Source organism: Hylobates moloch, unplaced genomic scaffold (genome assembly GCF_009828535.3).
Source record: "Hylobates moloch isolate HMO894 unplaced genomic scaffold, HMol_V3 SCAFFOLD_16, whole genome shotgun sequence".
Lineage (NCBI taxonomy): Eukaryota > Metazoa > Chordata > Mammalia > Primates > Hylobatidae > Hylobates > Hylobates moloch.
This window is the reverse complement of record NW_026652291.1, coordinates 30,600,297-30,722,192: the sequence shown is the minus strand read 5'-3', so window position 1 is coordinate 30,722,192 and position 121,896 is coordinate 30,600,297. Positions and strand designations below refer to the sequence as shown.

Below are 121,896 nucleotides of genomic sequence, written 5' to 3'. Positions count from 1 at the left end.
GGGGACTTCATATGCTCTGCTGGAGGTGGAGAGAGTTACCCAGATGGGGAGAGCTCATGTACCTGGATTATTCTTTCAAAGTTCCCAGGAAGAAAACCCTGTGGGCTGGGGGATTGTGCAGGCCTATCTAGGCTTCTAGAATGGCTGTGCAGGAATTTGAGGACAAAAAAGGACAAGAAGCAGCTTCCCTTGGTTGTCTCTGGGGTCTTCCAGCCTGTGCCCACCTTGGCTTTGAGCTGGGTCATAGTAACACTCCTCACACCCTGAGGGATGAGGGTTGCAGGGGCAGAGAGGAAGGTCTACAGTAGGGTCTTTCCTAAAACAAGCTCTCCCCAGGGAGGCCTGCAAGCCAGCTCCCTCTCACTCTCCATTGTCAAGACAAAGAGAGGAAGAGGATGCCTTCTTCCATCATCCCCTGAGTCCATTTTCCCTGGATCATCTGTGAAGAGTGGGGGCTCAATGATATTTGCCCTGGTGCCCCCAATACCCTCTCTAGGGCCCCAGTCCCTCAGGAACAGACCCAGACCTGGCAAACCCCCAGGAAAGGGCACAGACACCAGGCTGAGGGGGCAGGCGAGGTGCGGCAGATCCCAGTGGGCCCCGGCTAGTCCTAGTCTGAATGACTCATTCCTTGTTTCCATCCACTGTGGTCTGAGTGCCTTGGCCCAGGGGCCCCCAAGAGGTTGTAACACAGGCTGGCCTCTTGCCCATCGGGGCTCAGCAGACAAAAATTAAAGATCTCACTCCTCAGGAACTCACACAGACAGCGCAGGCATGCTCTGTACTCTGCCTCACCAGACCAGACCTCAGGCCAGAAGAGGCTGATGGCCAAGGGAGGAAGGAAATTTGTCTCCAGCTCCTTCTCCTCCTCTTCACCCCCCATGACCTGCCGTGAAGGCCTGGCCCTGCCCACTCTCTTCTTACTCCCCCTCTGGTCCTCCGCCTAACGGTGGTGGTGCCAGCAGCATCTCCTCAGCTCTGCTCCATTCCTCCCCATCTCTGACTGAAGACAACAGCAAAGGTGAAACAGCCTGTGCCTCCCAGGAGGAACAGACTTACAGGGAACTAACCATACATCTTCTGGCAGCCCAATTCTGATCAAGTCACTCACCTGCTCAACAACCTTCAATGGATCCCCACTACTTCACAAATCAATCCCAAACTTCTTACTGGGTTTGACACACAAGCTTGTCTCATAACCCTCCCAGCCATGTATGCTGACACTCTGCACAGTCTCAGCCTCTCAGAATCCTACCCAGTTTCCTCTCCCCCATCACCCCCACAAACACCTTGGCTGACATTATTTCCTTGATCTGGAATGTTCTTCACCACCCCTGCCTGTTTGTTTAAACTCCCATTTTAAGGGCCGCCTCTTCCATGAAGACTTCGGGCACTTCCCTTCATCTGGAAAGTTTGCTGCTTCCACCAAATCCCTGTAGCCCTCAACATACTGCACTCTGCTCTGCATGACTAGTCCATAGCTATGGGTCCTGGAGTAGTGGGAAGAACACGGGGCTTTGCGGTTCTAACCTCAGCACCATCAGTTACCAGTTATGTGGCCTGGGCTAAGTGACTCATTGAGCCAGTTTCCTCACCAAGAAAATGGAGATCCAATAGATACCTTTCTAAACAATGCCTAGAAAAAGCAACTGTATTTATCAGTGACATAATGCTCCAGGCCACAATGGATTGAACCAAAGATGAGCACCTGACCCACAGGCAGCCCTTTCACTGGCCAGTCAGTGACCTAAGATTTCTGTGGGCTGACTTAAATACAGACATCATTGGTTGCTGAACAAATGAGATTCTCTCTGAAATTTCAACTAAGAAACTTGACTTTGAAAGCCAAGCCCCAGGGTTAAAACAGAACAGGCAAGTCCATGTTCCCTAGAGCTTACAGCCCAATGAGTCTCGTATAACCACAAAGCAATAAAGCCAGAGAGGTGGAGTGACTTGCCCAGGGTCACACAGCTAGTCAGTTACACAGAGAAGGCTAGAGCTCAGGTCTCCCCACCAGGGCTTGGTCTAGGTTGGTTGGCTTCTGCTACAGGATCAAAAGGTATGGACCCTGAACTGACTGCCTACAGAAGGCTGAAGAGGCCACCAGCCATACCCTATGTGAACCTATGCTAGGCACATGGGCAGCTTTGGTGCAAAGAATTCTTCCATTCAAAGCAGTCGTTAAAACCAAAGTCATATCATGTCTGGGAGCATGGACTCCGGTTGGAATTCTGTGTCTGCCCTTAGTACATCTTTCTGATCACACCCCTTCCCCTCCCTGGGCCTCAGATTCCTCATCTACAAAAAGAAGATTTTTACAAATTCCCTGTCAACACTAAGATTTTGATTTGAGGAGCAGACAGATAAGGAGAGCGTGTGGATCCAAGGAACTGCAGGGTCCACAGAATGTGCGTGTGGAGGGGACTCCCCGAGATAGGCCATCCCATTTCTTCAATTTACAGCAGGGGAAACTGAGGCCCAAAGAGGGAGAGATGCTGGCCCAAGGTCATGTGACTGGTTATTGGCCAGCACTTGAACCAGGGCCTCCTGACTCCCAGGCCTTTCAACTCTTTCAGCTGCTGCAAGAAGCTGGGAGCCATCTGGCCGTCTGGGCCAGGGAAGCCAAGAGTCACTATGCATGTCAGGGCAGGGCCTCGGGGCTTGGGAACATCTCTGATGGTGAGTGCACGTGCCAAAGCTGCTGGTGGAGAGGGGTGGCTCGAGGGTCCCGGAGGGCGTATTGGAGATGAGCTGTCAGCAGCTTCCCTCCTCTGGCTGACAAGAAGAAACAGGGAAGGGTCCATGATGGTTGAAGGGAAACAGGCCCCATTTCTGATGAAGCCACTGCTCCATGGAGTGCCCCCTGCAACTCACATACACACTATCTACCCCTGCCTAGCTGCTGAGACCTCCCACCCGCAACCTCCGTCTCAGGTTGTGTATTGGTATCCTCACGCACACTATTTTGTGAAGCCTGGAATTCCTTTCACTGCCTGAGATGCTTCCAAGCACCCGTTTCTAAAATTCAGCCTGTTTGGCTGGGATCATGATGCCCTCCCATTCCACAGACATTTTTTGAGCACCTAATATGTGTCAGGCCCTGTGCTAGGCATGGGGACAACTTCGCTCCCTTCGTGACAAGTGCTTCCATAGGGGAATTGACACAGTCTTTTGGACTCACTGAAAAACTGCTAATTGTGCGAGGAGGGGCTTGGTTGGGGAACACAGAAAGTCATGACTCTGACTTAAATATTTTTTGAGACAGGGTTTTGCTGTGTCATCCAGGCTGGAGTGCAGTGGCACAATCACAGTTCACTGCAGCCTCAAACTCCAAGGCTCAAGAGATCCTCCCACCTCAGCCTCCCAAGCAGCTGGGACTACTGGCATGCACCGGCACACTCGGCTAATTTTTGTATTTTTTGTAGAGACAGGGTTTCACCATGTTCCCTGGGCTGGTTCTGAACTCCTGAGCTCAAGTAATCCACCCTCCTCGGCTTCCCAAAGTGCTAGGATTACAGGCGTGAGCTACCACGCCTGGTCTCTGACTTAAATCCTTTTTTTTTTTTTTTTTGGAAACAGGGTCTTACTTTCACCCAGGCTGGAGTGCAGTGGCGTAATCTCGGCTCACCGCAACCTCTGCCTCCCGGGCTCAAGCGATCCTCCCACCTCAACCTCTCAAGTAGCTGGAACCATAGCTGGAACCACAGGCACACACCACCATGCCTGGCTACTTTTTGTCTTTTTTATAGAGACAAGGTTTCACCATGTTACCCAGGCTTGTCTCGAACTCCTGAGCTCAAGTGATCCACCCGCCTTGGCCTCCCAAAGTGCTGAGAATATAAATGTGAGTCACTGTGCCCAGCCTCTGACTTAAAGTCTAAGAAGCAGTTCAGCATATGGGGAAGGGTGGGGCATGCCAAGGCAAAGGCAGTGAACGTGCAAAATCTGAGTGACTGGAAGGATTGCAAGAAGCTTGTATGGCTGAAGTTTCCATAGAAAGAAGGTTATGGAAAGGGAGGAGGCTGGAGGGGAAGGCTGGGGTCAATGTATGTGGAGCTTAGCTCTAATGAGCTCCTTTGCTCTGAAAAAGGAATCTGGCCAGGCGCCGTGGCTCACACCTGTAATCCCAGCACTTTGGGAGGCCAAGGCGGGTGGATCACCTGAGGTCAGAAGTTTGAGACCAGCCTGGCCAACATGGCAAAACCCTGTCTCTACTAAAAATACAAAAAATTAGCTGGGCATGGTGGCATGCACCTGTAATCCCAGCTACTCAGGAGGCTGAGGCAGGAGAATCACTTGAACCCGGGAGGTGGAGGTTGCAGTGAGCCGAGATCACACCATTGCACTCCACCCTGAGAAAAACAAGAGCAAAACTCAGTCTCAAAAAAAAAAAAAAAAAAAAAGAAGAGAAAAGGAAAAAAGAATCTTTTTCCCACATCCAAGCCACCAGCTGGCCCCAGAGTGGGCAGACAATTACCTGGAATTCTGAAACTGATGTCTTCTGGTTAACAGGGAGGAGTCACTTGGGTGAGGAGGAAGCAGCATGATCTTAATCTCATCAACCCCCACTAAAGCCACCCCAAAATAAACATCTAAACATAAAGCCATACAGATGCCAGACAGGTATTTGCCATGCTTAAAACAATGCCCAGTCCTGCTTCCCAGCACTGCATCCCCCTGTGGCTCCTCTTTTCTAGAAAGTGAGGAGCTGCCAGTGCAGCAGGTCTGGCCTGGCCCCTGGGCTCCTGCCGCCATGACCCACCAGCCGGACTGTGTCTCTTCCTTGCCCCAGCTACCTCCACTTTTCTAAACCCTTTCTGAATTTCCTACTCCCTTTGGACCCCCCAGGTTCCTCTGGGGACTCAGCCTCAATCAGGCTGTTGTCCCCAGTCACTCATTTCTTGCTGGGCCGCTGGTTCTTCTCTGATCCCACAAGCTCATGTTGAAGTTATATCATGCCGGGTGTCACAATATACGTCTCCAAGCCCACCTGCTCTTCAGCCTCCCTCATAGCTTTGCTTCATAGATAGAGAAGCCTTATGTGCCTGACATCAAACAGATACCTGAGGAGTGCCTGGTGCATTTCAGCCATTATTTCTTGAGTATCCCTTTGTCAGGCATCAGAGTTGCCAAGAAGAATAAGGCTAAGGACGGTCCCTACCCTCAAGCAGCTGCCAGTATAGTAGGAAAGGCAGACGGTACATATCATGGTAAGTGCTGTGAGTGAGATAAGATCAGGGTACAATGTGAATACAAGGACAGGGCACCTAATCCAGGCTGGGAGCATAGGATGGTCAGGGAAGGTCCTAGAGAAGATACTGTCTGAGCTGGGGCTGGAAGGCTGGGCATGTCTCAGCCAGGAGAAGGTGGAAAGGCTGAGGAAGAGAAGACAAAGCTGTGATTACCAGAGCCAGGCTCACACAAACTAAACCACACCCCATTCAACCCCGTTTCTTTTTTCTTTTTGAGACCCAATCTTGGTTCATTGCAACCTCTGCCTCCCAGGCTCAAGCGATCCTTCCACCTCAGCCTCCCAGCAGCTAGGACTACAGGTGCACGCCACCATGCTTGGCTAATTTTTGTATTTGTTTTGTAGAGACAGGGTCTTGCCATGTTACCCAGGGCTGGTCTCAAACTCCAGGTCTCAAGCAATCCTCCCGCCTTGGCCTCCCAAAGTGTTAGGATTACAGGCGTGAGCCACAGCACCCAGCCCCAGTTCCTTTTTCAATGGGGTTCCTGACCAGAGAAATGTTGTCCTATTTTTAATGATATTCAAATAAAATGGAAATAATATTCAATGTGGATAGGCTGAGAAAATGTGGAGCTCATGGTAATGCAATTAGGCATACGTGTAGATGTTTGAACAACCATTCCCCACATTGATGAATGAATGGAGGTCATTGAGATCCATAAACATACCTGAGACAAGAATTTAACCTACACAAAACTTCTCACAAGTTGAGATCAGAAAAATAATTTTTAGGCCGGGCACGGTGGCTCACGCCTGTAATCCTAGCACTTTGGGAGGCTGAGGTGGACAAATCACCTGAGGCTGGGAGTTCCAGACCACCCTGACCAGCATGGAGAAACCCTGTCTCTACTAAAAATACAAAAAAAATCAGCCAGGTGTGGTAATGCTTGCCTGTAATCCCGGCTACTCAGGAGGCTGAGTCAGAATTGCTTGAACCCGGGAGGCGGAGGTTGCGGTGAGCCGAGATCATGCCATTGCTCTCCAGCTTGGGTAAGAAGAGCAAAAACTCCATCTCAAAAAAAAAAGAAAAAGAAAAGAAAAATAATTTTTCTTTTTTTTTTTTTTTTTTTTTTGAGACGGAGTCTTGCTCTGTCGCCCAGGCTAGAGTGCAGTGGCGCAATCTCGGCTCACTGCAAGCTCCACCTCCCGGGTTCACGCCATTCTCCTGCCTCAGCCTCCTGAGTAGCTGGGACTACAGGCGCCCGCCACCACGCCCGGCTAATTTTTTGTATTTTTAGTAGAGACAGGATTTCACTGTGTTAGCCAGGATGGTCTCGATCTCCTGATCTCAAGATCCGCCCGCCTCTGCCTCCCAAAGTGCTGGGATTACAGGCGTAAGCCACTGCGCCCGGCCAAGAAAAATAATTTTTATCAAATTTTCACATGACATAGAACTAGAATAAATGATGAAACTGGACGATAGAAGCAAAATATAAACTGATCTTATCTAGAAATTTAATAGAGATAAGTAAAAAAGTCTTACATCTTGGTCCAGATAAATTAATAATTAACTTAAGGATAAGAGATACTTGCTTTGGGCTGGGCGTGGTGACTCAAGCCTGTAATCCCAGCACTTTGGGAGGCTGAGGCAGGTGGATCATATGAGGTCAGGAATTTGAGACTCCCAGCTACTCAGGACGCTGAGGCAGGAGAATCGCTTGAACCCGGGAGGCGGAGGTTGCAGTGAGTCGAGATCGTGCCATTGTACTCCAGGCTGGGCGACAGAGAGAGACTCCATCTCAAAAAAGAAGAAAAAAAGAGATACTTGCTTTGATAGCGGCTCACGTGAAATGACCCAAATTTGGGGGAGACAGTGGTGCAAACTATTCAGCAGTGAATAGGGAGAGCCTAGGTAGCTACTGGTTCAAAATAAACTAACAATACAACCTCCTTAAAGGTCTAGTGCCATCTTGGATAGAATCCAGGGCTCAGAAGCCAGGTGTGGTGGCTCATGTCTGTAATACCAGCACTTTGGGAGGCCGAGCGGGGAGGATCACTTGAGGCTCGGAGTTCAAGACCAGCCTGGGCAACATAGCAAGACTCTATCTCTACAAAAGGGTCTGGCAAGACCCTATCTCTACAAAAAAAAAAAAATTAAAAATTAGCTGGGTGTGGTGCACACCTGTAGTCTTAGCTATTCAGGAGGCTGAGGCAAGAGTATCATTTGAACCCAGGAGTTCAAATCCAGCCTAAGCAACACAGAGAGACTCTGTCTCCAAAAGAGAGAGAGAGAGACAAAAAGTGTATTTAAGGGAGAAGGTTAACAGTAAATGGGCATCACATCTTATTGGGATGATAAAATGTTCTAATATTGATTTATAGTGATGATTGTAAAACTTGGTAAATTTACTAAAAATTGAATTATGCACTTGAAAATCGTAGATTATATGATACACAATACATCCCTCAATAATTTTTTTTTAAGAGTTAAGAGTTTCGGGCCAGGCGTGGTGGCTTACGCCTGTAATCCCAGCGCTTTGGGAGGCTGAGGCAGGTGGATCACCTGAGGTCAGGAGACCAGCCTGACCAACACGGAGAAACCCTGTCTCTACTAAAAATACAAAATTAGCAGGGCGTGGTGGCGCATGCCTGTAATCCCAGCTACTTGGGAGGCTGAGGCAGGAAAATTGCTTGAACCTGGGAGGTGGAGGTTGCGGTGAGCCAAGATAGAGCTATTGCACTCCAGCCTGGGCAACAAGAGTGAAACTCTGTCTCAAAAAAAAAAACACACACACACAAAAAAGGAATTTCAGCCAGGCGAGGAGGTGGCTCATGCCTGTAATCTCAGCACTTTGGGAGGCCAAGGCAGGCAGATCACCTGAGGTCAGGAGTTCCAGACCAGCGTGGCCACCATGGCAAAACCCTGTCTCTACTAAAAAAAAAAAAAAAAAAAAAAAAATACAAAAATTAGCAGGGTGTGGTGGTGCATGCCTGTAATCCCAGCTACCTGGGGAGAGATCACTTGAACCTAGGAGGCAGAGGTTGCAGTGAGCTGAGATTGTGCCGTTGCACTCCAGCCTGGGTGATAAGAGTGAAACTATGTCTCAAAAAAAAAAAAAAAAAAAAAGGAGTTTCGTACTTCAAGGTTGGGGAAAGGAGAATATCCTGCAAAGGAAATAATGAAGAAAAGTCCAAAGTGGAAAGGGGAAGTGCCATAGAACCCAATGAAAGAGACGTTTTAAAGAAGGAAACCGTGGCCAACTCTAGGCAAAGCTACTGAGGTGTCACATCAAATGGAAACTTAATAGTTTCCATTAACCAGGCGTGATGGCTCACCCCTACAATCCCAGCACTTTGGGAGGTAGAGGCAGGCTGGTGCTTGACCTCAGGAGTTCGAGACCAGCCTGGGCAACATGGCAAAACCCTGTCTCTTCTAAAAATACAAAAATTAGCTAGGCATGGTGGTGTACACCTGTAATCCCAGCTACTTGGTAGGCTGAGGCACAAGAATCACTTGAACCTGGGAAGTGGAGGTTGCAGTGAACTGAGATCGCACCATTGTACTCCAGCCTGGGCAACAGAGCAAGATTCTATCTCAAAAAAAAAATAGTACTTTATTTATCACAGTGGAGTTCACAACAGAGTTTCAGATTCAGGACTAGGAACAGCAAAAAACATGGAAATACATATTTCCGCTCTAGTAAATGCAGCACCTGGAGCTCTCCAACGGTAGGACAGATCCCACTGCTGAGTAATGAATGAGCTGTCTGACACTGGTAGTATTCAAAGACAGCCTGGATGAGGCATTGTAGAAGGGATTTCTACATGGAAGGAAGATCTTTAAGGAGTATGAGTCTGTGAAAGGCCCAGGGTTTTCCTAAGATTTCATGACTTCTCTTTGCCCAAGACCTCTTCTCCACCCGTGGCCTTGGGCTCCTCATCTCAGGCATTGAGAGCTTGACCTGTGGGAAGGCAGAATGGCCCAGGCTCCTGAAGCCCCAGGGACCTCACTGCTGTTGGGTAGGGGTCCTTCAACCTCTGATGGCTCCCTTGAGTAATGAGCTAGCTCAGGGGTCGGCGATCACACAACAGCAGGTTTTCCCGAAGTCAGTGGAGAGAACTGAGTAATCCGGGGAGACTGGGAGAAAGAGACTGAAGGGCCAGGGAGATGGCATGGGAGGACTGGTCCTCATTTTTAAATATGTGGGGCCAGCTGTCTTTGTGTCTCTGCCTCACCCTCACACAACATTTCCCCAGGGATAAGACGTGGGAAGGAGAGGCTACAAGATGAAGTTCATGGTAACTGTGTGGAGGGTTCCTGAGATAGGAAGAAGAGGAGGATACAAAGCACAAATATCTAGCCAGGCATGGTGGTGCGCACCTGTAGTCCCAGCTACTCGGGAGGCTGAGATAAAAAGATGGCTTGAGCCCAGGAGTTTGAGAACTGGTCAACATAGCAAGACTCTGTTTTTAAAAAACAAAAAAACTTGGAAAGCTGTGTGGAGCTTCTGCACTGCTTGAGCTGCTGCTGGTCAGGTCTGTGTCAGCTGGCATTGTTCCAACATGAACTTTGAACCCATGGCAAAGGGGAAGGAATCCTTGACAACTCCCAGAGTGGGCCTGACAAGCTATGGTGCTGCCTGGTCACCAAAAAGGACACACAAGAGGCAATCCATTCTCCCAGCCAACATTTCTTGGGCATCTTCTACGTGCCAGGCCCCCTCACAGAGCTTGCAGTCCTTCATTCTGCTCATTCATTAATATGAGGAAACTGCCCCAAAACTGCAAGGAAAATGCCAACCGGCCTAGGTAACAGAGCTGAAGGAAGAAGAGCCAAGTGCATGCTTTGAGCCTGCCTCATGAAGTCAAGTCAAACATCTTTCTTTCTTGTCTCTGTACAAGAACTCCAGCTGGGGAGGAAGGAGGAGGCGACAGCAACAGTACGTGCTTCCCATTGTACAGATGGCAGTCTTGATCTCCAAACTGCTGCATGCCCAGCCACAGGGGGCATCCCATGTGACAAGGAATTAGAACTACACTGCTTCCTAATACTATATTTTGTGGCAGGAGGAGTCAGAACCAAGGGACCTCGGGTTACTCTCCCAGCATGTGGGAGGGGAAAGGTAAAGGCAGTGTGAAGTGGGCCTCAGCAGAACCTCAGAGCCAAAAGGAACTCTGGGGACCATCTGACCTGCAGCCCTTCCACCCCCAGCCCCCATTCCACCAACAACCATCCCATAGCCCATATTGCTCCCCTGGGTTCCAGGAGACAGAGTGTCCCGGGTTTTGCCTTCTCTGGTCTTTTCTTCTACATGCCCTGAATCTAAGGAAACACTGGGGCCCATCAGGCTCACAGATGACTGTGTCCCCACTTCCACACCAAATGGTACCAGCAGCACACGTCAGCTGGGAGCAGTGGCTTTCAAACCTCTTAAACACAACTCATGCTAATTACTTTTTTTTTTTTTTTGAGACAGAGTTTCACTCTTGTTGCCCAGGCTAGAGTGCAATGGCACCATCTCGGCTCACTGCAACTTCTGCCTCCCAGGTTCAAGCAATTCTCCTGCCTCAGCCTCCCGAGTAGCTGGGATTACAGGCACCCACCACCACGCCCAGCTAATTTTTGTACACTTGATCTTAGCCAAAAGGCCGAGAAGCGATGCGCCCAGCTAATTTTTGTATTTTTAGTAGAGACGGAGTTTCACCATGTTGGCCGGGCTGGTCTCGAACTCCTGACCTCTCAGGTGATCCGCCCACCTTGGCCTCTCAAAGTGCTAGGACTACAGACGTGAGCCACCATGCCTGGCCCTGTTTTGTTTTTAATGCTGGTTGTGACTCACTATGGTGATTTCACAACCCACATGTGCATTTCAATGCCCACCTGGGCTAGAGGTACAAGCTCAGCTGCTGGAGTCCTTAACAGAGGTGGGGATGACTCAGGGCAAACCAAGAGGGCAAGGCATGAAGGAGCAGCAGGATGGGCAGTTTATATGTCCCCAGAAGAAAGGCTTTGAAACCCCTCAGCCTGGAGAAAAAGGAGGCCAAGGGCGGGCTCCGTCAGATCTTCACCTATACCAAGGTGTTTTCTTCATTTGCTTGTTTCTCCCATATAGAGGACAGTGAGCGGTATTCTTCACACTCACTGAGCACAAGTAAAGGGGAGTTGACAAAAACTGCAGCGGAAAATTAAGTCAGTGCAACACAGGCTGGGTGGGTGAGTATGTGCAGGGAGTGAGGGCAGCAAGAGATTCTACACATTAAAAACGATTCATGGCCAGGTGTGGTGGCTCACACCTATAATCCCAGCACTTTGGGAGACTGAGGCAGGTGGATCACTTGAGCTCAGGAGTTTGAGACCAGCCTTTGCAACACAGCAAGACCCTGTCTCCACCAAAAATACAAAAAATTAGCCGAGCGTGGTGGTGCATGCCCTGTAGTCCCAGCTATTCGGGAGGCTGAGGTGGCAGGATCGCTTGAGCAGGGGAGGCGGAGATTGCAAATCGCACCACTGCACCCCAGCCTGGGCAACAGAGTGAGACCCTGTCTCAAAACAAAACAAAACAAAAAATGGTTCATGTGACGTTTCTTCTTATTAAAGGTAAGGGGAAGTGGGGAAGTCAGTTGTCCTAGAAAACTGGTAAATGCTCAGCAATCCGGGATGGTTGTGATGTTTCCCAGAAGACACTGGAAGGGCTGATGATCTGAGGGGGTCCCGTCCAGCCCTGGGGGTTCATTACCTCTTTAGCTCGCCCCAACAAAACCTGCCAGTGGACTTTCACCCTGGCTTGGGGTTGGCTGAGGAAGGTTTGGCTAGATCCACAGGCTGCCCAGGCAGAAAGGCCTCCCCATTTCCAGACCCTGAGAGGGAACCAGGCCAGGGAAAATCTGAGAAAGACAATGAGAACCTGTGGAGGGGCCAGGTGTAGGGAGGAGGCTGCATGCTGTGTGCTGTATCCAAGTGTTCCAGACTGGGTGGGAAGCACTGGGAGCTGGGGCAGGGAACGGGAAGGGGTCACTGAGCAGGAGCTGTGAGGTCAGTGTTGGGCAAGAGGCAAGTCTGGCTCCCATCATACCTGCACTAATGAGCTGGAAGCAGACGGAAACGGCACAGCGTGTGAAGGCCAGCAAGGGAAGATCCTCCCCATGCCAGCTGGACGGGAAAAGACCGAGCGTGGTGGAAACAGGGCCTGTCCCTTCCCCATCCCCTGGAATCTCAAGCTAGAGGCTGGAACAGCCAGGAGAAGGGGCTGGGAGGTGAGGGCTGATCAGATGAGGCTGAAACAAGACCTCCTGGGGGAAAGGGGATTAGAAAGATGCCAAGGGACTGTGGCATGGTGGAGAGAAAGCCAAGGGGCTACAGAGGCACCCTGCCAACCCTGGGGAGGGAGGAGGCCCCAGGGGGGTTGTCAGCTGCAGGCACCAGCCCTGAGGAGAACAGCTGAACTGAGCCAAAGACTGGACAGTTGACTGACTTAAAAGGGCAGACAGAATGGGCGAGTCCATCCTGCCCCGTCAGGGCAGCAGAAATGGCCACAAGTATTCACAGACTGTAAACATAAGGCAGGGCTTGTCTGGGACTGGGAAGATCTGGCTAGGCCTGGCAGGGGAGAGCCGGGGGCTGGAAGGAGGCCTGAGCCTGGTGACTTCTGCAGTGGACTGTCCTGAGACCCAGGAGGAGGGTCACTTTGGGAGCCCCAAGGATCACTCACAAAGCCTCACTAAAGCCAGGAGCTAGACACAGCTCTAGACAGACAGCAGGGGCTGTCTTTTGTGTGTGTGCAGGGGGCAGATCACCCCAGCAGGTAGTTTTTCCTCTCCAGGGTCCAGGATCCAGGGACTCGAGAGTAGCCTTTCTGCCTGCATCCTGGGCATGGTGTTACAAGTGGAGGGGTGCTGACTCTGCCTCCCAGCTCCAGTGGGCCCAACGCAGGTGGATAAATATTTGCAGAACATCTGCATTAACCTTTCACAGGCAGGGTGGCCCCTCCCAGTGGCTTCCATATGGACCTTCACCCCTACCCCACCTCTGGTACAGAAAATTCCTACCAGAAGCAGAGCCTGTGGATCCAGTTTGACTCTGTGCACTTCTGATTCAGCATCAACACTGGCTGCAGGTGAAAACCTAAGGCTGTGACCACAGACAAGTGGCCTCTCCCCTTGAGGCCTCAGTTTATCCACCTATAACACAAGAGGACTGAACCCTCTCTGCACCCAGTGATTTTCATTGGTTCCAGCCTTTTGCTCGGCCTATGGTTGCTATGGGAACAGCACAAGGGAATAGTGCACCTCGCAGACAGGGTGGCACCCTCCAGCCTGTGACTATCACGGGCTCTGTCTGCCCAGCATCCTTCCTCTCTTATTCTCCTACCGGCATCCATTTTCCTTTAGGGAACTGCTCTTCTCTTTTCTAGGCTGTCTGATGGAACAGCAAATTGCAATATTTGCAATGGGGCAAACAACCCAAACTGGCCCAATAAGATTCTCTCCCATGATTTGACCCTGAAGCAGAGACACACAGTTACGACTAAACCATCCAACTGCAGCTCCCCAAAAAGACACAGCCCAAGGAGTTCCTGGGGCTGGGAGCCTCATTACTGCCTAGATTCCTGGCCTTCTTCCTATCTACTTGTTCAGTTCTTATTTCTATTCTGTTTGCTCCTAAAATCTTTGTGGTAACCTTACTCTTTTTTAATGTACAAATGAGAGTCCTGGCCAGATGCAGTGGCTCACACCTGTAATCCCAGCACTTTGGGAGGCCAAGGTTGGGGGATCACCGGGCCCAGGAGTTTGAGATCAGCCTTGGCAAGATGGTGAGATTCCATCTCTACAAAAAATCAAAATATTATCCAGGCGTCGTAGCACACACCTGTGGTCTCAGCTACTTGGGAAGCTGAGGCTGGAGAATTGCTCGAGCGCGGGAGTTGAAGTCTGCCATGAGCCATGATCTCGGCACACACTCCAGCCTGGGTGACAAAGCGAGACCCTGTCTCAAAAAATAAATTAATTAAGAACAAAAAATAAAAATTAGAATCCTTGTTGCTTGTAAGAAAAGAACTCTAGCCGGGCACAGTGGCTCCCACCTGTAATCCCAGCACTTTGGGAGGCCAAGAGGGGTACATCACCTGAGATCAGGAATTTGAGACCAGCTTGGCCAACATGGTGAAACACCATCTCTATTAAAAATACAAAAGAAATTAGCCAGGCATTGTGGTGGGCACCTGTAGTCCCAGCTACTCAGGAGGCTGAGGCAGGAGAATCACTTGAACCCAGGCGGCAGAGGTTGCAGTGAGCTAAGATTGTGCCACTGCACTCCAGCTTGGGTGACAGAGTGAGACTGTCTCAAAAAAAAAAAACAAAAAAACAAAAAAAGAACTCCAATTTATACACCAGCTGAGAGACAGGCTAGGTGGACTCCAGCCCTCCCTGCTTTGCAATCCTAGGGCCATGGGCTCAGCTCTCCCACAGCATTCAGTTCATGTAGTCAACGTGGTGGGTTTGGCTCTGTTTGCTCAACAAGACTGCAAACATGAACAGCTGTATCTCAGACACCTGACTCAGAACCTTACACACACTGGAGGTGCTTAGTTGCACGGAATCATGATCTCACAGCTTGAGGCAGGTAACTCCAGTGGGAACAATGAGTTACCTCTTACAACTTAATGAGTATCAGGGGATAATTCCCAGAGAACCGATATAAACAGCTGCCCAACAGACCAGGTCTGGGACAAGGCAATTCCCACTGCATCCAAGTGACGGATAAGTGCAGGGGAGAAGGGGTCAGGGTTTATGGCAGGGCGTTTTAGGGAAAATCTACTCTGTCCCCTGAAATCTCTCTCCCACCTCTTCATGAATACTTCTGATTTCTGAAACAAGATGCTAAGGTACTCGGTCAGCACTTAGAAATGCATCTGCCCGAGAGGAGAGCAAAGGGAATGTTTTCATTTACTCTGAAGTATAAAGAATGGGTATAGATCCAGCACGGTGGCTCACACCTGTAATCCCAGCACTTTGGGAGGCCAAGGCAGGTGGATCATGAGGTCAGGAGATCAAGACCATCCTGGCCAACATGGTGAAATCCCATCTCTACTAAAAATGCAAAAATTAGCTGGGCATGGTGGCGGGTGCCTGTAATCCCAGCTACTCGGGAGGCTGAGGCAGGAGAATTGCCTGAACGCAGGAATCAGAGGTTGCAGTGAGCTGAGATCGTGGCACTGCACTCCAGCCTGGCGACAGAGTGAGACTCCCTACCCCCCCCCCGCCCCCCAAAAAAAAGATTGGGTATAGACTCTTTCCTAAGCAGTCTTGACAGGGGAAAAAGTTAGGGGGCATAAAGGTTTTCAGGGTGTGGAAAGTAAAAATGGATTTTCAGGTAGAACATGAGAAAGAGAAAGGGCTGGAAAAGAAGGCTGGGATACAAGCGTATGGGATACACATCAGCTTTGGCTGCAAGTTACAGAAGCCGGCTCTGGCAAACATAAGTGGCGAAAGAGAATTTGTTGAAAAGATACATGGTACTGAAGGAGGCCTTCAACACTCAGGTCTGAGAAGGGACCAGGGCAGCTTTGGGGGTCTGGGTGGCAGGAACTCACGAGCTGTCTGGCTTTGGATGATTCTAAAGCAACTGCCTTCCATTATGGGTAGTGACTCCAACTCAGATTCAAATTCCCCAGGGAAGAGCCTGACAGATCTTGGGTCTATGCTCACCCTTTGAGAATGGAGGGTTGGGAGAGTCCCGTGGCTGGCAGCCCCACCAGGAATGCATGGAATTGGGGAGTTTGAGTTTCCCAAAGGAGAACTGAGTTTCTGTTACTCAAGGAAGGGAAGAAGTGCTGGGCATAAGTGCACAGCAGATGTTCTCTACACATGTGATGTCAATTGAGAGAGGTGGGGGATGGATGGGGTGGGGGATGGGAATTTCCAGGACACTGCAGAACCTGCCATAGGGGCCAAGGCTCCTGCCGCAGCCCTGGATTGCATCTCCCTCTCTCCCTGTAAAAGGAAGCTCAGGAAAAGAACGTTGTTTCTGTTCTTGACAGCTCCATAGAATGGTCTCCTTAGCTTCCAGTCATGCTCAGCTCCTGCTAGAATAATTACCACCCACCTGATCTCCATACAAGAATTCACAGCCAGTGGACACACATCTGGCCTGTAAAAGACATGCTTGGAAGTCTCCCAGGCTGCTAGGAACAGGCAGGGGACAACACAGGGTCAGCCACTAATTCAAAGGCAAGGAAACAGCTGGCCTGAGTGCTATGGTCACTGGAGCCTAAGTGGCAGCAAACTCCTCCCCTGCCAGGCAGCTCAGTGGATGTGAGGCAGGTGTCCCCTGAGACAAACAAACCCCCTGAGACTCAGAGGAGGTCTGAGTGCTGGGCCCTGTCCTCTTCTTCCAGGACACGGCTGTCTTCCCCACCCCCATCTGCTTCTCTAGTGGGTGGAGGGGGCTAATACCCTGCCTTTCTTGGAGTTCCTTTACTTTTCTTCCCATTACTGTTTACATCACTCCCTTCTAAACACCATGGAAATTAAGAAAAGGCCAGGTAAAGTTTTAATGGGGAGGGCCAGAAATATTTTGGTGGTGAAGGTAATTGCATCCAAGTTTTAAGGATGTGGATGCAGAATTGGAAGGGAGCCGGGCGCGGTGGCTCACGCCTGTAATCCCAACAATTTGGGAGGTCAAGGCAAGTGGATGTCTTGAGACCAGAAGTTCGAGACCAGCCTGGCCAACATGGTGAAACCCCATCTCTACTAAAAACAAAAATTAACCGGGCATGGTGGCACACACCTGTAATCCCAGCTACTCGGGAGGCTGAGGCAGGATAATAGCATGAACCTGTGAGGCAGAGGTTGCAGTGAGCCAAGACGGCACCACTGCACTCCAGCCTGGGCAACTGAGGGAGACTCTGTCTCAAAGGAAAAAAAAATGGAATTGGAAGGGGACTGAGAAAGCCTCTAGGCCAGTGGTTTTCAACTTTTTTTTTTTTTTTTTTTTCAGCAAAACCTTTGTGCAGTGTTTCAGCATTCAACAAATATTTACTGAATGCCAACTCTGTCCCAGGTGCTGTGCTAGGGGATACAGCAGCATGCAATCCAGACCTGATTCCAGCCCTTGTGAGCATACAGTATAGTGGAGGAGACAGATACTGGGAAAATAATTAGATAAGTAGATCAATAGTGAGTTGCAACTGAAGTAGAGCTAAGAAAAAGACGTATGCAGCTAGATGACCTAATACAGACTTGGGAGGGGATTTGGGGAAGGTATCCCCAAAGGAATGACATTGGAGCTGAGATCTTAAGGGTGCACAGAACTCAGAAAGGAGGTATGGAGGAGGATGGTCAGGAGGAGATGTCATAAGATCCTGGAGGTAGGAAGGCTCTTGTGCTGGAGGAACTCACAGGAAGGCAAGCAGAGTAGTGTGGGATGCAGGGGCAGGGATTCAGGGACCAGACTGCCAGGGGTTCAGGAGTCAGATCCAAGATGTGAATAGGAAACTGGGGAGCTCCTGTGGCTGGAAAGGGGCCCACCCTTGATCTCTCCCAAACACCCCAACACACTAACTTCCCTTTGCCTTTTAGCCTCTGAGGCATCTTGGAGGAATGTTGGGGCTTGTCTGAATATAGCTTGAAAACCATGAATCCAGCCCTATTGCCATTTTCAGATGTGAAGACTGAGAATCAACAATTGCCCCCTCCCAGTGCCCTCTCTGTTAACTCTGGGCAGCTAACCCAGCCTCCCTGGAGAGAGTGTGATGCGGTGACAGACTCTGAGGACACTGCGCACAGCTCAGTGTTTCAGGAAGGATGGGGACAGCCTCGAGAGCCAGCCCAGGGCTCTGGCATGGGGAATGGACCCCAAAGATGAGAGGTTGGCCCAGTCTGGGGCCCTCAGTCCTTTCTGCCTGTGCTGGGAGAGTCTCTTACCCTCTTAGCCCATCCCCATCATTCATCCAGAGGCGCAGGCAGGCTGCCTGCCAGGACAGCAGATCCCACTCAGCTCTGGCCTCAACATTCCTCTCCCCGCCGGGGGGGGAAAGGTCAAGCGTAGGATAGTTTCCCAAGCCCTGGAGAACAGCAGCACCTCCTGATATCTACAGCTACTACCCAGCTTGAAGGGCAACTACCAGGGCAGACAGGCAGGACGGGAGAGCAGTCAGCTGGCCCTCTAAGCAGGGCTGCAGGGGGAAGAGTCTGGGGAGGCAGGGCCTGAAATATATCAACAACTTCAGCCCCAAGAAGTGGAGAGTGGGTGATGGGAAAAGGGCTTGCATGGCAGGGGTCTGAGGCTGAGGCTCCATCTGCCTCAGGAAGGCTAAAACGTTCCTGCTTCAACCCAGCTGGTCCTCATTTAACTAACTCCAGGGTCTGGCCTCTCTGGAGACCCCCTGCTGGCCCATCTGCAGCTCCTGGAGCAGAAGCCAAAAGCAGCCACCAGCTTAGAGACAGCAGCTGAACCCAGAGCCCCCCAGCAGGAGACAGGCAGTGCAGGCATTGCAGGCCCCTTTGCAACCCTGCAAGGAGTCAAAAGCCAAGTAGGTGGGGCTGGGGGGAAGGCTTCAGAGATAAAGAAGGCAGAGGCAATTGTCTCTAGGCCAGATCAGGAGCAGCTATGGAGAGAGAAATCTCTTGGAGCCTAGAAGGTGGTTTCATCAGTCAAGGCTGTCCTAAGGCAAACTATGCAACAGCAGCCTCCCTTCTTCCCCCATCTCCCTTCTGCCCCTCATCCAGCACACTGCTCTGTGAGCACTGGGCACTTGCCATCCTGCCATCCTCCCCCAGGGGAAGGCAGGTACAGAGGAACAAGGGAGCAGGTGCCAGAAGGCCTGAATTCAATTCTAGCTGCTCCCTATTCTAGCTGTGTGACCTTCGGCAAAGATCTGAACCTCTGAGACTCTGCTCCTGCTTCAGTAAAAATGGGATGGATAAGAGCTATGTCATAGGACTGTAGAAATGATTGAATGAGAAAATGAAGGTAAAGATCTTAGTTCTTATTGAGTTTGCCATGGATACTCCTCATGGGACAAGAGAGAGAGAAGGGGGAAGTGGGGAAGTACTGGGGACCATTGAATGATCCAAATGGGATGCTTGATGAATGGGGCAGCTCCCAAATGTTTCAACCCTGTTTCCAAGGTAGAGGCTGGGCCAGAGAGTGGGTGGTGAGGGCCTGAGGTAGGGAAAGTTATTCTGTATTGCAAAGAAAACAGAGAGAGGAAGTCAGATCTCACGACACACGTCAGCCAAGAGCCTGGGCAGACAGTGTCTCCTCCAGAGGAAGGGCTGGTGCTCCGGCGCTCTGTTGCCCTGGCGCTCTGTTGCCCTCTGGCAGCCGCTAAGCTCCTGTTTTCCTCATTAAGCTGTCTGCAACCTGGCCCCCTTTACACTGCTGATAAGGGCCAGAAACAATTCAGAATCCCCAACAGATGGCATCTGCGGCTTTCAATGTCACCTCCCAATGTAATCAACAAGGTGGGGCTGAACTCAGGTGGACTGCAGGGAGTCAGGGCAGAAGGGCACCAACTCTGAGGGGTGGAGTCCAGGATTCGGGAACCTCACTGTGTGCCCAGCGATGTTAGGCATCATGGACATGTAAAATGGTAAAAGCTAGTATTTGTCGGGCACACACTATTTGCCAAGATTTGGTGCTAAGCACATATGTTTATTATCTCATTTAATCCCCACAACAACCCTACGAAGTTGATAGCATTATTATTCCTATTTTATAGGCAGAGGAACTGAGGCAGAGTGCCTCAGGGGCTTACAATTTGTTGGGGAGTCAAGAACATAGGTTAATACCCCCATGTGAGAAGAGAACAAAATCTGAGCTGTTTCTCACCATCCCAAGTGGCCCTGTCCTCAGTTTGGCATCACTGTCTGCCTCAGTTTCTCCAGATTTCCAGCTACCACCATGGTGGCTGAGCTCAAAGGGCAGCCTCCAATCACTGTTCTAGGGATGGACATGCTCGTTTTTCCAAAGTTCAGCCAAGGCAGAATTTGTCAAAAGAAGTTTATCTAGGAAACTTAGAAGAGGACAGAACAAAATAATATAAAAAGCAAATACTCTGGGAAGAGAGCAGCTTATGAGGCAGTTTTCATGTCCCAAGATGAGGAAAATAATAATAGCTATTGGTGTGCTAAGTATCAGACACTGTACTATGCTCTTGATATATGTTATTTTGTTTAATCCTCAAGGGGACTCAAGTATTAGACAAGCATTATTGTCCTCATTTCACAAATGAGGGAACAGATGTTCAGGGAGGTTAAGCAACTTGTCCAGGTCACATGGCTTGTAAGGAATAGAGAGCTAGGAGTCAAGCTTGGCTTTGCTTTTAACAATTTAAATAAAGGAGACAGGCATGGTGAGTACAACCAGCTGACAACCAGACAGGCCTCTTGCTTCCAGGCCCCATTTAGGTCTAATGGAGAGATCTGACTAAACATCTCGGATCCTAAATGGAAGGTTTTCAGGATAGCCCTGCTGATCCTCCATCTGACAGATTTTCAGATCTTGCTCAGGAAATAATCAGAACACTTTTCCTACTGGACAATTCTGGAAAAAACCTTGGCAAATCTGTACCCTCCAGTTCTCCTAGTCCCCATTTACACAGGCCAAAACAAAACAAACAAAACCCAAAACACCCCAATAAATTAAAACCCTGTATTTGCACTTGTGCTTCATTTCAAATGAAGTACACACCTCATGGCCAGGTGCAGTGGCTCACACCTGTAATCCCAGCACTTTGGGAGGCCGAGGCCGGTGGATCACGAGGTCAGGAGTCCAAGACCAGCCTGGCCAAGATGGTGAAACCCCATCTCTACTAAAAATACAAAAAAATTTAGCCAGGTGTGGTGGCGGGCACCTGTAATCCCAGCTACCCGGGAGGCTGAGGCAGAGAATTGCTTGAACCCAGGAGGCAGAGGTTGCAGTGAGCTGAGATTGCACCACTGCATTCCAGCCTGGGCAACGAAGTGAGACTTTGTCTCAAAAAACAAACAAACAAAAACAACAACAACAACAAAAAAAACAAGCAAACAGACAGAAAAAACACCAAATTACCTTCATAACATGCTACAATTTCCACACTATTTCACTGGTTAACTGATGGTTCTTCAAGCCCAGAGATAATGTGAGTAAGCCCGTAACCCAGTGCCTGGCATGAGATGCGTTGTTGCTGCAATTATCATTAAGAGACCCCTTCCTGTGTTCACATCAGCAAGTCATCCCTGATACCCTTGGAATAAAGCAGTATGAAATTAACTACTAATTGAATGGTTGATATCAATAGCTATTTATAAGTAATATTTATTGAGCAGCTACTGCATGCCAGATTTTAGTCTATATAGCTTTACACACATTATCTCTTTTAATCTTTATAACAACCCCATGAGATAGGAATTATTGTTACTATCTCTCTTTTAAAGCCAATGAAACTAAGGCCTGGAAGTACTAAATAATTTGCTTATGGTCACACAACACCCAGATGGCGGGAGTGGGATTTGAACCCAGACAGCTAAGTTCAGAACCTGCACCAGTAACCTCTTTCCTCTCCTGCCTCCCGTGATGGGTTTGACAATAGGATACAGAGGGTCAAAGAAAGATGTCCTTGTGTGCTGGGGGAGTTGGGGGAAGCTTCCTGGAGGGAATGGGCTCTATTGGACCTGAAAGAAGGACAAAATAAGTGAAGCAAAACAGAGATCAATTTTAGGCTGGAAGATGATCCTGAAGTCTCATGGGACCCAAAAATGGGACATCAGGAGAGCTCTGATCTTTGGAACATGAGGGATTGCTTCTCCTCTGAAGCAGTGTCATTAGGCCAACTTGTCAGTCCAAGAAAGGACTCAGAGTTTATCAGGAACCTGTGGGGTCTGCACTGGGTCTCTAGCATCAGAATAGAGAAAGAGGACAGCAACAGATCTCCTGGGAGGCCCTGGGGATAGGGCCAGGGTTAGATCAACTCCCTGCCATCTCCATACTGACCACAAGATTTGCTTAGAGGAAGTTGTGTTTGGTTTGCTGTGAACACAGCAGGGTTGCCCCAGCAGGTATGGATGCAGAGGGGCTCAAGGACCCATAATTCTGTAGGAGTTCACAGAAATCTTAGAGAGAAGCTTCAACTTCACTTAAGCCACAAAAATGTTGGGGGCTGGGAAAGAATTAAATTCCAGGCTAGGCAGGCTCCCAGCTGACAGCCATGTTAGAGTCCTCCTGCCCACCACCCACCAAAGGCATGTCTGGGAGGGCCAAATGAGACATACCTGGCATGTGGCAAGTGCCCTTAAAGGTTCAGCAGCCGGCTGGGCATGGTGGCTCACACCTGTAATCCCAGCACTTTGGGAGGCTAAGGCAGGTGGATCACCTGAGGTCACCTGAGTTTGAGAACAGCCTGGCAAACATAGTGAAACCCCGTCTTTACTGAAGATACAAAATTTAGCTGGGTGTGGTGGTGCATGCCTGTAATACCAGCTGCTTGGGAGGATGAGGTGGGAGAATCGCTTGAATTCGGGAGGTGGAGTTTGCAGTGAGCCGAGATTGCACCACTGCACTCCAGCCTGGGCAACAGAGCAAGACCCTGCCTCAAAAAAAAAAAGACTCAGCAACCTTCTTCAGGCCCCATCTTTCAGAGCTCATTTGCTTGGCTGTGGATTACATATCTGTCAACCAGACTCCCAGATGCCACCTGCTACCTGTTTGTGAACATGCACATCTTCCTGCACAGTCCCCTGTGTGAATATGTGTTACAAACCTTTCCATGAAGCAGAGCTAAACTGAGAAGATTCTATCTGTTCAGGTCCCACAGTGGCCCACAGTGTGGCCTCCCTGGACTTAAAGTCTAGAATGACTTTGCATGGATTGAGATGCTGCGAGGGTGGGGTGTTATGAGAGCTTGCCAAGCTGAGACTGGCTGGGGAAGGGACGTCACAGGTACACTTAGGAGGCCTGAGAATCCGAACAAAACAGTATCACTAGGCAGAATGTGGCTGAAGCTACCAGTTGGGTGCTGAGCATAGTTCGGCAATTTTGTGAGCATATTTGTAAGAACATATATGTTTATCAGTAGAAATAATGCACTGTCTGGGTAGACTGGCTCTGTTTGTGTACATTCTTGGATCCCAGAAAGCCCTGGGGAGCAATACATTACACAAGCATTTCTTGCCTGAGAGCTGGTCAGAAGGATCGTTCCAGGGAAAGCTGGGCTGGTGTTCACCAGCTGAGGTCTGAGAGAGAACATGTGTGCACCCCAAGCCCAGGCCTGGCTCTCACAAGCACTGGTGGAATTTCTGAGTGCGTCAGTTACTCTGCACCTGTCCCTTTACACTTAGCCCCAGTCTGGCCTGGCCCAGCAAGTCTGCAGCCAGAGGTAGCCTGGAGAGAACTGGCCAACACTTTCAAGAACCAGGCTGAGGCCAGAAGGCACGCAAAGCCTGAAGGATTCCTCTCTGCTCAGGATCCCATGTGAGAAGCCTGGGGCTCCTGTCACATATGTTCTCAGCTGTCACTGCACAGCTCACTTTCTTTTATTGTGGCCACGTGTGTGCATGTTTTGCTCTCCTACTGCACTTCAAGCCATTGTTACTCAAAGTGTGGTCCGTGGGCCCACAGCATGAGCGTCAACCAGGAGCTTGTTAGAAACACAGAATCTCAGGGCCCATCACAGACATATCAGATCACAATCTGTATATTAACAAGAACCCCAGTGATTTGAATGCACATTAAAGTTTGAGAAACACTGCTACTTGAAAGCAGGAGTGAACCTTGTCAGGGTGATCCTTGTACAACTAAGCTTTTGTATCCCAGATGCTTGGTGGTAATTAGATGCTCAATAAATATGTTTTAACATTTCATTTTGAAATAATTATAGACTTAGAGGAAAGTTGCAAAAATAGTACAGTGATGTATGTGAACCACTAATACTAACAGCTTACATAACCAGAGTACAATTACCAGATTAACATGGGAAATTAACATAGGTATCATTAAGCAAACTACAGGACCTTTTCTAATTTCCTCTGTTTTCCCCGTGTCCCTTTTCTGCTCTCAGATCGCTCAGGGTATTTAGTTGTCGGGTCTCCTTAGTCTCCTCTAATCTATGGCAGCTCTCTAGTCTATCCTTGTCTTTCATGACCTTGACTCTTTTAATAAGTACCCCTCAGTTATTTTGTAGTCTATCTTTCAACTTGGGTATGTCTGCTGTCTTCTTGTGATTAGATTGAGATTATACACAGAATAGAGGTGATGCTGTGACCTCAAGACATCATCTCAGGGGATACGTAATGTCAACGTATCTTATTCCTGATGTTAATCTCGATCTCTTAGTTAAACTCATATCTGCCAGATTTCTCCACTGTTTCTCCACTCTAAAATTACTACTATACTTCCCTCTTTAGTTAATAAGTATATTGGGGAAGATAATTTGGGACTGTGCAAATATCCTGCTTCTCCCACTGATTTTAGTGGCCATCACTGGTGGATCTTACCAACGACTTTTTTTTTGTTTTTGTTTTTTGTTCCTGGCCGACAATTATTACTATTGTGTCTGCATAGTGGTGATTCTGTATTTCCCTCCTTTCTTCTATATTTATTAATTGAAATTCTTCTGCCAAGAAGTTGTTACTTCTTCCCCATTTTTTAAATTCAATTGCTTATTTCAGTAGGGGCTCTCGGGTATTTACTGTATCCCAGGGGTTATAATTCAATGTTATCATTCTTTTATGTTCTTGCTTAAACTGTTCCAGCCACTGGGAGCTCCTACAAGTTGGCTGTTGTGTCCTTTCAACATGCCCATCCTTTTCTGAGTACTTCCTTATTCCCTGGTACCACAATATGTTTCAGACTCATCTTGTTCCATATAGTTTGAATGAATGAATGGGAGAATGAAAAAGTAGGCTGTATGTATAAACTCAGCCTTCCTGTGATTCCCCAACTAAGAAGCTGTATTTAATTCAGTTCTCAGCTGGGAGGAAGAATGCATGTCAGATGCCCCATAGAATCACTCACCTCCAGCTGGAATGGTGGCTCACACCTGTAATCCCAGCAGTTTGAGAGGCTGAGGTAGGTGGATCACCTGAGGTCAGGAGTTCGAGACCAGCCTTGCCAACATAGTGAAACCCCATCTCTACTAAAAATAAATAAATAAATAAATAAATAAATAAATAAATAAATAGCTGGGCGTGGTGGCACGCACCTGTAGTCCCAGCTACTCAGGAGGCTGAGGCAGGAGAATCACTTGAGCCCAGGAGGCGGAGGTTGCAGTGAGCCAAGATCATGCCATTGCACTCCAGCCTGGGCGACAGAGCAAGACCCTGTATTTAAAAAATAATAACAAACAAAAAAAAACAGAATCACTCACCTCCACTGTTCTGTGAGCCTCGAGGAAAACTGGAGAAACTTTTAACCTAAAGACAAAGGAAACTGTATCCGTGGAAACTGTAGGCTGGAAAATTGGCTTGACCTGAAAGTCCGACTCATGGACTTGGCATATCTACCAAGCAGTATGAGATAGTGCTTAAGAGTGGGTGTGCTGGAGCCAGATGCCTTGGTCTAAATCCTTATAGCTACTTACTGTGTAACCACTTTGTGCCTCAGTTTCCCCATCAGTAAAGTGCAGGTGATAATGACAGTCCTGGCCATGGATTTGTGTAATTACTGAGTTTACATATATAGATTGCTTAGAACAGCCCGTGGTACATGTAAACATTTAATAACCATTAGTTAGGAGTCTGATATTTCCAGCAATTAGCTCATCCTAAATTCATTCAGCAATTGCTTATTGGGCATCTACATTATAGTACACACTGTTGTGAGTCCTGGGATCTCAGCAGTGAACAAAAGTGACATCACTGCTCTCACAGAGCATACATTCTTCTGGAATAAAAATAATCTAACCATATAACAGACTACACTACTTTTTTTTTTTTTTTTTTGAGATGGAGTTTCACTCTGTTGCCCAGGCTGGAGTGCAGTGGCGCCATCTCAGCTCACTGCAAGCTCCGCCTCCTGGGTTCACACCATTCTCCTGCCTCAGCCTCCCAAGTAGCTGGGACTACAGGTGCCCACCACCATGTCCAGCTAATTTTTTTTGTATTTTTAGTAGAGACGGGGTTTCACCGTGTTAGCCAGGATGGTCTCAATCTCCTGACCTTGTGATCTGCCCGCCTCCGCCTCCCAAAGTGCTGGGATTACAGGCGTGAGCCAATGTGCCCGGCCACAGACTACACTACTTTTTAAGACAGTAGAGGGGGATAGGAACAGCTGCATTTTTGTCATCTAGCAAAACCATTCACCCCTCTTGGCATAAGTATCCATTTTCCTCTGTAGACCCACACTCTGGTATCATGTGATTCATGCGTTGGTCAATCAAATAACTGTATTGCCCTAGCCACAGTGATTGGTTCAGGCAAGGACACATGACCTAATCAGCACTAGAGAGAATTTTGCAGCTGGGGCTTTTCACGGTAAAACCAGTGAGCTAAGAGCTTGTGGCTTGAGAATAAAGCCAACACCCCTGAAGGCAGAGCCGGGAGTGGTGGGGAAAGTCCTGATGGGTTGTACAAGCCCCTGAATCAAGAATGGGCTGAAGTTCATCCCAGGCTTGACTTCTCCGTTACACGAGACAATCAATTCCCTTCTACTACTTGTTACTGAGAGAGTTCTGAGCTTACTTCAATCCCTCAGAAAGCTGACAGCTGAGCACGAAGCAGGAGCCTGTCCTGATTCCCCCACGGTGCCTGTGTCCTGAGCCCCTGGTCTTGCTCTAGTACTTCTCAGTTTCCTGCCTTTCCCTAACATACACACCATCACCACCCCACTGCCCACCTCGGGCCACCCCCTTACTTCCTCTCAAGGAGATTCCTGCCCCATCCTCCACAGAACTGAAGCCTCTCCCTCCTGCTCACCTGGCTTCCCTCCCATAGTCTTCTGCCCAAGCCTCTTCTTCCCGGGCAAGTCTGGCTGCATCCCTAGCTCTCGTTTTGCCTCATGGTCTGGCCTCCTCCTCTCCAGAGGCCTGAGGGGCTGATGCGTGGTTTCAGATGGCCAGCAGAATGCTACCCCCAACCTCAGGAGTCCCACCGAAGCTCACACTGTGGAGGGTCCCCTTTTTATTACCTAATCTCCTGCCTCTCATGTCTTCCTGTAACTCCAGGCCTGAGCGGCTTCAGGGCAGACTCAAGGATGTTCGAGTTCTCCCACCTCTATGTTCTGTTAGAGAGCCACGTCCTCAGAGCAGACAGGAGACGCCAAACTCCCACTTCCTTTGGGAAGATTTCCATTTCCCTTTTCCAAAATCCTAGGGAATGTACTGTGTAAGCCCCTTAATTATACATTGACTCACGACGTTGCTCGTGCTGTTCTCTCCCCTCAAGCTAGCTTTCATTCACTAGAAGATTTGCCTCTTATTTGCCGTAAGCCTAGCACAGTGCTCAATAAACACTGAATGAATAAATGAGTGGTTGAATAAATGAATTATTGAATGGGTGGTGAAAATAGTAAGTGAACGAATAAATAAATGAATAGACTAATGAGGAGAGGTAGTAAAAGGCCTGGGATGGAGTGGCAGAAGGGTCAAAAAAAACCCTGGAGGGGATAGGTCCTGAGCCCGGGGAAGAGAAGATGGGGGGAGTCACCATGGCAGAATGGCAGGAGGGAGACAGATGTCGTCAAGTCTCTCAGCCTTGTGTTTACATAAAAAACTGGAGTTTGGGCCTGGGTTGTTTTATCGAACCCATTTACTAGCTTTTTAAAACTTTTTTTAAAAACACATGGCCGGGTGCGGTGGCTCATGCCTGTAATCCCAGCACTTTGGGAGGCCAAGGGGGGTGGATCACTTGAGGTCAGGAGTTTAAGACCAGCCTGGCCAACATAGTAGAACCCCATCTCTACCAAAAATATAAAAAATTACCCGGGTATGGTGGCATGTGCCTGTAATCCCGGTTACTCGGCAGGCTAAGGCAGAATTGCTTGAACCCAAGAGGTAGAGGTTGCGGTGAGCCGAGATCATGCCACTGCACTCCAGCCTGGGTGACAGAGCGAGACTCAGTCTAAAAAAAACCATAAAAATAAAAAAAAACATACAAATGCCATTTTCAAGGCCATGGCACATCTTGCAATGATGTGGCTGGTTGTGGCTCTGCCTCAGCACCCCACTTCACAGATACATGAAGGACCAATTGGCCATGCCGACAGCACGCCAGGTGCAGCCTCGGGGGAAGGGCCTGGGAGACCCAGTGGACTTGGGGTGCCTCCCAAAGCTCTTCAGCAAGGACTCAAGTTCTCTGGAGGTCACAGCCAGAGGGCCTCTTTCTTCCCCCCAGATTCCCTTCTCCTTCCTCTGCCATTGACTCTCCATCCTGATTCCACACTGGCACTGCCGGGAGCCCTGTGGGGCCTCAGGCAACCCAAGAGAGCTGAAGATGACTCCATGGATTTGCAGCTACAAATGAAAAACCACGGTTTGTTTTGAATGGATTGTGGCTCTGGCAAGAAAGCCTTGGGATGTAAATCCGCCATGAGTGGGGATGCAGATGGGAAGCAGATGTGGGGATGTTGAAAGCCCCTGCTCCAGCGCCTAAGGCCCACCTGAGAGAATACATGCCTTCCACTGAAAAATGCAGATGGGCGAGACAGCTCAGACACTGTGGGAGCCCCAGCTAAATGCCCAGTCTGCTCAGCTGTCGCCTTCTCCTTCTTCCCCTCCCTCTAGGCAATGAAGCACTCCTCTTGCATTCTTGGAGGATATGCCTCTTCTCCCTGCCTCCCTCTCCCTCTATCTTCATATCACTGCCTGTCTTACTGTCCCTTGCTCTCAGGCGTTCTCTGACTCCATGTCTGTCCTTGGTCTACGCCTCTCCCTCCCTCCCTCTTCCTGGCTGCAGCCCAAGGCCAGTGCCCCTACCCTTCATGCTTCGATAAGTCTGCCAATCAGCTTGAACCCCTGGGGTGAAGAACAGGAAGAACAGTCCAAGGGCAGACGGCAGCCCCAGTTCCATGAAGGAAGGCGATTTCAAGCCAGAGAGGTCTGGGCAGGATGAGGCCAAGAATTTCTCACTTACCCGCAGGGCTGGATATTTAGTCTGAGTTGGGGAGGGCAGGTGGCAACCAGCCTGGAGCTCCCAAGCCTGCAAGAGCAGCTCTGCCCCAGCCCCTACTCAGCTTTAGGTTTCATTCAGTGTGATCTTCTCTCCTTCCTGGCCTGGACTCAGCCCTCTCCAGCACCAGGAAGAGGCAGCACAGCTGGGTACCATGGTCACAATTACCTGCAAGGATACGGGCCCACGTGAAGGCTAGGCAGGACAGGATGGAGCATGTTTTGTATCCTCCACTGCTCTCCAGAGAGCTAGGAGCAGCCCTTCCCTTTCAACCCCTGCAGGGCCCCAGACAGCCTCCAAAGGCAAATGTGCTTTTTCTTTGGCTTGTATACAGTCTAAATACTTTATCCAATTGATACGGGCTCTATATCCAGTTGTCTTATTTTCCTTTTTGGGTCTGTCCACAGCTCTCTGAGCTCTCAGGCAGGATTTTGGGACCATTTGTGGCACATTCCAGAGGCCATTAGCAATCTCACAAATTAATTCTAACCTTGTACACAGGCTGTGAATGCTATACAACTTTTAGAGGAGACTTGAGGGACACACCAAAAACTATCCAAAAATAGAATGTTGCCATTCCCAGGAGACTGGAATCACTTAGAGGACAATTTCACAAATGCTTCTGCAGATGTGAAGAAGGCTGCTGTCGGAATGCAGCTGGGACCCATCTCCCTGGCACTCTTGAGTCTCTGCTCAGGGGCTTTCCCTTCCCAGCAGGCACTCATTCCAGGATCCACCACACCTTGTGGTCCCCAGCACTGGGCGGCACTGAGGGGGTATCACTGTGGCACCATACCGTAAGGCATGATCCCAGGAGGCTTGGCATTTAGTGTGGAGGCTAAGCTCTTGGTTCTAGGTTCCCTTATGCATTGAGCATCTTTTTCATACGTGCCTGATGCTGTGTTAGGCAGTGAGTGTGAATGGTGAACAAACCAGACAGGGAGTCTCTGCTCATGCAAGAAACAAACAGGGTGCTGAGACCTGAAATAACTTTCAGGAAGACTGAAGAGAGCAGCTTGCAGCTGAGGGAGATCTCAGGCAGGTCACAGCAGCTGCCTCTGGGCTTCAGTTTCTTCACCCATAAAATGGGGGTGCTAACAGCGCTACTTTGAGGATTCAATGAGATAATCAATACAGGATAACTCCTAGTCATAACAAGCCACTAATGAGGACCATACAACCAAAGCAGTTAGGAGCAGACAGGGCAGGAGGATAGCAGATGCAGTCAGCACTCTGCCCCCATGTCTTCCGATCCCCGTATCACTTCAGACACATGGTTCACTCCCAACAGCCCACACCTGCCTGTTTGTCAGCGGGCTGCCCTCAGGCCGCTGGAACCTGCTCTGGCCACCTGCATGGAGGGCAGGCCAGTGCTGGGGAGGTTTCGTACCTGAGACCCCACAGGCAGCCCCTGACCAGTGACTCTGAGTGTGGAGGTAGGAATATCTCCTCCATCTCCAGAGCTCCTGCAGACTGAGCCACTTACCCTTCATGGCCTTTTGCTTGACATTGTATCCTTGCTTGGCCTCCTCTTTTCAGTCCCCTTCCCCTACTCCTGGGAAGAACTGGGAAAAAATCACCACTTTCACACAAATCCTTGTTTGCCAGCTCTGCTTTTGGGGAAAACATCTTAAGACACTGGGAAATGCTAAACATTAGGAGGTGTCTCCTAAGCTGTGTAACCCTGTCTTCCTGCAGAGCTGCCCTCGGGCCAAGGCAAGTCCTCCCAAGTTTCTAAGGAATTAGTCACAAGATAGCCTTCTAACTCAGGAAATCTGTGCTCCTTGTATTTGAACATGGCAAAGGCCAGCACCATGGGAACCCTGGATGGCCATTGGCATGTAGTTCTGAGCTCTCAACTCAGGAAACTGTCTGAGCTGCTGCCTTCGGGACTGTGTCCTCCCTCCAGGAACCTGCACAGGGAGGCCAAAAAAAGGGCATAAAATTCATATTTCATTATTGTTATTCTTCTCTATTCCTGGAAACTCCAGTCATCCTGAAGCTGATTCTTTAGCATCTCTCTTCCCATGAAATGGTGGATTGGTGAGGCAGACACACAGGCGGCCAACAGGGCACATCCAAGATGCAGGTCTGGATTATTTGTCTAGACTTTATGATGTTTGTGGTATTTGCCAGCTTTTTAAGTTTTAGGATTTTTTTTTGCTTATTTCAAATAAAATTTTCCTTCATACCTAATTTTGTATTCTTTTTTTTTTTAAAGGTATCCCAAAACTATGTAAGCTTTAGGCAACAGAAGACCTTAGTAGGCTTTGAGCATCTGAGGACTGAGAGACTTCTTCACAGACTAGCTTCTGGCTCCATACTTTTTTTTTTAATACAGGGTCTCTGTCACCAAGGCTGGATTGCAGTGGCACAAGCACGGCTCACTGCAACCTCAACCTCCCAAGCTCAGGTGACAGGTGATCCTCCCACCTCAGCTTCATGAGTAGCTGGGATTAGAGGCACCTGCCACCACGCCCATCTAATTTTTGTATTTTCTGTAAATACAGGGTTTCACCATGTTGCCCAGGCTGGTCTCGAACTCCTGGGCTCAAGTGATCTGCCCGCCTCAGCCTCCCAAAGTGCTGGGATTACAGGCGGGAGCCACCACACCCCACCTGGCTCCACACATTTCAACTCTTGCTTTTCCTCTCCTGTCTTCATACTTCTGGTCCTAATGTGACAGCTGCTGATCCTGCACCTGCCACCAGGTCAGGTGAATCAGCACAGTGTATGGTGGAATTATTTCTGCAAGCCATTGATAATCAGGACAGCTAGCAATAAACATACATGACATAGACATATTACATACAACCCAACAGAGTGTTTTCCCAACATAACCAAATGAATATATTACAGAAGGCCCAACTGAGTATATTCCCAACTCAAATTCCTTTAGTCATACTCCCAAATGCCACAGCCACCTCACCACAGCCTGACATGAAGGGAGGTGTGACAGGGAAGAAATCAGGGTGGAGATTGACTACAGTTAAATTTTTTTGGGATGAGACGGGGTCTTGCTATGTTGCCCAGGCTGGAGTGTGGTGGCTATTCACAGATGTGATCATAGTGCACTACTGCCTCAAACTCCTGGGCTCAATTGATCCACCTGCCTCAGCCTCTCAAGTGCTGAGACTACAGGTGCATACCACCGCACCTAGCTATAGTTTTTTTTTTTTTTTACCATAGCAAATACTATGACTTTGAAAAAAATATATGACCTTGGAAGGAACTCCTGTAGGTGAGGGGCCCTCAGTGTAAGCCTCATTAGCTTCTCAGGAAACTGGCCTCTGGTAGCTGGACTTGCTGTGAGGCTTGGGCACATAATATTTTAAGGTCTGTAAGTTTTAGCCACATCCCGGGTGTGTGTGTAAGGGAGCAGGGTGGCTCAGAATTGTTCTGGCCTGTTCATTTCCTCAGTGCCCCTCAACCCTGAATCCATGTCAGGAAGACCCTGGCAAGACTGAGGAGGGACAGCAAATGGTAACTATGGCCATAACTGACAGTGAGTTTGGCCCCTGAGGTTGTACTTAATAGCAGGAGACATCAATATTCCAAAAGCCCAATCGCTCCTCTTCTTTTGCATTTTCCTTTAATTTAGTCCTTTAATTTTTAAACCAAAGTTTCTTCTGAAAAAATTCTTGGTTTGTCTTTGCTGAATGGAAGAGCAAAGGAATTTAGCTATATCCAGGTCAGGCCAAGGTCAGTACCAGTGGACGTGGGAGAGGCAATGTTGGAATTGAGAGGATGTTTTGTGATTTACAAAACATTACAAAACACTATTCACATCCATTGTCTCATCTGAGCTTTTGCCCTCTGTCGGGTACACTTGTACGTTGTTAGAATCACTATTTCCCAGTTAAAGTTAAGAGCGACTAAGCAATTTACGCAGAGTATACACCTAGGCAATGGCAAGTGAGAAACTTGAACCCAGATGTTCCAAATTCAAATCCACAACATAACCAAAGACAACTGTGGATAGGGGTTTACTATTGCTAACTACTGATTTTTTTTTTTTTACACTTAGTATGTGTCAGACACAGTGCTGGCACTTTTCTTGAGTTCTCTTATTTAATCCTCACATCCTCTGGCACGAGCCAGGTTTGAAGGATGGGGAGGTAGCAGGGAGGAAGGACAGGATGGGCCTCATTCCTTGCAGAGTGCACAGAACAAGTAAAGGAACAAAGGCAGGCACGAGCTGAGATGGTTCAGACCACGTTCACTGAGAGCTGGTGGTGCTTCACAGCCGCTGTCCTTGGGCCTCTGGCCCGGTCAGGTAAGCCTCCTAGAACCTTTCATCTTAGTAAAAATGGGCTGTGCCCACGGAAAGTGGCCTCTGGCTCAATCCTGGAAGCAATAGCTGGAAGAGGCCTGTGGCCTGTCACTATCCACATGGTTGCTTCTCTGCAAGACAGAGGCTCGCCACGGTGAGCTGGTCTGTCCAAACAGCTCCTGAGTTACCAGTCAAGTGATGGGCTCGGCCTCAGCGCTCAGCTTTGAAGTTTAATGGGGCTCCTGGTAGCCCACAGGTCTTGGCCAGATCTTGCCCTTTAATAAGTGTCTTCTTCCACTTCCCATCAGGGGCCTGGAGACTGGCCAACTCCCTGAGGCGTCTCCCCCAGCTTATTTGGATTGAGGGATGGAAGGTGCCTCCTGCCCTGGAGAGGGAGGTGGAAAATGGACCCTGTACCCTGATTGGGAAACAGAAACCTCAGGAGGCACCAGGCAGTGGTGGACACTGGACAAAGAAGTGCCGGCCAGACTGGCTCCCTGGGGTCCCAGAAGTCACAGACCTACACAATGTCTCCCTAGGTTGGAGGATGAACAGAACACTAGCAACTCTCTTACCAGTGTTCTCCAGACTTGTCTGTCCTGCCCCTAACTCCACCTCCTTTGAGCTTGTGTGAGAAAACGTGTCAGAGCCAATTTGACACTTACATTGATCCACTGGACATGTAATCCTGGGCGACTTACTTCTCTGTGCTTCAGTTTCCTCATCTGTAAAATGGGAATAATGATTGTCTTCAGCTTATAGAATGATGTGAATATTAAATGAATTAACACAAAGTGCTTAGAATAGGGCCTGGCACAGAGTAAGCATGTATTAGATGTTGGCTGCTATTATTATTATTATTATTATTATTATTATTATTACAAGAGTTCTGAGATTACTCCCTTAGGCCCCAGTATTTTCCTCTGGGGTGTTTTCTGTCACTTTCTGTCACTTAAAATGGATTGAGATTTTAGGGCAAACACTGGAGAAGCTTCTCAATTCCTCCTAGTGGGCCTGCTGAGGGTACCGTGGCTAACTGTGGGCACCAGCTTGCTGCTCCTCTCCTGGCCGCCTCCAGTTCCAGGCTGCTTTTGCTGCTGTGACTCACTGGTCTGTTCAGAGCATCCACAGCTGCTAGCTGGAGAAGCCGTGTTAATACCTCATTAGCACCTCCGGCTGCTCCTTGTGGGCACTAATCACTTCAGCTTGCTCCCTCTGGAGTGACTCTGTGCTGCCTTTGAAAGGCAGGCCATGTGATGGCTCAGAGACTTCTCCAGCTGGTCCCAATTCCCTCCCTCAGATTGTTACTTTTACCCAGGAAGTGAAACAACTTACTGTTTACATTTTGTACGCACACACACACACACACACACACACACACACAGATATAAAATTTTTTAATAGATCAAATCCTTACTCCTTCATCAGGACCTGAAACCAAACCTGTAAGCAGCTTCTTCCAGAGCCTTCCTCTTCTTCCCCAGTCCACACCTGCAGACCTGCCCCTCACCCGTGCCATCCGCAGTTTGTACAGGAATCAGACAAGAAGGCAAGGGCCCGAAGTGGAAGCAGATGTTTGGGACGATGAGTGAGGTTAGGATGGAGACAATAGGAAGGATGTAGACCCTGCTAGAGCTGCTTGTTGCTCTGACCTACTGCCAAGGCTCAGAAAAATAGAGTGACTGTTCCTGGTTAAATACCCAGCTGTTACTCGTGCCAAACTTTCCTGGGCCTCAATCCTCAGAGTCTCTGGCTCTGCTTCCAAAGTTCTCCATATCCTCGTGCCAACCACTATCTTGGCCCCTTCTTCCCACCTTGCCAAGCCCCCAAGACCAGCCATACCCCTAAAAGTCAGGACTGGAGTTTTACTCACCCCACTCCACAAAGCTAACCCACAATGCCATTTTTTTGAAGCCTAAACTCAAGATATGGTCTGACAAAAGAGGTTTTGTTGATTCTGGGTGTGAGTCTACTGGAAGACATGGCTTGGATGCCAAGACCACAGAGTTTTCAAGGGTTAGAGGGATAATGGGTCAGAATTGTTAAACTAGACCACTGTGGAGTATGCAGATGGGTGGATGTCGACTGCACCCACTTTGGAACATGTCCAGAGCTGCATACAAGCCCGCCACGACCCAATAGCTCATTTGTCTACCCTGACTGTGACATAAAATGCTAGATCTATAGGAGAACACCCAAGTTTAATTCCATTGTTTTGATTTTTCACAGAGACACAAGTTGGCATCATCATGAACAAGGTTTCAGAGAAATCCCATAGGAAAGAGCCTAAAGAACTGGTTTTCTAAAGGCAATGGCCTGACCCAACCCCTACCCAGCTGTGATCCCAGTCAGAAGCTTAGGAGATCAACTTTAAGATCTGCCCAATCCCCAGGGAGGAATAGATGTCAGCTGCTGTATACGACAGAGAGATAACCAGGGACTCAAGTTTCCTGGTTTAATATTAAGGGAAATTCCACTGAAGCTCAGTGTTTCCACCCATAGTGGTCACAACCAACCAACTTCATGGGTGTTCATAAAATTGATTTGCCTTTTCACGCCTCTGAGTTTATTGGAAATGGTATTCCTTTGACTTTCCTCTGCCACATTGATTATAACCATAGCACAAACCCTTTGATTGCTATTAGTGTTGCAGATACCTCCCTCTCCCCATCCACTCAAGATTCTAATTTCATTCACTGAGCTGCAGGCTATTGGCCAGTCCCCCATTGCCAAAGTCAACACTTCCGGTCTGCTTTGTCTGGGAGAGCAGATTAAAGGGAGAGCGGGCCCTAAGATCACTGAGTCCCCTTTCCCAGCCTGTCCCAGGACCTGCCCAGGTGATGGCCTATTTATGGCACAATAATGGGCTTGCTCCTTGGGTCTCTTGGTTTGGAATCTCTTTACAAGGGTTCTTCCTCCTCTGAAAATCAACAGGAAGAGTAACTTCCCCCTCTTTCTGTAGGAAGCTAGACTAATTTCACTTGTAGCAACAGCAACTCTATAATATAGAAAGTCTTCAAATACATAAAGAAATGCTCCCCACCAAGTAAACAGGAGAAACTATTGAAGGGGGGGACAGTGGTGATGGGTTTGGGTGCCCAAGCTTCAGGAGAAGGAAACTCTAAGGAAAACCGATTGTTTATATCTGTCTCCCAAGATTGTAAGCTGCTCAGAGGCCAGGATCACATTCTATCTTGTGTGTCCCTAGCTCCCCGCACAGTGCTTGATACATAGGAAACGTCTGCTGAAATGCGGAGCTGCACAGAACTCAAGAAAAAAAAAGAGAGGCTACAAACCCAGGGATGGAACAGAAACATCCGACTGGGAGGGGAGGAGGTTAGGAAATGAAATGACAACTTAGAGCAGGATTGGACGTAGGAGACCAAGCACAAAATGATGACACACACATAATCTTCCTCTTGCACAATAACACAACATTTTGTTTTCAACATAACATAAAAGCCATCAAAGGCTCTCTAGCTGGCTTGCAAATACTCTGATATCCCTGACTCTGCTAATGGGCAAACAGAGGAATGTCTTGGCAACTGCTTCAAGTGGGAGTTCTGAGGAGAGAGGAAACATTGTTGGTCTGTAGAAGACGGGAAGATTCAGAAAAATTCCTTTATGTGCAAATCCATAATGCAGGTGAAGTGGGGGGTTGCAGAAAGAGCGACTTCACTCAAGAGAGGTACAGAAACCCCTCACCCTGGAGAAGATATTATGCTTATGGTTTCAACAGAACAGTTTCATAGTATCTTCACAGTCTTGTTTAGGGTGTGTGTAGTCTCCCTTAACTCTGGCATTCTTGAAAATGTTTGCTTCCTCAGTGAGATATCCACCAGGAATTTGGCCTTTGCCAAATGGTGCTATTTCATATAAGCAGAGTTTAGAGACAAAAGATTTATTCAAATAAGTCTTTTTCTGCAGACTTAATTACCAGAGATAAATATCAGGGTATTGTGTAACATATCTGACCTCATTCTTTCATTTGATACCTATTGATTTTCCACCAAAGCAAGGATATTAAAATTTCAGGGCCTTTTTCCTCAGTTATATCCTCAAGGGTGTCTTGTATTCTTTATATAGAATTCACTTAAACTTGGAAGTCACTTTGCTCATTAGTTGGTAGTCTAAGGAACTTTCTACATGCAAAAGATTCTAAAGCCATTACTAATAGCTGTATCTCTTAAAATCTCTCTACCCTGCATGAGTAGGACCTTTTCCCATAAATCCCAAATCCCCAAGTGACTGATAGGTAAGCCAAGGTATAAAGCGTTATCTGTCACACACAGCATCACCAAGTGAACAAGGCAGAGTCAGCGAGCATAGTGGCCCAGTGCCTGGGCTGTTTCTTAGTCTAAACTAATCTGCTAGAGACAAACCAGAAATGTGGAGTTTGGGCTTCAACACGAAACAGACCCATGTTCAAATACAGCTCTACCACTTGCCAGCTAAGGAACCTTGGCAGTTACTTATCCTCTGTGTGCCTCAACTGTGTCTTGTGCAAAATGGAGAAAACAAGACATACCTTGCAGGGTTGCTGTGAATGAGACAATAAATACTAAAGCTCCTAGCATATGGGAAGAGCTAAAAAAAAAAAAAAAATGGTAGCTATTATCATGATTCAGTAATCAGGTGAATTAAAGGAAGTCAAGGTTCCTACCACATGACATAGGCTTGAGATATAGCTCCCTCAAATACCTTTTCCGTCCTTACAGGATCATGCAAAGGAGGAAGAAGTCTCTTCTGACTTGGGGTCTTCTTCATGAATGTTTGGGCTAGGTGTCTTGAGTACTCATTCTCTCTGGCCCGCCTGGACATGGCAAGGTGAAAAACAGAGTCACCACCACCTGGGAATTTCCACACCAGTCATCAACTCTAGCACTCTCAACTGCCCCCAGACCCATATAGCTTCCTGCTACAGAAATTACCAGGGCCCTAAGTCACAGTCAGTATGGTAACACACATACTATATATAGGAAAACTTTTTTCCCAAGAACTCCAAGTTATTAGTCAATTTTCTTAGTTGGTTAATAGCATCATTTTGCAGGTCAGGAAACTGATACTGAAAGAAGGTTGTCTTGCCCAAAGTTGAACCACGGGAGTTAAAAATAAAAATATGAACATTTGCCTGGGCCCAGTGGCTCACGCTTGTAATCCCAGCACTTTGGGATGCCGAGGCAGGCGGAATACCTGAGGTCAGGAGTTCAAGACCAGCCTGGCCAACATGGTGAAACCCCATCTCTACTAAAAACACAAAAATTAGCCAGACATGGTGGCACACACCTGTTACTCGGGAGGCTGAGGAAGGAGAATAGCTTGAACCTGGGAGGTGAAGGTTGCAGTGAGCTGAGATCATGCCCCTGCACTCGAGCCTGGGTGACCAAGTGAGACTCTGTCTCAAAAAAAAAAAAAACATTCAAGCCCATCAATTCATGGTTTTCTATCCTTTGAGGGTCCCATTTTGCACACTTGATGCAAACGTGTCCAAGGGTACCTTCTCTGAGAAAACACCCAGTGACACAAGATGCCTATCCTGCAAGGAGTGCTGGAGGCCCAGGGCCCCTAGAGTCAGAAATATAGGATACAAGTAAATTCCTGTCAACAGGATAGACCACCTGGTAGAGGACATAATGAGGTTTATAAATAAGCCTCCTCTCCTACCTCTAAGACTGACTTCTTCCTAGAGTCATACCTAAAAGATGAACTCCTAAAACCTCACTTGGAAATTTGCCTGGTTTGCCAGATGAACCTGGTCTCAGGCGTTCACAGCCATCACAGACTACAAAAGCCATGGTGGCCTGCTTATTATTGGGTATTCCAGGGAAATAGCAACACAGGCCTTATCTGGATAAACTATCCATCATCTCCCTGAAGGGAGGCTATAAGGGGAACTAGATGAGGAGTCCCACTCTGTTCTTGCAAGGTGACTGGATGCTATGATTCTGTGCTGGTGTGTCTGATCCCTATCCCTAGAGGTACCAACATTGTCACTATCCCATGTTTAAGAAGCTGCTGCTAGCTAGTATTGACAAGTCAGGGCTATATCGACAGCCTGAACAACTTTGCTGAAGCTACCTCTGATACCATATTGAAAAACCCACAGGTATCATTCCTTGACTTCTGGAAAGAGACTGTGTTCTCCACATCTCCTTCCAGGAATTAACTGCCCATCTTGTAGAGACCACACCTGAATTCATTCCAGAGAACCAGGTCCCTGCTGTGGCTATCACAAAATGTCCTTATATAAGCAAAATTAAAGCAAACTGAATCCGGGAGGGGAAAAAAGGGATATTTATAACAAGGTATATCTGAACTCTAGGCAGTACCACTCTATTGGATACAAACCAAGGTCAACATGACCTGCAGATCTCTAAATCCATCCTCTTGTACTCCAAATAAAAGCTAAAAAACAAAAACAAAAAAAACTAAGCTCACCAATAACTTTAGGATAGCTTTCTGTTAGGTGGTGTGCAGACTCAGTATTCTGAGTCAGAAATACTAGCCTATTCCACAATTTTTGAGACATTTTAGTGCTGAGTCATTTTTAATACTACTACACATATATGATACTCAAGAATTTCCTGCTGACCAGCCTTCAAAACCTGCTTAGGGTATAAAAACAAAGGAGATCCGATTTGGAGTATCTGGAGGAAAAATCTTTACAGAAATAAGAGACTTTATAGTCTTAGAATTATTAATCAGATTCAGCATCAGGAATCCAGACTAGATTCTCACAGGGCAATGATGGTCTTGGAAGACTTTCCAAACCAATTATGAGGTCTAGAAATTACTATTGAGAAACTGACCTTGGTTAGCTTCTTATCATGACACACGTGGGCTCTTTCTGCCCCTCCCCACTTTTTTTTTTTTTTTGAGACAGAGTCTCACTCTGTCGTCCAAGCTAGAGTGCAGTGGCACAATCTGGCTCACTGAAAGCTCCACCTCCTGAGTTCACACCGTTCTCCTGCCTCAGCCTCCCGAGTGGCTGGGACTACAGACGCCTGCCACCACGCCCATTTAATTTTTTGTATTTTTAGTAGAGACGAGGTTTCACTGTGTTAGCCAGGATGGTCTTGATCTCCTGACCTCGTCATCCGCCCGCCTCGGCCTCCCAAAGTGCTGAGATTACAGGCGTGAGCCACCGCACCCGGCCGTCCCTCCCCACTATTAATGTGAGGACAGGCTGTTTGAAAACGGGCCTGGTGAAATAATGATTGTAAGTCAGGACAGTAGTTACCTTTAGTGGGATGGGATGAGAGTGTGCTCTGCAGTGCTGCAATGTTTTATTTCCTGACCTGGATGGTGTCTATTTGTGCATTCCCTATAATGACTCATAAGTTACACGTTAATAACTTTTTTATAAATACTGCATCTCAAAATAAAAGAAAAAAGGAATTTTAGTATCCTGTAATACTTTTACTATTCCACATTATCTGGAACTGGTTTATTATGCTTGAAGGTCTATGTGAAGCCACAGTAGAGGGAAGGAGCCCTTAGGGTTCAAGCCACTTGCTGGAGAACCTCGCTGTGGTCCTGACAGCGAAAAGTGGGGCTGGAGAGAGGTTTCAAAGCTCTATCTACAATGGCTCAGAGGCAATAATGTACAAGAAGCTGAAGCTAGTATTTATGGAGTCATAAGAAAGACTTGATGGGCTAAAATCACTCACTGGATCAATGTTCATAGTGACCTATTCAAAGCCACAACAGCAAGTGTATAAGATTCAGGACTATAAATAACCTTAAAATGTACAGTTAGAAGGATAGACTTTTAAGACCTTTTTTTTTAAGAGACAGTGTCTTAGCCAGGCACGGTGGCTCATGCTAATCCCAACACTTTAGAGGTGGGTGGATCACTTGAGCCCAGGAGTTCAAGACCAGCCTGGGAAACAGCCAAAACCCCACCTTTTAAGAGAAAGAGAGACAGTGTCTCGCTCTGTCACCCAGGCTAGAGCACAGTGGCACAGGCATAGCTCACTGCAGCCTCGAACTCCTGGGCTCAAGTGACCCTCCTGCCTTGCAGTGTTCCAAAGTGCTGGGATTATACGTATGAGCCACTGTGCCTGGCCCTTTAAGATATCTCATATCACTCAGGAGCTTGATGAGGTATGAGGAGAATGCACTGTTTGGGGTGGGGGCAAGAATCTCTTTTGTTTTGTTTTTAAATTCAAAAGGGAATTTTTTTAACATTTTCCAGATTGGGAACCAATATACAAGACATCATAATTACTTTCCCAAGAAAGTCCGGGTCCTTAATACTTCTCCTTCTAGGCCCAGATCAGAGGTCTGTTTTTTTGTTTCTCTTCCAAGATTACCTTTATAAGCTGAAAAGAATCAGTAAGACTTGCCACCAACAAACTTCTTAGGAACAGTATTTTTGCTTGCCACTCCCAAACCCCTTGTGGGTGAGGGAGATGTTGGGAGACAAATGTGTGCTTAAATATGAAAATCAAAAGGCTATTTATCAAAGTGTTAACGGTGATTACCTCTGGATAGCAACTTACCTATTTCCCTTGTTCTTTTTCTTATTTCCAAATTTTCTATATTGAATTTCTAGGTAGTAAAACAACAATGAATTAATGTTTAAAGACTGATTAACCGGTTCCTTCTTCAGAAGCTGAGCATAAACACTTGTCCTCGTCTCCCCATGGCTGAGACAGTGGCCCTGCCTTGCACCATGGACAGCAATCAGGGAAGGGTGAAAGGGCAAGAGTGGGACAGGCCAGGACTCCAGGTGTACACTCTACCCCAAGCCGACCACTTCAGGAGGAATTACTGGGGAAATGCAAAATCATTTCCAAATCTTTTCCTTCCCCACCTTCCAGTCAAGCCATGAATCTCCATTTAAAGCAGCCACTCACTCCTTAGTTCTTTTAAACATTTATTTATTTACTGTACAAAATATTTACATCATCAGCTGCAACTGCCTGGCCCTTTCACCTGGCCTGACAAATCTGCAGCAGGGCTTGGTCTCTGCCAATTTTCCAGAAACATGCTGACACTCTCCTAGGTATTCACTCATGTCTGGTCTCCTTCAAAGATGCTAAAAGGCCAGAAGGGTAGCTGGCCCCCCAAGTACCTGGGTCACAAGGACATAAATAAAAGAACTGTCCAAAATAAGAAACACTAATAGAAAATTGCCCAAGAAATAACACACTCTCATCTCTTTAACATATTGTACCTTTTCCCCACACAGGCTAGTATGAAAGCAGGATTAGAAAAACAAACAAACAAAAAAACAGTAAAAGAAAAGGCCCAAGAGAGCAAAGATACTTTTGAATAGAGTTAGGACAGAGAATAGAAAACCACAACAGTACCAAAGGGTTTTGTTTAACAAAGACTGGTGCCTAAGGACCACCACAGGGATGCAGCTGCCCTGGCTGGGTTGCAATGGTGCCTAAGATGCTCTGAAAAAATGCTATGACTAGAGCTTAAAATGACAGATCTAGCCAAGACAATCAACTCAATCTCCAGGATCAGTCTCTGGAAGGCTGCCGGAGGGGAGAATTCAGAAAAGCGACTGCCCAAAACAGCAGAACCAGTCCACGTGCCCCCAGCTGGAAACCCCTTTCTGGGCCCAAGGGGCAGCATTTTGTTTCCCAGGGTGGTGATAAACCTTCCTGTACATATCCCATGGGAAAACATTTGGGCAAGCAGCAGCACCTTGTCCTGGTCCCTGAGGAGAGCAGTGACCATGTGGCATGGAGGATCCTGGGGTATAGAGACCCTGATGCTGGATCCCAGACCCCAAGGATGAGTGAGGTCAGCACCCATGTGCCAAGAAAGGACAAATGATGACTGCGAAAGAGTGAGGTCAGGCAGGAACTGTAGCAGCTCAGGAGGGCTTGTTCCTCATGATCCCTGCGAACAGGAGGGCTCAGACATGCTTCCAGGAGGCCAAGGCATTGCCAAAGTCCTGCCTTGTCTCAGGACTCTGTGTACTTGCTGGTTTTGGCAATAAAGATGGCTTGTAATATTCTCAGAGTTGACTGCCCCATTGGGAATGGTAGCTTGCAGCAAAGCCTTCTTAAAAACACAAATTTGGGAAGTCAATGAGATTTTGAATCTTGAAATTATTTTCAATCAAACAGTAATGAAAAAGAAGGTTGTCATCTTCCAAGATATAGCAGCAGGTACTCTTCAATCATCATTCAACAGTGAACCTAATAAGCTTCCTCCCTCCTTAGTTCTTCTTCCTGATAACTGATGGAGCAAAGGGGAGTACAGGGGTTGGCAGGTGTTTACTGTGTAACATATCACCTCCATGTTCGTCCCTAGTGTCCTGACACCAAGGACCTATGATAAGCACGTAAACTCCTAGTCCCTGTTCCTTTGTCTTAGTGCTGCCAGAGAACACCAAGCAGAGAGAGGATCAGGGATTGCTGGCATACTATTCTTACTGTTATAATCTTTTGCTACAAAATTTTCTTCAGTAGAACGCTAAAGAATCCCCAGCTATTAGCAGACTACATAATGGGGAAGTCAGTGGCCCAAGCCGGCCATACTTCAGTGTGAATATCAAACTCAGGGAAAAGCATCAGTAGTCTCCAAGCCAGCCATATGACTAGGCATGCCCCACTCTGGAGGCTACGGCTCAGCTATCCTTCATATTCTTCAGTCTATCTGCTTTTCTCACTGGCTACAATTCAAGAAAAAGCTTAGAGAGTTCTTCTTTGTGGATTAATAATCATTTCCAGAAATGCCCGAAGGGAAAGTGCTTTTTCCAGTTCTGACACCACAAAAAGATTCTTTTTATCAGTCCTCATTAGAGGCAGTCCAGTGCCATGGCCTATGCCTACCATTGTGCAGAGGGACTGCTCCTATAGGCCACCTCCTACTTGTCCCTCTCTCCTGGCTCCTGATGAGAAGAGACAATCACCCCACCCATGAGAAGGACTCAAGTACCAGTCTGGTCAAGTAGTGAGGGCCAAAGAGAGTGTCTCCAAGGAGTATCAGCAGAGGGAGTTTTGGAGCACAGTGTGGATTTAAGGGTCTCCACACCAGTTTCCCAACAGGGCTGAGCCCCATGTGCCATCTCCCTCAGCTACTGAGATCTTCAAAGGACCAAATAAATGACAGCAGCATGGTCCTCTTCTCATGACAGAATGAAGAGCTCAGCTTACGTACCATGCCAAAGTGGCCTGTGGTGGATATGGGCAGGGAGCAGGTGAGGTAAAGACAAGGCTTGTAGGTGACAAAATCCTCCAGACACAGGGGAGCATGCGGCATCTTCTGGCTGATGGTTATGTGTGTTAGGATCAGCGGTTATGATGTCTGTAACTTGCGCCCAGAAGCTCCAGAGAGCCTGGGAGCCAAGTGGATGACAGGAGAGCGATCAGAGCATGCCAAAGCCCTCGCAACCCTCGCTGATGGCCAGCTGCAGCATCCTGTGCACCTCTTCGTAGGAGTCATATGTAGGGAGGCACAGCTGGTTAAAACTGGAAGGGCAAGGGAGAAGTGATCAACTCATACCACCAAAAACACTGGGCATGCATCAGGTGGGCAGATACCTACCACGTGTGTGCAGTAGGCAGCGTGCTATGGGTCGGAGCGGCAATAATCTGAAATGAGGGACAGAGGGCGGCAAAGCCTCCAGGTGGTAGCTGAGAGGAGCCTGTTGTGAACTGAAGTAGCCGAGCCAACTCCTCCTGGGTCAGACTGGAAACCACAGTCCAAAACCACCTCATGACCTGGCAGGGAGAGCACAAGGCTGGGATCACACATGGTAAGCAGCCTAGGATTAGATCCCTGGGGAAGGAACAAGATACACTAAAGTGGGGCTGTGCCCCAGTTACCGTTCAATGAGGACACAGGGTAGGAACAGTTTGACAAGCACTTCAAGAATTTACACTGTTGGCCGGGCACGGTGGCTCACGCTTGTAATCCCAGCACTTTGGGAGGCCGAGGCGGGCGGATCACGAGGTCAGGAGATCGAGACCATGGTGAAACCCCGTCTCTACTAAAAATACAAAAAAATTAGCCGGGTATGGTGGCGGGCGCCTGTAGTCCCAGCTACTCGGAGAGGCTGAGACAGGAGAATGGCGTGAACCCGGGAGGCGGAGCTAGCAGTGAGCCGAGATCGCGCCACTGCACTTCAGCCTGGGCGACAGAGCGAGACTCCGTCTCAAAAAAAAAAAAAAAGAATTTACACTGTCACACGATTAGGAAGGTAGTCACTGACTGTTGGTTCTCTTTCTTTGCCATCTCCAATTTACTACTCCTGTGGCAGTCAGCATGACAGCCCTTAGGGATCAGGGCTCTCTTCTGCCTGGACAACCACCTATCTTTCCCCATGTATCATTTTTTTTTTCCCAGAAAACATGTCAACTGCTTTGACTCCCCTACTTTTTTCTTCTTTTTCTTTTTTTTTTTTTTTTTTTTGAGAAAGAGTCTCGCTCTGTCACCCAGGCTGCAGTGCAGTGGCGTGATCTCAGCTCACTCCACCTCCTGGGTTCAAGCGATTCTCCTGCCTCAGCCTCCCAAGTAGCTGGGACTACAGGCATGTGCCACCACGCCCAGCTAATTTTTTTTTTTTTTTTTTTTCTGTATTTTTAGTAGAGTCGGGCTTTCACCATGCTAGCCAGGCTGGTCTCAAACTCCTGACTTTGTGATCCGCCTGCCTCAGCCTCCCAAAGTGCTGGGATTACAGGGATGAGCCACTGCGCCCGGCCTCCTCTACTTTTTTCTTCTGAAACTTTTTCCTTATAACATGGCACAAATCCAACTGAAAGAAGTTAGGTCCATTTACCTTTTCTCTGAAATGCCATGAGCCACCAACAACTACTGCATGGGCTTTGAAGTCAGACACACTGATGTCTCCAGTCCCACATATCAGCAGCTGGAAAAAGATGGTAAGGTGTTACTATGACAGTCAGAGAGACAAAGACCCAATATAAGGTCAAAATTACCTAAGTTAACAGGTAAAATGTAGAATAAAGAAAACATTACCAGGAAAAAGACAGAAAGTGAGGTCATAATGCCAGAATATTGCTTTAGGAAAATCAATTACATACAATAGGGCAATAAGTTGCTAACCAGTGGGTAAAAAAAAAGATTCACATGGCTTTTAAAATATATATTTATACAAGTGTTGGTGGCCCTACCTGGGACCTCTAAATCTGAATCTCTTGGAACAGGTTATGAGCTTATACAGGAAGAAAAAAAATTGCCCAGGTATTTCTTTCTTTTTTTTAATTTTTTGAGACAGAGTCTCACTCTGTCTCGGCTCACTGCAACCTCCACCTCTCCACCTTGCATGTTCAAGTGATTCTCCTGCCTCGGCCTCCTGAGTAGCTGGGATTACAGGCGAGATATTTCTGATGAACACCCTAAGAACTGCTGCTATGGATTATTTTTAATTGAAACAAAGGACAAAACACACACACACACACACAAAAACTAAGTGTTTCCTGACAGTCTGCTCTAAACTTAGCCTGGGAATATCAAGGAGAAAAGGCAAGCTGTTTCCCCAAAATCCCCAGCCCCATTTATGAATTTGTCGAGGGCCTTTCCTTTTTCTTAGGATGCATTCTTTTGTGGATTGAACTTTTACTACCTTCCCTTCAGCTCTGCCTCTACTTGATCGGATACATTTAAAAGTATGCCAAAAAATGAGAACATTAATGACATCAGAGCCCTAAACATCTTGTTGATGTCCTAATTTGGTTCAGGATCCAGCATGTTACTTAGCAGACTGCAAGTACTCATCCAATAGCTATAAAGAATAAGACATTCTAACCAAGAGACAAGAAGAGCCCAAACTAAGCCTGAGAAGCCTTGGCTCTTTCAAAAAGAACTTGCTAAGCTGACGAGGAACTAAGAGCAGGATGTAGAACAACTCTAAGAGACCATGTCCTTCCTTTCTACTTACTTCTACAAATTGTTACAAATGCTTTGCTTCAAAATAAAACAAAATTTACCAGTAGCTATTCCTCAGCCCAAAAAATAACAGTGTTAGGTAATAGGTTTATCAGAAACTTTAGGCTGAGCTGTGGAGAGTTCATTTTGTTTGGATTTCACATCTGAAGATATAAAACATGAAAATTACAGAAGATTTTGATTCTTGTTCTCAAATCTACTTTAGTCAACAGAAATAAGAATTGGGCAAGACCACCTAAAATTACTTTTTCCCCCATTTTAAAAGAAAACCTTCCTCCCTAAAGAAACAGTTGGCAGAAAGACACTCCTCACAGAAACTATGGGAATTTAGAACTAGTAACTTGCACTGCACCATCTTGTACAGATGTCTCATCTGTGAGCAACAGGCCACAACAAATTGATGTTATTCTTTGCCCACACATGATACGGACTTCAGTTCTGCTAATTATAGAATGGTATTTACCATCTTAGAGCCATTTTTTAGTTGTTACAGGATCTGAAATAAGAATGAATTTACTATATAAATAAAAATATATACTATATACTGTTTTGGTCTAATGCTTTTGAAATATGATCCCATCTTTTGGTTTGTTTCCTTCACTTCATTAGAATGTAGCCCATGAGGGCTGGAACTTTGTCTTATTCGTTACTCTCTCTGCAGTGCCTCAGGAGCACTCAATATATACCTGAAAAAATAAATTCTATTACCCCCTTAAATGTCATAGGATTTTATAGACTGTACATGATACTAACATTCTTTACTACTCAATGATTTTTTTTTTTTTTTTTGAGACAGAGTCTTACTCTGTCACCCAGGCTGGAGTGCAGTGGTGCGATCTCCGATCACTGCAACCTCTGGCTCTGGGGTTCAAGTAATTCTCATGCCTCAACTTCCCAAGTAGCTGGGATTACAAGCGTGCATCACCACGCCCAGCTAATTTTTGTATCTTCAGTAGAGACGGGGGTTTCACCATGTTGGCCAGGCTGGTCTCGAACTCCTGACCTCAGGTGATACACTCACCTCAGCTTCCCAAAGTGCCAGGATTACAGGAGTGAGCCACTATGCCCGGCTTCAGTGATATTTGATGAATACATGAGTATTAATTATTACTCTTTATAAATAATGAGCTACTTGCTACTTTCATTTATTTATTTATCCCTTAAGCTAATGTCTCTGCACTATTTGCTACTAATTTTCACATTCTAATTTTTTAAAGGCCGAAGGGTCAATGAATGGAGGAGCGACAAAAGTGAAACCACCTCTTGCATAAATGGCTTTCCAGCTGCATCTCATAAGAGAAGGTACACCAAGCTGGTTCCTGTAAGCTACAAAAATACCAAGTTAAGAATGGGAATCTGAATTGCAAGCACTTACCTCAAGCTCATTCTCATCAAAAATAGCCAAAAGGTTCTCAGGGACCAATTCATTCAGGCCTGAAACAAAGTAGGCAAGTTAAAGTCATACCTACACTATGGATACAGGTATTTTAACTTCAAGGCCAAGAACAGATAGGATCCCACCTTTTAGGAAATGTTCCACCTCCTCTTTCACTTGACTGGCCAGCCGATATTGGGCCAGCAAATTTAAATAGAAGATTTTATTCGCATTGGTGACTGGAGTTTGAGCTCCACCTGTCATGAGTTCTACAACCTGTAAAAGGCGGCAAAAGACAGACAAGGGAGAGGCTGTGGATGGAAATTTATTAGATGACATCTGCCTAGATGTTTTATAGACACAGCATTACTGACCTCCATCACTGTCAGTCACAAGTTTCTGCTGTGCATTCAGCTGTGCATTCTGCTGTGCATTCAACACACTTGGTTTAATTTAGTTCCTAAGCTTCAGGGTTCCTACCACTATTGCTGTATACTAGCTATTATTTCTGAAATGGGTGTCTGGGTAAGGTCTTCTCTGACTCAGTCAAGTAGTAGTGATGCAATAGGAAGATATTATGGCTCCTCGTTAGCAATGTTTTAATCTACGATCCAAAATGAAACCACTATTGACCTCTTCTCTAAGCAACTAAGAGCAAAGTCAGATAAGCAGTAAAGAAGTCTTTTTATGTCTCAGAAATTCCAAGATGGGAACAACTGTTCCCACACATTCTTTTATCTCTAATGTGAGTCAACAGAACAAGCCACAGTTTGATACTTGAAGATCCTGGATTCTAATCGCAGCCCTGATGCTAGCTTGCTACAGACCTTTGGTTAATTGCCGCTCCAGACCTTAGGGGAAATTATTTGGCCCTAATTTTCCTCTCTCCAAAGAAAAAGGTGAACAAACTGTATGACTCTCAAACAGAATTGGTATCCCCCAATAAACTCCTAAGGGAACTTTGAAGGAGCCCTGAAGCACAGCTTAAAACCATCATCCAGGAATACTTGTGTAGAGTGACCAAGGTTGTCTCCACAGGTGAATGAAGTTACAAGATCAGATTTTAAGAGAACAGCATGGTAGCAATAGCATGCTACTCCACAGCAGGAATTCTCAATGGATCTAAAAATGTTAAAACTTTTTTTCTGTTGGTATGCACAATCCTGGATTTTTTTTTTAATGTAAGCATTTCTATCTAGGAGACTAAGAAATAAATCATTAAGATTTAGTATTCATATTAAACACAATTAAAATGAGCACTACCCTGGGTCTGAGGACCCTAATTCAGTGTCCTATGGACTCTAACTGCCTTATCACGCCAGCTCAGGAAGTCAGGTCTAATCCCATGTGTACAAAGGCAGACAGCTGGGAATCCCATAATTTTCAGAAAGGGTATCTGATTATCAGTATAGTGGTACCAATGGTCATAATTTTTCAATCATTCCTATTCTGCTTTTAACTTTAAATTTAATGCAACTTTAGCTTCATCATTATCATTTGATGCTGTTTAACACCACAATGTAAATAGAAGCACATGCATTGGAAATATCTCTGGCCCATCATTTTCTAATAAAAAGTTTTGGTTTTATTATTTTGAGATAGGGTTTTGCTGTGTCACCCAGGCTGGAGTGCAGTGGTGCAATCATAGCTTACTGCAGCCTTAACCTCCTGGGCTCAAGAGATGTTCCAGCTTCAGCGCCCACTTCCTCCCACACTCCCCCAGTAGCTAGGACCACAGGCACAGGCCACCATACCCAGCTAGATTTTTAAAAGTTTTTGTAAAGACAGGGTCTTGCCAAAGTTGCCCAGACTGGTCTTGAACTCCTGGTCTCAAGCCATCCTCCTGCCTCAGCCTCCCAAAGTGCTGCAATTACAGGCCATGAGCCACTGCACTCAGCCAAAAAGTTTAAAAATACCCAGGCATTGTGTTAAAATAGGAATCACCTACATCACTACTGCGAATGTTGACAAAGACACTGCCATCTCCTCCAAATCTGCTTGTACAGTGACACTTCATCATCATTCAGTTATTTTTTAACTGGAAGTAGGACTCGGTTGGACAGATGGAGATATGCGTCTTTTGTTTCACTCAAATGGGCTGAGATCATAAAGCGTAGGATGCAATGTCCTACAGCTGTGCTGTCCAATACAGCAGCTGCTAGCCAAGTGTAGTTATGTAAGTATAAATTAACTAAAATGAGAAGTTCAGTTATTATGTCACCCACGTTTTGGGTGTTTAATAGACAACACAAATATGGAACATTTCCACCACTGCAGAAAGTTCTCTTAGACAGTCCTGCTCTATAGGAAACTGGAGAACATAGGACCCAGAGGCTTTGGTCCTCTTTCTCACCTTATCCAATTGACCTGATTTATTATATTTCTCTTCTGCAAAGACCAGCTCCATCTCACTCGTGTCATTGTTGAGGATAAAACAAACTTTAGATTTGTAGAATTCTGGGTCATCTGTTTCAAAGTACTGAGGAGGCAGAAAGACACAGAACAGAACATGAATACTCTTGCCCTAAAAGTTGTAACTGCTTAGAACCACTTATCCCTTCAACCTTAAAAATTATTATTTACAAGCCCAGGAGGAGAGATTTCAGGGTTAATGGCCAGGTGCCTTAGTAGGAAATGCACACCCAAGATGTTACCTTGTAATGCATACGCAGTCCTATGATTTGGGCCAGGAAAGAGCGGGTGAAGCGAGCTCGGACCAATTGCTTGTAGGCTCCTCCTAGAGAGGACTCATAGAGACACTTGCCCACGAGCCGTCCCGCAAACTCATACATTTTCAGGCGCAGATGAGCGGGGCGATTAGGGTTAGGATGCACCTGTCCAAGAAAGAGACTGAAAGGCCCTGGGCCATTTTTCTTCAAGCCCAGTTCTGGAAAGACCCTTCTTCCCCAACCCCATGCCAAAGGAACAAGAATGTCACTGTGAGGATCAGAGCCCATCCAAATGTTAGTTTTTTGGTAGCCACCACTGAGTAATTCAAAGTGACTGGACGATAAAGGGCAAAGGTGGACTTAATTAAGAATCTTATATTAAGTTTGTGGTTAATCAGCAGATGATGTGATGCCTTTTCCCTAAACCAGAACTTCTTTCAGCCAAAGTGTACTTCTCTACTCCTGACACCTTTGTCTAGACAAAGATCTAGTACAGGAATCATTTGCTTCAGGTATGTTTTGAGAAAGAGGCTTAATTATTATAATAATTAGTAGAGTAGACTATACTATAATGTTTTTTTCAAATATTCAGCTGCCTGCATTTTTGCTTATTTTACAGATGAAATAATAAAGGCAAAGAGGAGGAAGACAATCTGATTAGCTCATATTTTAAGCAGTAAAATTAAGAATAGGACACAGGTTGTCAGGTTCCCAGATCAGTTTCATAATTTTGAATCCTTGTTAGTCTACCCAAGATAACATAATCCACATTTTCCACCCACCCGTCACCGACTCACTAATGCTTGGTTGTTGTCACTGAACCGGGTGAAGAGCTGATTGGTGGTATCAAATAGTGCTTTGCAGATTAGCTCAAACCATTCCCGGCGAGGCCCTCCCCAATCCAGAGCTGAAAAGCATAATGAACATAAAAAATGACTCTGCCCTACCTCCTCTTACCACTTTTGTTTATTGAGTCATCATTTTATACTCTCCACATTCCCTCTATTGTACTACCCTGGTGTTTCTCCGTTGTAACTCATCTAGACTGTGGTCCTTTGGAAATCCCATCCCTTTTTGTAGGATTAATGGTACTCTGATCACTAAGGAAAAGCTCCCTAGTATGGAAACACCAGAGGTCGGAGATCCCAGGAAATGGACATTTCTCTCAAGGTAACCATGGTTCAAACACTTAGAACTGTCTCTCCAAGTCCCTGTATGTCTGTGTTCCACAAGCTCCTCAATGCCATCCTGGCCAGTAAATACCACCCTTTTTTTCTTGACTCATGGTTCCCTTTTCCTTGGGGAAAAAAAAAACCTAGGTTTTTTTTTTTAGGGAGTGAGTAGGAGGTAAGGGTTGCTTTTTTTTTTTTTTTTTTTTTGTAGAGAGGGAGTAAGAGAAGGTGGGAGTGGGGAGGAGAGTTTAAAAAGATGAATATAAAATTTCAAAACTGACCTTCTTCATCCTGAAAAACAACCTCAAAGTTCTTGCTCCAATCTGAGATGGAGAAATTCCGAGTGGCTTTCAGAGACTGAAAAGCAGTGAAAGGAAGGGAATTGTCAGAACACTGGCTGGTGTCCTCTGGATGTTAAAGACAACAACACAAGAGCACTGCCATTGTCTGTTGGACTAACTACGACTGCCTGAAGGAGATATGTTACTCATAAACAAGCTTTAATGATACCACCTGACATTTAAAATGCACATAACTTCAAATTTAAAGTTTTTAAAAATGATCTGATTTGTCTTTACATCATCACTTTGTGGGAAAGCTGAAGTTGTTTTTCTTCCTTTTCTTTTGTTTTAAACAATCCTTGTTTTAGCAATGAAAACATTCTTGAATGAAGAAGTAAAAAATGACTCAAGTCAGTAAGCTGTAGGCAAAAAGAACCAAGGAATCCTGGTTTTCAGCAAAGTATGGTCTATCCACCAGACATCTTTATACACAAGGCTAGGTTCAGACAGCGAGCCATGCCACACGGAGAATATGGCTGAGAAAAGGGGTTTCCAGTCACACCTACCAGAGCCAAACATCACAAACACTTTCTGGACAGGAACCAAGCCTTCTCATTCCTGGGGAATGTAAGAACTATGCCAGTGTCTGTGCAGTGGAGACAGACACACATCAGGTGTTCCTTTTCCATCAGACCAAAGTGACAACAAAAATCATTTCCTTTTAATTCAACAAGAGCTCTTCTATTCCAGGGATTCAGTAATGACAAGTTTCTTCTGTAATCATTATTTACACCTGCCCTACATAGGCGTTCCATGGGACTGTTCAGGAACCCATTCAGTAGATTTGAAGGCCAGTAAGTAAAACTGCTCTCCCCTCGATAACATACCTCCAACAAAACTGCCCCAAATTTCGTAGAATCAAATAGATGAACAGACATATGTAAAGAGAGAAATTTAGGTTTCAGAAATTTAGTGTATCTGTCTTTTACAGATTTAAACAGATAAATTTAAGTTTCATGAAAAAGATAACCAGATCAGGCATGGTAGCTCATGCCTGTAATCCCAACACTTTGGGAGGTTGAGGCGGGTGTATCACTTGAGTCCAGGAGTTCAAGACCAGCCTGAGCACATGGCAAAATCCCATCTCTACAAAAAATACAAAAATTAGCCAGGCATGGTGACACATACCTATAGTCCCAGCTATTTGGGAGGCTGAGTTGGGAGGATCACAAGCCTGGGAAGATCGAGGCTGCAGTGAGCCATGATTGCACCACTGCACCCCAGCCTGGGCAACAGAGTGAGACCCTATCTCCCAAAAAAAACAAAAACAAAAACAGTAACCTGCAGAATATAGATGTTCAATTAGAAAACTTTGGTATCTGCTAACAGAGATGAAATTTTACCTACCGATTCCAACAAGGCATGTCTGCTGACCTTCAGGGTGACTCTGGAATGTGGTCTTTTCATATGTACCTGCCGAAGCTCTCGCTGGAAAAAGTTCACCTTGTCCTGAAAGGTCTCAGAGCCTCCTGAGGAGCAGCAAGATCCATCATTACAGCCTCATTACAAGCCATCTGTGTAGTCCTGCCTCTCCACCCTCATGGATGTGGCTGGGCTCACTATCTTCCCTATAGAATCCCTGTGTAACCTCACCTATGTTCTTATGCAGCGAGCGGATAAAAGTGGCTGCTAGAATGTTCCTCTCCTTACAGCTGAGCTCCACAGGAGGTTGAATGCCATCATCCACCACCAGTGTGAGGAGCTTATGGACAGGGTCAGGACCAAGGTATGAAAACTGGTTAAGAAAAAGAAAGAAATTAATCTATAAAACCCTCAAGCCCAGTAAAAGTCCTCCACAGTTCTACCCTCTGTACCAACCAACAACAATAAGTTAGGCTTGTTTTCTCCAAATGAGGACCTACCAGGAATACATTTCATTATTTTTCCCTTCAGCGATTTACATTTCAACATTTTATTTTAGTCACAGAGACTGCCTTTAGTTAGGACCACCAGCAAAACTACAGACCTTCCAACATAAAATATAAGAAGGGTGATATGTTAAATAGCAATAAATGGCAATATGGTGATATATTAAATAGCAATAGTAAGGATATATTAAATAGCAATAAATGACTACTCCAAACTGATCAGAAGAAAATTATTTTTATAAAATGGCATATTCTAGCCTTTGGGCAAAAGTTTAGATTCCAGAAGCCCAGAAAAGTTAAAAACAAACAATGTATTTTAATATATGAGAGTGCTGCTTCTAAAGGAGTTAGCTTCAGCACACTGGGAGACCAAGCTTGGGCCAGAGTTACAAACATCTTCTCTATTAACTTAGTCTTGAAGGCAAAGGATCACTGTTGAAGTATTCTGAGTTGCTACTAATTCCTGTTTCTGTAGGCATGCGTCCTTCCAGAATTTATATATTCTTCATGCCATTTAGTGAGGAGATAATGATGCTTTATTTGGCAACGAATCCTGTGTACACTGTGAGATCTTGCAGAAACATTAAAAGTGCTTCTGAGAAAAAATAAAAGGCTGAGATAGTCCAGAGATGAAGCATGCTTGATGTGAACCAGATGTAAGGTTCAGCTTACTTTTGTTCCCGGACACACTCGGAAGGTGTAAAGGCGCCAGGGGATGATCTTCAGGTAGAACTCCTTCACTGAGAATTGCTGGAGGACCAACAGACAGGAAATGAAGTGAATGATAAATAAAAAGGCTCTATTTGGGTATTCTCATTCAAATATCATAGTCCCTATTTACATTTCTCATAACCTTTCCTCTCCATGGACAAAAGTAATAATTTAGTGAGTACTAAAGTCAAATAAATACATTAACTCTCTATTTAAAAAGGCAAATTAAAAATATTACCCTGATGGCCAAGTGTGGATGGCTCACACCTGTAATCCCAGCACTTTGGGAGGCCGACACAGGCAGATTACTTGAGGCCAGGAGTTCAAGACCAGCCTGGCCAACATGGCAAAACTCACTCTCTACTAAAAATACAAAAAAATTAGCTGGGTACAGTAGCTCATGCCTGTAATCCCAAGTACTTGGGAGGCTGAGGCACGAGAATCGCTTGAACCCGGGAGGCAGAGGGTGCAGTGAGCTGAGATTGGACCATGGCACTCCAGCATGGGTGACAAAGTGAGACCCTGTCTCAAAAAATAAAATAAAACAAATAAAAAAATATGACTCTGACAATGCAGTGTCACACAGAGATATTTCATAATTGTAATACTCAAGTCTTTCTAAATATCTAGGATCAGGTTTTCACTTTATGAGAACAGAATATTTCACCTAGAAACAATCAAAATCTCCTTCTGCTCAGCCCCATGATGCTCAGAATGACTTCCTCCAAGTTACTGGACAGCAAACACCAGCAACCCATATATACTGCTTTATACCTATTTGAATGGTGCCAAGGATCTGCCAGGGAAGGCAGGCAAGATGGGGTGAGCTGGAGTGGAATACGTTGGTGGTATAGGGGAAGGTCCTCACACAAAAAAGTTCATATAAAAAAGGAAAAGACAATGCAAAAATTTTTTAATCTTAAAAAATCCCTTTTATCTGAATGTGCAGGTCAGTTGTTTTTTTGATTAAAAAAAAAAGTTTAAAGAAAATTTCAAACACATACTAAAGAAGACAAAGAAGCATAATGAAACTATCAGCTGCTTCAACAATTACCAATTCATAGCCAATCTTGTTTCATTTATTCACTTACCCATTTCTCTCATTACCATCACCCCTAGTCCAAATTAAGGCTAGATTTTTAAATGAAGAATGGTACACAGCAAAGTGTTCTGAAGTAGAACAGAATTAGAACTAAGTTTTGGTTATGAGATTAAAGAGATGTAGTGGGATGTTTCACAGAGTCTCATTTTTATGAGGACTGAATGAATAAGGAAAAACAAATATTAAAAAGAAACTAACACAAAGTGCTTCTTAGCTCAGGGGCTTGGGAAATTCACCTTCTTTCCTCTGCCAAAATTTCTTTACTCCAATCCTGTAGCCTAATAGTGACATCCATTTACTGTGGTTTCATGAATCACAGAATAAAAGATCAAATTGTTTTGACACAGCACAAGAAGCCAACAGTAATTTTTATGCTAGCAAGAAATTTTTAACGGTTGAAAGTGGCTTTCTATACAACTAGTTAACAATCTTGCCCTGATTCTCAGACTGTTACTTTGTGGTTTCTGCTACCAAATACCAATTACACACAGGTTCAAGCAGAGGGATTTTATGTCAAGAATGGAAGGTCCAACCTTTGGTGACACATAGCAGTACACCTTCTTCGGTTTCTTCACCTTCTCAGGGGTGTGGCACTCAGAGGGCGAGTCTTCATCTTCCTCTTCAACAGCAGTGGATGGCCGGCGCTGGGAAGAGGTCATGTGCATGGGTGGCAGGTGCCATGGAGTGCTGCTATAGTTGGTAGCATTATAAAGATAAGCCTCAAAGTAAATGCTCACGCCTGAAGTGGACACATTGCGTTCGACGATATTCTTCTCATCCTCTGAAGTATAATAAGGAATAAGGTTTAAAGTAGAAGTCAGGGGAGAAAAAAATTACCTATCACTAGCCTTTTAGTCCATAGCACAAGCCAAATGTGGCCCAAATATCAAATGTTTGTGAGGTCAGACAAATGAGTGCAAACAGGCAAAGAAGTGGCTGAAGAACAGCACTAAATCATACTTTTCTTTTAACTTACCACTTAGGACAATAATGTCAAATTCACCATTATTGATTGGCTGATTCTGGTATGAAATGCAAGCATGGAAGCAGCCTCGAGAATGCAGGGTGAGTCGCAAGAACACCTGGAAAGTCTGCCTGTTGGATGTTACTGACTTCTCAAATGAGACACCAGTACTCTCTTCTTCTTGAGGGCCGAGCTATAGGAAGGCAACAGGGCATCACTTAACATATAGTATTTTTCCCATTTACAAGTCACTTTACTCTTTACAAAGAGCTTTCCTATCTATGATCTAATCTAAATCACAAAATTACTAATGAGACAGGTATTGTCAGATGAAGATACAGACAGCACAGAAGTCAAGGAGAAGGAAACAGGGATCGAAGTGAATTAGAAGGTGTGAGAATAACAGAGAAAGGAGCCAGCTCTCTCTAGCACACAGATAAAGAAGGGAGGCTGCTTACCTCATGAATGGACAAGGTGTAATTGTGCTCATCTCTCAAGGACATGGAATTGTTGGTGGGATTATCATACTCATCTCGGGGTACTATTTGAAGGGTGTGCGGCTGCCCACAGGTCAATACAAGAGTAGAAAAATGGCACACAATTTTGGTCTTAGAAGGAACCACCATTCCTGGAACAAAGACAATGGAATCTAACATTATTGTATTTCATTTTATTTATTTATTATTTTTTTTTTGAGACGGAGTCTCGCTCTGTCGCCCAGGCTGGAGTGCAGTGGCGCCATCTCGGCTCACTGCAAGCTCCGCCTTCCGGGCTCACACTATTCTCCTGCCTCAGCCTCCCATAGCTGGGACTATAGGTGCCTGCCACCATGCCCGGAGAATTTTTTTTTTTTTTGTATTTTTAGTAGAGATGGGGTTTCACCGTGTTAGCCAGGATGGTCTCGATCTCCTGACCTCCTGATCCACCCGCCTCGGCCTCCCAAAGTGCTGGGATTACAGGCGTGAGCCACCAAGCCCGGCCGGAATCTAACATTTAAAGGTGCTCTTCAGGGCACAAAGATCTGCTCAGTGGGTCCTAGAAAGCTAGGTTTCCTCCCAATTCCTAGGGATAAATAACACTATCAAGAGGAAGAGAGACCAGGTGCGGTGGCTCACACGTGTAATCCCAGCACTTTGGGAGGCCAAGGCCAGAGAATCCCTTAAGGATCCCTTAAGAAGTTCAAGACCAGCCTGAGCAACATAGCGAGACCGTCTCTACAAAAAATAAAAATTAGCCGGGCATGGTGGTTCATGCCTGTGTGTGTCCCAGCTACTCAGGAGATTAAGGCAAGAGGATCACTTTAGCCCAGGAGGTAAAGGCTACAGTGAGCTATGACCACACCATTGCATTCTAGCCTGTGTGACAAAGGAAGACCCTGTCTCTCTTTTTTTTTTTTTTTTTGAGACAGAGTCATGCTCTGTCACCCAAGCTGGAATGCAGTGGCATGATCTCGGCTCACTGCAACCTCTGCCTATCGGGTTCAAGCGATTCTCCTGCCTTAGCTGAGTAGCTGGGACTACAGGCACCCGCCACCACACCCAGCTAATTTTTGTATTTTTAGTAGAGACAGCGTTTCACCATATTGGCCAGGCTGCTCTTGAACTCCTGACCTTGTAATCTGCCCGCCTCGGCCTCCCAAAGTGCTGGGATTACAGGCGTGAGCCACTGTGCCCAGCTAACACCCTGTCTCTTTATTTAAAAAAAAAAAAAAAAAAGAGGAGAAAACAGAAATGAATTTGGGGGCTTATTTTTTTTACAAATTCTTAACCACTGCAAACCCTAAGCAAAATGAAAAAAACTTGGAAGAAATAAAACAAAAAAACCAACAAACAACTAAACAAATGGAGATATGTTTATGGAAGATCCAACATAGTACAGATGTCAATTTTCCCCAAATTGATATATAGGTTTAACAAAATTCTTATCAAAATTCCAGCAAGATTATTTATAGATTTAGTTAAGATTATTCTAAAATTTAAATGGAAAGGCAAAGGAACTAGAATAGCTAAAACAATTTTGAAAAAGAAGAATAAAGTGGAGTCAGCTTACCAATTTCAAGACTTATTATAAGAGCTACAGTAATCAGGCTGTGCAACTTGGCTCACGCCTGTAATCCCAACACTTTGGAAGGCCAAAGCAGGAAGATCACTTGAGTCCAGGAGTTCGAGACCACCCCGGGCAACATAGTGAGACCCTATCCCTACAAAAAAGATAAAAAACTAGCTGAGCATGGTGGTGCACGCCTGTAGTCCCAGCTACTCGGGAGGCTGAGGCAGGAGGATCACTTGAACCCAGGAGGCCAAGGCTGCAGTGAATCATGATCGCACCACTGCACTCAGCCTGGGTGACAGAGTGAGACCCTGTCTCAAAAAAAAAAAAAAAAAAAAGAAGAGAGAGCTACAGTAATCAAGATTCTGTGGTACTGGCGGAGGGATAGGTACATAAGATTAATGAAATAAGCCCCCACAAATATGTCCAACTGCTTTTTGATAAAGGTACAAAAGCAATGTAATAGAAGAAAGATGAAAGACCACCTTTTCAACAAATGATGCTGGAGTAAATAGACATGTATAAGAAAAAAAAAAAGGACCTTGACCCAAATCTCATATATTAAAATTAACTAAAAATAGATCATGACCCTAAATACACATTTTCAAACTGTAAAAACTTTTGGGAAAAAAAGAGAACATCTTCAGGATCTGAGACCAAAGATTTCTTAGACACCAACAGTTTGACCATAAAAGAAAAAAATGGATGCACTGGATTTCTTTCTTTCTTTTTTGAGACAGGGTCTCACTTTGTCACCCAGGCTGGAGTGTAGTGGCATGATCACAGCTCACTGCAGCCTCAACCCCCTGGGCTTAAGTTATCCTACCACCTCACTTCTCCACCCTACTCCCCAGTAGCTGGGACTAAAGGTGCACGCCACCACACCCAACTAATTTATAAAATTTTTGTAGAGATGACGTCTCACTATGTTGCCCAGGCCAGTCTTGAACTCCTGGGCTCAAGTGATTCTCCCACCTCAGAAAGTGGATTTCATCAAAATTGAAAACATGTGCTCTGTGAATAACTCTGTTAAGGGAATAAGAAGAAAAGCTCAGCCTGAGCAACATGGCAAAAAGCCCCATATCTACGAAAAATATAAAAATTAGCCAGGTGTGGTTGCACATGCCACAGTCCCAGCAACTTGGGAGGCTGAGGTGGGAGATCACCTAAGCCCAGAGAGGTGAAGGCTGCAGTGAGCCATGACTATGTTACTGCACTCCAGCATGGGTGACAGAGTGATACCTTGTCTCCAAAAAGAAAGAAAGAAAAGCTACAGATGGGGAGAAAATATTTGCAGACCATATGTTTAACAAAGGACTAGCATATAGAATATATACAGAACTCTGAAAAGTCAACAGTAAAAAGCCAAAATGGGCCGGGCACGGTGGCTCATGCCTGTAATCCCAGCACTTTGGGAGGCCAAGGCGGATGGATCACCTGAGGTCAGGAGTTTGTGACCAGCCTGGCCAACAGGGCAAAACCCCATCTCTACTAAAAATACAAAAAACTAGCTGGGCGTGATAGCAGATGCCTGTAATCCCAGCTACTTGGGAGGCTGAGGCAGGAGAATTGCTTGAACCTGGGAGGCGGAGGTTGCAGTGAGCTGAGATTGTGCCATTGCACTCCAGCTTGGGCGTCAGAACGAGACTCCATCTCAAAAAAAAGAAAATAATAAATAAATAAATAAATAATCATCCCATTAGATAATGGGCAAAACGGCCAGGTGTGGTGGCTCATGCCTGTAATCCCAGCACTTTGCAGGGCCAAGGGGGTGGATCGCTTGAGCTCAGGAGTTCCAGACCCGCCTGGCCAACATGGCAAAACTCTGTCTCTACAAAATATACAAAAATTAGCCAGGCATGGTGGTGCGTGCCTGTAATCCCAGCTACTCAGGAGACTGACACAGGAGAATTGCCTGAACCTGGGAAGTGGAGGTTACAGTGAGCCAAGGTAGTACCAGTGTACACCAGCCTGGGCAAGAGCAAGGATGTCTAAAAAAAAAAAAAAAAAAAGAAAGAAAGAAAAGAGAAGAGAAGAGAAGAGAAAAGAAAAGGAAAGGGACAAAAGACATGAAGAGACATTTCACCAGAGGATACATAGATGACAGACAGGCACATGAAAAGATGTTCAATAGCATTAACTATTTAAGAAATGCAAATTAAAAGCACGATGAGATACCACTACACACTTATCACAATGGCTAAAATAAAAAATAATGACAACATTAAATGTTAGCAAGGATGTGAAGAAACTGGACCATTCATACATTGCTGGTGGGAATGTAAAATGCTACAGCCACTCTGGAAAAGAATTTGGCAATTTAAAAGAAACTAAGCATACAACTGCAATACATCTCAGCAACTGCATACTAGAGAAATGAAAATTTATGTTCACATAAAAACCTGTAAGTGAATATTTATAGCAGCTTTATTCATCATAGCCCCCAAATGGAAACAACCCAGATGTCCTTTAACAGGTGAATAGTTAAACAAACTGGTACATTCAGACCACAGAATATACGTAGAGTATCCCTAATCCAAAAACCAGAAATCCAAAATGCTCCAAAATCCAAAACATTTTGCGTACCTACATGATACTCAAAGGAAATGCTCACTGAAGCATTTAGGGTTTCAGATTTTTGGCCTAGGGATGCTGAAGTGGTAAGTAAGCATATTGCCAATATTCCAAAACCCGAAAAATCCAAAATCCAAGACACTTCTAGGCAGACACAGTGGCTCATGCCTGTAATCCCAGTACCCTGGGAGGCCAAGGCAGGAGGATCGCTTGAGGCCAGGAGTTAGAAACCAGCTTGGTTAACATAATGAGACTGTCTCTACAAAACAAAAAATCAAAACATTAACCAAGCGTGGTGGTGCACACTTGTAGTCCCAGCTACTTGGGAGGCTGAGGTGGAAGGATTGCTTGGGCCCAGCAAGTCAAGGCTATAGTGAGCCATGATCCTGCCCCTGCATTCCAGCCTAGGTGACAGAGCAAGGCCCTGTCTCAAAAACAACAAAACATTCCTACACCACGTTTGGAGAGAAAAAAACCACAAAACCACACTTCTGGTCCCAAGCATTTTGGATGAAGAATACTCAACCTGTACTACTCAGCAGTAAAAAGGAACCAACTACTGATACACTCAGTAACCTGGATGAATCTCCAGAAAATTATGCTGAGTGAGGAAAAGTCAATCCCAACAGGTTATATACTATATGATTCTAGTTATATAATATTCTTCAAATGACAAAATTATAGAAATGGGGAATAGATTCGTGGGTTGCCAGGGGTTAAGAAACAGGTTGGGGGTCGGGTGGGGGGGGGCACGTACGGCAGCTCATGCCTGTAATCCCAGCATTTTGGGAGGCTGAGGCGAGCGGATCATGAGGTCAGGAGATCGAGACCACCCTGGCCAACATGGTGAAATCTTGTCTCTACTAAAAATACAAAAATTAGCTGGGTGTGGTGGCACGTGCTTGTAATCCCATCTACTCAGGGTGAGGCAGGAGAATCCATTGAACCAGGGAGCTGGAGGTTGCAGTGAGCCAAGATGGCACCACTGCACTCCAGCCTGGCAACAGGGCAAGACGCCGTCAAAAAAAAAAAAAAAAAAAAAAAAAAAAAAAAAACCGGGTGGGGGGGGATGGGGGATGGGTGTGGCTATAAAAGGGCAACATAAGGGATACTTGTGATGATGGAAATGTTCTGTACTTTGACTGTATCAATGTCAATAACCAGGCTGTTATATTGTACTAGTAGTTTTGGAAAATGTTACCATTGCAGGAAACTGGGAAAAGGGTACACCAGATCTCTGTATTATTTCTTACAAATGCGTATGAATATACAATTATCAAAAAATAAAAAGTTTAATTTTTTAAAAAAGGCTGGTACATATAAAGATATGAGCTGTTCTCTCCTGGTGGCAAGGAGGTGGGTGATGATAATTCATATGAAAAGGAGCATCTGAGTGAGGCACTTAAGCAAAGGAGAGGATACATGGAGAGAGAGATGGCTTGGGAGCCACTTTGTCCAGAGCTTTACTCCGCTATCAGAGAAAGAAAATTAAGGACTAGTCAAGCAAAGATACACAAATCTTAAGGCCCCACTCAGTACGGTTTCACTTCAAAAGTTACCCAGGGACCCTAGGTACTATTATCTGTGGATGCCACAGCCCTTAGCCCTTAAGAACTAACCAAACTAATGACTCAGCAATTTTACTCCCAGAGTAACAAAAACATGTCAACACAAAAACTTGTACACAAATGTTCACAGCAGTATTGCTTACAGTACCCAAAAGTAGAAACAACTTGACCACCAACTGATGAAAGGATAAATATGGCATGTACACACAATGGAATATTATTTGTCAATAAAAAGCAATGAAGTACAGATTCACACTACAGCATGACTGAATCTGGTTTAGATACTAGTACCCTCCAAATCGCATGCTGAAATGTGATTCCTAGTGTTGGAGGTGGGGCCTGGTGGGAGGTGATGGGGTCATAGGGGAGGATCCCTCATGAATGGCTTGGTCCCCTCCTCATGGTGATGAATAAGCTCTTGTTCTGAGTTCATAAAAGATCTGTTTGTTTAGAAAAGCCCAGCACCTCCTCCCTCTCTCTCTTGCTCCCTCTCTCACCATTTGACACTCCTGCTCCCGTTTCACCTTCCACCATGAGTGGAAGCTTCGTGAGGCCTCACCAGAAGCAGATGCTGGTGCTATGCTTTTTGTACAGTTTGCAGAACCATGAGCCAAATAAACCTCTTTTCTTTATAAATACTCAGTCTCAGGTATTTCTTTACAGCAAGACAAAAGCAGCCAAACACAGTAGGCAAATCCACAGAGGCAGCTGATGAGTGGCTGCCTAGGTCTGGGGGATTTGGGGAAAAAGTGACTACTAACATGTATGGGGTTTCTTTTTGAGGTGATGAAAATGCTCTAAAATCGACTGTGATGACGGCTGCATTTAAAGAACCATTAAACTGTATACTTTAAAAGGATGAATTTTATGGCATGTGAATTAAATCTCAATAAAGGTATTATTTTTAAAAAGGAAAGACAGGATGGAAAGAGTGAGACAGAGGGAAGGAGACAAAGGGAAAAAGAAAGGAAAAAAGAACCTACCAGGTTGAAAAATTTTGTAGTAGGGACTATATGCCACATTTAATCCACCAAGCTTCACTGTGATTTCATAACGCCCAGCTTTGCGCACAGTGAAGGCCACTTTTACTACGTTGGAATTGGGCTCCTGAAGGACTTCCTGGGTCACTGGAATTTCCACTGCTAGCTCGACATGAGAGATGTGAACTCTTAGTCCCACAGGCCGATGTGCAGGGAAAGGCTGCCCATTCTTATAGAATAACTGCCATGGGGAGAAGAAGGACACATGTTAGCAAGCAGAGGAAAAAAACATTTCCAGTGTAGAGTGAGTGGGGAGAGAGGAAGTAGCTGGCAGAGACCACACTGGTAAATCCCAGTACCTACCCTGTTCCTCACAGTCCTGCTTACAAAAACACAGAGAGAAACAAATCCCCTCAATACTCTAAAGAAAACCATTAAGTCATTAGCAAATTCTTAACTTGTTCAGAGGACAAGGGTAGAATTTACCACTAAATCAAGAAAATGTACATTTTAACTTGCCACTTCTGAACCACCAATGCTGCCTCCTTGGTCTTACCAGCCCTTTATATTATCAATGCTAACCCAAATTTAAAGGTAAGTTAGCCGGCAGCACTTGCAATGAGTGAACGAAAGTGTTACCAGACAAAGGTAGGAGGGGTTCAGACTCTCAAGCCAAGCTTAATGCTACAGTGGAGAAGTCAAGGCAGGAGTTGGGAAATATTTTCTGTAAAGTGCCAGAGAGTAAATGTTTTGGCTTTGTGGGCCGTACACAACTACTCAACTGTCATAGCTACTCAGGTGTGAAAACAGCCATAGTCAATACATGATGAATGGGTGTGGCTGTGTTCCAAGACAAATGTATTTAAAGAAACAGAAGGTGGGCCTGATTTGCTAACCCCTCTCTATAATACTTATTCTTTTCTGTAATATTTTTCTTATTTTGAAAAGGTGACATTAAGCTTTATACTTCTTCAAAGCTAAGGACCTATTAAATCAAAATGACTGAGAGATTTGTGACTCTTTAGATAGTAGCAATTCACTAGTTCCTGGAAGGGGTTGAAAAACAAGAAAAAATGTTAACATTCCAGGCCAGCACCTGGTAGTGTTGAACTGGGCTCTGGAAAGCAAGTTACTCAGAAACCCCAATGGAGACAGAAACATTCCCTTACATGCACTCGGAAGGCCATGCTGTGGCCCACCTCATAGGGGTCCTTCCAATCCCAGAAGACTTTGCAAGACCGGGGATCCAGGTAATTTCCCCGCACGTAGTCATAAATAGTCCGGTCCCCTCGGCGCTCGCGGTCCTCATTCTGGAGGAAGCTGACTACACGTGCGGCAAGCTCAAAGAGGAACTTAATTGTGAAGAAGAATGCAACCACAGATACTGTGATTCCACCTATGCAAAAGAGAGAACACACAAACCGCCTGCCAGTTACACATTACAGCTTTTCATTATGCAACAGTCCAGCCATTTCTCAAAAATTAAAGGAGGTCAGGATGAGACTGTAAGACTGCCAAAGAAACTGCACTGGGCACTACCTCTGTGGATAAGAAAGGAACTTCTACACCAGGGGTCAGTAACTACAGTCCTCAGGCCAAAGCCCACCACTGCCTATTTCGGTAAATAAAGTTCCATTGGGATACAGCCACACCTATCATTTATAAATTGTCTATGGCTACTTTTGCACCACACTGGCAGAGTTGAGTCATTGAAATGAGCCTTCAGAACCAAAAATATTTACTCTCTGGCCTTTTATAGAAAAAGTTTGCAAACTCTTGCTCTATATGAGCTGCATATAATGTCCGCCCTGCTCCCCACCTTCCTGCACTTGCTGGGCCCCCCACAGAAGCAGTAAAAAGGATGTGCCTTTGGTTCCCACCATTTCCTTCTTAAAGAATGCATTATTTGGCTGGGCGCGGTGGCTCACGCCTGTAATCCCAGCACTTTGGGAGGCCGAGGCGGGCGGATCACGAGGTCAGGAGATCGAGACCATCCTGGCTAACACGGTGAAACCCCGTCTCTACTAAAAATACAAAAAATTAGCCGGGCGAGGTGGCGGGTGCCTGTAGTCCCAGCTACTCGGGAGGCTGAGGCAGGAGAATGGCGTGAACCCCGGGGGGCAGAGCCTACAGTGAGCCAAGATCGCGCCACTGCACTCCAACCTGGGTGACAGCAAGACTCTGTCTCAAAAAAAAAAAAAAAAAAAAGAATGCATTATCTGGGAGCCCTCCCCTCCCTTGTGTACTTGGCAAAAGTCTTCTCCAATCCCCACCAGAGTTAGCAGTTCCCTTTTCTGGGCTCCTTCAAACTCCTGCACATTCATCTGGTATAACTTTTCTCCTCCTTGACCATTCCCCTTTATGTTATGAATGCCTACTCCTTGAAGGCAGATTTTTGTCTTATTCAACTTTCGACTCCACAGTAAACAGTGTCTGGCATTGACTATAATTGCTCCATAAACCCAAATGAATGAATTCCAATGCCAACTCTGTGAAGGTACATTCTGGCACAACTAGAAATATTTTCAGCTCCATTTTCAAAGCGAAAGGAATAGGCAGAAAGGCAAAAAGGACCCAAGCAACCTTAACAAAAATATAATAGAGAGAGCTCTTTCCATAACATACCAATAACGTAAAACATCAGGTCCCTTCAATGCCGACAGACAGCCGAGGATCACAGCTGCAGCTGTTAAAAGAAAACTTGTTTAGTTTTTCTCTCCAACTCTGCCTTATAGCTATCTCAGAGTAATACAAAGTAGAGTGTATGGCGTGAGCCAAACAACTCTCTCTAGTCTAGAGCCTTACTATTCCTGTCCTCTTTCTAGCTTGACAGGTGCCCTATATTTCAGAGAAACAAAGAGACTGCATCATTCCCCTTAAAGACTTCCAATCTACTGACCACTCTAGGAATGCCACAAACAGCCACTTGCTTTATTGCTAATTTCAAAATGCAGTAACATGGCTTTCATCTTCTTAGATCCATAGTTCTCAAGACAGTTTCCCTCCCTCATGCAAAGTGGTGCTAATTAACACATGCAAAGAGGATAATGGAGTCACTTTCCCCTTATGTTTGCCTTCTGGAAGTAATTCAGCTAAGTAGAAATAGCTATATAAAATGTAGATTTTTTTTTAAAGTAAGTATCATTATCATCACGTTGGCATTACGTAATTAAAATGAACTCTGGGTCATCCCAATAATAAGCAGTGGGTCTGAAAGGGAAATCATTTATGCTGTTACCAATCAGACAAACTAATGGGCCCTCTGGAAGATGAGCTCAGCAGAAAGACCAAGGAGAGGAACAAAAGGAGACTGTACTTTTCATCCTGAGTCATGCCTGTCAAGGTAGGAGTTTGAGGGAAGACTTTCACTGTTGTTAAACTTGTTTCCAGAATAAGACTTCAATCTTAATTACTCATTTGATCATGTGAACCAATAAAAGTACTGCCAAGGAAAAATGCAATGTATGCTAGCGTTCATATCTTATCACTGAGTCTGATCTTAGCACAGGCTGTATATGCTATTTCACAACGCACTGAATTCACTCTTTCTTTTCAAGTCAGTGTACACTAAGGCTGTCAATGTTATCTTGACCCAGCATATCAGCACTAGAATATTACGTAGAGACAAGACAGCTAAAAATTTCTAGGCTCAGATCTGGGAGGGACCAAAACAACTTTTTTTCAGGGTGTGTTTTTACACCTGATTGTGCTTGCTTAGTTCCTGTGATAACAATATACCCAATGGAACCCAGAGAGAGTAGGTAATTTGAGGAATGACCGTCAAAAGTTTCATAGAAATCCTACCTAGAGTGATATCTGAAGTTCTACTAGAAAAGAAATCCACACTGGGAACATTAGAATTGTCACATGGATGCTCTCAAAAGGGTCTATTATAGACAATATAAAGGGCCAAAATTTGGGATCACAACTACTGAACCTCCTTCCCAAACAAGTATCTCATCTCTTGGGACCCTATGCTGAATTAGCTGGGGACCCAATAGCTATCATCTCAAAAAGCTGCTACGATCTCTCAAAAAGCATCTGTCTGCATCTTACAGGATGCACTAGATGACTTGGTGGGACCAAAACTGGCAGTTTAACTGCCTTAGGTACTTCCTCAGCGGGATGCCAATCTGACCCTAGATGTGAAATTTCTGGTTCTCAGGGAAGTTACAGCACTCAGCAAAGAAATGAAGTACATGTGGCTGGTATTACAGATTTGTGGTCTTCTTAGAGGAATAAAAGCAGTGCCAAATGTATGGCTTGAGTCATGAGGGCTAGAAAAATTTCCACCTACTATCTCCAACAATTGCAACAACCTTTTGTGAGAGACAGCTGACATGCAGTAATTGAGAAGCCTGGAGAACAATCCCAGGACTGCAAACTGTGTGACCTAGCTAGGCTTCAGAATCTCATTGCTGTAAAAAGAGTTGCAATTTAATAGTTTCTATGGTATCATCTCCTTTAGTATGATATGACTTCAGTGCAACTCCTCACAGCCATCAAAGCTCTAGCCAAACAGCACAACAAATAGTATAAGATACAGGATAAGGGGACAGACTCTAGAGTTAGATTACCTGGCTTCGAATCCATGCCCCATCATTCATAATGTGACCCTGGACAAGTCATTTAATCTTTGTAAAGGAGTGCCAGTTTCCTTACATGTACCTCATGGGGTGCTGTGAGGATTAAATGAGTTAACACATGTAAGCAGCCTATAGCAGTGCCTGGCACACAGTGAGTTCTCAAAGTTTTAATGATTATTACAATTATTATCAATAGTAGCACCAGTATCACTACTCCTTTACTTCAAAGCTGATAGGAAACTCCTCTCTATTGGCCCACACTTTCTTCAAAGAGAAATGCATCTGAATTTCAAAAGGCATGGCTTCTATTACTGCCCCTAAACAGTCTACATGGGAGTTCTTTAAACTATTCTAATTTTATGCCTAAAAAAATTTTACAATAAAGGGTTAAAAACTCATCCTAAAATAATTTGTCCAACAAATACTGAGTACTTACTTTTTTTTTTTTTTTTTTTTTTTTTGACGGGAGTCTCACACTGTCACCCAGGCTGGAGTGCAGTGGCGTGATCTCGGCTCACTGAAAGCTCTGCCTCCCGGGTTCACGCCATTCTCCTGCCTCAGCCTCCCGAGTAGCTGGCACTGCAGGCGCCTGCCACCATGCCCGGCTAATTTTTTGTATTTTTAGTAGAGACGAGGTTTCACCGTGTTAGCCAGGATGGTCTCGATCTCATGACCTCGTGATCCACCCGCCTCAACCTCCCAAAGTGCTGGGATTACAGGCGTGAGCCACCGCGCCCAGTCCTGAGTACTTACTTAATGTGCCAGGTACAGGGGGGACAAAGTAGAACATGAGAGCCACAGTCCAGTTATCATGAAGCTGGCAGTAATGAGCTTTACCTTGTGGAGTCCTCAGCCATTTTTCCCGTCACTTACTTCTCAATCAAATCATCACTACTGACTTTCAAGATCAGCTAAACCTTCTCCAATAAGTCAGTGCTACATTTCTGCCCCACCTCTATTCATCATTTAAAACTCAACAGACCAATTACTACTTTTTCCCCAAACAACTGTCTTCTTGAAACCTCCTCATGACCAGGGAGTTAGCTCTATCAATTCATCACTCACTGACATCAACTTTACAAAATGTCCCACTGCTCTACAACAGCTCTCAAACCACTCCCCACCCTCATAGTATTTACTGACCTCCCAGTTTCACCCATGGTCACATTCTGAATTTGCCTTTGTTCTACATATTCCCCCTTTCTGGTTCCTCCTGAATTATCTCAAAAGCCCTTCTATTTTTTTTTTTTTTTTTGAGACAGTCTTGCTCTGTTGCCCAGGCTGGAGTGCAGTGGCACAATCTCGGCTCTCTGCAACCTCCGCCTCCCGGGTTCAAGCAATTCTCCTGTGTCAGCCTCCCAAGTAGCAGGGATTACAGATGCCCACCACCACGCCCGGCTAGTTTTTTTTTGTTTTTGTTTTTTTTTAGTAGAGACGGGGTTTCACCATGTCAGCCAGGCTGGTCTTGAACTCCTGACCTCAAGTGATCCACCTGCCTTGGCTTCCCAAAGTGCTGGGATTACAAGTGTGAGCCACCATGCCCAGCCAGGCCTCCCTATTTTTGTCACTAAAATCACTTTTATTCCAGATTTTACCTCTGTTCTGTAAGCATTTTCTGTAAGCATGTTCCGACCCTGTCAGGGGCTCTCTCTGCCCTGTATCTACTGCTACCCCTACCCCACGCTATTCTCCTTGGCCCCAGTTGCTACAATACCTTGTTATTCATCCTATGATCTACCCAAATTAGATCCTTTACACTTTTACATACAGCTCTGAAATGTCCCCTCTCCATTAATTTTGAAAACTCATCTCCTCTGCCTAGAATATCCTCCTTCCTTTTATTCTCTATGCATGGAACATCTCCTGATCCTAAGGTCTAGGAAAAATCCTATCCACTCTCTCCAAAATCTTCCCTGATACTAAATTTAGAAATTCCTTCCCTCTTGTGAATTTCCATAGAACATTGTTTTTATTTATCTTACAGCACTTTTCTTTTCTTTTTTTTTTCTTTTTGGGACGGAGTTTCACTCTTGTTGCCCAGGCTGGAGTGCAATGGCGTGATCTCGGCTCACCGCAACCTCCACCTCTGGGTTCAAGCGATTCTCCTGCCTCAGCCTCCCAAGTAGCAGGGATTACAGGCATGCACCACCACGCCCGGCTAATTTTGTATTTTTAGTAGAGATGGGGTTTCTCCATGTTGGTCAGGCTGATCTCAAACTCCCAACCTGAGGTGATCTGCCCGCCTCAGCCTCCCAAAGTGCTGGGATTACAGGCGTGAGCCACCATGCCCAGCCTAGCACTTTTATTCTTTTAGTCTCATTTTTTCATTTTAGAGTGGTAATGAGTAGTCTTAAAAATCCTCCAGCCTGGGCACAGTGGCTTATGTCTGCAATCCCAGCACTTTGGGAGGCTGAGGTGGGAAGATCACTTGAGCTCAGGAGTTTGAGACCAGTCTGGGCAATACAGTGGGACCTCACCTCTACTAAAATTTGAAAACAAATTAGCTGGGCGTGCTGGCACACACCTATATCCAAGCTACTGCAGGCAGGGACGGCATCTGAGGCAGGAAGATCCCTTGAGCCCAGGAGGTTGAGGCTGCAGTGAGCCCTGATGGCACCACTGCACTCCAACTGGGCAACAGAGCAAGACCCTGTCTCCAAAAAAAAAAAAAAAAATGCTCCAAAGAGACCAACATAATTGCATATAGTAACTTCAATAAATATGAATAAGATCAAATGTCTGTCCTTTTCTTTGTCCAGAATGCCTAAGGATCAGGAATTTTCCAGATGGGATCTTCCTTGTAGAAAAGAGTTTGAAAGGATTTCTCTAATTAACAGTTTACTCACTTGAGCCAGGGGTTGTAAGTTCCTCAACCTAAAAGTTGCCAATTTAATTCAGTTCAACAAGCAGGTATCAAATGCCCACCACTGGGGTTGCAGATTCCCATGCATGGTATTTTTCTACAGCAGTTTCTACAGCACCCTCTACTTTTAGCTATTCATATTTTTCCTGTATGAAATTATTTTGGAACTTTCCCAAGTCTAATTCCAGTACAAACAAGTATGTAAGGCTCTACCATACTATTTCATCCAATTGTTATGAGTATTTTGTGTGTTTTCAAGTTCATATCTTTAGTGTCCTTGACCTTTATAAATATGGCATATTGTGATACTTTAAGCTAGAAGAAAAATATGACAGTAGTAAATTAACAACTTTCTACCCACTTATTGAGTCACTTATCACAGGCCAAACACTGCCTTCAGTGCTTTACATATGTTAGCCTAAGTAACTGTCACCACAACAACTTGGTAAGATGAATACTATTATTCTCGTTTTATGGATTTTTTTTTAAGCTGGGCTTAAGGTTGCTGAACATCTCACATTAGGGTAAGTGACAGAGTTGAGATTCAAGCCTGGCTGGGAAAGCCTAACAGGGCATGGTGGCTCATACCTGTAATCCCAGCACTTTGGGAAGCCAAGGCAAGAGGATCACTTGAGCTCAAGAGCTTGGGACCAGCCTGAGCAACATGGCAAAACCCCATCTCTACAAAAAATACAAATAAAAAATTAGGATGTCATAGTGCACGCCTGTAGTCCCAGCTACTTGGGAGGCTGAGGCGGGAGGATTGCTTGAGCCCAGGAGGTCAAGGCTGCAGTGAGCCATGATTGTGCTACTGCACTCCAGCCTGGTTGACAGAGAAAGACCCTGTCTCCATTTAAAAAAAAAAAAAAAAAAAAAGCCTACGTCTAACTCTGAAACTCAATGCTCTTAACCTCTACAGTGGATCATGAAAAAGAATAAAGTCATAAGGATAGTGAAGTATTTGGGGAAAAAAAGATTTACGAAAACAGGTAAAACAAAGTATGAGAAAACACTATCCAATCTTACTGTGAGGAATCTCATAGCAAGGCTAAAATTAGATAAACTCTTATGGCTCTTTTTAAATCTTTTGAAATATAAATAAAGCATGACAAAGAAAAGTGGAATGCAATGCCAATTCTCTAGTGCAGAAATATCACTTGCTTACGAAGGATGCTGGTCTGGTTGCTTAATACTATAGCATTTTGGCTCACATTACCTACAAAAGGGGAAAAATACTTGAAAATACTGTCTCAAGGGACTGTTAGAAAGTTGATTAACATACATATTCTAAAATCCTCTGCTTTTTCGGAGTATAAAGATTTTTAATTATAATAGCAACTAAATTTTAGCCCCAACATTGAAAACCAGTTGTGAAAAAGTCATTTCCCAAAAACGGAGAACTGGTTTCTTCATATTTAAAATTGCTCTGCTGGGGACAAAGTCAATTCTCACTGCAACTGTATACTTTAACAGCTATCCCTTGCTGAAAAGGCTTAGGAATTGGTCACTGGATCCATGTTCTACATCCCAATAACTAAAGCTTAACTCAGTCTGTTACCTTACCTTTAAACGAGGGCCCATGTTCTGAGAACCAAGTAGAGCACTCCTATTCACCAAAGCAGATAACTTTTGGCCCCTTTCACCTTGTCTTCCAACTTCCACATGAAAGATAAATGCCACAAGGTCAACAGAAAGGGTCTATCCATCAGACTTTGTCACAGTAACCAGGTCAGTGTTTCTGGGATGAACTGGATGAATTCCAGGGTTGAGAAATACAGCCCAAGAATATATCATTCCTGGACTTCTCTCTAGTGCAGGGTGCAATCGACTGCCAAAGGATGCCCCAGGATCCTGTCCAAAAAAGGAAACAGGGTTAGTTGGAATAGGTTTTTATTTCTGAAAGATTCCCCAGAAAAAAAACAAAGAGAAGGTAGAACAGGCAGTGGAAACCCTGTGACACTAAAAATAACCAAGAATTGGTAAACTCTGACCAAGCATTCTCAATTAAAACTCCACACAGTTTCCTTGAGGCCTCTCTCCAACTCCACAGGAAAAGTCAACTGGCAACCTCACTGTCTATAACCATGTCTTCAGCTGAGAAGTACCAGGGCTTCCTTCAGTTCAGTGTCCCCAAACTTCCTTATCCTTATGACTTTATTCTTTTTCATGATTCAGTGTAGAGGTTAAGAGCATTGAGCTTCAGAATTGGACACAGTTTGTTTTTGTTTTGAGACAGGGTCTTTCTCTGTCACCCAGGTTGGAGTGCAGTGGCATGATTACAGCTCACTGCAGCCTTGACCTCCTGGGCTCAAGGGATCCTCCTGCCTCAGCCTCCCAAGTAGCTGGGACTACAGGCGTGCACTACCACACCTGGCTAATTTTTTATTTGTGTTTTTTGTAGAGACGGGGTTTTGCCATGTTGCTCAGGCTAGTCTCAAACTCCTAAGCTCAAGAAATCCTCCTGCCTTGGCCTCCCAAAGTGCTGGGATTACAGGTGTCAGTCCATTCTTCAGTAGAAGCAAACTAGGCCACAGATTTAAAGAGTAACCTTCAGCACAACCACATACCCAGTTTGAATATAATGGGGCTGCAGCACAGGGTCTGGAGCAACCACGAAGACAAATGAGATGAAAGCATAGGCAGAACCAGGTTACGGACAGCCTTATATGCCATGATAAGGAATCGAGACAATATTCAGCTGGAAAGGAGAAACCCCCAAAGAGCTTTAAAGCCCAATCTATCAGCCTATGCAGTCTGCTCCCTTCGTGCCCACATATGCATTTCCAAGACATGCTTAAATAAAGTTGATTTTATATTTAAAACAGTAAAATCTGCTACTACGAGTCAGGGGAAAATCTGTGAACTTTCAAAATAAAGTCACTAAATAAAGTCCAGTAAAGTCAGTTTATAACTCTCGAAGATATTCATGAACCAAAAATGTAGCAGAAAGGGGGTTTATGGCAATGCATACACAAACAGCCACCACAAGACAAATGAGAAGAGACTACTAATTAGTAAATGAAGAGACAGTCTTACCATATGGCAGGAACTGTTCTCAGTGCTTCACACATATAAACTCGCAGATACAATTATCCCTATTTTAACACAGATACAATTATCCCTATTTTACAGACAAGGAAACTGAGACACAGAAAGGTTAAAGTACTTTTCCAAGAAAACACACAGTGAGTAGTAGAGCTAAGTCAAACTCAGACAACCTGGACCCAGAATCCAGGCTTTTAATGACTACTCTACTGCCTCTCCACTATGGGAAACCAAGGAAGAAAGCACAAAATGCTAAAAGAACAGAATGAGTGAAGACCAGTAAATAAAATTAAGTTGGCAAACTTTTATCATTAAAAATAAGTAAGTATATGTATTTAGTTTAAAATACAGCAACATGACCGGGCACAGTAGTTCACGCCTGTAATCCCAGCACTTTGGGAGGCCAAGGCAGGCGGATCACTTGAGCCCAGGAGGTCAAGACCAGCCTGGGCAACATAACAAAACCCCGTCTCTACAAAAAATACAAAAATTAGCCAGGCGTGGTGGCAGGCGCCCATGGTCCCAGTTACTTGGAGGCTGAGGTGGGGGACTGGCTTGAGCTCAGGAGGCAGAGGTTGCAGTGAGCTGAGATCATGCCACTGCACTCCAGCCTGGGCAACAGAGCCAGACCCAGTCTCAAAATAAATAAATAAATAAATAATGCGAACAGACTTGCCAAGTACAAGAGCCAAAACCCGGGTCAACCGGCAACTGGAACCAGCTTAAAGGATCCACAAACAACAGACTATATACGTAAGCTATAAGAAATCCCTATGTAGAATACTATATAAGGAATTTTTAAACGACACTTTTAAGGAATAAACAACGTAGGGAAATGTTTACAAATAAAATGTTAAATAAAAAAGCAGGCACAAAACTGTTTATGTAGCACAAGCCCAAATTTAGAAATATAACATTACATAAAGAAGACTGAAAGGAAAAATATAAAAATATTAATAGTGATCATCTCTTGGTATATGGAATTATAAATAGTTTTTATTTTCTACCTGTACCTTTTAGTGTTTTTCAAATTCTTAATGTTGCAAGGACATGTAAAAAGTTTCTATTTCTGGAGAACACATTTTTGGGGGGGACTGATTTTCCTTCAATAAGGGAGAAAATGGGCAAGTTATCCTTTTTTCAAATAAGAAAATGTTATAAAGAGGCTGGGCGCAGTGGCTCACGTCTGTAATCCCAGCACTTTGGGAGGCCCAGGCGGGTGGATCACGAGGTCAGGAGAGCAAGACTATCCTGGCTAACACAGTGAAATCCCGTCTCTACTAAAAATACAAAAAATTAGCTGGGCGCGGTGGTGGGTGCCTGTAGTCCTAGCTACTTGGGAGGCGGAGGCAGGAGAATGGCGTGAACCTGGGAGGCGGAGTTTGCAGTGAGCCAAGATCACGCCACCGCACTCCAGCCTGGGCGATAGAGTGAGACTCCGTCTCAAAAAAAAAAAAAAAAAGAAAGAAAATGGTATAAAGAAATTAAGATAACAAATTGTACTGAACTTTTCTTTTTCTCTTTTTTTTTTTTTTTTGAGATAGAGTCTTGTTCTGTTGCCCAGGCTGGAGTGCAGTGGCATGATCTTGGCTCACTGCCTCACTACAACCTCCATCTCCTGGGTTCAAGCGATTCTCTTGCCTCAGCCTCCCTAGTAGCTGGGACTACCGGTGTGTACTACTATGCCCGGCTAGTTTTTGTATTTTTGGTAGGGGCAGGGTTTCACCACGTTGGCCAGGCTGGTCTTGAACTCCTGACCACAGGTGATTCACCCGCCTCAGCTTCCCAAAGTGCTAGGATTACAGGAATGAGCCACCACACCTGGCCTGAACTTTTATTTCTATTTACTATGATCTTAGCAGGTTTCCGACCCTGTGATCAGCTACTTGATTATTAAATCAAATAACTCCTAGTTCTAATGTAAGCTTTACTGTCCCTACCATGAGCTACTATGCTCACCGCAATGCTTCAGTACCTCCACTGAGTTTCAAAAAACTCAAGCACTCCCCCTTCTCTGGTCCTGCTCCAAGGCCTCTCTGAGGACTCTTCCCACACCAGATAGAATCAACCACTTCCTCCTTCATGGTACTCCCCTGCTGAAGATACCTCTGTTATAGCATTTACTAGTCTGTATTGAAATTATTTGTTTATATAGCAGTCTCTCCTAATAGATTGTGGACTCCCCAAGGAACACTGACCAGGTCATATCATTGCCTCCCCATGGCTAGTATGGTGTTCAGCCCTGCTATCTCAAAGTCTGTACTTTCACAAGATCCCCAGGTGAGTCCTATGTATGCTGAAGTTTCAGAAACATGGTTTAGACTCTAGAGCAATCAGTATGAGAAGGGGCTCAACATTCTATATCTCTAACAGGTTCACAGGTAATGCTGATGCTGCTGGTCTCCTAGACCATGCTTTCAAAAGTGAGAACCCAGGTCAACAGTCAGCAGGCCAAATCCTGACAGCTGCCTGTTTTTGTGAAAACAGCCAAGTTCATTCATTTACATATTATCTGTGGCTGCTTTTGCACAATGGCAGAGCTGAGTAGTTGCAGCAGAGACATATGGCCCACAAAACTTTACTATCTGATGCTGTATTGAAAAAGTGTACCAATTCCAGGTGTAGAGGTCTTAGTCTTAAAGCTACATAACTACCTTATATAAACAAATACATTTTTCTAAATCAAAGAAAGCATAAAAATAATTTTCTTCCAGTTCTACCATCTCCTGTTAGGAAAAGAACTATAAAACTTGCAATGTTTTGCAAATACATCTAGTTTCAACTATGACTTGATGGTTTTATTCTTCCCATACCCCAATTAGGAATTTTACACAGTCATTTTCCAAAGTATGTATTTCATACAATCATGCTTGCATTTGATCAAGGCTAATCTTTCCTAAAACTAGTATCTTGGGGACCAAATACTGTATCCGGGTTGCTAAAATTACTATAATACATACTACTAACTCAGTCTTTACTTCTAAAGTGCTATTCTAAAAAGCTGTGAAAGGCCAGGTGCAGTAGTGCACACCTGTATTCCCAACACTTTAGGAGGCTGAACTGGGAAGATCACTTGAGCCTAGGAGTTGAAACCAGACTGGGCCCTCTCTTAAAAAATAAAAATAAATTGGTCGAGCATGGTGGCTCACGCCTGTAATCCCAGCACTTTGGGAGGCCAATGTGGGCAGATCACCTGAGGTTGGGAGTTCGAGACCAGCCTGGCCAACATAGCAAAACCCCATCACTACTAAAATACAAAAATTAGCCAGGCATGGTGGCACACACCTGTAATCCCAGCTACTCAGGAGCCTGAGGCAGGAGAATCACTTGAACCTGGGAGGCAGAAGTTGTACTGAGCCAAGATTGTGCCACTGCACTCCATCCTGGGTGACAAAGCAAGACTTCGTCTCAAAAAATAAAATAAAATAATAAAATAAAATAAATTAGCTGGGCGTGGTTGCATGCCCCTGTTGTCCTAGCTACTCAGAAGCTAAGGCAGGAGGATCTCCTAAGCCCAGAAGTTTGAGGCTACAGTGAGCTGTGATCACACCACACCACTGTACTCTAGCCTGGGTAACAGAGAGAGAAATCCTGTCACACATACACACACACACACAGCCATGAAAAACATGATGTAAAAGTCCATTTCAAAATTTTGGTGCATACAGAGCTAGTGGCAGCACACAGAAGTTCTGATATCACCTACTGATGTCCACCAAATGACGAGACAAAAGAAAGACGTTTGCTTTGTAAGATGCAATCTCCAGCTTTCTCCACAGAGAAGCACCAGCCATGAGTCCAGGGACATGAACTTAAAAAAACAAACTATTCAATTTTCAAAAAGCGCACAGGATAGGGTGGTCTAACTAAGGAGGTTCCAAGAATATACAGACACTTTGGATTATCAGTTTACATTTACTATGGCTTAATTCCACTCTTGGTTTATACTCCCCAACCGAAAATCCCACCATAAAAGATTGCCCTCCTCCATCAAGTTTATACTCTTGAGATATTTATACAGTTGTCTATTTCTGCTATCGTGGTTTAGCCAAGTTACATGGTTTTCATTTATACTTTCTTCATCAGTCAGCCCCTCCAGTCTCTTAATCATTCCTGTGGGTCTTCTGTGAACTCTCTCCAGCTGATCCCCAATGATCTGGTAATGAGGTGCCTCCAAATGACTGCAGCCTTCCAGGGACAGCCTCATTAGTCAGAACAGGATGAACTCATTCTCCTCAGTTCCATGACATACTACTCCTGAGCAGGTAATCCCCCAAATCACAGGAATCTACTGTGCTGCCATATTAGACTGTACCTTGTTCTATAACTCCCAGATTTGGACACTGGGGCATGCTAGAATGTGTTAGAAGCCAGAGGATAAATGGCCCACGTTCCCATGGCATCTATTTCACTAGAGGATGAGTGAACGGGGAGAAAAAAAAAATTTCATGTTAAATCAAACTCATAGATAATAAAACAGAATGTAATATATGCATGAATTTCTAAAGATAAAACATGGATATGTTGAATATATTCATAGATATTCTGAACTTGAAGCAGAAGGGCTGCTTGGGCCTCTGCTCCCAGCACCAAGGTGTTAACATATCCTTTACCACTAGAGGTACTTGAGCCAAAACCCTTACTCAACTTTTGATCTACTGTGCATTACCTTACTCATACCATATACTCACATTTTAAATGATATTATTTTTCTGCTATGTTTCCCCATCCTAGATATCTATATTTATTTTCTCTTTGCCTAAAATCATTTGCTGCAAGAACACGTGTCATTTATCTTCTGGCTTCTAGAACATTCTTGCATGCACTGATGCCCAAATCTGGGAGGCATGAAATGGGGTTACAGTCTAACTCACTCTATAATTCACAGACTACCAACATCTATAGGTTCCTCTGCATCGTTCATTCTTCATTCATTTCACATTTCTTGAGCATTTGCTATATGCCAGGCTGTGTGCTAAAAGCTAAAGTCACAAGGATAAATAAGACAGGGTGCTTTCTTAACCTCAATGAACTTGGTCTGCCATGGGAGAAGGAAAATGCAATGCTGCAAGTGCCATAAAAGAGGAATAAGCAAAGTATGGAGGGCAGAGGAAAGAGAAGTAACTGTATGCGCAAGTGGAAAAGCAGAGACAACAGAGCTGATTACTTAAGAATGAGTAAGCAGGCTGGGCATGGTGGTTCATACCTGTAATCCCAGCACCTTGGGAGGCTGAGGTGGGAGGATGGCTTGTGCCCAGGAGTTCAAGACCAATCTGGGTAACATAGTGAGATCTCATCTCAAAAAAACAAAAACAAACAAAAAACCAAAAACTGGGTGTGGTGGTATGCACCCATGGTCCCAGCTACTCAGGAGGCTGAGGTGGGAGGATCATTTGAGCCCAGGAGGCTGAGGCTGCAGTGAGCCCTGATTGCTCCACTACACTTCAGACCATGTGAAGAGCAAGACTCTGTCTCCAAAAAACACCAAAGTGTTTAGAAAGACCACCTGGGGCTAAACTGGGATGATTACCATGTAGTGGTTAAGAGCATGAATCTTACTACTGAATGATCTTAGACAAGTTACAGCAGGTCCTCAAACGACATCAGTTTCATTCAACACTGTTTTCTTATGATTTTGAGGAGTAAAAAAATTGACTCCTGGCAGGCACCAATGTGTGGAGTTCACACATTCTCTGTGTGGGTTTTCTCTGGATACTTGGATTTCCTCCCACATCCCAAAGATGTGCGCTTCCAAGTTAACTGGCATGTCTAAAGTGTCCCAGTCTAAGTGACGGTGAGGGGTGTGTGTGTGTGTGTGTGTGTGTGTGTGAGAGAGAGAGAGAGAGCACAAGCAAGAAAGAGAGAGACAGCACATAAGCGAGAGAGCCCTGCAATAGAATGGCATCCCATCCAGCATTGGTTCCCAACTTGCACCCTACGCCCTGGCCACCCTCAACCGTGGACTGGAATAATTGGGTAAATGTTATAATTATCTAACTTGTTTTTATCAATCTTTCTTATACATACTGCTCTCATTTATTTTAATATGTATATTATGTTCTGGTCTTTATTTAAAATAGTTTGGTGATATTTTTGTGACCAGAAATATGCCATAGGAACTTAATTCTTGTTTGTATCAATTAGCCTATGGTAAAACTGGTTATCAATATACATCATTTTGTTTGAAGTAGAAGTTTCTAAGAACCTATCGACATCAAGTGAGGACTTGCTGTAAACTTCTTTTCAGTTGCCTCACATGTAAAATGGAGATGCACTGAGAAAAGGAACGAATCTGCTGCTATTGGGGAGCAAGACTTGGAGAATAAGTACACGGAGAATTGCTTAAGACTGAAACTTTACACCCAGGTGACATGCAGTACCCTGGAGGACAAGGCTCTATGCACAGACCAGGCTGCTGGGTTGCCAGGTTATGAGGGTGGTTTGTGCCAGGCCACAGCAGCCCAACCCACAGTAAGTGAGGAAGATAGCTTGAATCTACCTGAAGGACTCACTGGTTTTCCAGAGAGATTCCATGTGGAAATAACTACAGCAACAATCCAAAATAATGGATTTTCCAGTGTTCTCTGAAAGATGATGATAATAAGAATCGACCTTTATTGCGAACTTACTATGTGCCAGGCACTGTATAAAGTGCTTCATCTATATTATCTCATTTAACTCTCACGTCAACCATATAAGGAAAGCATACTTTATCCATATTTTATAGATTAGGAAACAGAAGCACAGAAAGCTAAAATAACTTGCCTATAGCCACCCAGTTTATAAGTGAAGGAGTCAAGCAATGTGATTCCAGAGCTTACACTCTTTCTCTACTCTTAACTGGGAATACGGATGTATCAAAAAGAACTTCCAGAAGGGGGGAAAAAGATATTATTCTTGGGATAGGAAGAATTAAGCTCAGAAATATTTAACTTGAAATTTTAGCCAGGAGCGGTGGCTCACACCTGTAATTCCAGCATTTTGGGAGGCCAAGGCAGGTGGATCACGAGGTCAGGAGATCAAGACCATTCTGGCTAACATGGTGAAACCCTGTCTCTACTAAAAATACAAAAAAATTAGCCGGGCATGGTGGCATGCGCCTGTATTCCCAGCTACTGGGGAGGCTGAGGCAGGAGAATTGCTTGAACCTGGGAGGCGGAGGTTGCAGTAAGCTGAGATCGCGCTACTGCACTCCAGTCTGGGCGACACAGTGAAAGTCCCTCTCAAAAAAAAAAAGGAATGTTAAAGGAATATGACTTCATTTTAGACTTTAAGCAACAAAAAAACAAAAGATGTTTTTTAACCGAGAGAGAAAAAGGATCACACATTTTAAATGAAGTAACTCTGGGGACAATGTGAAAGACTCTGAAGGGGGACAGACCCATTAACAAGCACAAGATAAGGGGCTACTGGTCCAATGGAGTAGCTATACACTGGCCACAATATAGACAGGGTCCAGCGTAGACCCTCATTAGTCACATTGGTTGAGGGTGGCCAGGGCTTAGGGTGCAAGTTGGGAACCAACCCTGGATGGGTTGCTCTCCTGCTTTATGCTCTCAGAAGCAACAGGATCAATGATCTGTGAGGTCAAATGGATAAACAAGAGGAAGAAGCCAAGGAAAAAGGCAAATTTTCTATGGTTGGGAGCCTGGATAAATGAACGAGAATTAAGGAGGCAAAGCAAACACGAAAGAAAAGATGTATTAGTCCATTTTCATGCCGCTGATAAAGACATATCAGAGACTGGTTAATTTATAAAGAAAAAGAGGTTTAATAGACTCACAGTTCCATGTGGCTGGGGAGGCCTCACAAATCACGGTGAAAGGTGAAAGGCATGTCTTACATGGCAGCAGGCAAGAGAGAATGAGAGCCAAGCGAAAAGAGAAACCCCTTATAAAATCATCAGATCTTGTGATACTTATTCACTACCACAAGAACAGTATGGGGGAAACTGCCTCCATGATTCAATTATCTCCCACTGGATCCCTCCCCTAACACATGAGAATTATGGGAACTATAATTCAAGATGAGATTTGGATGAGGACACAGCCAAACCATATCATTCCACCCTGGCCCCTCCCAAATCTCATGTCCTCACATTTCAAAACCAATCATGCCTTCCCAACAGTCCTCCAAAGTCTTAACTCATTTCAGTATTAACTCAAAGTTCACGATCCAAAGTCTCATCTGAGACAAGGCAAGTCCCTTCTGCCTATGGCCCTGTAAAATCAAAATCAAGTTAGTTACTTTCTAGATACAATGGGAGTACAGGCAATGGGTAAATATACCTGTTCCAAATGGGAGAAATTGGCCAAAACAAAGGGGCTACAGGGCCCCTGCAAGTCCAAAATCCAGCAGGGCAGTCAAATCTCAAAGCTCCAAAATGATCCCCTTTGACTCCATGTCTCATATCCAGGTCACACTGATGCAAGAGGTGGGTTCCCATGGTCTGGGGCGGCTCCACCCCTGTGGCTTTGCAGGGTACAGCCTCCTCCCCAGCTGCTTTCACGGGCTAGCACTGAGTGCCTGAGGCTTTTCCAGGCACATAGTACAAACTGTCGGTGAATCTACCACACTGGGGTCTGGAGGACAGTAGCCCTCTTCTCACAGCTCCACTAGACAGTGCCCCAGTGGGGACTCTGTGTGGGAGCTTCAACCCCACATTTCCCTCCCACATTGCCCTAGCAGAGGTTCTCCATGAGGACCCCACCCCATAGCAGACTTCTGCCTGAACATTCAGGAGTTTCCATACATCCTCTGAAATCCAGGTGGAGATTCTTTTTTTTTTTTTTTTTTTTTCTTGAGACGGAGTCTTGCTCTGTTACCCAGGCTGGAGTGCAGTGGCGCGATCTCGGCCCACTGCAAGCTCCGCCTCCCGGGTTCACGCCATTCTCCTGCCTCAGCCTCCGGAGTAGCTGGGACTACAGGCGTCCACCACTGCGCCTGGCTAATTTTTTGTATTTTTAGTAGAGACGGGGTTTCACCATGGTCTCAATCTCCTGACCTCGTGATCCACCCGCCTTGGCCTCCCAAAGTGCTGGGATTACAGGCATGAGCCACTGCACCTGGCCTCAGGTGGAGGTTCTCAAACCTCAATTCTTGACTTCTGTGCACCCACAGGCTCAATATCACGTGTAAGCTGCCAAGTCTTGGGGCTTGCACCTTCTGAAGCGACGGCCCAAGCTGTACCTTGGCTCCTTTCAGCCACAGCTGGAGCAACTGGGGCACAGGGCACCAAGTCCCTACACTGCACACAGCAGGGGGAACCTGGGCCCTGCCTTCAAAACCATTTTTTCTTCCTAGGCCTCCAGGTCTGTGATGGGAGTGGCTGCTATGAAAACCTCTGACATGCCCTGGAGACATTTTCCCCATTGTCTTGGTGATTTGGCTCCTCTTTATTTATGCAAATTTCTGTAGCCAGCTTGAATTTCTCCTCAAAAAATGGGTTTTTCTTTTCTATTGCCACTGTCAGGCTGCAAATTTTCCAAACTTTTATGCTCTGCTTCCCTTTTAAACGTTAAGTTCCAATTTCAGATCATCTCTCTCAAGTTCAAAGTTCCACAGATTTCTAGGGCAGGAACAAAATGCTTCCAGTCTCTTTGCTAAAGCATAACAAGAGTGACCTTTGCTCCAGTTCCCAACAAATTCCTCATCTCCATCTGAGACCACCTCAGCCTGGATTTCAATGTCCATATCATTATCACCATTTTGTTCAAAGTCATTCAACAAGTCTCCAGGAAGTTTCAAACTCTGCCACATTTTCCTGTCTTCCTCTGAGCCCTCCAAACTGTTGTAACCTCTGCCTGTTACACAGTTCCAAAGTTGCTTCCACATTTTCAGGTATCTTTACAGCACTGCCTCACTCCCAGTACCAATTTACTCTATTAGTCCATTTTCACGCTGCTGATAAAGACATACTAGAGAGTGGGTAATTTATAAAGAAAAAAGGTTGAATGGACTCATAGTTCCACGTGGCTGGGAGGCCTCACAACCATGTCAGAAGGCTAAAGGCATGTCTTACATGGCAGCAGGCAAGAGACAATGAGAGCCAAGTGAAAGGGGAAACCCCCTATAAGATCAACAGATATTGTGAGACTTATTCACTACCATGAGAACAGTATGAGGGAAACCACCCCATGATTCAATTATCTCCCACTGGGTCCCTCCCACAACAATGGGAATTATGGGAGCTAAAATTCAAGGTGAGATTTGGGTGGGGACACAGCCAAACCATATCAAAAGATAATGAGTAGAGAATTAAACATGTTAAGTTTGGAGTGTCTACAGGATATCCAGGTGAATACATTCAAAAGGTACATAGAAATACATTTGTATCACATGCAAAATGTAGTCCTTCGTCTGTAGCATTTTTTCACTTAGCATAATGGTTTTTAGATTCGTACATGTTGTTACACGTTTCGGTAGTTCACTCCTTTTTCCTGCGGAGTAGTACTCCATTAAATGGACATACTGCAATCTGTTTATCCATTCACCAGATGAAGGACATTTGGGTTATATCCAGTTTGGTGGTATCGTGGATAAAGCTGCTAAGAATATTAAGCTACAAGTCTGTGTAGACACATGCTTTCATTTCTCTTGGGTAAACATCTAAGAATGGGATTGCTGGGTCATATGGTAAGTATCTATTTAACTTACAAGAAATTGCCAAACTGTTTACCAAAGCAGCTGGACCACTTTGCATTTCTACCAGCAACGCACAAGAGGCGGGTTGCTCTACATCCACCAACACTTGGTACTGTCTTTTAATTTTACCCATTCTAATAGGTGGAAGTGGTATCTCATTGTGATTTTAATTTGCATTTCCCTAAGGACTAACAATATTGAGGTTTTTTTAATGTGTTTATTGGTTATTTGTATTAGTTTCTTTGAAGTATCTATTCAAATCTTTTGTCTTTTTTAAAAATCGAGCTGTTTGTCTTCTTACTATTGAGTTGTAAGAGTTCTTTATACATTCTAAATGTGAACCCCGAATATCTGAGACAGGTCTCAGTTAATTCAGAAAGTTTATTTTGCCAAGGTTGAAGACGCACGCCCAGGACACGGCCTCATGAGGTCCTGACGACATGTGCCCAAGGTGGTCGGGGCACAGCTTGCTTTTATACATTTTAGGGAGACATGAGACATCAATCAAGATGTATACTGGCTCAGTCCAGAAAGGCGGGACAACTTGGAGTAGGGAGGGGGGGCTTCCAGGTGAGAAAAATGGTTGCATTATTTTGAGTTTCTGATTAGCCCTTCCAAAGGAGGCAATCAGATATGCATCTATCTCAGTAAGCAGAGGGATGACTTTGAATACAATGGGACACAGATTTGCCCTAAGCAGTTCCCAGCTTTACTTTTCCCTTTAGCTTAGTGATTTGGGGGCCCCAAGACTTATTTTCCTTTCACATAAATGTAAGTCCTTTATTAGATAAACATTTTGCAAATATTTTCTGTGGTTTGCCTCTTCATTTTCTTAACAGAAAATACACTTTTTAAAGAGTAAAAGTTTCTAACTTTGATGAAAGCCAACATAAATTTTTTCTTCATAGTTTGTGGTTTTTGTGTTCTATTTTTTAAAACTCTGCCTAGCTCAAGGTCACAAAGATTTTCTCCTGATTTTCTTCTAGAAGTTTATCTAAACGTTTCACAAGAGAAAATTCTCTCGTCAAATTTTTTAACAAGACTTTTTAAAACTCCTGCATTCCATTTATTTCATAGTCATTAAGTTTTATTCCCTTTGTTTCTTTCAAATTCAATGCCACACATTATCATGCACTATTTAAGTTATAGTCTTTTGTTGTTTTTTTTTTTTTTTTTTTTTTTGAGACAGAGTTTTGCTCTTATTGCCCAGGCTGGAGTGCAATGGCGCCATCTCGGCTCACTGCAACCTCCACTTTCCAGGTTCAAGCGATTCTCCTGCCTCAGCCTCCCAAGTAGCTGGGATTATAGGCATGCGCCACCACACCCAGCTAATTTTGTATTTTTAGTAGAGACGGGGTTTCTCCATGTTGGTCAGGCTGGTCTCGAACTCCCGACCTCAGGTGATTTGCCCACCTCGGCCTCCCTAAGTGCTGGGATTACAGGCGTGAGCCACTATGCCTGGCCCCAGTTATAGTCTATTTCTGAATTTGGAAAGATTTTAATATTTTAACAGATTTTTCCTCTCTTCAATCTAGTAAATGGAATGCTAAGGTTTTAGTCCCTCACTTCTCTCCAAATACACATAAGACCTCTGCACCCCTGATACTGGTTCTTAAAACAACAACTAAATTCCACAACCCAGAACATGCACCTTGAAGTTAAGCCAGGGGCAATAAACTAGTTACCCTTCTGGCTTTGACGAGAGTCTTTTATAAGATCATTCCCACCTTACTGAGTCACTCTAACCTGTGATGAGACTGGAAAACGTTGTTCTATAATCACTCACTGGTTAAATTAAAATTTAGGCTTATAAAGGTTAAGCTAACCAAGACAAAAGTAATTCTGCATTACTTAATTCAATTTAGATTCTCTCTATTGCACCATTCTCTCTAAAACAAGCCAGAGTTCTTCAGACCTGTATTTCTTTTTGTGTAGTATACACAAAGGCATAGCTTAGTTAGATTCAGCTGTCCCTGGAGTCGTTTGCCATTCATTCTCAGCACAGTTTAGAGAAAGCAGGAAAAAGGGATTCAAAGCTAATGTGAGTATAACAGGGAAAACAAGAAGTGAGAATTTACCATTGCTCATTTTGTAACCTCATGGGGAGAAAAACAAAAGAGAAAACTGGATCATCTATGTCACTGTCCCATTCTTAACCCTAAATCTAGAAAATACTAGCTTCAGTTTCCTCTTCCCTCCTATCCTGATGTGTTTTCTATACGCAAACTGACTCTACTATGCCTGAGCCACAGAGGACAGGCCCCCATGTTCCCATCTCATGGAAGCTTTTATGCTTAGGTGACCTTAGACCACTGAATCTTGGCTATAACAGGAAGGTTTTAAAAGTAATTCTTTGAACCTGACAAGCCGTCTCCCTCAATAAGTCTAGGAAGCTATTATTCCATTAACTGCGCCTGAAGTGGCAGGCACACTGCCAGATCTGCAGCCCAGTCGGGTGGAACTGGAATGGTCACACGTATACTTAAAAGCTAACTCTGCCTCTACTACCATCCATTACTTTCAATTCTGTGCTTATTTTTAAGGAAAATAAATTATTTATAGAATTGAAAGGAAAAACAATGTTATTTAAATGAGCATTTTGTAGTTAAGATTCCAAGAAGAAAAACTCAACTAGCCACAGAAATGGCACCCTAAGATAGCTGGATTTGAAGGAGAAACTCAACACTTACCTATTCAAAACAAAATTTCTGTTGACCTAATAATCAATTTTACCAAAGAAAGGTCTACTAATTTCTTCAAATGCATATTAAGAAGCGACCACATGCCAAGCAATATATTGGACCCTAAAGATTCCAGAATGAGTAAAATATCCTCAACACTTTAGAAACATAAAAGCTTAGTAAAGAAGACAGACAAGTAAATAATTACGTAGTTATACTTCCATGTAGTAAAATCTATGAGGTGAGCATAGAGGGTATGGATGGATACCTTAATCAAGATCAGCTCTTAGCTTCTCAGGAAAGTTCACATCACCCTCCTGGAAGCAAAGTCAACTCTTCCATAGAGTTAACAATGCTTTGGGGGTCAAGGAATACAAAACACTACCTATGAAGTATTACTTATTCTCAGGGTCAATGACTCTCTTCAACACTGGTCAGAGGGGGATTCTTGGACCACATACATAGCACAGAAAAAGCACTCACTGGAAATACCAACTTATTTATCAAAATTATACACGATCTGGTCGGGCACAGTGACTCATGCCTGTAATCCCAGCACTTTGGGAGGCTGAGGCGGGCGGATCACCTGAGGTCAGAATTTCGAGACCAGCCTGGCCAACATGGTGAAATCCCATCTCTACTAAAAATACAAAAATTAGCCAGGCGTGGTGGCGGGCATCTGTAATCCCAGCTACTCAGGAGGTTGAGACAGGAGAATAGTTTGAACCCGGGAGGCAGAAGTGGCAGTGAGCCAAAATGGTGCCACTGCACTCCAGCCTGGGTGACAAGAGTGAAACTCCATTTAAAAAAAAAAGAGGCCGGGCGCGGTGGATCACACTGGTAATCTCAGCACTTTGGGAGGCTGAGGTGGGCAGATTACGAGGTCAGGAGATCGAGACCACCCTGGCTAACACAGTGAAATCCCATCTCTACTAAAAATACAAAAAATGGCTGGGCACAGCGGCTCACGCCTGTAATCCCAGCACTTTGGGAGGCCCAGGTGGGTGGATCACAAAGTCAGGAGATCGAGACCTTCCTGGCTAACACAGTGAAACCCCGACTCTACTAAAAATACAAAAAATTAGCTGGGTGTGGTGGTGGGTGCCTGTAGTCCCAGCTACTAGGGAGGCTGAGGCAGGAGAAAGACATGAACCCAGGAGGTGGAGCTTGCAGTGAGCCGAGATCGCGCCACTGCACTCCAGCCTGGGCGACAGAGCAAGACTCGTCTCAAAAAAAAAAAAAAAAAAAAAATACAAAAAATTAGCCAGGTGTGGTGGTGGGCACCAGTAGTAGCAGCTACTTGGGAGGCTGAAGCAGGAGAATGGCGTGAACCTGGGAGGCGGAGCTTGTAGTGAGCCGAGATCGCGCCACTGCACTCCAGCCTGGGTGACAGAGCATGACTCCGTCTCAAAAAGGAAATTACACATGATCTAACTGGAATGTGGTATTCTGGATTCAGTTTGGGTACAGAAAAAGGAAATTAGTGGAGAAACCTGTGAAATCCAAATAAAGTCTATAGTTGAATAATAGTTTTGTACCAATGTTAATTTCTTAGATGTGACAGTATGTGCGATGGTTATGTAAGAAGTTAACATTAGGAGAAGCTGGGTGAAAGGTATACAGGAATACTCTGTACTAGCTTTGCAACTTTTTTATAAATTTAAAATTATTCCACAATTTAAAACAATTTAATTACATATGGTGCTCCCCTTTACATTCTCACTCCCCCTTAGAATTCTAATCATGTCTCCCTAATCATTGCCCCAATTCAGGTAATGCCGGCCTAAAACTTTTTAAATATCTTTTTTAACCCCTTTCTATGAACTGTTTGCACAGCCCACCTGGGATTTCTTCTTTACCAAGACATGAAAAACTAGACCACACTTGGGAAGTTTTAACTGTTTTCTGTTCCTAATAGATTTACTATATATACCCGGGGTACCTTGAATTTGAACTTCCCAAAGCAGACAAGAGAGGAGTTAAAATAACATGCTCTGGGTCTCTGGATAAAAGCAAGGGGACATTACAGAAAATATGTTGTATATTAATAGATTATCTCATCTCTGGCCAAAAAGTACAATATATAGAAAATCAATTAACAGATGTTAACTATTAGCTTCTCAACAGTAACAAGCTGCACTGAAATAAATGCCTTTGCTCTGAAAAACATGATGCAAATTGCTCAACTATTCAAGATGACAAAAACTCATAAAATCATATGGAACCATTCAATTAGACTAAATGACAAAACATGTATCTACCATGACTATTTAGTTTCTAATAGCTAAGTGAATACCCATCTTTCTCTATAAACCCTATCTTGTAGAACAGTTTTCAAAAGAGCCACCAGGAAAACATCATTATGGTGCTGTAACACTATATCAACGGCTCAGGCATGTGTGTGTGTACACACACATACATACACACAAACTGCAATAAGGTTAAACAACCTCAAAAGTTTGAAAACTACTATATGAAAGAATATTAGTGAAGGCTAAGCATTCAGAACTCTTCAAAGAAAAAGGAACCAAAGAAAAATAACTGAAATTTAAACCCAAGTTAGTTAATAGCTAAAGTCATTTAAAAGGTAAAACGGTCAGGCACAGTGGCTCATGCCTCTTCTCCCAGCTAATCAGGAAGCTGAGGTGGGAGGATGGCTTGAGGCCAGGAGTTCAAGATCAGCCTGGGCAACATAGCAAGATCTAATAAATAATAAATAAAAGGTAAAATGATACACTAGAGTCCATTAAGGTCATAAAATCTGATCTATTACATGGTACTAATATGTTGATAGTATTAAATAAATATTACACAACAGTACTCTGACCTGGACCACTTACAGAAAGATGAACAGGAAGAGTAATTCCTCTAAAATATTTCAACTTCCACATCTCTGTTCAGCCACCAACCATATTTTATGTGTTTACAAGTCTTTCTCTAATACAGGACTGTGGTGAGATTGCCCAGGACAGAATGGGCCCTCCATAAATGCTTTCTGAATGAATGACCAAGCAGCAGTAATCTATCTCTGAGGTATTCTTACAAACCAATTCAATATCAAGACCTCAGAAGCAGAACATGCTGTATGCCATGCTACCACATTTAGGGGCAGGCAAGTTAATTGAAAAATAATTAACAGCAACTAATGTTTGTTGGGAGAAAAAAAGTCCTATCATGTAAGTCAGAAAAATAAATGTAAAAACTACAACTTGAAAATGGACAAAAAAGTGAATCTACTTATAACTTTCTAACATTGAAATACAAGATGTTCTTTAAGGAGTCTTTCATTATCCAGAATAATTTTGTAAAGAAATTTGATACCAACTTAAATTAGTAAGTCAGACCAATTAGTGAATGGAATGAAGTCCAAGCCCAATTATGTGTTCAAACTGTGTGTCCAATGCCTTGGGTGATTTTTTCTCTTCAAGACTGCAGAAAAATGCAAAACAACCCTCTTGACTGCTGAGAAGGACTAAAATCATTTCTTTTCCTCACAAGTATGTGCCCAAAAGCAATTACTTTCTGCTTCCATCCATCACGAATCAACACCACCTCCCAGCTTCCCATCCCCCACTTTCCATCCCCATCAAAGAATGCTGTAGAGTATCTGACCACTTTCATTTCAGGCTATAAGAACCTCAGATTGCAATAAAATTACAATGCAAAAAAAAAACCAAATTTTTCTAAGTATGTTCTCATCCCCCATGGTGTTCCTACACTAATTTAGCTCCCTATTAGGTATTAACAATCAAGGAAATCAGAACACTCTCAATAGAGGTTACAATAGAAATTACAAATGGCCTTTTTTTAAGTTGTTGTTGTTCATGGATTCCAAAATTCAAAGTACACATTACCAGAAGAGTGTTTTTCTGTCAGTGCCTAAATTTAAATGCAAATTACTATTTAATGATATGCAATTTTCCCTCTGAACCTATATATAATACTAATCAGTCAAATGTTTAAGAAGAATAACTGACCATGTTATTTTAGCTTTTAGACAATAAAAAGCTTATTGTCTAATTACCAAGAGATACATCAAAAAACTGGTTGCTATTAGCTCTACACATGAATGACAGCTTGACAGAGACAAGTTGCTCCAGAAAGATTAGGAACTTCTAGTGACCACAAATGGGGTAAAGCAGAAGGCACGTACAGTATCTGTAGCTACTATTTCTTTTTTTTTTTGAGACGGAGTCTTGCTCTGTCGCCCAGGCTGGAGTGCAGTGGCGCAATCTCGGCTCACTGCAAGCTCCGCCTCCCGGGTTCACGCCATTCTCCTGCCTCAACCTCTCCGAGTAGCTGGGACTACAGGCACCCGCCACCACGCCCGGCTAATTTTTTGTATCTTTAGTAGAGATAGGGTTTCACCGTGGTCTCGATCTCCTAACCTCGTGATCCGCCCGCCTCGGCCTCCCAAAGTGCTGGGATTACAAGCGTGAGCCACCGCGCCCGGCTGTAGCTACTATTTCTACATCAAAAATTCAGAGCCCACAGATATGTAAACTATCAAGCTATCTAAATGAATGTGTGCCTGAAAGAGAAACGAGAAGCAGAAAAACAGTTTACACCCAAATCAACAGAATAAATCACCCTGCGACTGAGCGTCCCAGGACCTGAAAACTTAATGTTTTGAGGTTTATGAACACATTCAAGTTCCAGTGCAACTATGTTAAAATAAAATTGGGCTGGCGCCAGGTACGGTGGCTCACGCCTGTAATCCCAGCACTTTGGGAGGCCAAGGTGGGCGGATCACCTGAGGTCGGGAGTTCAAGACCAGTCTGACCAACATGGAGAAACCCCGTCTCTACTAAAAATACAAAATTAGCCAGGCGTGTTGGCGCACGCCTGTAATTCCAGCTACTCAGGAGGCTGAGGCAGGAGAATCGCTTAAACCCGGGAGGTGGTGGTTGCAGTGAGCCAAGATCGCGCCATTGCACTCTAGCCTGGGCAACAAGAGCGAAACTCCATCTCAAAAAAAAAAATTGGGGGTGAGCACGGTGGCTCACGTCTGTAATCCCAGCACTTTGGGAGGCTGAGGCGGGCAGATCACCTGAGGTCAGGAGTTTGAGACCAGCCTTGCCAACATGGTGAAACCCCATCTCTACTAAAAATACAAAAATTAGCAAGGTATGGTGGCACCCACATGCCTGCAGTCCCAGCTACTCGGGAGGCTGAGGCAGGAGAATTGCTTGAACCTGGGAGGGGCAGGTTGCTGTGAGCTGAGATTGCGCCACTGCACTCCAACCTGGGCAGCAGAGGGAGGCTCTGTCTCAAAAATAAAATAAAATAAAATAAAATTGGCATAAAATTCCAACCCCGCCACACATCCTCAAGTTGGAAGACACACAATGGTAACAATAGAAAACACACTGAGTATTCTGGTTTACACTCTTCTATGGACCTCGCATGTTAACTATGAATAAATATAAGTCCTGATAACATCCCAGTAAAAGAGTGCTATTATGATTATCTCCATTTTACAGATAAAGAAACTGAGATGCAGATAGATTAACTCGCCCAATGTCATGGCGAGTTATGAGGCAGAGCAAGGATTTTAACCCCATCAGTCAGACTCCAAAGTTCGTGTTAAACAATAAACGTGTTTTCATCATAAGGGTTATACAATGGTCACCTTCTTTTTTAAACCTGATAACATTTTTTAATTCCAACTCTAGGATAGCATCATGCAATAAGAAAAGTATGACAGAGGTACCCATTCCGTTCCCACCTTGATCAGTAGCTGAAGAATGGAAGACAAAGTGTTAAAAAAAAAAAAAAAAAGAAAGAAAGAAAAAGAAAAAAGAAATAAAAGTATAGACTTTGGAATCAAGAGACTCAAACAGACCCCTGAACAAAGTCTGGGGCTCAGTTTCCCCATATGTAAAATAAGAGTATTTATGTTATTGAGAAGGTCAAAGAAGGTAGTATGAACAAAGTGACAAGTACAGTATATAGGATGGGGGTTTTCATCTTAAGTTTACAGACATCCAGAGGGTCCACCGATGGGCTTCAGAGTCCACCAATCTCATAAAGTGTATTACAAACTGTATGTGTGCCCATTTTTTAAAGAATTGTTCCTGGCTTTCCACAAACTTTCAAGAAATAAGTTATCTCCAAAAAGTTAAGAACCACTGGAATACATAGCAGGTACTCAAAGAAAAAAAGCTACCTTTCGCTCCTTGTTCTCACAAATTCTCCCTTTTTACTTAAAGATGACACACCAAGGCTTCACAATAAATGTCCATTGTTTCTCACCATTTTCTTGGCTTGGGTAAGTAGTAACATATGCAAGCTTATGCCCCAATTCTCTAGCGACAGTCTAGGCCCTCAAACACTGCTTCATTTCTCTCTTCATCGAGAGGAGTACACGGTATATACTCGAGAAGAATCATCCATCTAGCTGCACAAAGCACCATATCGGCTAGGAAAACCAAGTAGGAACCACAGCCTCAGGGTTGGACCGTAGACACCGGATGCCCCAACGCTACAGGGTAAGGAGAATGTGTTCCCCCAAACTACTGGGCAAACCAGGAGTCTGACCCCCCTACCCTTGTCCTCCCTCTCTCTCTCTGGAACTCTGGTAAAGGCAGGTCTTCTGGGCTCTGCCTAAGGCTGGAGAGAAACGTTACCCGAGCCGGGGTTACAGCGCGACGAAGTTCCACCTCCGCTGTCCTGGGAAGGGGCGGCAGCACTCAGCAGAAGACGGGCTCTCCACTCTCCCACCAAGAGACCCCAGAGTTCGTCTCTACCTGGCCTGAGAACCGGCTCGGGGGGTTTGCCGTTTCCCCAAGGAACTTCCGCTTCCGGGCTATCCTTTGCCGGAAGCAGTATGTGAATGACGTAGAAGTATTGCGCCGTTGGTGATTACGGAAGAACCAGGAGTTTGGCGTGACCATGGTGAGAGAAGAGGGTCCAAGAAGGGACGTTATCAGGCCACTTTTTGGGTGGAGAAGGAGGTAGTCAGACCGTGGCCAAATTTCCTTCACATTGTCCTTGCATATTTTCATTCTGGTGTTAGCTCTTAAGCTTCTCCAAGCGGTGACTGTTACGCTTTACGGAGTGGGGAAGAGGGTCTGGGTATGTGAGGCAAGAAGGGAAGGCAATGGACAAGAGAAAAGAAGAGACTTTAAAAGATGCCGTATGTTTCCAACTTTTTTAATTCTAAAATTTCTGTTTCAAGGGGAAGCAAAAGAAAACAAGGAAGTATGCGACCATGAAGCGAATGCTTAGTCTCAGAGATCAGAGGCTGTGAGTGTCTGGAATCAACCGCCCAGGGATATTCTAATAAGAGTCTAGAGAGGATAAGTAGTAAAAATGTTTGTTGTTATTATTTTGTTTTTTACTTATAATATTTATCTTAGATTTATATAGCATGAGATAGCCAGTGTTTAACAGTAATTTAGCTGCTGAGCGATCACACTGGGAAAGGCGATGGGAATTAAACATTTCTTAAGTGTTCAGTTTTTCTACCGTTATATGCTCTGTCTGCCATATCGCATTTAAACCTCATGTCAGTTCGGTGAAGTCCGTATAATTCTCTTTATGTTTTTACCATTACACTACTACATTCCCCTGCGGTGGGGCGGGGGGAGTGTTTCTTGTTGAAAGATGGCAAGGTTAGAGACCTTGTTTGTCTTGCGTTTCCAGTGCCTGGTGGTACTCAGATATTTTTGTCAGAGAAAATGGGAAAACTCCAAGATATCTCCATTTTATAAGTCTTACTAATACAAGAATCCAAATCACTGTGGAAGAAGAAAGTGAAGTGATATTTCCTAGTATGAAGAGGATCAAAGCGGTGTCCCTGCTTAAGTGTAGAATAAGCATAGCTATTAAATAAAGACTGATCTTCATTGAATTTAAGAGTCTCAGAAAGCCGGGCGCAGTGGCTCATGCCTGTAATCCCAGCACTTTGGGAGGCTGAGGCGGGTGGATCACCTGAGGTGAGGAGTTCGAAACCAGCCTGGCCAACATGGTGAAACCCTATCTCCACTAAAAATACAAAAAAGAGTCTCAGAATAAGAGAATAGTCGTTAAAACCTTCAGAATTATTCTTTTCAGCCTTTAGTGTGGATGTATTGTGTAATTTTTAGAAATGACACTCCATTAATAATAATTTCTAGTTAAGGGTTAAGTTCTGTATATGCATTTTTACATTTTAGCCATTTTTGAGAAGCATATGGGGTAATACTTTTCCCCCAAATGTTAAAGCATCTGAATCTTCAGAAGGTAACTGTCACCCTTTTACCCACTGCTTGGAAGTGGATTGTGATCCTTGATGTGAGAGAGTCTAAGAAAGAAATATAGTATAATCAGCTTTTATTTACTCATTAACAATTCTTATGCATTATTGGCATTACTGATTAATTCTGATACTTCTAGTTACTGTACTTTGCACTAGAGTTATTTGCTCAGAAAGAGTATGCTGATATTAACATGAAGAAGTCACAAAGTAGGATTTCTTCAGTAGACAAAAAAAAAAGGAACTTTAGATTTTTCAGATTTTAACTGCTGTGGTTTTTCTTCTCCCTTGGATTTAATTTACCTTTTTCTTCCTAGTAAAGAAAAGGATAGATTAAAACCTAAAAAGAAAGAAAAGAAGGATCCCAGCGCGTTAAAGGAAAGAGAAGTGTGAGTAATCAAACATTTGAAGTTTTCATTTAAAAACCATAGACCTCTTAGAAATCCAGGCTTTCCCTGAGCTGGTTTACTAACTTATTTGTTAGTAAGTCAAGCACAACTATGTAGATGAAAGTGATATCGATGAGCATATATCAATTCTAGTGGTTTGAAGGTTTTTGGATTTTATGGAGCAGTAAAATTTCCCCTAAAATCCTGGAGATATTATCTAGGATTATTAACTTTTTCTTTGCCAGGGATCTTTTAAGAGACATAATTGCCATTGTTTAACACACCAGCATTTCATAAAAGAGAGACTGTTATCACCAAAAAATATTTAAAATATATTTTCAGAATAAAGATATTTATATAAAGATATGACCTTTATATAAAGATATAAAGGTATTCCTTTTAAGTAAATACATTTAACTTTATGAAAACTTTACCACATTTTCCTTATTTTTCTAATTTTGCCCTGGATTGGTAATGGACATATCATGACAGGTAGATACTGATCCATGGCCTAGCATTTGGAATCACTGTCATATTCAGCCCAGACAACTTGGGCTAGATGTGATACTGGTCCTGCTGTAGTATATAATCCTAACGCTAGACAAACTGTTCTCTATCACATTCCAAAACAACAGTTTTAGAATCCTATAAGAATGACAAACGTGTTGTAGTATCATTGTAATCATGATAACTGTATTCTACCTCCCTGTGCCCATGGCGATTCTACTCTTGCTAGAGGAAGAGCTGGATTGGATAATTGCTTTTTGTGTTTGTTTGTTTTTGATAATTGCTTTTTTAAAATTGGTGACAAAGGTTGCCAGGGGAGCTGAGATTCAGATAATGATATTACTTTCTTCCTTGCCTTCCTTTTTAGGATTTATTTCCAATGAACATGGACAAAAGAGTTTACAGCAAACAGTCCCAAGCAGAGACTTATTTTTTGTTTTTGTTAATACTAGGGTATCAATGTAAATTTTACTTTGTTCTTGTTTTCTTTTTCCTTCAGTCCCCAACACCCTTCCTGCTTATTTTTCCAATATAATACACAACTGGGCCCCCCTTACCACATCCTCGTTGATACCAACTTTATCAACTTTTCCATAAAAGCCAAACTGGACTTAGTGCAGTCAATGATGGACTGTCTGTATGCAAAGTGTGAGTATCATACTTTTATGTTTCCATGATGTTTGTACAGAATAATTATATTTATACAAATACATCAAAGGAGGCCGGGCGTGGTGGCTCACGCCTGTAATCCCAGCACTTTGGGAGGCCGAGGCGGGCGGATCACGAGGTCAGGAGATCGAGACCATGGTGAAACCCTGTCTCTACTAAAAATACAAAAAATTAGCTGGGCGCAGTGGCGGGCGCCTGTAGTCCCAGCTACTCAGGAGGCTGAGGCGGGAGAATGGCATGAACCCGGGAGGCGGAGCTCGCAGTGAGCCGAGATCGCGCCACTGCACTCCAGCCTGGGAGACAGAGCGAGACTCTGTCTCAAAAACAAAACAAAACAAAACAAAAAAAAACAAATACATCAAAGGAGGGAGATGGGGTTCTTGTTAACTGAATTGCTGGCCATTTAATTTACAGTGGTCACCATAGCAATGACCATGTTTAATGAATTGAAGTATAATGCAAACTTGACTGGAAAAAATTAAACTTTCACAATTCAGAAAACACTTAGAATGCTTCGAGTATCATTATGGACATCAATTTTGAACATAGGGGAATTTTCTGTTTTAGAATTCTAGATTTTAAAATTCTGGATAAATGAAAAATCTATTTTTCAGTATCTATATTATTTTATGTTAATAAGGATATGTTCTCCCTTCTACCCCAGTGTTGAAACACTAAATAAGACATTCTGCCATTTATGATCACAGCCCTAGAAGTTAGATAGATGATGGTTGATTCCTAAGTTTATTCAGTTTGGTATTTATTCGTAGTACAGAGGATCTGAGGTAGTTTATTTACACCTAGGTATGCAATTTACCATTAATAGATTTCCCTTCTGTATTTGTATATCCCCTCCTTTAAATGATCTTCCTTCACTACTGTGAACAGGAAAAAGAAAACTAAGGCCATCTATGAGGCCTATCATAGTAAGATCTGTCCCATTTGTAGCGGGTTTATATTTATATATTTTTCAGTCACCCAGTTAGAGGTACGAATGAAAATTAGACTTAAACTTTGCCATAGAGGATAAATTACTGGAATCAAAGGGAAAAATTTGTACCTCCCTTTTTAAGTTTTAAAGGCTACTATATAATGAACAACAGCTGCAGAGTGATAGAAATGGTAAATGTTGTTTACTGATTTATTAAAATAAGCAAGATCAGAAGATGGGGGTAAGGAATGTGTGAAGGGGGTAAGAAAGCAGATTCTTTAGATGCCTAAAATTAATTAAGAATGGCTGTAGCCGGGTGCGGTGGCTCACACCTGTAATCAGAGCACTCGTGGTGGCTCACGCCTGTAATGCCAGCACTTTGGGAGGCCAAAGCACGCGGATCATGAGGTCGAGATCGAGACCATCCTGGCCAACAAGGTGAAACCCCATCTCTACTAAAAATACAAAAATTAGCTGGGCGTGGTGCCGTGTGCCTGTAGTCCCAGCTACTCGGGAAGCTGAGGCAGGAGAATGGCTGGAACCTGGGAGGTGGAGGTTGCAGTGAGCCGAGATTGCACCACTGCACTCCAGCCTGGCGACAGAGAAACTCCATCTAAAAAAAAAAAAAAGAGTGGCTGCATACATTTATTAGCTGTATATGTTTATTAAGATGTGAAGGTAGGCATCAGATGAGAAAAAAATGGAGCTAATGGAATAAAATAGTTTTCTCTACAGATCAGAATTGATGAGGTGCCAATGGTCAGGGGACCGTTGTTTTTTCATGTAGGCCTTTCTGTATTACTTTTTAAAGCTATATACGTATACTTTTTAAATAAATCTTTTAGAAATAATCTAAAGTTGAGGTGCTACCAGGCCTCTAAGAATGAGGCTTGCGTGACCCCATATGGGGGAAGACACTAAACTTGGTAGTCTCTTTGTATTTCCCATGGTATTTCTAATTGAGCTGCTTCTCCAGGAATGCTGTGACCTACTTATCAATGAAACAGCTAGAGGGTCAAAGCATGGCCCTTTGCTTCCTTGGTGAATTGCTTCCTTGACTCTATACCTCCACCAGTAATATCTAGATGGTGACTGTTAGAGCTTTAGGCAGGATAGCTTTAGTCTTATGGCTTTCTTTAAATATGTATACTTTTTTTTTTGAGACAGAGTCTCGCTTTGTCACCCAGGCTGGAGTGCATTGGCATGATCTCAGCTCACTGCGACCTCCACCTCCCAGGTTCAAGCAATTCTTCTGCCTCAGCCACCCCAGTAGCTAGGACATGCCACCATGCCTATCTAATTTTTGTATTTTTAGTAGAGGCGGGTTTCACCATATTGGTCAGGCTAGTCTCAAACTCCTGACCTCAGGTGATCCACCCACCTTGGCCTCCCGAAGTGCTGGGATTGCAGGCGTGAGCCACCATGCCTGGCCTTGCTTGCCTTTATACTTAAAGGAAGGCCTTTATCTTCCTCTTACCTTGAAAAGGCCTCTTTGATCTTTACATAGTTCCTGGTCTCTTCCATTTCCACTTTATAGTCCAACAAGGAAGGATAGTTTGCTTCCCATCGGCTTTCTCTTCTGCCTGTGAATCCTGAGGCTGTTACTTTCCCTTTCCTTGTAGTGGTTTTCCTGAGCCTGCTTCCCTACTTCAGTTGCAAGCCTTTGCTCACTTCACTGCTACATGGCTCTGAAATTGGTCCTCTTAAAGAACACGTTGCCTTGTTTCATGATCTCAGTATTAAAATAATATATATATTTTGAGACGAAGTTTCACTCTGTGGCCCAGGCTGGAGTACAGTGGCATGATCTCTGCTCACTGCAACCTCTGCCTCCCAGATTCAAGTGATTCTCCTGCCTCAGCCTCCCAAGTAGCTGGGATTATAGGTGCGTGCTGCCACACCCAGCTAATTTTTGTGTAAAGTAGAGACGGGTTTCTCTATGTTGGCCAGGCTGGTATCGAACTCCTGACCTCAAGCATTCCGCCCACCTCGGCCTCCCAAAGTGCTGGGATTATAGGCATGAGCCACCACGCCTGTCCAATATTAATACACTTCTAAAAAATTCTAGTATAAAAAAATGAAAGTTGAAGCCTGGGCAACATAACGAGACCCCATGTCTACACAAAATTTAAAAATTAGCCAGGGGGCCAGGTGTGGTGGTTCACACCTGTAATCCTAGCGCTTTTCAGGAGTTTGAGACCAGCCTGGCCAACATGGTGAAACCCCGTCTCTACTAAAAATACAAAAATTAGCCAGGCGCAGCAGCATGTGCCTGTTATCCCAGCTACCTGTGAGGCTGAGGGAAGAGAATCACTGGAACCTGGGAGGCAGAGGCTCCAGTGAGCCGAGATCGTGCCACTGCACTCCAGCCTGGGTGACAGAGCGAGACTGTCTCAAAAAAAAAAAAAAAAAAAAAAAGCCAGGCATGGTGGCATGCACCTGTGGTCCTAGCTACAGATGCTGAGGTGGGAGGATCACTTGAGTCTGGGAGGCTGAGGCTACAGTGAATTGTGATTATGCCACTACACTCCAGCCCAGGCAACAGAGCAAGACCCTGTCTTTAAAAAAAAAAAAAAAGAAAAAGAAAAGAAAGTTGGGCTGGGCGAGATCCCTCACCCTGTAGTCCCAGCAGTTTGGGAGGCCGAGATGGGAGGAGTTCTGGGCTTGAGCTCAGGAGTTCAACACCAGCCTGGGCAACATGGTGTGACCGCATCTGCACAAAAAAAAAACTTTTTAAATCAAGCCGGGCATAGTGGCTCATGCCTGTAATCCCAACACTTTGGGAGGCCAAGTTGGGTGGATTGCTTGAGCCCAGGAGTTTGAGACCAGCCTGGGCAACATGGCAAACCCTATCTCTACCAAAAGAAACCACAAAAATTAGCTGAGCATGGCAGAGCATGTCTATGGTCCCAGCTGCTTGGGAGGCTGAGGTGGGAGGATCACTTGAGCGTGGAAGGTCGAAGCTGCACTGAACCATGTCCATGTCACTGCCCTCCAGCCTGGGTAATGGAATAAGAACCTGTCTCAAAAGAGGGGGGAAAAAAGGAGGTTGCTTATAATGCATTTCCTCAAAGGGGCAATTATAAAAATTCATAAATCTGTGTGAGATGGAGGGTTACTTTTATTTATTAATGAAAATGGCCTGTAATCCCAGCACTTTGGGAGGCTGACGCACGCGGACTACCTGAGGTCTGGAGTTCGAGACCAGCGTAGCCAACATGGCGAAACTCTGTCTCTACTAAAAATCCAAAAAAATTAGCCGGGCGTGGTGGCAGGTCCCTATAATTCCAGCTTCTCGGGAGGCTGATGCAGGAAAATTGCTTGAACTCTAGAGGCGGAAATTGCAGTAAGCCAAGATAGTGCCATTGCGCTCCAGCCCGGGCAGCAAGAGCAAAACTCATCTCAAAAAAAGAAAATGGATCCTATATTATTTTTTTCTTTATAAAACAGATTTACTGAAATATAATTGACTCCCTTTACAACTATGCAGTTCATCCCTTTAAAGTGTACAGTTCAGTGACTTCTAGTGGATTCACAGAGTTGTGCATCATCCATCATCATAGTCAATTTTAGAACTTCCATTATTCCAGGAAGAAACCTGGAGCCCCTTAGCCATCACCCTGCAACCCTCACCATTCTCTCTGTTTCTAGGCAACCACTAATCTACTTTCTGTTTGTATAAATTTCCCTATTCTGGACATTTCATAAAAATAGAATCTTATAATATTTGGTCCTTTTTCATTTAGCATACTGTTTTCAAGGATCATTTATATTACAGTTTGTATCAGTACTTCATTTCTTTTTATTACTAAGTAATATTCCACTGTATGAATAGATCACATTTTAATCATTTCTATTTGCTTTTTACATTGAACTATATATTTTGAACATTTTTCCATGGCATGTATATATAAATGGGCCTCATTCATTCTTGCTATGTCATCCAGGCTGGAATGCAGTGGTCTGAGCCAATAGCTTACAGCAGCCTCAACCTCCAGGTCTCAAGTGATCCTCCAGCCACAGCCTCCCAAGTAGCTGAGACTGCTGGAAAGAGCCACCATGCCTGGCTATTTTATTTATTTATGTTTTGTAGAAACAAGGTATCAATCATGTTGCCCAAGTTTTGGGGTTTTTTTTTTTTTTTTTTGAGACAGGGTGTCACTCTGTCACCCAGGCTGGAGTGCAGTGGTGTGTAATCTCAGCTCACCACAGCCTCTGCCTCCCAGGTTCAAGCATTTCTCATGCCTTAGCCACCCAGTAGCCGGGATTGCAGGTGTGTACCACCACATCCACCTACTTTTTTTTTTTTTTTTTTTTTTGAGACAGAGCCTTACTCTGTCACCTGGGCTGGAGTGCAGTGGCGCAATCTCGGCTCACTGCAACCTCTGCCTCCAGGCTTCAAGTGATTCTTCTGCCTCAGCCTCCCGAGTAGCTGGGACTACAGGCATGTGCCACCACATCCAGCTAATTTTTTTGTATTTTTAGTAGAAACGGGGTTTCACCACGTTGACCAGACTGGTCTCAAACTCCTGAACTCAGGTGACCCACCTGCCTTGGCCTCCCAAAGTGCTGGGATTACAGGCATGAGCCACCGCACCCAGCCCTAATTTTTATATTTTTAGTAGAGATGGGGTTTTGCCATGTTGGCCAGGAATTCTTTTTTAAAGTTACATATGGCCGGGCATGGTGGCTCACGCCTATAATCCCAGCATTTTGGGAGTTCGAGGCAGGTGGATTGCTTCAGGTCAGGAGTTCGAAAGCAGCCTGACCAACGTGGTGAAACCCCGTCTTTACTAAAACTACAAAAATTAGCTGGGCGTGGTGGAGGGCGCCTGTAATCCCAGCTATTCGGGAGGCTGAGACAGGAGAATCGCTTGAACCTGGGAGGCAGAGATCACACCACTGCACTCCAGCCTGGGCAACAAAGCGAGACTTCAAAAATAAAAATAAAAAATGAATAAAGCTACATACTATAATCGCTTCTCGGCCTTTTGGGGTAAGATCAGGTGTAAAGTTACATACTATTCTATTGTTTAAATACATAATTTTTTAAACCCAATATCTTATTAGGTATTTTGGTTATTCCCAGGTTCTACCCAATTAACAAGTCTATAGTAAATATCCTTATGAATATGTCTCCCTAAGAGTGTATTTCTTTAGGATACATTGTCTAGAAGCTGTATTATGTATCAAGGGATTTGTGTATTTTTAATAGGTGTTGCAAATTTGCCCTCAAATAGTTGTACCAATGTATATACCTACAAACTTAGTATGAGAATACTTGTTTCCTCAATATTGGGTATTTTCTTTTTTCTTTTTTTTTTTTTTTTTGAGATGGAGTTTCACTCTTGTCACTCAGGCTAGAGTGCAATGGCACGATCTTTGCTCATTGCAACCTCCATCTGCTGGGTTGAACTGATCCTCCTGCCTCGGCCTCCCAAGTAACTGGGATTACAGGTGCCCAACACCATGCCCAGCTATTTTTTTTATTTTTAGTAGAGACGGGTTTCACCATGTTGGCCAGGCTGGTCTTGAACTCCTGACCTCAGGCTCCCAAAGTGCTGGGATTATAGGCGTAAGCTACTATGCCCGGCCAATATTGGATATTTTCATCTGTTTAATCTTTGCCACTCTTCTAGGTGCCACTCTTCCCAGTCTTTGGCCCAATAGACTCGGTTCAAATATTGGCTTTACCATTTGCTATCTATTTAGTTAACTTCTTTGTGCCTCAGGTTCCTCACCTATAAAATAGGGATGATGATTTTTTTTTAACTTATTATATGGCTTTCTGTTTGATAGTTGTCAAACAGAAGTTTTTAAAATTTTTATGTGATCAGCTTTACATCATCTGGCTAATTTCATGGTTTCTTGTGGTTCACATTTAAATTTTATTTCATCTGAGCCAGGCACAGTGGCTCACGCCTGTAATCCCAACACTTTGGGAGCCCAAGACAGGAGGAATGATTGATCCCAGGAGTTCAAGACAGCCTGGGCAACATGGCAAAGCCCCGGCTCTACAAAAAAAAAAAAAAATGTTTTTTTTTTAATTAAACACTATACCCACACCAGTGGGCATAGTGGTGTGTACCTGTGGTCCTCGCTACTCGGGAGGCTGAGGTGGGAGGATCATTAGTACCCAGCAGGATCACTAGAACCCAAGAGGTTGAGGCTGCAGTGAGCTGAGATCATGCCACTGCACTCCAGCCTGGGCAACAGAGCAAGACTCTGTCTAAAAAAAGTAATAATAATAATTAATAAATAATTTTTTTCCCATCAGGAACTTACATTAATATAAAAATAATGATGGAGTTCAGCTTAGTTTTTTTTTCCCAGATATGTTTATAACAGGGAATCTGCAGTTTGGGGTTGGGACAATCTTAGTTTCTTAGGGTTTTCTTCTACTCTAGTTCTTATTGTATATTGCAGTGTGCTAATTCTGCTGTCATTGCAGAAGTGTCCTGGGTCTTTTTAAAACTCTGAGCAGGGATAAAATTCAGAGATAATTTCTTTACAAGTTCTACTCTTAATGTGAATTTTTTTCCCTGGCAGGTATTCCTTGTATAACCGATTGTGTAATGGCTGAAATTGAGAAATTGGGGCAGAAGTATCGAGTGGCTCTAAGGTAGGAAGGAGGTAAACTAGATCTGTTCTAGATTGGTATACTGAAGATTCATCTGTTTGCTGTTTAAAGATTTCTTGGCCAGTTAGTTTAAGTGAAAAATCATACAAAACTATTTATCATTTTTGGGGGGGTTGTTTTGGTCTTTCTCTCACACAAAAATCAGTTCCAGTTAGAGTAAGTGTCTAAACTTTTAATAGAAAATACAGAGAATATCTTGACCGGGCTCGGTGGCCTGTAATCCCAGTACTTTGGGAGGCCAAGGCAGGCAGATCACCTGAGGTCAGGAGTTCGAGACCAGCCTGACCAACATGGAGAAACCCTATCTCTTCTAAAAATACAAAATTAGCCGGCCGTGGTGCTGGGTGCCTGTAATCCCAGCTACTTGGGAGGCTGAAGCAGGAGAATCGCTTGAACCCGGGAGGCGGAGGTTGCGGTAAGCCTACATCACGCCATTGCACTCCAGCCTGGGCAACGAGCAAAACTCTGTCTCAAAAAAAAAAAAAGAGAAAATACAGAGAATATCTCAATGAAATTGAATATTTGTGTATAGCAAAATATAGCATTAACAAAGTAAACAGACATACATAATCAACAAAGGGCTTATTTTCAAAATGCATAAAGAACTTCACATCCATAAGAAAAACATAATTCTTAAATTCACAATGAGTTGTCATTTAGTGCCCATTAGATTGGCAAAAATTTTTTAATGAGCTTGACAATGCCAAGAATAGTTAAGACCGTGAAGCAATGGGAATTCTCATACTAAACTACAAAGAGTGTAAATTGGTCATCACTTTGGAGGGCAACTTGACAATATCTGGTAAAATCCAGGTTGTTCATATTCTTACAACACAGTCTTTTAACCTGGAGATCACAGTCTACAGGTAATTAAATTGGTTTAAAGGATCACAATGCCTGGTTGGTTTGGGGTTTTTTTGTGTGTTTTGTTTTGTTTTGTTTTGTTTTTGAAGCAAGGTCTTGCTCTGTCACCCAGGCTGGAGTGCAGTGGCACAATCAGGGCTCACTGCAGCCTCGACCTCCTGGGCTTAAGCAGTCCTCCTGCCTCAGCACCCTCAAGTAGCTGGGACTACAGGCATGCAACACCTTACATGGCCAGTTTTTTAAAATTTCAGTAGAGATGAGGTCTCACCATGTTGCCCAGGCTAGTCTTGAACTCCTGGGCTCAAGTGATCCTCCCACCTTGGCCTCTCAAAGTGCTGGGATTATAGGCGAGAGCCACCACACCCGACCCCCGAGTATATTTTTTAGTGTAATAGAAGAAACTATAGGCTGGGCACGGTGGCTCATGCCTGTAATCCCAACACCTTAGGAGGCTGAGGCAAGTGGATTGTTTGAGCCTAGGATTTCCAGTCCAGCCTGGGCATCATGGTGAAACCCTGTCTCTACAAAAAGAAAAAATTAACCAGGTGTGGTGGCATACACCTGTAGTCTCAGCTACTCGGGAGGCTAAGGCGGGAAGATTGCTTGAGCCCAGGAGGCAGAGGTAGCAGTGAGCTGAGATGGTGCCACTGCACTTTAGCCTGGGTGATAGAGTGAGACTCTGTCTCAAAAAAAAAAAATAAATAAATAAATTATAAAATATTAGCATGAATGTGTAGAAAAAATTGGGTACTGCTTCACAAAACTTTTTTCGCTGTTATATGTCTGTATATGTGGTATATGTATGCATACTGTATGCTAGATAAAATCTATCTCGTGCTATGGGTTCTGGTAAAAAAAAAAAAAAAAAAGAAGAAAAAGATTGCTATAGAGAAGTTCACTTACTATTGGAGTCAAGTATTGGCATCTTCTTATGTATGTAATAGCAAAAAAATTGCAGACAGCCAAAAGAAATGGCTTTTCTTAAGCCATAAAGGATGGCCAGGCATGGTGGCTCATGCCTATAATCCCAGCACTTTGGGAGGCCGAGGCAGGCAGATCATTTGAGGTCAGGAGTGATCCTGAACATGGTGAAACCCTGCCTCTACTAAAATATGAAAATTAGCCAGGCATGGTGGCGGGTGCCCATAATCCCAGCTACTCTGGAGGCTGGGGCAAGAGAATTGTTTGAACCCAAGAGGCGGAGGTTTCAGTGAGCCGAGGTCGTGCCACTGTACTCCAGCCTGGGCTACAGAGCAAGACCCTATCTCCAAAAAAAAAAGGACTCGGTACAGAAGCTCACGTATAATCCCAACACTTTGTGAGGCCAAGTGGGGAGGATTGCTGGAGCCCAGGAGTTTGAGACCAGCCTGGCCAACATAATGAGACCCTGGCTCTACAAAACTTTAAAAATTTGCCAGGCGGCCAGCCGGGCGCAGAGTCTCACGCCTGTAATCCCAGCACTTTGGGAGGCTGAGACAGGTAGATCACGAGGTCAGGAGATTGAGACCATCCTGGCTAACACGGGGAAACCCTGTCTCTACTAAAAATATAAAAAAATTAGCCGGGCATGGTTGTGGGCGCCTGGAGTCCCCACTGCTGGGGAGGCTGAGGCAGGAGAATGGCATGAACCCAGGAGGCAGAGCTTACAGTGAGCCGAGATCACGCCACTGCACTCCAGCCTGGGCGACAGAGCGAGACTCCATCTCAAAAAAAAAAAATAATAATAATAATAATTAGCCAGGCATGGTGGCTTGTGCCTCTACGGAGTTCAAGGTTGCAGTGAGCTATGATCACACCACTCCACTCCAGCCCCAAAAACAAAGTGAGACCTTGTCTCTTTAAAAAAGAAAGAACAGAGTAGATAAGCTGTGGAATGCTCATGAATAAAATACTATACAGGAGTGAAGATGAGTGAACTAGAGTTATGTGCCAGTGTGGATAAATCTCAAAAACAATATAAAGTATAAAAAAAAAAACAGCAGTCACTGTGGCTCACTCCTGTAATCCCAGCAGTATTGGGAGCCCGAAGCAGGAGGATTCCTGGAGCCCAGGAATTTGAGACCAGCCTGGGCAACATAGTGAGACCCAATGTCTACGAAACATTTTAAAATTAGCCAGGCATGGTGAAATGTACTTGTATTCCCAGCTACTTGGGAGGCTGAGGTAGGAGGATTGCTTGAGCCAGGGAGGTTCGAGATCATACCACTGCACTCTAGCCTGGGAGACAGCGAGACCCTGTCTCAGAAAAAAGAAAAAGAACAATGCTGAGCACTGTTACGCACATCTGTGGTTCCAGTTACTTGGGAGGCTGAGGCAGAAGGATCACCTGAGCCTAGGAGTTTCAAGCCAGCCTGGACAACAAGACCCCAATCTCTTTAAAAAAAATAAAAAAGCAAGAACATATGTGGAGTATACCATTTATCTAAAGTCTAAAAACATGCAAACCAATACTGCATTGTTTACAGATATGTATATATGCTTTTTTTTTTTTTAAAGAGAGATTCTCACTGTCGCCCAGGCTGGAGTGCAGTGATGCTATCACAGCTCACTGCAGCCTTGACCTCTCCAGCTCAAGTGATCCTCCTGCTTCGGCCTCCCAAGTAGCTGGGACTACATAGAGGTGCATACCACTATGCATGTCTGATTTTTTTTTTCTTTTGCATGGCTAATTTTTAAAAAAATTTTTTTGGTTCATGCCTGTAATCCTGGCACTTAGGAAGGCTGTGGCAGGCGGATCACCTGAGGCTAGGGGTTCAAGACCAGCCTGACCAACATGGTGAAACCTCATCTCTGCTAAAAATACAAAAATTAGCTGGGGGTGATGGCAGGCACCTATAATCCCAGCTACTAGGGATGCTGAGGCAGGAGAATTGCTTGAGCCTGGGAGGCAGAGGCTGCAATGAGCCAAGATCGTGCCACTCACCGCACTCCAGCCTAGGCAACAGAGCAAGACTCCATCTCAAACAGGCTGGGCACAGTGGCTAACGCCTGTAATCCTAGCACTTTGGGAGGCTGAGGTAGGCAGATCATATGAGGTCGGGAGTTCAAGACCAGCCTGGCTAACATGGTGAAACCCCGTCTCTACTAAAAATACAAAATTAGCTGGGCATGGTGGCGCATGCCTGTAATCCCAGCTACTCAGGAGGCTGAAGCAGGAGAATCGCTTGAACCCAGGAGGCAGAGGTTGCAGTGAGCTGGGATCGTGCCAATGCACTCCAGTCTGGGTGACAGAATGAGACTCCATCTCAAAAAAAAAAAAAAAAAAAAAAAAAAATTTGGTAGAGAGATAGGGTCTCATTATGTTGCCCAGCTGGTCTCAAACTCCTGGCCTCAAGTGATCTTCCTGCTTTGGCCTCCGAAAGTGCTGGGATTGTAGTCATGATCCTCCACACCCAGCCTGGCAATTTTTAAGACAATAAAAATAAAGAATGAGAGGGGAGAAAATAGAGGCACCAAGTGGAAACACTAAGTTTGTCTGTCAGGAGATGCAGAAATGGGGTGTTAGCTGGAGGGGGGTATAGGTAAAAAGATTTTTTTTCTTAAGACAGAGAATATATGACAGCATGTTAGTATGTTTCTAGAAAAAAGCTAGTAGAGAGGAGATAAGTGATTTCAGGAGTACGGAGATAAGTGATTTCAGGGGTACAGAGATAACTGAAAGAGCATAGTCCTAGACTGTTGCCCACCTAGTTTGTCAGCAACCAGTCCATCCTCCCTCTAGTGTATCCTCCCTAGCACAGCCTGCTTAGTTTTTCCAAGACAGAGCTTTGTTCTTATCACTTTGTCCCCCAGAAATCTTTAATGACTCCTCATTACCTGTGTCATCGCACTCCTCAGCCTGGCATTGGAGACTCTTTCTAGCCCCATTTCATTCTTCTCTCCACAAACACTTCCCCCAGCCAGAAAGATGTGTTTACTCTTCCCCAAATACGAAGAAACCATTTTACAGTTGGCTGGTGTCCTATTTGGTACCCTTACATTGCTTGGCACATTCTTTAATCTTATTTCACCCCATGTCATTTTTTTCTAAGTATTCCCAACCCACATTGACCTAGCACTGAACTACTGCAATATGAAGGAGTATTTGTGTTGCACTTGGTACTTATGTGCTGTCTTGTATTTTTCTTCATTTCAGTGACTCATCATCATTAATAGAAAGAGCATGGCTCTCAGAATCACACAGAGTTGGGGTTTTTCTTTTTCAAATATGTATGAAAATAATACATTTGAATGTTTTATGGCAAACAATATACGCATATGCATATAGTAAAAGGTAAAAGTCTGCCTCTACATTCATACTTTGTCCATTCTAATACCCCAAGAGTGACAGCTGAGAAAGGTTAATATATTTTTCCAGAACTAAATAAAGAGTATTGGAAAGAAGGATTTGTATTTTATTAATTAAATCATAATATATATATATATATACACACACACACACACACACACACATACATATGCATATGCCCTGCTTTGTTTATTCAACAGTTTAGTGTAGGTCCTTCCACACTGGTATGTACGGCTCTACCTCACTTTTTATTAATAGGATAAGGGCACCAAAATGTGTTTAACTTTTACCTTTGTAATGGATATTTTTATTTTCTTCACTTACTATAAACTGTGCTGAATGATCATCCTTGTGCCTATGTTCTTGTTCATTTGTGTTTAAGACAACTTCTTAAAAGTGAAATGGTTAGGTTAAAATGGGTTTTGTTTTTAAATCCTGGCTTTTCCCAGCTGTATAGCTTTGAATGAAGTAATTTAATCTCTCTAAGCCTACTTCCTCGTCTGTAGAATAGATATATAATAACTCAGAGTTTTGTAATGATTAAATGACCCAAAGCACACCAGCTGTCAGCCTTTATTCCCTGCCCCGTGAATTGTCTTTCCAGTTAGAGGATAAAGTTCAGGAGGAGAACAGTGCCTTAAAATCTCTGCATAGATCATGTTATTTTTATTGCACTAATTAAGACTCAGAAAGTTATCCAGTTGATTGTTTTCTTTAATCCACCTACAGGATTGCCAAGGATCCAAGATTTGAACGATTACCATGTACACACAAAGGAACCTATGCAGATGACTGCTTAGTACAGAGAGTAACTCAGGTATTACCAGTTCATAACCGTTTACTTTGTGCTTAAAAAAAAATGTAAACTATTATCTCCTGAATGTTCATGGTCAGTAAAACATCTAGGAATATATATTGTGGTTAAATTTTAAAAAAATTGCATAGCATTCCTTCATAAGAAGCATAGGTGTCTTCATTTACTTGAGAAAGTGGATTGAAAATGTACGCTCTAACCATAATGGAAAGAGCACGGGCTTGGGAAGGAGACGTGGGTTTCACGTCTCAGCACCTGCATTTACTGGCCATGTGATTTGGGACATTTAACTGATTCTTTATCTCACAAATCTCTGTAAAATGATTTTAAGTGAGTTAATGTAGAACCCATTTATTTTTGATGTAGGAATTTTGTTCCTTTTCACAATGCCTAATCCAAAAGTGCTTCTTAGTTATATCTGAGAGTCTCCCAAGATGCTATTTCACACATACGCTAGAATAAGTAGGTTTTTAATTCCTTCATTAAGCACCACAAGGACTTCTGCTACTGAGCGCTTTTATAAGGGCCTCTCTTTGCTGATGATAATCTTCATCTGCTGACCACAGAGCCATCCCTTTAGCCACTTCACCCCATAGGTGGGGCCAGTATTTCCCATAGCACAGCTGACACCACTCTGCCACTTTTTATAAAACCCAGCAGGAGAGTCAGACATGACAGAAGTGAAGCTTCCTATAAACTAGCTTTCACCTGACAGCTAAATATTACTGCTTTTATAATGGCTAGGCTCTAGTTTCAGGCCCCGAAGATCCTACTTAGGCTTCCTGTTTCGGGGGTAGCTTACTTCTAACATCAGTAGGCCCAGAGCACACCCAGGCCCCAAGATCTAAGGAAAGGAGGGAGCTATGGCCTCCAAATTAAGGCACTTTTTATCTCCATGGAGTTCCTTGGAGCATTTTCCCAAAACTAAAGAATTGTCTGCCCCAAGTGTGAAAGTCTCTTTCATTTATGAGCACAAAACAGTTTGCAGCTTGTGAATAGTTTTCTACCTTCTTCTCCTCAAGATTCTAAATGCTGCATTCAGCCCAGGCAACTTGTTTATTTTATATAACAAGATTAGGAGCTCCTAGATGATAGTAGGTACTCAACAAATTGTTACAGCCTACCCTTCGCTACTTACTGTGAAAATGAACGAGTCTCAGACTAGTCAGTGGTTGTGCCATTATCCAGTAGTCACTAAGCGTGCTCAGTGACCTCAGTGTGAACATCACTCCATGTCTCTTACAGCATAAGTGTTACATTGTGGCCACAGTTGACCGGGACCTTAAAAGAAGAATCCGTAAGATTCCTGGAGTTCCTATCATGTACATTTCTAACCATAGGTGAGAAATTTCTCTTGGGGAAGGGAATAGAAATATATAATTGATATCAATTGAAAATGAGGACAAGTGATAAGGTTATAAAGGATTTGAAAGAAATTATTGTATCAAATGTTTACATAGTTATGTTTGAAGAAATGAGACAAAGCAAGAGCAAGGGCAGAAGAGAGAGGATTTAAGGAATGAGGCAAACATTTAAATTGTTAGAGTAAGATTACTGGAAGAAATAGACATATTGTTTGAAATAAAAGCAGTAACTTAAATCAAGCTAATCTTTTTGGCCAGAAATACCTGTTTTGAAAGATTTTTTTTTTTTATTAACACCTCATCTGAGAAATGGAAAGCTTATTTAAAAAAAAAAAAAGAAGCTGTTATTCTTCTTGGCTATTTTTTGTCAGTCCTCAGACTTATTTTCCAGCTTTTCAGTTTGGGGAGAGCACAATGTGGTGGGAAGTCTGTGGACTAAGAAGTTGGACTTAGTGATCTCAGATCCTCAGTTCCCCTCTTGCTGACTTTGTGACTTTGAAAAAACAATCATATTGTATTATAGTCAGCATTTTGCTGTAAATCATTCATTATGATGTTCCCCTAAATTGTTCCCACTGACAAAAAGGATTCACAGTGGGGGTGAGAGCATTGCAGTCTGTAAAGGATGGGTTTTTAGATGGGTTCTCTTCCCATCTTTCTTACCAGTGTTAATTTTTTGTCCTGATCAGATACAACATTGAACGGATGCCAGATGATTATGGAGCACCTCGATTCTAATTCTTACAAGACACAGTTCCTCTGCCTTTCTTCGACCAACTTTCTCTTGTTGCCAGTTCATTACACATAATGTAGCAGGATTTTTAAGGAATCAGAGAGACCGATGGAGTTCAGGAAGATATTTATTATTTAGGTGCACTAGCCCAGTCGGATTAACATCCAAAGGACCGAGCCCTGAACAAAGAGTTAAGAGTTAAGTTACCTTTTAAGCAATTTGTGGGGTGGGGGGTGGGGGGGGTTGGAATCTGTGCACGGGAAGCATATTACAGAAGCGAGAAAGACAGTTATTCAATTAACTGAGACATGCATTACATCATTTCTTACTTTTCAAGGAAAATCATGTTTTACGACTTGAGTTTATCTGTCTAGTTACCTTGCAGCTGCACAGCTAGAGAAACAGGGTATTTACAATGCCTGGGAAAGGAGGAGAGATAAGGCTCACTAGCCACAGAAAAACAGGCAGTTAATTTTTAAAGGACTCCAGCTCTTTCTGTTTCTCACAGTGAATTGGGTTTTCTTACATACAACTGAGTTTCTGCTTACACATTTTTTAATTTCTTTTAATTCCTTTTCCAATGCAGTAGCATGAATTATTATTCTCTTGACCTATTTGCCTTATTATGAGCTGAGGGTAGTTAAATATGCTCAGTCTTTTTTTTTTTTTTCTTGAGATGAAGTTTTGCTCTGCCACCAGGCTGGAGTGCAGTGGTGCAATCTGGGCTCACTGCAACCCCTGCCTCCCATCCTTCAAGTGATTCTCCTGCCTCAGCCTCCCGAGTAACTGGAATTACAGGTACAGGCCACCATGCCCAGCTAATTTTTCTTCTTTTTGGTGGGGGGATGGGGGGTATTTTTAGTAGAGACAAATTTGTATTTTTAATACAGAAAAATATGCCTCGGGCCGGGCGCGGTGGCTCACGCCTGTAATCCCAGCACTTTGGGAGGCCGAGGCGGGTGGATCACAAGGTCAGGAGATCGAGACCATCGTGGCTAACACGGTGAAACCCCGTCTGTACTAAAAATACAAAAAATTAGCCAGGCGTGGTAGCGGGCGCCTGTAGTCCCAGCTACTTGGGAGGCTGAGGCAGGAGAATGGCGTGAACCCGGGAGGTGGAGCTTGCAGTGAGCCGAGATTGCGCCACTGCACTCCAGCCTGGGCGACAGAGCCAGACTCCGTCTCAAAAAAAAAAAAAAAAGAAAAATATGCCTCGGCCTCCCAAAGTGCTGGAATTACAGGCATGAGCCACCGTGCCTGCCCTGCTCACTTTCTGATGCTGCTTTTTTGTTTTTTGTTTGTTTATTTTGAGACGGAGTCTTGCTGTGTCACCAGGCTGGAGTGCAGCGGCGCGATCTCGGCTCATTACAACTTCCGCCTCCCAGGTTCGAGCGATTCTCCTGCCTCAGCCTGTGGAGTAGCTGGGACTATAGGTGCGTGCCACCACGCTCAGCCACTGATGCTGTTTTGCCACTGATGCTGTTTTGAAATTGATATTTTGTCTCATAAAAATTAGGCCAGGCGCGGTGGCTCACACCTATAATTCCAGCACTTTGGGAGGCCAAGGTGGGTGGATCACCTGAGGTCAGGAGTTGGAGACCAGCCTGGACAACATGGCAAAACCCCATCTCTACTAAAAATACAAAAAAATTAGCCGGGTGTGGTGTCACATGCCTATAATCCCAGCTACTGGGGAGGCTGAGGCAGGAGAACCTCTTGAACCCAGGAGGTGGAGGTTGCAGTGAGCTGAGCTTGCGCCACTGCATTCCAGCCTGGGTGACAGAGTGAGACTGTCTCAAAAAAAAAAAAAAAATTAATGATGGTCAAAGGGTATAAAATCTCAGACAGGAAGAATATGTTTTATACTTTTTTTGAGTTCGGTTGTACAGTGTGGTGCCTATACTTAATAATGGAGTATTACACATTTCAAAATTAATGTTCTCATCAGAGAAATGTATTTGAAGTATTGCATATGTTAACTAGCTTGATTTAACTATTCCATATTGTATCCACAATTTATGACATCACTTTGTAACCCATACATTTATACAATTACAAATTGTCAATTTATAATAAAAAAATTTTGTTGCATCTTTTTAGAAATCAGATATTCTGATGATTGCTCACATAATTTGATGGTCATTGTTTTATACTGACTTACTCAATAAACATTTATTAAATGTATACTACATGCTTAATAAGATATGGTCCTGCCCTCAAGACACTCATTATGGTGGGAGAGAAAAACATGTAAATGAATAAATACCGTAAAATAGCAGTGCTAGGGTAAAAGTTTCAGAGGCATGTCATGGGCACATAAAGGTGGAATGATTTTTTTCTACTGGTTGGGATGGGGAGGGAGGAAAGGCCAGTGGTCATGTGGTTTGAGCTAATCTTAAAAATGAATTGGTGCTTCCCCAGTAAATTAGAAATAGAAGATGAAGCACAGGAAACAGTATGAACAAAAGCAAGGACGTACCATGTTACTCAGAGTGAATGTGCTTGACCTGTTTAGATAGCTGCCAGAAGGTTTTTATGACTAGAATATAGGGAATCTTGTCAGGGAAGGGGTCTGTACCCACATGAGACTCCAGAGGAAGGAGGGGAGAGGGAGGGGGTCTTACATGACATGCCAAAGGGTCTGGACTTAATCCATAGGTCAATAGGGTGCTATTGGCTGGGCACAGTGGTTCATGCCTGTAATGCTAGCACTTTGGGAGGCCGAGGGGAGTGGATCACCTGAGGTCAGAAGTTTGAGACCAGCCTGGCCAACATGGTGAAACCTCGTCTCAATTAAAAATACAAAAATTGGCCAGGCGCAGTGGCTTACACCTGTAATCCCAGCACTTTGGGAGGCCGAGGCGGGTGGATCACGAGGTCCGGAGATCGAGACCATCCTTGCTAAAATGGTGAAACCCTGTCTCTACTAAAAATACAAAAAATAAGCTGGGTGTGGTGGCAGGTGCCTGTAGTCCCAGCTACTCGGGAGGCTGAGGCAGGAAAATGGCATGAGCCTGGGAGGCAGAGCTTGCAGTGAAGCCAAGATCAGGCCACTGCACTCCAGCCTGGGCGACAGAGCGAGACTCTGTCTCAAGAAAAAAAAAAGCCAGGCGTGGTGGCGGGAACCTGTAATCCCAGCTACCTGGAAGGCTGAGGCAGGAGAATCGCTTGAACCTGGGAGGCGGAGGTTGCAGTGAGCCGAGACTGCGCCATTGCACTCCAGCTTGGGCAACCAGAGTGAAATTCCATCTCTAAATAAATAAATAAATAAATGAGGTGCTATTAAAATTTCAAGCAGGGTGATTAACATGATCGGATTTGGGGGGTTTTGTTGTTTGTTTTTTTTGAGGGACAGAATCTTTCTCTTGCCCAGGTTGGAGTGCAGTGATGCAATCACAGCTCACTGCAGCTTCAATCTCCTGGGCTCAAGTCATCCTCCTGCCTCACTGGCACTATAGGCATGTGCCACTACTCCCAGCTAATTGTTTCATATTTTTGTAGAGACAGAGTTTCACACTATGTTGCCCAGGCTTATCTCGAACTCTTGGGCTCAAGCTATCCTCCCGCCTTGGCCTCCCAGAATGCTGGGATTGCAGGCGTAAGCCACTGTGTCTAGCCCAGATTAGATTTTTTAAATGATCACAGGTAGTGTAAGAATAAACAAATAGCTGGGCGCAGTGCGTCACGCCTGTAATCCCAGCATTTTGGGAGGTTGAGGCAGGAGAATCCCTTGAACCTGGGAGATGGAGGTTGCGATGAGCCGAGATCATGCCATTGCACTCCAGCCTGGGCAACAAGAGTGAAACTCTGTCTCAAAAAAAATAAAGAAAAAAAATTAGATTCCTACTTCACATGATTCATAAAAATATTTCAAGTGGATCAAAGACCTAAATTTTTTTTTTTTTTTTTTTGAGGCAGAGTTTCTCACTCTGTCACCCAGGCTGCAGTGTGTTGGCATAATCATGGCTCACTGCATCCTTGACCTTCCCAGGCCCTGATGATCCACCCCAGCCTCTCAAGTAGCTGGGATTTTTGTATTTCTTATAGAGATGGGATTTTGCCATATTGCCCACCTTGGCCTTCTAAAGTGTTGGGATTATGGGCATGAGCCACTGCGCCCAGCCTAAACTTATTTCTAAGCTATGGAAGCCTTAGGAAAATAAATGTAAAGAAAAAAGTTTTATCACCTTTGGATAGAATTCTTAAATAAGCAGAATCTAAAAAGATTGAAAGTTTGAATATATTAAAATTATAGATTTCTGTGCAAGACACTCCCCTCCCCTAAAAAACAAGCAACTGATGAGATTTTCCAATACATATAACAAGGGTTTGGAGAAATGAGTACTGAGATCATGCTGACAGAAGTGCAAATATTTATGACCATTTTTTACAGCTGTTGGCAAGATCCACTAAAATAAAAATTGCAGATACCCTGTGAGCCAATTATATTTTTTTGGTTACTTAATAGTATCATACAGGTGATTTACTTTAAAATACCTCTGCATGGACAATGTGATATGTATGTGAAGAAACATTCACATGTGTATGAGGAAGCAGGTAGAAGGATGTTTACTACACTGCTGTTTATAAAAGAGCAAAAATTAAACTATGTCCATCAAAAGCATCTTAGTTATGGCTGGGCATGGTGACTCACGCCTGTAATCCTAGCACTTTGGAAGGCTGAGGTGGGTGGATTGCCTGACCTCAGGAGTTCAAGACCACCCTGGGCAACATGGCAAAAACCTATCTCTACTAAAATACAAAAAATTAGCCGGGTGTGGTGGTGCACACCTGTAGTCCCAGCTACTCAGGAGGCTGAGGCACAAGAATTGCTTGAACCCAGGAGACAGGTTGCAGTGAGCCGAGATTGCACCACTGCACTCCAGGCTGGTGACAGAGCAAAACTCCGTCTCAAAAAAAAAAAAAAAAAAAAAAGCGGTGGGGTGTCTTAACTATGGAATGTCATGAATATCTACAAAAAATCAGGTAGGTTTCAAATGGGCAAAGGACTTAAACATTTCTCCAAAGAAGATATACAAATGGCCAAGAAACATGTGAAAAGATGGTCAATATCACTAATCATTAGGGAAATGCAAATTAAAACCACAATGAGATACTACCTCACACCCCTTAGCCACTATTAAAAGAAAGAAGCAATAGTTATTGAAAAGTATTTGTGAGGATATGTAGAAATTGTAACCCTTGGCCGGGCGCAGTGGCTCACGCTTGTAATCCCAGCACTTTGGGAGGCCAAGGTGGGCGGATCACGAAGTCAGGAGATCGAGACCACGGTGAAACCCCGTCTCTACTAAAAAATACAAAAAATTAGCCGGGCGTGGTGGCGGGCGCCTGTAGTCCCAGCTATTCGGAGAGGCTGAGGCAGGAGAATGGCGTGAACCCGGGAGGCAGAGCTTGCAGTGAGCCGAGATTGCGCCACTGCACTCCAGCCTGGGCAACAGAGCGAGACTCCGTCTCAAAAAAAGAAAAAAAAAGAAATTGTAACCCTTAGCTGTGCACTGCACATGCCCATAGTTGCAGCTACTCTGAAGGCTGAGGTGAGAGGCCTGAGCCCAGGAATTCGAGGCCGCAGTGAGCTATGATTGTGCCATTGGACTCCAGCCTGGACAACAGAGCAAGACACTGTCTCTAAAAGAAGCAAATCAGAACCCTTGTGCACTATTCACGGAAATGTAAAATGGTATAGCCACAAAGAATATGGCAGTTCCTCAAAAAGTTAAAAATGAAATTACCACATGATTCCAGCAATTCCACTTCTTGACATGTATTCAAAACAATCAAAGATCTTAGAGTATTTGCACACCCATATTCATCACAGCATTATTTACAATAGCCAAGAGGTGGAAGCAATCCAAGTGTCCATGAGCAGATGAATAGATCAACAAAATGTGCTCTGTACATACAACGGAATATGAGTCACCCTTACAAAGGAAAGAAATTCTGACACATGCTGTAACATCGATGAACCTTGAAGCCATTGTGCTAAGTGAAATAAGCCAGTCACAAAAAGACAAATACTGTATGATTCCGCTTACATGAGGTATCTAGAGTAGTCAAATTCACAGAGATGGAAAGTAGTGTGGTGGTTGTCAGTGGCTGTGGGGATTGGGGAATAGACAGTTGTTTAATGGGTATGGAGTTTCAGTTTTGCAAGATGAAAAGAGTTCTGGAGATTGATTGTACAACAGTATGAATGTACTAAAGCCATTGAACTGTATGCTTTAAAATGGTTAAGATGGCCAGGCAGGGTGGCTCATGCCTGCAATCCCAGCACTTTGGGAGGCCGAGGCAGGCGGATCACCTGAGGTCAGGAGTTCAAGACCAGCCTGGTCAACATGGCAAAACCCATTATCTACTAAAAATACAAAAAAATTAGTTGGGTGTGGTGGCACGCACCTATAATACCAGCTACTCAGGAGGCTGAGGCAGAAGAATCACTTGAACCTGGGAGGTGGAGGTTGCAGTGAGCCGAGATTGTGCCACTGCACTCCAGCCTGGGTGACAGAGAAGAACTCCGTCTCAAAATAAATAAAATAAAATGGTTAAGATGGTAAATTTTCTGTTACGTATCTTTTACTGTAATTAATATAAATGAGATTGAGCTATATCACTTAAATGGAAATAACTGTATGACCTATTATTAAGAGAAAGTAAATTATAGAACAGTTAGGTACAGTTTGATACTGGTTTTAAGTTTTAATATCATGGCCGGGCGCAGTGGCTCACGCCTGTAATCCCAGCACTTTGGGAGGCCGAGGCGGGCGGATCACAAGGTCAGGAGATCGAGACCATCCTGGTTAACATGGTGAAACCCCGTCTCTACTAAAAATACAAAAATTTAGCCGGGTGTGGTGGCGGGCACCTGTAGTCCCAACTACTCGGGAGGCTGAGGCAGGAGAATGGTGTGAACCCGGGAGGTGGAGGTTGCAGTGAGCCGAGATTGTGCCACTGCACTCCAGCCTGGGCAACAAAACGAGACTCCGTCTCAAAAAGAAAAAAAAGTTTTAATATCACAAAAATATTTGTTTATTTAGCAATATACAGTATATATATAAGTAGATAGATAAAGCTTTCTCTTCCCTCTCTTCACTGGTACAGAATTCCTTAAATAAATTAATGTCAGGCTGGATGCAGTGGCTCATGCCTGTAATCCCAGCACTTTGTGAGGCCGAGGCAGGTGGATCGCCTCAGCTCAAGAGTTTGAGACCACCCTGGGCAACATGGTGAAACCCCATCTCTACTAAAATACAAAAAAGTAGCCAGGTGTGGTGGCACTCACCTGTAGTCCCAGCTACTTGGGAGGCTGAGGCATGAGAATCACTTGAGCCCGGGAGGCAGAGGTTGCAGTGAGCCGAGATCACACCACTGCACTCCAAATTGGGCTACAGAGTGAGACTCTGTCTCAAAAAAAAAAAAAAAAAAAAAGTTATAGGACTGGATTGTGGCTCACTCCTCTTGCTGCCGTAATATGGGTGGAATCATCCTGGATAGGCCAATTATAATATCCTTATTCCCATTGCCATTGTGATTATTTCAAACCTGGATATCAAAGACAAGCCAATTAGTTGTAACCAGAGCTTTCACTGGAGAGTTACGCTCTTTCTGTGGGAGAACTGTTAAAACCTTTAAATATAAGCTTTAAAATTGAGAGACCATATTTACTAACACATTGGAAGTGCCTACCTGGGTTTTACTTTACATAGCCAAACCCAATCGTAATTAATATCGAATGTATGTCTCCTAAACCAAGAGAGAAAACAGAAAGGAGAAATTCAATTAATTAAAAAAAGCAGAAGTTGTCAAAATGTATGGAACTGCACCATTGGTG

At 44.3% G+C, this 121,896-nt stretch overlaps 2 protein-coding genes across 9 annotated transcripts; one reads left to right on the top strand and one right to left on the bottom strand.

Annotated features, from left to right (window-relative positions):
• Positions 1-6,793: 6,793 nt before the first annotated feature.
• On the bottom strand, positions 6,794-95,388 carry AREL1 (apoptosis resistant E3 ubiquitin protein ligase 1). Of its 5 annotated transcripts, XR_009210240.1 has the most exons (24): positions 79,603-79,716; positions 73,806-74,093; positions 67,419-67,479; positions 65,963-66,189; positions 64,797-65,034; positions 58,081-58,250; positions 57,635-57,815; positions 57,192-57,439; positions 55,518-55,595; positions 54,571-54,712; positions 54,325-54,446; positions 52,918-52,993; positions 52,262-52,371; positions 51,450-51,629; positions 51,149-51,274; positions 48,942-49,071; positions 48,796-48,854; positions 46,291-46,380; positions 45,057-45,232; positions 44,670-44,980; positions 42,047-42,095; positions 38,244-38,355; positions 34,208-34,267; positions 6,794-6,989 (listed from the first exon to the last, which is right to left on the bottom strand). XR_009210240.1 is itself a non-coding variant. In XM_032179512.2 (20 exons), exons 3-20 carry the CDS (start codon positions 67,432-67,434, stop codon positions 44,878-44,880), a joined length of 2,472 nt encoding a protein of 823 aa, XP_032035403.1. In that variant the 5' UTR covers positions 67,435-67,479; positions 73,806-74,093; positions 95,242-95,388; the 3' UTR covers positions 42,411-44,877. The 5 variants fall into 5 exon arrangements, 1 of the variants encoding a protein (XP_032035403.1); XR_009210242.1 differs by lacking the exons at positions 34,208-34,267; positions 79,603-79,716 and adding an exon at positions 95,242-95,382; XR_009210241.1 differs by lacking the exons at positions 6,794-6,989; positions 79,603-79,716 and adding an exon at positions 95,242-95,382 and having other exon boundaries at positions 34,142-34,267.
• A 47-nt stretch (positions 95,389-95,435) lies between these two features.
• On the top strand, positions 95,436-116,141 carry FCF1 (FCF1 rRNA-processing protein). 4 transcript variants are annotated; one of them, XM_032179509.2, is made up of 8 exons: positions 95,436-95,509; positions 95,793-95,860; positions 97,169-97,240; positions 98,247-98,395; positions 105,897-105,969; positions 111,869-111,956; positions 113,199-113,293; positions 114,007-116,141. In XM_032179509.2, exons 1-8 carry the CDS (start codon positions 95,507-95,509, stop codon positions 114,053-114,055), a joined length of 597 nt encoding a protein of 198 aa, XP_032035400.1. In that variant the 5' UTR covers positions 95,436-95,506; the 3' UTR covers positions 114,056-116,141. The 4 variants fall into 4 exon arrangements, with proteins under 4 accessions (XP_032035400.1, XP_032035402.1, XP_032035401.1 ...); XM_032179510.2 differs by lacking the exon at positions 95,436-95,509 and adding an exon at positions 95,516-95,568; XM_032179511.2 differs by lacking the exon at positions 97,169-97,240.
• Positions 116,142-121,896: the final 5,755 nt, after the last annotated feature.

What these genes read in the sequence shown, in the direction of transcription:
- AREL1 (XM_032179512.2), bottom strand. An exon ending in ACACCTTGTCCATTCATGAG is followed by an intron (nt 57,816 to 58,080) that starts GTAAGCAGCCTC and finishes GCCTTCCTATAG; the next exon opens with CTCGGCCCTCAAGAAGAAGA. An exon ending in TTGATGAGAATGAGCTTGAG is followed by an intron (nt 46,381 to 48,795) that starts GTAAGTGCTTGC and finishes ATCTTTTTCCAG; the next exon opens with CTGCTGATATGTGGGACTGG.
- FCF1 (XM_032179509.2), top strand. An exon ending in GCGTTAAAGGAAAGAGAAGT is followed by an intron (nt 97,241 to 98,246) that starts GTGAGTAATCAA and finishes TTTTTCCTTCAG; the next exon opens with TCCCCAACACCCTTCCTGCT. An exon ending in ATGTACATTTCTAACCATAG is followed by an intron (nt 113,294 to 114,006) that starts GTGAGAAATTTC and finishes TGTCCTGATCAG; the next exon opens with ATACAACATTGAACGGATGC.